The sequence below is a fragment of the Lacerta agilis genome, chromosome 3 (genome assembly GCF_009819535.1).
Source record: "Lacerta agilis isolate rLacAgi1 chromosome 3, rLacAgi1.pri, whole genome shotgun sequence".
NCBI lineage: Eukaryota > Metazoa > Chordata > Lepidosauria > Squamata > Lacertidae > Lacerta > Lacerta agilis.
Genome location: NC_046314.1, coordinates 26,140,186 through 26,284,364, shown reverse-complemented (window position 1 = coordinate 26,284,364; position 144,179 = coordinate 26,140,186). Strand labels below are relative to the sequence as shown.

The 144,179-nt window shown below is 43.0% G+C and overlaps 1 long non-coding RNA gene across 1 annotated transcript; it reads left to right on the top strand.

Annotated features, from left to right (window-relative positions):
- The first annotated feature begins 60,636 nt into the window (after nucleotides 1–60,636).
- On the top strand, nucleotides 60,637–104,054 carry LOC117043422. Its single transcript, XR_004426185.1, has 4 exons — nucleotides 60,637–60,766; nucleotides 93,405–93,593; nucleotides 97,837–97,949; nucleotides 103,430–104,054. It is a non-coding gene; the product is annotated as an uncharacterized LOC117043422 (long non-coding RNA).
- Nucleotides 104,055–144,179: the final 40,125 nt, after the last annotated feature.

The window sequence follows — 144,179 nt, the reverse complement described above, 5'->3', positions numbered from 1 at the left end:
AACAGGGTGATTAATGCATAACCAGCAGCAGCCTAGGAGCATAAGTGCCTTGCTTTGTATCCTGTATTTTTAAAATGGCAAGTCTTCTGTCGCAGGTGTGTGTGTGTGTGTGTGTGTGTGTGTGTGTGAGAGAGAGAGAGAGAGAGAGAGAGAGAGAGAGAGAGAGAGAGAGAGAGTGTCATGTTTCTGTCACTGAGGATTCCGACCGGCCTTTCCAAGCCACACTGATGGCTTGCTCTCACAACACATGACACTGAATTTGCTTCAGTCCTCTTCTGACAGGCAGCCTTTATCCTCCTCAACAGAAACATCCGCAGCTGTACCACAGCAAGCCCTGGGCTTCGGGGAGTTACTTCATCACAGCTTGACAGCTGTATCCCCTGACCATTATCTGGCGGCTGCATACTTCAATAGCAGGGTGAATGTACTGCATGCACTCCACTACGGAGCAACCTGACAGTGCTGCTTCCTCTCCCAGAGTATATCTTCTGCTGCTACTCAGCGTCCTTACAGTTTATCTGTGGTCAGCTTTCTTACCCATTTCCTGCCAGCTGCTACTGGTCTTTCCACTCGCATTGCACAGGCGTGTAGGGCCCTAACGCTCTGCCGGCGCCATGTATTCACTGAGGTGCCATCCAGGCACAGGATTTCCTACCGTTGAGCAACATTATCACTGGCCATTGCTGGGTCCCCCACCCCCGCATAATAAACAAGGCTAAAGGAAGAGGGTTTCTCTCTCCCCTGCCCCACAGCCACCTTCCTCTTCCTTGCACTTTTGCTAAACAAGCCACAAGATCAGTTTTATTCAAGAGCTTAGCAGTGCTGAATCTTTTTTTTTTTAAAAAATAAGTGTTAACTTCCCACCCCACCCCAGGCACACTTCAGTGACCTCATAGGATGACCTGTATAGTGGCAGGCATTCAGACATGAATCCCTCAGGGCATTCCAGTGGGGTTCATAGAATCGTAGAGTTGGACAGGGACCCCAACTCAACAATTCAGTTTTGTTTTTGTTTTTTTTAAAGCAATGTGGAATGTCTGCAGGTGAGGCACTGGTTAAAGGCACAACAGTCCACCTCCGAGGGTCTTCTGGCAGTTCCCTCATTGCGATAAGTGAGGAGGTTACAGGGAACCAGGCAGAGGGCCTTCTTGGTGGTGGCACCCACCCTGTGGAATGCCCTCCCATCAGATGTCAAGGAAATAAACAACTATCTGATTTTTAGAAGACATTTGAAGGCAGCCCTGTTTAGGGAAGTTTTTAATGTTTGGTGCTTTATTGTGCTTTTAATATTCTGTTTGGAGCTGCCCAGAGTGGCTGGGGTATAAATTATTATTATTATTATTATTATTATTATTATTATTATTATTATTATTATTAAAAAAATGACAACATTACTATTTAGCTATAAAGCTCACTGGATGGCGATGGGCAAATCATGATCACTCAGGCTACAATATTGCATACTCATCAACTGTCCCAGAAAAACAGTTCCTGCAAGAGCATGGCGGCCATTTGGGCTGAGATCTCATCCTGAAAAAAAGCATTATGGGGGGGGGGTTTGCAATCTCACGCAATGCCCCCAACTGCATGTTTTGGGCACCGTGCCTGGGAAAAAACACTTTTCCCAGGGCCACAATATTCTATGGGTCACGTGACTCACATGGGAGTGTGGACCCGGAAATGACATCCTGTTGGATGGTATGATATTGTCCTAGCATGGAAATGGGGCCAGCTTCACTTCTTGAACTTACGCCTGGCAGGCAGCTCTTAAATACCCTGGAGCCCTGGCAGGGAAAACATGGCAACCCTTCAAGGGCTTGTGATTGCATGCCAAGTCTAGGCAGCCATTAATTGCCCTACGTAATAAACCGGGCAAACTTATTTATAGAGTTGTGGCTACATCTGGGAGCACACCATAAGCCTTGCATGCTGCTATTCCCTCTTTTCTTAGTAATATACTTTGATTTGCTGTAGTTCATTCCCCTCCGCAGTCTGCTTTTTGTAGATAACATAAAGCACTTGCCAGAGTGGTTGATAACTGAATGTACGAAGCATGACATTTTCCTAGATATATAGTGCACTACATGAATACTCTCCTTTCCTATCAGAACCTAGAAACTAGAGTTGAGTAAGGGCAAATAACTTGCATGGGTCCTTAAGAAAGAAGGCCGGCGAAGCTGTCTGCTCCATTTCCGAGGCATTTGCCATACAGGCTAAAGCAATGCAAGTTTTATGCTGATGCCGCGGCAAGACAGAAGCTGCCTAATGAAAGGGCAAGCAGTAAAAGCTTGTTGTTCAGTAGAGGAACAGAGGCTGCATCCAGACAGGACTTTATCCCATTCCTCCCCCAATGTTTCCTTACCTGATAATTTCCGTGTTTTGTGTGATCTTTCATACAACCCTCTTTTGGAAATATAGTCGAATCCGGTGGAAGTTCAGCACTCATTTCCAGGTTAATTCTTTCCAGAATAAATAAATAAATCTGTTTGCTGATTCATAAAACCACGGGAGTTTTGTGTTGTAATTTCATTTTATGAAATTTGGGGTGGTATTCTGTCATTACTGTTCTTTCCTACCATTTAAAATGAATGTAATGTGACAGTATATTGATTTATTTTTTTAAAAAAGCTGCAATTCCATAACACGACAGACAATGCAGTGTAAAAGCAATGTCAGAGAAGTGCTAGCATCAGGAAAATTTACACAGTAATCTGCATGTCTGAATGCACCCAGAGTGTCTTGAAATAACATGTGAGATGAACCTCTTTCCTGAGGTGTCCAGGAGAGTCACCAGCTTTTCCCTTGACAGTTCCCAGTGTTTGGTGATTAGCTCCAAACTCCTTGTGCTGCTGGCTTTACAATTTCATATTTTATTAAAGGGAGTGGACAAAGAGATTTTGACAGGTGCATGTGCGTGTGACAATTTGTAGCAAAATCTGTTGGGGGGGGGTGGTTCTCCCTAGTGGAGGAGCAAAAGCAGAAATTGTCCAATGTGTGACTTAAGGGGTTAATTCTGCTGTTGGTCTGAATGACAGCAGATTCTGATTGGCAGGAGGTTCTAGTCAGTTAGAGATCTGATACCTGGATTTCTGAAGAAGTCCCCCCCCCTTAATAGGTCTGAACCCTGAAAATAAGGCAAAACCCTCTGTTTTATTTCCTCTCTAGTTATAGCCTGTCCTTGTTCAGTTTACCTCAGGGAATTATTATCCCATTTCTTTTCACTTTGGACTCTGTCTGCATTATTCCAGTCACTCACCCCCACCCTCTGGAGCAAATGTGGGGAGCATGCAGGGAGCGACAGTCCCATTACACACTTTACTTTTAAGAGCCCCATGCTTACATTCTGCAGCCTACTTTAAGTAGAGATCAACATGCACCTCAGGAATAACCGTGTGCATCCTGGCACTCAGGTGACAATACACAAATCTATTGCAATGCCTCTAAGTAAAAAAAAATATGGGTAGACTGCAGGCTTTAACTAATCTTTCTATGTAATGCCTTTGTTTTGTGCACTAAACATGTACTTGTTTTGTTTAGGAAATGTGGTTTAACTCTGGTATTTAGTTTGCATGCGTAGAAGGTGAAAAATGACTGAATATCTCTCTTTTTTGCATACATGGAGCTAATATTGCTCTGAGAACTTTGGTTGAAACTAAACTAAATCTTCCCCCAGAGGATTCTGAAGTCGAAATGCAAAAGCCACAGCGAGGAAGTAGTGGGAAGTCCAAATGGCATTATGGGACAGATATAGACAAATGAATGCATTTACGGTCACAGAGGATGATTTTGACGATGCGCAGTTCTGAACGTTCAAGGCTGGTTGCCTGCTTGGTGACTCTGTGAGATGCAAAGATTCATTCCGTACATGCGTTGCACAATTATTAATCTTTCAGTGTTAACTGGAATTAGATTCTTAATGAAACGGGAAGGAAATTGTGTGGCCTACTTGCCATTAGTATGAGCAGCTGCTTCTGAAAGCTGAAAACTTCGTGGTGTTTAGTTGGAATCTTCAGTGGCTGTTGCCCAGCAGAGTTTGTTCAAAGTTCCCGTCTCTGTAAGTGAATGTTGCAATGGGTTACATCTGATAAAGTGTGACCCACATAAGGCAAGCAAATTAAATTCATGCAAATGTCTGTACTTTGTATAAGTAGAACAAAAAGTACTGGTGACTGTGGATTGCCAGTTGTAACCATGGGCAATTTCAAGGTACAGTATCTGATCTCTTACTGCTCCCATCTGCACTGCTATCAATCCATAACTATACTACCGTGTTTCTCCTAAAATAAGACATAGCCATAAAATAAGCCATAGCAGGATTTCTATGCATTTGTGAAATATAAGCTGTTCCCCGAAAATAAGCCATACCCCGAAAATAAGCCATACCCCGAAAATAAGCCATAGTGATGCGGCACCTCCCGTTAAAACAGCCTATGCAGCATACCGATGCGACACGGTTAAGATAAGACATCCCCTGAAAATAAACCATACTGTGTTTTGTTGAGGAAAAAAAAATATAAGACAGTGTCTAATTTTAGGAGAAACACGGGTACAGCTTCAAGAGTGAGACAGGGCTAATAATAATAATAATAATAATAATAATAATAATAATAATAAGTTTTTGATTTATATCCTTCCCATCTGGCTGAGTTGCCCCAGCAACTTCCAACACATATAAAAACATCATAAACCTTCAAACGTTAAAAGCTTCCCAATACAGGGCTTCCTTCAGATGTCTTCTAAAAGTTGTGTAGTTCTTTATATGCTTAACATCTGATGTGAGGGCGTTCCACAGGGAGGGTGCCATTTCCGAGAAGGCCCTCTGCCTGGTTCCCTGCAACTTCACTTCTCGCAATGAGAGAACCACCGGAAGGCCCTCAGAGCTTGACCTCAGTGCCTGGGCTGAATGATGGGCATGGAGACTCATCCACACTTCCTGTTGTCCCACCCTTTAGCACTCAGTCGAAGCAAGCAGCAATTTGGGTTTTCTCTGGATTGACCCTGGCTCTGTTAGGGTTGCCATATGTCCTCTTTTCCCAGGATGCACCCTCTTTTTCATGGGTAGAGTCATCATAGCGATCCATAGTTAAAAGCAGAAGTCGGCAAATATGTCCTCTTTTTTGCTCTTCAAAATATGACAACCCTAGTACTAAAGAGTGAGTTTGCCGCCACAGACACATAATATCTGTAGCTGATGCAGGGAGGCCTAAAACAACTGACAGGAGACTGGGATTAGGTTGAATCAGGCCACAACTCCATTGATTACAAGTAAGATTGCAGGTTTGGCTAAGGATCCAGCCCAATGCCTTATCCACCAAAGTTGCGACAGTTGCCCATGAGGTAGGCGAAAACTTGCAAGGAGAAAATTACTCCCTGGCCCCAAATATGGCGACTGAGTAAATGATTGCATGGTGCATATGCTAACAGACTCACGCCCCCAGTGGGTGGGCTGCTAACAGACTGGGTGGGTGGGTGGCCTTGGTTTGGATTCCATTGTCATTGGATTAGCTGGGACACAGGAGAGAGCTTCCTCTGTTATTATGCCTCGGTTGTGAAATTCCCTCTCCTTGGAAGCTTCATCAGCCCCTCCATTGCTGGTATTTAGATAAACTTCAATATGATTTTGTTTGCTGTCCTCTCCCCACCCCCCACCCCCAGCGGACTCTGCTCCGTTTTGTGAAGTTCTGGGTCTGCCATCATCTTTTTTATATATATTATTATTGGGTGCATTTTGTAGATAGTTCTAACCTACCTTGTGAGCTGCCTTGAGGGCAGAATAGAAATATTTTAATTAAGTAAGTAATCTACAAGGGCCTTAAGCAGGTTTTTGCATATTTCACAGAAAACATTCAAGGGAGATGGAAACATGGGAAGCGAAACTGAAGAGCGTGTTTATAAGCACAAATATAGATTGATGCTGCAAAAGAAAAAAAAGGGGGGGAAAGAGCCCCCCCCCGGTGCGGATGCTGACAGAATTATTTCGGTAGCTCGTTCTGAAAAATTCAGTTCTGTAGTGTTAATAGCGAGGAAAAGTCAACCCTGAGATTGGTGACAATGACTTTGAATTACATGGTGAATTCCAGGAGTTTGATAAGACTACAGGGCTGTGAATGCCAGGCAAGCTTATATAGGAGATAGGGATGGCCGAAGCATAAAGGTAAAGATGTTGTTATATTGACTTCAGTAGTCAGGCTTGATTAGAGTCGGGCAACAATGATGAGCTGAAAGGATTCAGAATAAACCAATTTAAAGTGTAATTATGTAGGGTTTGAGATATAGCATGTGTAATTATTTTCTCTTGCTCATGTGTACTATACTGCAAGTGATTTGTTCTCCGGGATATGGGGGGGGGGAGGGAGGGAGGGAGGAAAACTGGGAAATGAATGGAAATCAATAGATTGCTTTAAGAGTGTTTTCTGAAAGATGGAATCCTTTTGTGCGTGGCTAGACCCACCCTCAAGTGCAGAGTTGCTGAAAGAATGTAGAGTAACATTTCTCCCGCTCCTTGAACAGAATATATTTACATTAATAGCAGGAGACTGAGGTAGGGTGGAGGGAATACAGCAGAATACATGGGGTGGTGTGTGGAATGTGGAAATTCACTGTGTGACAGGAATGGCAGAACCTTGTACTGTATTTCAATCCTGCAGAAGTCTTAACCAGATTAGAGAAGACAAATATACACCTGTGATGGAGTAGGTATCTTCTGACAGGTGAGAAATCCCAGTGTAAGGGTTAAGGATCTTGGAGTTAAAGGGAGGCATTTGGAGGAATGAGAAAGGAGCATCATGTACCTTGACTGGGGGACAGGAAACAAAACGGGGCTGGTTTAGGAGATAATACCTCAGTCAAATAAGCCAAAATAATAACTATCCAATGCCAAGTATCCTTTGGATACTTTTCTCAGTCGCAAAGCATCTAGTTGCTCTTTACCAAATTTTAATTCCACAAATAATCCATTCTATTTCCCTTTGACATTTGTTCTATTTCCCCCCCCCCTAGTTTCTCCTATATAGTCGTACCTCGGAAGTTGGACGCCTTGCGAGTTCAATGTTTTGGCTCCCGGATGCCGCAAACCCAGAAGTGAGTGTTCCGGTTTGCGGACGTTCTTTGGAACCCAAACGTCCGTCGCGGCTTCTGATTGGCTGCAGGAGCTTCCTGCAGCCAAACGGAAGCCGTGCCTTGGCTCCTGAACGTTTTGGAAGTCGAACGGACTTCCGGAATGGATTCTGTTCGGCTTCCGAGGTACGACTGTACTTCCTTTTAAAACATGATTTTTAAATACAGTTGTTGTACCTCTGGTTATGATTGCTTCAGGTTGTGCTTGTCACGGGATAAGAGCGCGCCAAACCCGGAAGTACCGGAATGGGTTACTTGCGGGTTCGGCGATTCGCGCATGTGCAGAAGCGCCGAATCACGTCGCGCATATGCGCAGATGTGGCGCTTCATGTTACGTGTTGCTCATGTTGCGAACGGGGCTCCGGAACGGATCCTGTTTACAACCAGAGGTACCACCGTACTTTTAAAGGCTGCTGCTGTAATAAAGATACCTTGGACCAGGTAACCACAGCTTCCAAGTCTGGATGAAACAAGAGGCTATAGTTAATTGGAGATGTCCATGCAAGAGGTCCCAGGCTCAGTTCCCAACATCATCGGCTAGGTCAGGGAATGTCCCTGTCTGAAACCCGGAAGAGCTGCTGCCAGTCGGTGTAAACAATACTGAGCTAGAGGGAACCGGTGGCCTGACTCGATATATGGTAGCTTCGTACGTTCCTTTGAAATGTTGTATCCCTTAGGCACTTGCAATCTTTCAAATGAATATTAAACATTGAGTAACGCAGAACTGGAACTTCACAAATGCCACCAGGCTCTCTTTTCCACACCTCCTTATAGACGACTGCAATTCTTGTAAGATTACCAGGGGAGTTGCAGGCAGGAATGCTACTTTCTCCTGGTACAAGGTGGGAGCACTGAGTGCTGATAAGGTTTCCCCCCACTGACCCATATTCCTGGCTCTCCTCCAGGCGCAAGGCTGGTGCTGCTGGAAATGGAGGTGATTAATCAGTTCGCTGCGAGCAGATAGCGCCACACAGAAGCACAGTTAATGCACCTGTTATTTCAATAACCTGAGCTTTAGCTGTTCCACTTTAAAAACTAATGAAGCAAACAACGATACGACACAGTTGTAGGCAGCAAAAATATGACAGGGAAAGGCAATTAACCTCTGTACTAATGAAGTCTTTGCAACATTAATACAGCATTTTTCTATACTGTAGTGCCTCCATCTTACAAATGCCTTGGGAACAAAGGTTGTTTCTAACTCCAGACCAATTATTCTCCTTTCTATGGTCCCAACCTCCTCCAGCAGCCCCACTTCTTCCCTTCCAAACCACTCTGAGAAAATTGCCTCTGCCACACGTCCACTCACCTTCCGTGGTGGGCGGTGTTGCGGCCAGGCATCTGGGCCCTTGCAGCAGTCTCGGTTGGGAGCGGAGGGTTGATGCCCCCCTCGCACCAACCCTTGGCTGTGTCACACCGGCCAACCAACGCCGGCGCAGGGCATGGCTGTGGGTGATTTAGACTGTGGCGCAGCCAGGGGACTTCCCCCTTTTGCCTCCTCACCGGATCTGTTTGGATCTGAGCATCGTGGTACTAGCTATGAGATGAAAAATTCATTCTCATTCAATGATCGAGTGAAGGCACCTCAGGTGGCACTCTGTGGATTAGAGGGGTCGTTTTTATTATACGTTTCCCTGGTCATAACCCATATACCTTCAAATTCACTGCTACATTAGGAGATGAGGCAGCCACAGCTTTATCTGCCTTTTCTAGATTCCTTTTGGGTACACTTTGGCTGTATACACACTGCTCCATCTGTAGCACAACAATGTAGTCTTCTTTCTCAATCTAGAGTCATTCGTGCTCATCTTCAGCATGCTTCTTTCCATCTAGACCAGGCATAGGCAACCTTCGGCTCTCCAGATGTTTTGGCCTACAACTCCCATGATCCCTAGCTAACAGGACCAGTGGTCAGGGATGATGGGAATTGTAGTCCAAAACATCTGGAGAGCCGAAGGTTGCCTATACCTGATCTAGACCCTGCCATCCCTTCCAACTCTACAATTCCATGGCTCTCCAAGTCTTGAGATTCCTGCATTTCAGGGGGCTGGAATAGATGACCCTTGGAATCCCAACTATACAATTCTATGATTCTACAAGGGTGCGTGCTCTTCTTTGAAACATGTTGGTTAGGTCACCCATGCCTTTTCCTCCCCGCACATGCCAACGGGCGAATGGAGAAGGAAGTGGTGATTGCAATCTTCATATAAGCACACCAACAATGCCATGCAGCACCGACAATAACAAGGACAAAAAAGCACTCGGTGCATGCCCCCTGCGACTCCCAAGCCGAGCCCCACCACCCGGCAAAAAAAAGCGGTGCGGCGGTGGCTGGCTTGCTTGCTTGGCCGGCGCTCGTTTTGCTTTGCTTCTTCCTTCCTGCTGGGCGGAGCCACAGGGGCAAGGGGCGGGCCAGGGAGGGGTGTTGCTTCTCCCAAAGAATCCTGGGAACTCTAGTTTGCTAAGGGTGTGCTTGGGATTGCAGATTGTAAGCTATAGTTCCCAGGATTCTTTTTTTGGGGTGTGTGTGTGTGTGCTTTAAATGTATGGCCACTCAGTAGCGCATACTGACTTTCAGAGCTGTTCCCTCCCTTAGAAGCATAGCAGCGTAGAGTTGGAAGGGACCCGGTGCGATCATATAGTCCAACCCCACTGCGTTGCTGGAATAGCAGCAAGCTCTCATTTGTAGTGTTTTTGTTTTTCTCTTCTCTGGCTTGTTTTGGTAGGAATCTGGTCTTATTTTTCCTTCTTTAAATAATTTCAATGTGGGGGGGGGTGACAAAAATTTTTTCGCACCCGGGTACCAATTTACCTTGCTATGCCACTGCTTGGAGAAGCAATGGCTCTTGCCTGCTGCTTCAGGGGCAAATTGAAAAGGACAATGGGTATCTAACTTGTGACCTTTGTTTCTTCTTGGAACATGGGAGGAGCCCTACTGGAAAGAAACATGATACGCCCAAAGCAATCATGTGCTTTTCGTATCATCAAATTTGACCCAAACATCGTGGCAGTGATTACCTTTAATATTGCACCTTGTGTGGCTGTTTTAACCTGTGAAGTATGAGATAAAGTGAAATTCTGAGAAAATAGCAAACCCAAGTATCTAGGTTCAGAACCATGCATGCTGTTTACATCTTGCATGACTAAAACACTTCATACTCCTTTCCTCATTTGCCCTCATAACCATCACACAGGGGAGGTAATTTTTATTCCATTTTAGAGATGGAGATCTCAGGTTGACAGAAAGCAATTTGCCCAAGGCCAGTTTGAAAGCTTAGTGACAGATGATGATATAAACTCAGATTTCTCCAGGGAGCAAGCCCACCATCTTATATAAAAGGTTTAGGCTTCCTGGAATTCTACTGTGGTGTTCTTGGAGAGTTGATCACGGCCTCAGAATTTCCTTCTACGAAAACTCTGCAAAGCTGAATCACCTTCATCATTATTTTTTGAGAAGCATTGTAAGACATTTTATATGGCTTTACTTTTGATAGCTGGGACAAATCTGGAAAATAGGGTTTGGATAATTTTATATTTCACTCTTGGGTTTTGTTTTGGTATTTATTCCTTCATTTCAAACATTTATATATACTCTGCCTTTATTTTGGGATACTCAGTGCAGTGTTTTACAAAGAACCACAAATAGACATTACTAAAAGGTAATCTAAAGTAGTTCTGAATCTGAGATTTAGAAGAAGAAGAAGAAGAGTTTGGATTTGATATCCCGCTTTTCACTACCCGAAGGAGTCTCAAAGCGGCTAACATTCTCCTTTCCCTTCCTCCCCCACAACAAACACTCTGTGAGGTGAGTGGGGCTGAGAGACTTCAGAGAAGTGTGACTAGCCCAAGGTCACCCAGCAGCTGCATGTGGAGGAGTGGAGACGCGAACCCGGTTCCCCAGATAACGAGTCTACCGCTCTTAACCACTACACCACACTGGCTCTCTTACTTTGCTGCGTTTTAAAATCACAAAACACGCAGCAAAGTAAACAATGGAAATACAGGCTGTTAGACCTTTAAAATATCCCCTTCTAAGTTTCTTCCAAAGCTACCCACTTCCCTTAGCATAGAAAGAGACCACATGTTTGGTAAGGTAAAAATGGCTTACTTATAAACTCTTCAAAGGTCAGATTCCTGTGCTTTCCTGTGAAGCAGCAAGAAAAGACAGGCAGTACAACTTAGTTGCAAAATTCGTAAATGCTTCTAAATTATTTGTATAGAAACACAAAGATGGCTTGCTAAAGTCATGTGGTCTGGCCTTAGAGCAACCAGCCCAGACATCATTACTAGTCAGTTCACATAGTGGAAAAGGAGACAAAATGAAGAGTTTGGTAACTCCTCCTCCCAAGGTGACAGGGTTTAACATAGCTAAGCCTGACAGGACAGCTTACTCTGTGGTCTTAACCCTTCATGCATTAATTAGAGTAAAACAGGTTGGCTATATGAGGCTGGATATATCTCACATATATGACATCAGGTGTAGGGCAGGGAGATGTGGTTTTGCCCAAATGGCTTTATACACCTACACCAAAACCAGCACCTTGAAATTATCCTGGGAACTATTTGGCAAGCAGTACAATTCATTCACCAGTGGGGTAACATGTTGACATGACTTGAAGGAAGGAACTCTGAGCATACTAGCAACCAGGTGAAATACCAAGTAGACCAGTTTGCCTCAAGATACCTTAGCTGGATTCAGATTGTGACAACAGGAGAGAAGGGAAAATGGCATATATATTCAGATAATTTCATTTGGTAGAGCTAAGGTCTGGTTGCCCTAATCGACCAGTCTCCACTGTGTTTACGTCAGTCACATCTGCCATAGGGTAGTAAATCACTGATTTATTTGAACATGCTCTCAGTCATGTGTTAAGGTGACTGAATTAATTCAACAATTTGTTTCAGCTGACATTTGCCGGGCCTTCAACAACTGTCTCGTGTTTGAAATCCCATTCAGAGTGTTGAGCTGTTACTAAATCAAGAGTGGTATCCCGTAACCAATGAATCGGCTGCTGAATATAAAGTAACAGAAAGGGCGAAGGTAGATGTCCCTTGAAAATCCAAAACAAAGCCACATGTCAGTTCCCAAAGCTTTGTTCTTGTGGAACAGGGAATCACATTGATTGATTGGTCTTATTGTTTTTACCACATTTTCTTTTTTTTCCTTTTCAATATTCAGTTTGGTTTTTTTAATGTTAGGCAGGTTAGTGGTTTGGAAAATGTGTTTGGCAGTCTGTTAATTAAAGGGAGAAATTGAAATATAAAGTGATTATTTTTGCACTCCTCGTTTGTGGATTTCAAAGTTCTTTTGCAAACATTAATTAAGCCTCATAACATCCCGCAGAGGTAGGTAACTTAAGTGTTGTTATCTTCATCCTGCAGGTGTGAGGGCCTGGGAAGAAAAAAAAAATGTGTTCTGGGTCTGAGCCTGTAAATCCCAATAGGTAAGAGTTAAGAATATTCAGTAGTCACAGGAAATGATAGGAATAAGTCATGGTTGGCGCAGTTGGTTTTGGACAGAGGAGGCCCAAGATCAAAATGCTGCTAACAAGATGGCCTCTGGCGAACCATTATCTCTCACACAAATTTGCTTATTTTATCTGTGAAGATAAAATAATATAAGACTATATGTAGTTACAGGTAGGTAGCCGTGTTGGTCTGCCATAGTCAAAACAAAATAAAAAAATTCCTTCCAGTAGCACCTTAGAGACCAACTAAGTTTGTTCTTGGTATGAGCTTTCGTGTGCATGCACACTTCTTCAGATACGAAAGCTCATACCGAGAACAAACTATATGTAGTGTTATTTTTCTAGAAAAAGAGGTGCCAGCATTCTCCATGAACACCTCCCTTATTCTCTTAGAATGGCAATGGCACCCACCTGAGAGGTGCAGGAACTCACTTGAGAGATGCTGGAACTGAGTTCCAGTGAGTTCTGGCTGAAAAAAGGAGCCCTGGCTGATCCTGAGAGATCCTTGGAACGTGGTTTAGAAAGAGAAATTCTGTTAGGTTTAGCTTTTCTGATCACCGTAGCAGGACTTCGATGGGGAAAACTGCATACAGACGGCATCCTTTTTATACACCCCACCCCCAAACAAGATTGTTACCCACCCTGAGCTCTGGCGTTGACTGAGAAGGCAACCTAAATGCACAGACCTCGGAACTGACCCCTGAAAGCATGTTCAGTCGGCCATACAAAGGATTCCTTGCAGCTCCACTGTTAAGAATCTTATTAAGAACCTCTAAATAGTCTCCGTAAGAACTGGCTGAAGAAAGAGGCAAACTCAAATTCTTGCTGAAGAGATGTGGGGAAGAATAACGACATTTCTCTTAGCAACCTTCTATTGAATGAGATTTTCCAGTGCAGGGACAGGAACTCCAACTACAGTGGTACCTCGGGTTACATACGCTTCAGGTTTCATACTCCGCTAACCCAGAAATAACGCTTCAGGTTAAGAACTTTGCTTCAGGATGAGAACAGAAATCGTGCTCTGGTGGCACAGCGGCAGCGGGAGGCCCCATTAGCTAAAGTGGTGCTTCAGGTTAAGAACAGTTTCAGGTTAAGAACGGACCTCCGGAACGAATTAAGTACGTAACCAGAGGTACCACTGTATATACCAATGGGCTTTCCATAGCGCCTCTTGCCATTCGCCAGGAAACCTCTACACGCATGAGAGAACTGAGTGTGTAGCTTGCCATTTCTGCTAAGTCTGTTGCCATTGCTAAAGAGGCAAGCAACTATAATGTTTAGCAGCAAAGCCTGCCAACCAAGCTCCAAGGTGGTTGGATGTGGGATTATTGTCCCCCATGTGTGTGCATCTCATCCTTCTAAACTAGCTGCATAATCTGAGGCATGTTCATGCAGACGTAAGTTCCACCAAGTTCAGTGGGACTTATTCCTTGGCTTCGGGTGGCAGCAGATTAGGACAGTCTTCCAAATAAGACTACAAAGGTTGCTAGCGAAGTTTTTAACGGCTGACATTTTATTGTATTTTAAATATTTTGTTGGGAGCTGCCCAGAATGGCTGAAGCAACCCAGTCAGATGGGTGGCATCATCATCATCATCAAACACAGGTTGTTTCAAATCTACTAAATTCATAGTCTCAGACCCTTAAAGCCAGCCACAGGTGGGTTTTTTTTTGGTGTGTGTGTATACAGACACACACACACACACACGTGTGTGTGTGTGTGTGTGTGTATATGTATATATATATATATATATATATATATATATATATATATATATATACACACCTGTATATATATAACCTGAGAACATTATTAGCAACAGCAAAAAACCTTTGGCAGTTTTATAGGGGCAATTCTCCTGTCCCTTCCCAAAAGGAGAAGACATCTCGGTAAAAACCTGGCCACATTTACACAGGAGACTTACATTACAGTTATCCTTCACCTTATTCTGGTTAGACAACAACAACAAAAGAGCCCTTTGTGACCAACGGGCGCCTATCCTTTAGCAAAGAACTATTCACGGCATGAGTTTGCAACGTAAGGCGGATGTCCTAGTTTTTCTCCCCACCCCCGCCCAATAACTAGGGCTTAATTTGAAACAAGGATTGGGTTTGTATATATGTGTTTGAACCAGGAATGGAGAACCTGTGACCTTCCTAAAGTGCTTTCACAAGAACTCCCACCATCCCTGACAATTGGCCCATGCTGGCTGAGGACGATAAGAGTTGTATCCCAGTAGCATCTGTCTGGCTACAGGGTAGGGGGATATAATTGCAGATTGCTAGGGGAATATCAGACGCAGAAATGATTATATTTAAACGTGGCAATTTTTGTGTGTGCCCAAGGACTTGAGAACACAAGGAATCCTTGTGCCAGTGTTACATGTGTTGTCGATAAAGTGTGTGTGTATGTACGCGCGCGCACACACACACACACACACACACTGCTACATTCTCATTGCACATTCTGTAAAAGTGCAATTAAGAAGGATGTAAATAGAAAGGGTTAAAGGAAAAGATCTGAGGCACAAATGGAGTGTGTTTGCTGCTCATTGAAGACAGGGAGGGATATACGTTCATTGACAAAGCAAAAAAGAAGAAGCAATTTTTATTCTTCTCTTTTGCATATTGCAAGTGTGGCATTTCAATAATTCTTTGCATGATATACTGTAGTAATATGTTGGTGGAAGAGGCATGTGTAATTCCCATTTGCTTGAGGCAGCTATTGTTACAGAACACAATCCCCTTTACCTTTCGCTGTGTGGCCGTTTGTCTCTGTCTCCAGAGGTTAATGACATATATTTCTTAACACGTTTGTCTTCATGGGAGCTGCCTTGCATGGGAATTATTATTCGTGCATGGGAAATCCACTTCTCTGTTTCTTAGCTTGGTGGAGTTTTTTCTTTTTTTTGTTGCCACTGCTTGCGATTCTCTGTTAATCACGTTCAAATTCTTGTTAAAAACTCACCTCTCCACTTAGGCGTAGTCAAATTGATTCCCCTCCCCTAATTTCCCTCCTTTCCTTTCCCTTTCCTTCTCATGGGTGGCTTGTGGGCAAATCCTATGTGTTTTCATTTCATTTCATGGCTGTATGCTGACTCCAAGTTCTGAGAAAGAAGAATAACCAGCTGGGAACAACATTGGGGGAGCCTTGTCGGCTTCCCAAGATGCACCTGGCTGGTCACTGTAGGAAACTGGATGTGGAACCAGATCCTTGATCTGATGCATCAGGATTCTTATGCAGCAGCAGGGGTCATTCAGTTTATAACTTAAGGCTTATTTCTATCATCAGTTCAGTCACCTAACCCAGAGGGTGGGGGTGGTAGTAGAGGTGTTGCTTAGCAACCTGGCATGGTAACATTGTGTTTGCTGAGGGAGAACATGCCCTGATTTGTTGTGTAGTTCTGAGGGAGTTTTCCTCTGTATGTTTGGTTGACTGAATCCTTGCTCTGTACAAGGCTTGGCCTAAAGAAAGACAAAACCTCTCTCTCCCTTTCTCCTCAAATCATACACTGTTTCCTCACTGAAGTGTTAGCAGAATTTATTTTCTCTCTGGACCCCATCTATGTTATTTAACTCACATTGTGTTCTTACATTTTGCTTTATGCAGGCGCTTCAGGAATACACCATTCATCCTCATCCTGAGACATTAGCATCCCCCAAGCTTAGATTGCTTAGATTTTAGGTGCAATAACAGGACTGCACAGGATTTCATGGGTTACCTATTCTAGCTCTGTGCAACCAGGCAGCGTTCACTGAACACTTCCAGCCATGTTTATCTAGCCCATCTTATGAAACTGCAAATGAAGGAAGTTGCACAACTTGTGAGACAATGCGGTCTATTGCCCAGATGATTTTTTTGTTTGCAGTCGAGAAGCTATCTTGCAGGGGAAAAAACCATAGCCTGAACCTATAGAATGGCTAATTGGTGTGGCTTGTGATTCTCCAGGAGCTATAACACAGCGATGGCAAATGAGCGTAGACTCTCCCCTTCTTTCTGTGGCTCTGGCAGGCTTGCTATGCAAAAGGGCCATGAAGAAACCCACTTCCTCTTCTTCACTGCCATTCATCCCCATATGATGGGCTGAATACCCTTGCTGCTGGCAGCTGAACATATGAAGCCACTATATAATGAGTCAAACAATTTGTTCAACTTGCCCAGTACTGTGACAGCTCTTAGTGAGGCATGAGTTCTTTCCTCTCTCCCATCCCTTCCACCTGATGCCCTTTTAATTGGAGAAGCCGGAAGTAGAACCAGGGCTCAGATTTTTACTCATACGGAGCAGGTCTCTCCCCTGCCCTATATAGTCGAACCCTTTCTCCCAGTATGCAGTTGTTGGGGAAGGTCAGTGGCTCAGTGGTAGAGCATTTGCTTTCTATGTGCAAGTTATCAGGTTCAGTCCTTGGCATCTCCAGGAAGGGGCTGGGAATTTCCCCTGTCTGAAATGCTGGAGAGACGCTGCCAGAGTCTTCAGCGAGAGGCCCATCTTCTTCTTCTTTACCTGGGTTTCCAGGTGTCCACAGAAAGTGGGAAGAGAAGGAGGGAGAATAGCGAAGTTCCTTAGGCAGCTTCTGCGTGTGGGTACCTTCTGGAAACCTGACCCAAAGAATAACATGTGACGTGTGCATCTGTAAGAAGGTTCACCTACAACAAAACCATAGTGCTGGAAGATATTTGGAGCATTTTAGTCCAAGACACAGGGCCTTGTCTCTATCTACACACTTGCAAGAAACTAATCCTTAAAGCTCCTCCAGGTGACTTACTCAACTGAGCATCCGTCCTGATTTGTTTGTGCAAAATTTAAAATGGTTTACTATGATTTCGCCCTTGTTTCTGAGAAAACTGCTATACTTGAACAACGCATACTTTTTATTTGTTTATGTAGTTGAGCTCTTCTACTCCTCAATTGCTAGCTTACTCCTTTGTTTTGTTCCTGTCTTCTTTATTGTGTTTGTGAGTCAGGTGTGCTTCTGAAGGCTTCATACTGAAATTTTATGCTCAAATCAAAATAGCTAAAAAACAACAACACACCAAAGCAAACCAAACCTTATGCGGTGATTTGCGTGGCGGCGGTTTTATACAAAAGTGAGCATTCGTTCTTCATTCATCATGGTTGGCTTGCAGGGTGTTTACACATATTTGCATTAATCATTCATTCATCTCACACCTTTCAGTGCGTTTTCCTAGTGGCAAAATACTTTTTTTTTTTTTTAAAGTGGCATTGTTGTGGTAGGGCAGCAGAACACTTAAATCCACTTTAATTGCTCAAACCTAAAGTTTGGTGTGCTCTTGAATCCTTGCAACAAAATAGTGACAGTCAGAAACAAGTTCATGCAAAGTTGTTCCTGTTTAATAAACCCACTTCACATATCCTTAACCCTCTTTCTTTGTACAGTCCACAGGAGCATGGAGCAGGAATATAGACTTCCCTTTTAAGAGGAGTACCTTAAAAGTGTGAGCAAAGAGTTTTTAGCAAGGTTAAAGCTTCCCCTCCCTTTTCTTGTCCCTGCTGGTCTCTTTCCATTGCAGAGCATATTGCAACTAGCGCTCTAAAGTCACATGCACACCATACATTTAAATAAGGGTTTCTCAACCCAGCTGTTGTTGGACTGCAATTCCCATCATGCCTGGCAACTGGCCCAGCTAGCTAGGGATGATGGGAGTTGTAGTCCAACAACAGCTGGAGGTTGAGAAACACTGGTTTAAAGCTCACGACTTCCTCCAAAGAATCCTGGGGTGGGGACTGTAGTTTGCGAAGGGTGCTGGGAATTGTATCTCTCTGAGGGGTAGGCTACAGTTCCCAGGATTCTTAAGGGGAAGTCATGTGTTCTAGATGTATGGTGTAGATGTATTCTTGGTAATACAGCCAAGAAGAGTTCTGAAGTATCTCAATGTGAATACACTCAATGTGGGGCAGGTGGTGGAGGTCAGGGAGAGCAATGGGTATTTCTATCCCAGCCTTTGAGAACCTGGACTACAACTGTGTAGTCATAACTGTGTGATCAGTGCCTTAAAAATGCCACTTAAGGGCTACACTAGACTTGTATTACTCCTTAATTTGCATGTTTTTTAAAAATGCAAATTGCCTTGGGATTGCAGCAGCAGCAGCTGGGGGGAAAGGAATTTAACCCTTCCTTCCCCTGTTGCATTCCTGCGGAAAATCCCTTTTCTGAAGTTTCTGTTTATGTTGAAAGGAAATCCCCTTGTTGCCTTCTCAAGCATGTGTTAAGATTTCTAAGTGGACCTATTCAGATTCTTCCTCCTTGGCCTCAAAAGCAGCTCTGTTTAGATTTTCATCTTTGCGAATGTTGAACTGGAGAGGGACACCATCCCATTCAAGATCCCCCCCCCCATCTTCTTTCAGCCACTGAAACTGCAATCATGGCACTTCTAATTACCCTTTTGAGATTCTCCTCACAATCTGGCACCTATTTTGTAAGTCTGGGTTAAAGCCTTTTAAACGCTGCCCATGGAGAATGCTGAGATTTATTTCCCACTGTCAACGGAAGGGAAAAGGTGTGTGTGGGGGGGTGGGTGGAGGAACAGACTGTAACAGATCTTTGGTTCTTGCACATGAATAATAAGGAGGAACAATAGGTGCTGTATATGGAAATGATTTTTCTTTTCAAAGCACTTGCACCAAGAGGGCTATAAATACAGAAATCTACTACAGGTGCTTCAGAATGCAGGGGTGCCAAATGTGTGTGCAGAGGTAAAGAGTGTTTGCTTTTATTACAAAGAGAAACTGTATCTTTTCTCTTTGAGACAGCCAAAGACACCGATATTGGACTAATTATGTTGAATACATAAGAATAGTTGGCTTGAAACAGTCCTCTGGTTTGTGCAGGTGAATTGAAATTATCCCACTTAATACTTTAGTTTCTTGACCTTTTCGATGGAGCTGTTTTAATACTGTTCACTAGCAGTTTGGAACATTCCTAGTGATTGTGCTTTGCCTTCAGGGAGACTCAGGCCTTTTCAGGCAATTGAAAATTAATCTTATTTTTAAATGTTATATTGGCACTAACACTATAATGTACTTACTTATTAAAGTTTAGGGGAAACTGGTGGTTCTGTTTGCAATGAGTGCTTAATGTAGAACTGGTAAATGATATGCATTTATTTATAAGATTTCTTACCAGACTACTCCCAACCCCCAGGAAGCTTGGCTGTTGTTGTGAATTTGGGGGTATGTGTGAAAGTGCAAATGCTTCATGCATCTCCTGAATGTTTCTTGTGAAACAATGATTCAGCCGTCAACTATAAACAAACAAATAAATAAATTTATACTCCACTCATCTGGCTGGGTTTCCACCGGCCACTTTAGGTGACTTACAGAATATATAAAACATAATAAACCATCAAACATTTAAAAAACTTCCCAATACAGGGCTGCCTTTAGATGTCTTCAAAAAGTTGAATTATCTCCTTGACATCTGATACCAGGGTGGGTGCCACTACTGAGAAGGCCCTCTGCCTGGTTCCCTGTAACTTCACTTCTCACCATGAGAGAAACACCAGAAGGCCCTTGGTGCTGGATCTCAGTGTCCTGGCTGAACAGTGGGGATGGAGATGCTCCTTCAGCTATCTTGTCTCTTGTTCCCATAACTGTTCCTGTGCTTTTTTTTTTTTTTTGCTGCGGGAAGTACCGAAGATCATGACTATGCTATGCTAGTTTGAAATGTTGGAGGGTATGAAATTGTTAAGATTCTGTGGCTGAGATGGACATTACGTAGTTGAGAGGTACTGTTGATAACTTTCTACCCACCAGCTGCTATGCCAAAAAGTGGGAGGTGCTGAAAAAGCAATTTCATTACGGTGGTCTTCCCCCCACCCCTTTTTTTGCTTGCTTGCTTTTTTCCAGAACCATTTCTCCTCCTCCTCCTCCTCCTCCTCCTCCTCCTCCTCCTCCAGGCGAAGGGACACCTGAAGCCGACCTTTCCTGCTTTGTCTGTCTCACTCTGTAAGGTGGAACCTTTGTGGCAGCCACCCGCTAGGCAACCAATATGCTGCCATGGAAGCAGAGCATATACTGATGAGCGGGGAATCTGCTCTGCACCTGTTTAAGCACCAGAACAAACAAAAAAAAAGCGCAGGAGGTACTTAGCAAATGAGGGGCGCACACCTGTGTGTGTTTGTTTGCATTGTGTGTGTATGTGTGCGTATTAATAAAACCTCTTATATTTAATCATGTGCTATAAGTCATTTTAGAACTGTCAGGCTGTTTTTCAGCTTCTTGTCACCGTTGCCTGATGCATTTAATTAGCCCCGTCCTCCAGCTGACAAATATCAGCTGCTCCTAACTAAAAGGCACTTTCCCCCTTAAGTACCTCCCTCTGGCAAAGTGAAATACTAATTATGCCCCCCCCCTGCCCACTTCATTCCATGATTATTCATGGGTACAAATGTCACCACAGGATGGGACTCATATAAGTCGCTGTCATAAAATGCTCAAAGTGGGGATTTCGGAACACCAAACTGCTTCAGGAGGAGGAGAAGGAGTAAGACTGCTCTGCAGCTTACATGGCAGTCATTTAAAACTGTGTGATTACTGTCAGGGCTCCCCCCCCCCCCGCCAGAACTTGACAGAACTCAGTCCCAGAACCTCTCAGGTGGGCGCCATTGCCATTCTAAGAAAACAAGGGAGGAGTTCACGGTGAGTTTCGGCACCTCTTTTTCTAGAAAAATTAGCACTGGCATCGAAACGTGTGAAGGACAGATGGGCATCCCTGAAACTCACAATGGTCACTCACTTGAAAATGGTAGCTAACCTGGCTTTGCCTTGGCATGTGTCCTCATCAAATGGATATTCTCACACGACATGTGTGCTGGTGTGGTGCAGGAAATAGGACTGTGATTCATGTGTGAAGCAGCCAACAGTCAGAATGGAGTTCCCCTTTGTTTACTTCAGAGCATGCCTGTCATCTGCAGATCACTAGCCAGTGTGGTGTAGTAGTTAAGAGCGGTAGACTCGTAATCTGGTGAACCGGGTTTGCGTCTCTGCTCCTCCACATGCAGTTGCTGGGTGACCTTGGGCTAGTCACACTTCTTTGAAGTCTCTCAGCCCCACTCACCTCACAGAGTGTTTGTTGTGGGGGAGGAAGGGAAAGGAGAATGTTAGCAATGAGACTCCTTCGGGTAGTGATAAAGCGGGATATCAAATCCAAACTCCTCCTCCTCCTCCTCCTCCTCCTCCTCCTCCTCCTCCTCCTCCTCCTCTTCTTCTTCTTCTTCTTCTTCTTCTTCTCCCTCCTCCTCCTCCTCCTCCTCCTCGTCCTCCTCCTCCTCCTCCTCCTCCTCCTCCTCCTCCTCCTCCTCCTCCAGGGTTTTAGGATGACAACAACATGGCTACCTTAACTAAATAAGAGTGGGTAAAAATGCAGGGTTGGAACTACCAGTGGACTCATATACCCAAAGTTAATAGGTGAGGCGCTATGATGTCAAAAGTGTCTGTGTCTCACATAATTCCAAGGTGCGGGAATCTGCCATAGAGAAGGTTGTATCCTGTGTCACCACACCTGGTAGTAGGACAAAAAGAAGGGTCTTCTCCCTCAGATCTAAGGACTCTGGCAGGCTGGGGTGGGGAGGGTTCCCCCAGCTGCTCTGGGCAGCTTCTGACAAATTAAAGCATCACAAACAGTAAAATGTCCAACATTGAAGACTTCCCTATACAGGGCTGCCTTCAGATGTCTTCTAAAACTCAGATAGTTGTTTATTTCCTTGACATTGGATGGAAGGGCGTTCCACAGGGTGGCCATGACTACCAAGAAGGCCTTATGCCTGGTTCCCTGTAACCTCACTTCTTGCAATGAAGTGACCATTAGTCATTTAGGATTTTAGAGGTCAATACCAGCATTTTAAATTCAGCCCAGAAGACAATAGGCAACCAATGTAGATCATTTAGAATTGGTGTAATGAAGAGGCCGACAGTCCTTTGGGACCCGTGGGCACATTTGCAAAATGGAGGAAATATTGGGCAACCAAGAACACTGTACAGCCTAATCCATTGGCTACAATAGAAGGCTTATTTCAAGCCTAATTTCAGCAGGGGGGTAGGGACTCTAAGGGCGCTTGAACATCCATGGGCACCATGTTGGTGGTCCCTGGTATAACGACCCATGATGGCAATGTCTTGAGGTGAAATGTAACCAGGGCTATTTTTTAAAGATGCTCCTTACAGCAGCTCAGCTGTGGCACCTCTCAGATGGGTGCCATTGCCATTCGAAGGGAACAAGGGAGAAGTCCATGGTGAGTTCTGGAGCCTCTTTTTCTAGAAAAACAGCACAGAATGTAACTTTCTTTATAATTAAATAATCATAAATATTCTTTGAGAGGCACATGGACGCACTGCTATAAAACGTTACTAATGACATCTTAATTTACTATTATTGCAAATTTGTCAGATTGCATTTGAAATGCTGTATTATCACGTCCCCTGAAATGCTATGGTTCTGTAGTTATGTAGAGCAATATAGTAGGGGTAGCCAACGTGGCACTCTCTAGACATTGTTGGACTACAACTCCCATCATTACTGCCCATTGGTCATGTTGGCTAGGGCTGACTCCCCCTGTTATATAGGGTCATGTGACAAGAGGTGCAGACATTGCTGATAGAATAGAGGAATAGAGAGAGAGGGCCAAAGGCGGTGTGTGGGGTTAAGCACAGGAGTGGCCCTTGTGTGCTTGTTTTTTTGTTTGCTAAATAGCAGCCACAGAGTGGCGACGGATCCAGAATGGTGCCGGGAGGGGGGAATTTAACCATTTGACCCCACCCCAATCCTAAGCTGCTGTTGTTCGACTTAATACATTTAGAATGAGGTACGCAATTAATTGATACACGTGAAGCAAAACACAGATTCCCCCCCCCCCTTCGTAATCTGCGCATTTGCTCTCTGGAACTTTTTTTTTTGCTATGAAAATGTACTTTTGCACAGTCCCATGCCCATGTTGCCATAAAGAATTAGCATTTATATGATCTTCTAATTAAGCGTGCCTTTTGGATGTGTCCCTAGCTACTTAGACGAATTAAACTATAATACTAATGATTGCATCATTCGTTTTAATATTTCTCTGGGGACTCATCCATGTCCATTATTTTTGGGATGCTGTTCTAACATTGGTGTTGTGCCACTAGCTTCTGTTGAGGAGGGTTCACATGACTGAACAGCGTAATTGTAATTGTTTTCCATAGTATGGTACCGGGGGGGGGGGCAGCAGGACAGCCATGACCCAAAGGTGTGTTTGTGTGTCTGGCAGAAGATGGACACATGGATAAGAAAGGAAGAAATAACTCCCACCACCTTGTTCTCCCTTCCTCATCCCCTTATTGCTGATGACATAATGTTGTTGTTTTTAATGTACAGGTATCCTATTAAGTTAATCCGCAGCATGAACCCATCACAAAAATTCAGGGAAGGCAGTGATAAGTGCAAAAATCAAAATACCCGCTTTTAAATGTTTTTAATAACTATAATATTATTTAAATTATTATTATTATTATTATTATTATTATTAATTTATTTATTTACAAAATCCACTTTATAAAAAGCTATGAAAGCATCATAACTGTTTTAAAAGATTTCCTGTCCCAACTTCCTATTTCTGGTCAAATGTGTTGCAATAGTTCTGAAAGTTGCCGAGGCTTGACGGTGGTGGTGGTGGTTGTTGTGAAAGATGCCAAGGCTCGATGTGTTGTTGTTGTTTGTTGTTGTTGTTTATACTCCACATTTCCCCCAGATGAGGCTCAAGACGGCTTACAGATAAAAACAGAACATAGAAAAATCAATCACTGAAAAACAACTGATCGAATCAAAACGATATACATATATAAAATCTGTTTAAAACATATCAGTAATTACAATGAAAACAGCACGGCACCAGCCCTTTAATTAAAAGCAGTAACTCCCCCAAAGCCTGTAGGAACAAGAAAGTTCTCAGCTGCCGGTGGAAAGACAGCAAGGAAGGAAGGATCTTCTTTAGGGAGGGAGTTCCACAGTCTGGGAGCAGCCACCAAGGAGGTCCTGTCCTGCATCCCCACCTAGCATTCCTGTGAGGGTGGTGGGACCGAGAGATGGGCCACCCCTGAAGATCTCAAAACTCAGGCAGGTTGGTATGAGGGAATACAGTCTTTCAGATAGCTTGGACCTAAGCCATGGAGGGCTCTACAGGTCACTTTGTTTGAACTGTGTCCAGAAACGGACGGGCAGTGGAGCTGTTGTATCAAGGGAAGTTGTGTGCTCCCTAGAACCAGCCCCAGCCAATAATCTGACTGCAGCTCTCTGAGCCAGTTGAAGTTTCTGAGCACTTTTCAAAGGCAGCCCCACTTGGAGCATGTTACAGTAATCCAAATGGGATGTAACTATGGCGTGCATTATTGTGGCCAAATCAGACATCTCAAGGAATGGGTGCAGCTGGCTGGCCACTAGATTTAACTGTGCAAAATGCACTTTTGCTCACTGCAGAAAGCTGGACATCCATGCTCAGGGATGAGTCCAGAGGACCACCCAAAATGCAAACCAGTGTGTCTACAGGGGGAGTGTTACCCCCACCCAGAACTGGCTGAACTATTCCCTGTTCTGCCTTCCGACTGACCAAGAGCACCTCTATCTTGTCCGGATAAAGTTTCAATTTGTTTACCCGCATCCAATCCATTACTGATGACAGACACCGGTTTAGAACTGAGTGGGCTTCCTTAGATATAGGTGGAAAGTTAAAACGGATCTGGGAAAACACCTCTGCCCTGGCACGCTCATTGTGATGAGAATTACTACTACTACTACTACTACTACTACTACTACTACTACTAATATTGTTTTCTTATGAACACTGTGGTTGTCAAACGTGCATGACTCAAGACTGGATAAGTGCCACAGGATTACGTCGACACCGTATTACATAACCTTGCCTTGTGCTGTGTCCTGCGAGTGCAAAACTTAACGAGGACCAGAGTGACTGTCACTTGAAATGGGAGAAACGTCTCTTCCCCCTGCAAGGCAAGCAGATACCTGCTTACCATTCAAAGACAGAGGGAGCCTCTGATTGAAAGTTACTGAGGTGAACAGAATCACTGTGAGCACTAAAGCCTTCCAAACTGGCATACGCGGTGGGTATCCAATCATTCTAATTATTTCCAAGTAATTTAGCATATCTCTAATTATAATATGAGGTCATCTTAATTAGAATGACATAAAATAATGTTTAATTAGACACAATTCCCTCTTTCAGATACTCGTCATGGATTCTAGTGGAAAAACCTTTGGCTCCTCTTGTGGGGAGCTCTTTATTCTTAATTTACATTTTCCCTTTTTTTCTTCTTTTTTTTCTGGTAACTAATTTCTTTTTAACAAACAAGGCAAATCAAGCCATTTGAATCTAATTAGTGTTTCTTCCTTGGCTCGTCATTCTCTCCCTGCTCCTCCCTCCTTTTATCTCGAGGTTGTTCTAATTTATACATGTTTGTTTGCATAATGGCCTCTGGCTTGAGGCTGGCAGGAGACCACCACAAGTACAGCAGTGTGAGCTCTGGGGAAAGAAGTGGCTGGCTGAGTACTGTCCCCTACGTTTCTGTGACGTGGGCATTGAAATCTGCCTTTCTGTCTCTCTTGTGTGTGTTTGTGCACATGCCAAGTTCTTGAACTTTTGTTGGTGGAGGCATCATTGTAAAGAGAGGGCTATCTTTCCCCCTTTGCATGTTTGTTGTTGTTGTTGTTGTTCAGTCGTTCAGTCGTATCCGACTCTTCGTGACCCCATGGACCAGAGCACGCCAGCCACACCTATCTTTCACTGGCTCCCGCAGTTTGGACAAACTCATGCTAGTCGCTTCGCATGTTAATGGCACCTCACAGAATGCACGTATGATGCTTCTGCTGCATTCTTGGTACCAGCTGTAGAGCTGGTGTGTCCTTGGCCCTGCATGGTCTCCACGTTTTGGAGGTGATTTCTGTAGAGGATGCTGGTGTGCAAACCTAGAACCACCTTCCTCAATCTGGTGCCCTCCAAATGTATTTTTGTGTACAACTTTGACCAACCCCAACCATCTCTGTGGTAGTCTGGAGGGCATCGGGTTGGGGGGGGGGAAGATGCTTCCCTAGAAAGGTGAAAGGTACAGATTGCAGAAGCAGAGCTCATGTGCGTTGGCACGTGTATGCACAGAAAACCCCCCTGTGCAGGCATCACCACCAACATCTGGAGGAAGCGCAGTGATGAGCATGACTGGTTATGGTCCTGACCATGCTGTAAATCCAGCTGTTCATGGAATGGCCATTTGCACAGCTGGAGTGAAATTTAGTCTGGGCTTAGAATAGGAGACTAGCAAGTTGGCAAGGCACATCGAGAAAACCTTGCTTAGGAGTTGAGGCTTGGCCAACAGTTTTGGAACTTGCGTGCATTCAGCATTTTCTGGTATAGAGGAACCTCTTTGGGATTTAATGGGTTGCGTTCTTAGACCCTTCTTTGGGATTAATAACTTCAGAGATGGTTTAAGCTTCTCTGAGATTCACTAGAAGTGGCTCAATGAATAGGGAAAGGCTGCTGTCTGCTGCTGTCATTCCTTCCCTGCGCTATGGCCAGCAGCTCCTCAGCCTGCAGCCTGCCATTTACAAAATGGTTTTAGTATTCCAGAAATGAGTGGCACAAAGCATGCGAAGTGTAATGATATGTTTTCAGAGTGGTGGGGATTACATAATTGACTCTAATTACGATGGAATTAAATTTATTTTGTGCTTTGCACATTCAGTCAGCTTCTCAATTCAAGGTTCCTCCATTCAAGCTCTGTACGTACATGTCTACTCGGAATTATTCAGCGAAAATAGAAAAAAAAAACAACCACCCATAAATATCCAAAAATGGAATTTTACTAAGGCTGGAGTAAATTTTGCCAACGAGATCAGCCAATGCTGTGCATCACACACTCTACTTAAGCAGCTGGGTGTGTGTTAAGCACACACAGTATAAGTAGATTAATACAGGGTTGTATAAGATGATCAGTTAAGCCTTGTTGAGCACTAAGAATATGTGGAAGTGTGTGTGAGATCATAGTTGAGACTGGGGGAGGGGGCTGTGGTCCTCCAGATGTTGGCAGGCTTTGACTTTTATGAGCCCCAGCCAGCACAGAAAGGGATGATGGGAGTTGGAGTCCAGCAACATCTTGGGGGGCAGCAAGCCCCCACCCAATGCAGTAGACTGCTAGGTTGTTTGATTGTTTGTTTATTTAAAATAGTTGGACACCACCCGCAATCTCTGCTGAGCTATGGTAAGATTTCAGGGGGTCCCAGGTGCTCATCCAGGGTCCGTGTTCCTTTGGAAGTTGTCGTAGCTTTAAGAAATATGATTTATTCACATACTTACACCTGAGTTTGGATGGAGGGAGTCCAGATCTTATAGCATGGTCATATCAAAGGGGGCTTGTTCCCCACAGCACTGGAATCCAAGGCATCTCTCCCAGGCTGGATCTAGACATATCAAAGCAGTGTTTCAGCTTAAACACATTGTAAATCTAAACAGGGAAAACAGGTAGAGAAAAAAGGGACTCCACAGCACCGTCTGGTGGCACAACATTATATTGCATATACAACGCATATAAATTGCTTTTTCTTTAGCAATCGAGCTGAGTCCCCAGACTGCCTTCAAATTCACTAACAGGCTCTTAGTACCCCAAATCTTTAACCGTATTTGCATTCTGCCCTTTCACAGAGGGTGACTGATTATTTCTTAGTGCATGTTGTATATCTGGACAGCATTCTCAGAACAAGGGTCTGGGAATGAGTTAACGGTTTGTGCTTCACCTGATGCCTGCAAGAGCTAATTGAGAAATTTAAAAAAATGAACAAGGCTCAGAGATCAGGTGGCATGTATTTGCGACTTCATATGGAACTCATATGTGAAATTTGCGGGTTTTGTAACTTAAATAGGCAACTTATTACTAAAATCAGCCACCTGATTTAGCATCGCTAAATGACTTCTCACTGAAAGCAATGATTAGGTCTATTGCGTGCACTGTTGACTTTAACTGGACTGCACCAAAGCATTAAGTGTAAACAGAGTACTTTGTACATGAACTGTTAGAGCAGCTCATCTCCCCACCATGGTGTCCTCTGGATATTGCTGGACTGCAACTCCTATTGTCGTTTGCCCTTGGCAATGCTTGCTGGGGCTGATGACAACTGGCTGGAGAGCCACAGGTTGGAGAAGGATGCTGTAGAACTTTCAGAAAAATCTGCCTATAATCTGCCCCTCCCTCCATCCTTGCCTCCAACAAAACAAAACAACAAAACAAAACAAAATCCCATGGACACTAGATCAGGACTTGCCAAGAGAAGCAAACACCTGTCACATCATCAGCATGCTTGCTAGCTGAGACATTACTAAGTGGCAGCATTTGTCCTTTCCGGAGATGATTCAGGCTGTGAAGACTTCTGGTAGGGATGGTACAAACGCAAGCTACTCGCTGGAAGCAGAACTAATGAGCAGTGTCACTCATGTAAGCATCTGGTTTGACAACAGATGCACCTGTTGGTGACTTAAGTATTTGCCTACGTTATTTTATGCAGGAGCATCTCAGCTGCTCACCTGCTAAAATCCTCAGGGATATTTACGACGTTTCGTAAAGTTCCAACCTTTCCTCAATGAAACTGGAAAACAGCACCCAGTCAATGGGCACCAGCAAGAGTTGAACCAGTGGGTGCAAAGCAGAATATATGGAGAGAACAGGAACCCTAACACAATTTTCACTAGGGAGAATATGATTTTTCACTAGGAATAATGTGGTTTTTTAAGAGGTTGAGAAATGCATATGTTTCTCCAGAATTTGGGATTTTGGAACACAGGAAGTTGTCTTATATTATTGGTGCATCTAACTCAGTATTATCAACACTCACCAGCAGGAATTTTCCAGGGTCTGAGGCATGGAGTCCTTTCCAGCCCATCCTGGAGATACAAGGACTCGAACCTGGAACCTTCCGCATGCAAAGCATATTCTATAACAAAGACCTTTACTCAGTCATATTTTTATATATTTCCTGTGGAGATGTGTGCTTGAAACATGCTTGGATTTCTGTTCTCTGAGCCAGCCTTATGTGTTGACACCTTTCAAGTTTATTCTTTCTGTGCACAAATTAAGTAAGTAATTTGCTTACTTCAATATTCTAGGAGTCCCTAGAATCATTCCACCACCCTTTGGGGGGTGAGAGGGATAATGGCATCGGACAGGGCTTCTTCTGTGGTAGCCCCAAAACTGTGAAATTCCCTCCCAACAGAAGAAGGGTCTAGAGTCAGCTTGAGTATTATTTCAATTTCATGTTTCCACTTCCCCAATCTTAAATTTAATTCTCCAAACATCAGTTTATAAATAGGTTTTTTAAAAAAAATCATTGTGAAAATTCATTAGAATTTCAGTGCGAATTTCCTATACTAAGCAGCTTGGCCTGATATACACATTCTTGCAACAATTTCCTCTACAGTAATATAAAGCATTTTTTTGTGTAACTCTGACTAATATGTGCATTTTTATGCACACTTTGCCCGGTGCATGCATTTTCCTACACATTAATTAGTTGCGGAACTGCACTGAAAAATTGAAACAGGTGCTTTACAATAAAATAAAATAAAATAAAATAAAATAAAATAAAATAAAATAAAATAAAATAAAATAAAATAATAAAATAAAATAAAATAAAATAAAATAAAATAAAATAAACCAGGAGGAAATGATGAAGGATGGTTGCATTTCGGTTTATGCATTGTTGCAGCAAGTACGGTTGAGGTAGATTTGTATTTAAATGTGAACTGAACCAAGCTTCTCATCCATCCCTGCAACTCTTTAAATTGGTAAACAGTGTTTTAAATGGATGCTGTGAATGTGGCCACTCACACAAGGTGCTTCAGGGGATGGGCTCCCAAGAGCTTCCTGGCTGGGGCCTTCCATTCATTCCCCTCTTTTTTTCCCAGCCAATGATCAATGGCAAGGGAAGTGAGTGGATGTTGCAATGTGCTGTGTGGTCATGTCTGTTCACCGGCGACAGCTGCTGATTGGCTGCTTTTCCTTCAAAACAAAATGGGCAGTTTTAAAAGTGTAGTTCAGGGGTCAGCAAACATTTTCAGCAGGGGGCCGGTCCACTGTCCCTCAGACCTTGTGGAGGGCCGGACTATATTTTGGGAAAAAATAATGAACGAATTCGTATGCCCCACAAATAACCCAGAGATGCATTTCAAATAAAAGCACACATTATACTCATGTAAAAACACGCTGATTCCCAGACCATCCGCTGGCCAGATTTAGAAGGCGATTGGGCCGGATCTGGCCCCTGGGCCTTAGTTTGCCTACCCATGGTGTAGTTAACCTAATGTGTCGTTTGACCTAAGGAAGACAAGAGCGTGCTGCTGAGCCAAATTGTTTGAGCTTGTAAAGGTTTCTACACTTGTCTATTTTAACTTCTCTGGTGTACTTTCTTGCAGAATTCGAAGCAGTGTTGTGATTGCCTTTGGAACAAAAGACCAGAGAGCCCAGTGGCAAGGGCATTTACCGGTATAAAGTCTCAAACATTGCTTAAGAAAGAAAGAGAGAGAGAGAGAGTTAGTTCTGCCCCCTCCCTTTCTTTGGCATTCAAAAAACAAAATTGGGACAGATGGCAGAAACAGACTCAAATTTCCCATGGGATGAAGCACAATTGCTACAGAAGATCGGGATCAAACCAAACAGGTGATTCTGAAATCAAACTATCTGAAAACTTAATTTGCAGTGGACTGATAGAAATGCAAGACAGCCTAAGAAGCATTCCACAATCTTGAGCGATGCCGTACACGGGATAAAATGGAAGGAAGTGAACCACATGACCGAAGAAAATCAGGCACCATCTAGATAAGAATCAAACAGAGATGTGGCTCGTACAAGAAAACCGTTTATTTTGACTAGGGATGAAGAAGTGGATTTATAAACTGAATTTGGCGGTTCCGACTTGATCGATCTTCAAGCAGCTCTTGCATCAGACACCTGCCTATTATTTGCCAACTGTAGATTATTATTTTTTTAAGGCCCAACTAATCATATGCAAAGTTATCCACATTATTTTTGTATATTATATGTATAATGCATATGAAGAGTCAAGCTTCATGTGGTTCTGTATTTCTGCTGCATAATTTTAAAAATATTAATATATAAATATCTTTGCATAGCTGAATGTATCTGTTTATATTCTGGTTACTTTAGGAAACGTGGTGGGTATATGCATATAGTTCTTGCTAGTATCTGTCTGTCTCAGGAGATAATGGAGGAGTGCATTTTGGGGGGTTAAGTCAAACTGCTGAAAGGTTACGGCACCTGCTGTGACTGTAGAGAGCAATACAGGAGAGACATGTTTTATTGCAGCTGGGGTAGATGAAGTTGCCCAGTTGAGCTGCTGCAGACGCACCATGGTGTTTCTTCTCTCTGCGCTCCTCCGAGCGGTCATTCCTCCTCTGGCCACTGCTGTAGATATGCAACCTGATGGTCTATCTCCCGGCACTGTGGTCACCTGCAAGGGGGTTCCTGCACAGCAGGGTTGATGTTGCCAGACTTCATGTCACATTTGCATACATCTTTGTAATGCAGAGTTGGATACGGTATGCATGTAACGATGCATACAGTATGCATGCAGTAATTCATAGAATAATTGTTCATATTTTTTGGTGGAACTGGAGAAGAACAACAACTTGCTTCTCATCAAGATCAAGCAGCAAGATTGGGGTGGGTGGGGGGGTGGAAATCCATGTGTAAAAGCTTGACGTTGAGATTTTCAGAAAATCCCATCCCTAATTTTGAGAGACACATACATTTACACATACATTCTGCAAATAACATCATTGACATGAAGAAAGAGGAACTGGATGCTTTTGAAGTGCTCTGTGGTGGCAACCAGAATGATCAAGGGGATGAAGCAACTCCCTTATGAGGAAACATCTGGGGCTTTCTAGTTTGGAGAAAAGGCAATGCAAGAGGGGACATGACAGAGGTGTATATAATTATGGAAGGTATAGACAGAGAAACATTTCTTGCAATCTCTCTTAACACCAGAACTCAAGGACATCCATTGAATGATGATTTAAGACAGTCAGTAGAAGTAAAAGAATGTGTCTTCTTCTTCTTCTTCTTCTTCTTCTTCTTCTTCTTCTTCTTCTTCTTCTTCTTCTTCTTCTTCTCCTCCTCCTCCTCCTCCTCCTCCTCCTCCTCCTCCTCCTCCTCCTCCTCCCTGGACTTGTTAGTCACTTGTTACACAGAAGTCTTCAAGCAACTCACAACATATTTAAAAACATAAAATGCAATTTCGCAAGCTTCAGCAACGGGTTTTCAAGAGCAACCCACCTGCTAGTTCAAATTTTAGTAGCTTCCGGTTAGTGCATGAATTAAATATACTAACAGCAGCCTCAATTTAATGGTGAGGCGAGCGAGACTTTGTCACCCACCTGCCTTGCTTCACCTTCCAGTCCTGAGAATCTTTGTAAAGGATTTGCTTTTAGAAGATCTCTGACAGGACTTTCTGGCTTTTGAGGTTGAGACAAAAGGGGTTAGGTGTACTAGGTGTTCATATCTTCAGCTTTGGGGCTACTTTTGAACGGGAAGTTAGTGAATATTTTCATATCTGTTAGTGATTTTGATATCTGTTAATCGTTTTGTGTGTTACATGTACTGATAGTGCAAGTTTTATTATTTATCTTTGTTGTATTTAGGCTGTATTTATGTGAATTGCTTTGAATACAGGTGAATTTGTGGAAAAATACAGTCCATAAATAAATTGAGTGCTGGACCATAAAGAAGGCTGGTCGCCGAATAATTGATGCTTTTGAATTACGGTGCTGGAGGAGACTATTGAGAATTCCATGGACTGCAAGAAGATCAAACCTATCCATTCTGAAGGAAATCAGCCCTGAGTGCTCACTGGAAGGACAGATCCTGAAGCTGAGGCTCCAATACTTTGGCCACCTCATGAGAAGAGAAGACTCCCTGAAAAAGACCCTGATGCTGGGAAAGATGGAGGGCACAAGGAGAAGGGGACGACAGAGGATGAGATGGTTGGACAGTGTTCTCGAAGCTACCAACATGAGTCTGACCAAATTGCGGGAGGCAGTGGAAGACAGGCGTGCCTGGCGTGCTCTTGTCCATGGGGTCACCAAGAGTCGGACACAACTAAACGATTAAACAAAAACAATTCTTCAACTATGGGTTCTTATGCAGACAAAACAGCACTATTCGGATGCAAGAAGGAGGTATCGGCAAACTTTGGGAGGATCAACCCCAAGGTTTGCAGAAGTACAAAAAATATTTGGGAAAAACTCAAGGGGGAGACACCCTAAAGTAGCTCAGTGAGAACTGAGCATACTGAGTAGACACAGAATTCTGGCTGATTTTTTGTGGAGTCATGGCAGTGGAATGGAGCATCCTTGAGCCTCCGTTTTTCCAACTGTCCTTCCTTACTGGGAAAGAGGAAGGATCCCATCAAGGCAATCTGATGGAAGATGGAGTTCCTCACTTGCAAAACCCTGGAAACCTTTTCCTCCTCCCATGTGTCTCCCCTGCTCCCCAACCCAGTCTCCATACAAGTGCTTGAAAGATTTGCATCTCCTTATAGTACCAGGTCTGTAGGCCTTACATAGGTGCAGGTTTTGCTTACAACAGTATGGGAAATCCCAAATGACAGAGTCTAGAGAAGAACAGGAACAACAGCTAAAGCTGCTTGTTGATTTCCCCAAATGTAATGTGGGGCCAAGCAGAAATATAAGAGCACTTCTGGGTGTGTGGATGTGTGGTGAGTTCACAGGGGGAAAGGGGAATTCATGGTGGCTGGAAGAGAATTCCCCCTGCACTTTATATGTTAAAGAAATACTATTTTACATCTGGATATCTCAACCTCTAGAGTTGCCTGTTTTGTGTTGCACAATTGGATATGCAATGCTTTGAATTGAGCCTAAGGGCTTAATTGTATTTTCGACACATGCATGCAAATGGTGGTAAGCACATTGCATCCGACTGCAATCTGCATGGGACAAAACATGCATTTTACCACTGTAAATGTCATGCACACTATGGAGGCGGTTAGTAGCATTTCCCCGTGATGATAAATGCCTATCTGCCATGTCTTTTGCAAAGCAGCTCCTGTTAAATGTTTACACCTTTATTAATTGAAAAGGAAACATTGTTGCTTTGTCAACTGAAAAATTATATTAAAAAATATTAATGAGCAACTCCCTACCCTCAATAAATGCAGGTATCACCCTGCACTAGGGATGGATGAATATGTCTGTTTCTGGGCACAAGATGTGGGACATAATATCCAGATGGAGGAATGGAAGAATGAGAGAAAATTTACACCATGTGTGGAGATTAAAGAAATTATATGAAATTGATGTATAGATAGTATCTAACTCCAGTCAAATTAGCAAAAATGTACAAAACTAAGGAAAGCAAGTGTTGGAAATGTAAAACAACAGAAGGGATATTTTTTCACATGTGGTGGGATTGTCAAATTATAAATAAATATTGGGAAATGATATATAATGAAATGAAGATGTTTTAAATAACCTCTGTTTAAAAACCAGAAGCTTTCCTTTTTTTTTTTTTATAAGAATTTATTGACATTTTTACTTATAACAACATACAACCTTAACCACACCTACATTTATACACATACAAAACAAATACAATTACACATCTTATACAAAAATTGCCATGATTTTTCTTCTTAATTGGACATCTACAAAAAAAAATTTCTTTTTCCAATCTTGACAGTTGACTTCCCCTGCCTTTTCACCTTCGAGTTTATATCCATAATCTACTTTTTAACCTCTTCATTTAAAAAAAAAAATTAAACTTAATTATATATATAAAGTAAAACATTCATCTTAATCTTCATCTTAGTCTTAATCATCTTAATCTATAAACTTAAACCACTTAAAATGACTTCATTTATACTACATCCTTATAAGTCCTCACAAATCATCCTCATCAAATCTATCTCTTCTATCCTTTGAACTGCTGCTGATAACATAAAAACTTGAAATATCTCTTTTCATATTCAAACAAATAATAAAACAAACTATTGTTGACAGTGTTCACCCTCCGATTTCAAAATACCATAACAGATTGCTTTAGATTTTACTTAATACTTCACCCCACACCCCCTCTGTCCATTCTTCTTCTCCTGATGGCATCAGCACTGAACTTCCATGCAACTTCCCTCTCCCAACGTCCACAGATCCAGGCACAGTCCAAAGCTCTCCTTGCCACGAGCTCCGAGGTATCCAACTCTCCCTCTCTCAGCTTCTCCGGTTCTTTGTAGCATTCCTTTTCTTCTTGTAAATACCTTAATTCTCTGTCCCTGGCCCCCGAGCTCACACCTCGGGGACTGGATATAGCAAATCTTAACATCGCCTTGGGGCTGCCACCCCCAACAAGCGAATTTCTTCTCCGAAGTAGCTCATTCATTTCTTCCCATCTTTCCATCCATCCTCTCAGCTCTTTGACAAGATTTCCTTCCAAAGTGTCAAAAGTTTTGTTAGCCTCCTCTGTGGGCAGTTGGTTCCATTTCAGACCCCCACACAAGACTTTGACTTTTCTGTAAATTAGTTCCACCTTCAAGGCAGTGAGCCTTTGTTCATCTGTTAGTCCAGAGTTCAATACCAGTTCAAGGACGAAACCCAGCATACTGGCAGAGGAGGAGGAAGTGGGTATCATATTTCTTCTCCTGTCTCTTTGTTCGTCGCCATTTTCCTAAGCTGGAGCGCAAACACCGCAACTTTAAATAGAGATATTTTCCGCTAGTTAGCTTCCCAAGAAAAAAGTTTGCCAGTCTCATGTATCGATTTTAGATACTTTATAACCAGTTCTGTGGCAGCAATCCCTCAAATTGGTTAATTTCTTAGGCTCGAAGGGAGGGAGGCAGGCTGCCTTTCTCCTTCCCCCCGGATCGTTCCAAAAACACGATTTCTGCCAAGATTATTTACTCACGACCACCGGGTTCCTTTAGCTCCATTCTTCACAGGTAGAACTTGGACGCTCACCGCGGGCTTTGCCGCCGCATTTGCATCCCGGTTGGGGCATATCCCCGTAAGCCCGGCTCCGTTGTCCCTTCACCCCCACTCCCCCTTTACAGGGGGGTAGGGGAAGGGTTCGGAGCCTCCGCGGGCACAGCCGGGGAGCCCAGGGTGCGGGACGCTCTTCCCGCACCCCAACCGGAGCCGCGCGCTGCGGTAGCGCGGCTCCTAACCCCCGGGATGGATCGGGCGCCTCGCAGCCGAAGCAGCCCCGACCACCCGCTATGGCGTCGCCAGCCGGAAGTCCCAGAAGCTTTCCTACTACGTATTACAGGAGTGGACTTACCAAAATCACAAAAGAATTTATTTATGTATGCAACTATGGTCGCACGGACACTATTAGCACAACATTGGAAAGAAGAAGGTGTCTCACCTAAAGAAGATTGGCAAGTTAAATTAACAGAATATGTTGAAATGGCAAAATTGACAATGAAACTAAGAGGAAGAGACAACAACGAATTCAAGGAAGAATGGAAGATGTTTATTGAATATATACAGAAGCAATGTACACAGGTTAATACATTAGCAGGGTTTTTAAACTACTTGTAATTTTGTTATGAATGGATAATAGATAATTTAAATGGGTTTCAAATTTAACAATGGACATGCAGTATGTTGATAAACAATAGAACCAAGGAAGGGACTAGTGGGAAGTCATTTTGTTTTGTTTTTGTATTGTTTGTATTGTTGTTATTTTTGTAAAATTAATAAAATGTTACCAATAATAAAAAAGAATCTGTCCATTTCAGGGTCTTCCACATTCTCATTTATTTCATCTTAAGTTTAGTTCTCCACATTTCTGCATCAGTTTGCAATTTTTATTACGGTATATGCATTTTAATGCAATTGCCTGATATACACATTTTTGAAAGCAATTTCCCCTAATTAATGGGTTTTTAATGTTATTTTTAGGTACACTTTCTCCTTCCTTGGAAGTTTTTAAGCAGAGGCTGGATGGCAGTCTTTAGCTGAGATTCCTGCATTGGAGGGGGTTGGACTCCATGACCCTTGGGTCTCTTCCAACTCTACGTTTCTATGATTCTGTGATTCATATACACATTTCTGTAGAGATTACATGGTTGGAGAACTGTGTCACAAAACGAAGCATGGGTTTTGAAGGATAGCTGTGTTTCAGTTGGTTATATTGCTTTGGAAAGTAAGAATGAGGTAGGTTCACGCTGTATTGAATTTTCTCCTCCATTCCTGTTCTGTGCTTCTTGTTTATTTACTACCTCCAAGGCGTTCAGCTCAGTGCTGTAATCTGTCGAATTGAAGTAGCTGGTGTGGCGGTTGGTTCAGCACTGCTCTCTATGCAAGCTTTAATGTATCTGATGTCTGCATGACAGATGTCAGTCAGTGTGCACTGGGGGGCGGGGGCATAAGGCAAAGACAGGCTTGGCTCTAGAGCCTAGCAGTTCATTCGAGTCCTTGCCAATGAGATCCCCTCGGAACAACCTGCAGTCAAAGTCCAGTGAAGTCAATGAGATTATTAGCATTAGCTAAGATTAGTTGCCTGAGCAGACATTTGTGGGATCAGATCCTAAATTTACCTCTAATCTGCCTTTGCAGAAAGATGTACTTCATTGATCTAGCCAATAGCCTCCTTAACTCCCAAGATCTTATATCCCTGTGCTGCTGTTGTGCTTGCTAGACACTAAATAGGTATGAAATGTTGCAACCTCAACTTTGAACAAAGTGCCTGTTACTTAGAGGTAATAAATAGGAACTAAATTTACATTTCTCTCCCCCCTGTCTTTTTGGTTGTTGTTGGAAGCAATTTGCATGTTATGCTGCTGGATCCTAAAGTAAAAGGAAATGTGCTTGACGCTAAAATTGGCTTCGTGGCTCCAGTTTCCTCAGCTCGGCACCACCTGCCTCTAATCAAACTGTCCAATTACTGGAAACAATTGTTTTCTTGCCTTCTGGGAAGTAAAAGACTTTCCACCAGGAAAAAAAGCCTGCTTTGCGAAATGTTCCTTTTTAACCAAGTTGCTTTCATAACTTAAAATCAAATCAAATAGCACAATACTTGAATATGGGATGCAATTTAGGGTTTGGATGGGAGGACCCTGCAGGACCGACAGCTTGGCTGCGCGAGATGGCACTGGGAATATGCAAGCGTTGCTAATAACAGCTGCAAAAATAGTCAGGGTATCCTGTCTAAAACCGGAGCAAAGCATCAAAGAGTTATCTAGGGTGTAAAAGCAAGATCAGAATGGTGCTCCAATTAGTCCATATGCTAATAGGGCTGATTAATATAGGAAGGCAAAGTTTTCTGTGTGCCTCTGTGTGAAAGGATAATCAAGGGCTCCCTTTGTATTGCAGATAACTCGGTGGAAATTCTGCCTGGCTCGGATTGTGTGCCACGAAGGTAGAATCATGACATCTAGCACGAAATCCCAAGAACACAAGCAACTTAAAGCCATGCTCCTGGGCCACATGATGGTAGAGTCAAATTTGAAAATGTGTCAGCAGTTTTAGTTTAAAATATAGGGGAAAGTGTGTGTGTGTGTGTGTGTGTGTGTCCAAATGTGGTAAGCACAAGATGACAAAAGCACAGAGCCAGTTCATTTGGCAAGTAAGAATAAGAATAATATTTATTTTATACCCCGCCCACATAGTTGGGTTTCCCCAGCCACTCTGGGCAGCTTCCAGGACATATAAAAAACATAATAAAACATCAAACATTAAAAACTTCCTGATACAGGGCTGCCTTCAGATGTCTTCTAAAAGTCATGTACAGTAGTTCTTCATCACCTTGACATCTGATGGGAGGATATTCCACAGTGAGGGCACCACTACCTAGAAGGCCCTCTATCTGGTTCCCTGTAACTTCACTTCTTGCAGTGAGGGAACCACCTAAAGGCCCTCAGAGGTGGACCTCAGTGTCCAGGCTGAACACTGGGGGTGGAGACGCTCTGTCAGGTATGCTGGTGTAAACAACCAAGCCACAAGTTTCTGTCTACTGAGTGTTTGGTTTCGTCCTAGTGATGACTACTATGCTGGAAGTACCTCTGTTTAGCAGTTGTTCCCTGAGTGACACACACATAATAACATAGTTGGAAGTAAGCATTTCACTTACCTCAACAATTCCAAATAGTGGTGCTAAGAACCCCCCCCCCCCAAAAAAAATACTGCAGCAAAATTAATATAAATCCTAAAACATACCATTCCATACATTAAAACACGTCCAGATATCAGGAGCATGGAAATGGAAAGGTCTTTATTTGGCTACAAAAAGACACAAAAGTGGTCACTAACCAAACCTCTTGGGTGTGTGTGTGTGTCTTCTGCATCAGTGAGGGGGCAGCACTACTGAGAATGCCTTTTTGTTCCACCCACCCACCATGGCTCAACTTGTAAGGGGAAAGGTGGAGATGGTCCTCTGTTGACAATCTCAGGACTTGGGTAGGTTTATATGGGAAGCAGCAAGTCTTCAGTTATTGGGGACCCAAGCACGGTTGGTGAGGAGGTGTGGCCTGGGAGCCAGGGAAAGAGCCACATCCGGCCTCCAGGCCTCAGGTTCCCCACCCCTGAGCAGTGCATTGTGTTGTTGTTCAGTCGTTCAGTCGTGTCTGACTCTTCGTGACCCCATGGACCAGAGCACGCCAGGCATGCCTATCTTTCACTGCCTCCTGCAGTTTGGGGTGGGGAACCTGAGGCCTGGGGGCCAGATGTGGCTCTTTCCCTGGCTCCCAGGCCACACCTCCTCACCAACTGTGCTTGGGTCCCCAATAACTGAAGGCTTGCTGCAGTGCATTGTATGCATGCAGAAAAGGTTGCATCATGTCGCCATTATGTCCTAGCCATCACCTTCTGTTGACTGGGACCGTCCATGTGTGGCTAATATAGGGGTGTCCTTGGTGAGTATTATTTTGATTGGTGGGTTGTGCCATTGTTTCCAAGGAGATAGGCGTGGATAGCTATAGACGCCGTTTCTTCTGCAACTACTACGTTTTCAACTTTGCCACTGGGAGCACACAGGATCGCAAGGAAGTTGCAGCACTGGCGTTGCTTTCGTGGAATGGTTGCCTGCAACACACTAACTTTCCTTGCACCAGGTCCTTCCTTTACTAGAAACTTGCCTCTCTTTCCCTTTTTTAATCAAAACTGAAACCCGAAAACAAAACGATCAGAACTGCTTTTTTTCTTTTTCTTTAAAGAAGAAGAGTGTGGATGTGTACCGAGGACACAGACGGGCATTAGCTGTATTAGAAATATCAGCAGTCGGTGCTGAACTTGAATCACCAAGGAAGCGTTAGGCTCACACAGCAGCAATGGAAATTATATACATTATATTCCATAAGGGTTTATCTTTATCCTTATGACTATTCCACCCCCACAGATCCATCGTTTCTAAAGCCCAAAATTGTGCAGCAACAATACCAGGGATTTATATATGTGTCTGTTGACATGTACTATTTAGCAACTTTTGTTTATCTCTTAAGAGATGGGGGTGGAAAGAGAGAGGCATTCTTCCTCGCGTATCTGAGCTTGTTTTAGTTACACTTGAGTGGCTAGACTTACTACATGTGTGTGTGTGTGTGTGTGTGTGTGTGTATCTTTTGCAGGCAAGGACTGAACAATTCACATACAACAATAAGGATTTCTGAAAGTCAAAATAATAAAAGCATTGGCAGCAGCAAGGGTCAATGGGAGGGGTTTTAAATAATTGCTTTAATTAATAAAAGGTAAATCCATTCAAACTACTATACAAGTCGAAGGGTAGACTGAAGTTGATAGAATTATGAACTGCTCTACTTCCTTTGAAGTATAGGCAGTAGGGTTTGCTTTTTGCCCTTTTTAATCCCATGTGAGAAACTCCCTGCAAGTAGTAAGTGAGTCCATGAGAGAATATTTTTGCATAGCTTCTCTCTGTTATGCTGGTTTCCTATATGCACATTGAAAAATATGACCATTCCCCACCTACAGGCAGAAGTGGAACAGTTCAGAGTTCTGCTACTCCAGTCTATCACTTCATTCTGCGTAATTAAGAATTTAATGATATTTTAAAATGGCATTCAAAGACCTATTTATTTATTTTTTACTGTGGCTTTTCGTGACTGATTGTCTGACAGCTCTGACAGTTTTTAGTTTGACTGTGTTATGTTGAGTATTTTGTCTACCTAGTGCCACTTGTAATAATTTTGAACATGCCTCCGTAGTGATGTCAATGAACCTCAGAAGAAATAACACTACAGTGACAACCTGTGCTGTGCATCTGATAACTAGATATGCTCTAAAAGGCATTAATTTGAGACTAATGAATTTAACTCAGATATCTCAAGGAAGCTCAGTGTGGTTCCCTCATGTGATGTTAAGACAAGTGGATCTCACAGTGCAAAGAAAAGAATAGGAAAAAAGGACCCAAACAGAAGGCTAAAATATTGGGATTTTTGCCTGGGGAAACTAGAGATGGGATTGGTGTGTTCACCAAGTTTGGTCCTGATGAGTTTCTGGTTCTGTGAATTGTTCTTAGATTTGGGTGTCTTTGAAGAACCCTTTTGGACCTTTGGGGCAGGGGAAGTGGGAGAGAGATGGGGGAAATCTAGAAATATACCTGTGCACAGGTAGGTATCATAGGCTGGCCACATGGCCCTATGGATAGTTTCTGAGCCAATCATGACTGCCAACCATAACTGAATACTCAACAGCTGATCTTTAGGAAGGAATGTTATATGGAAAATGGGGTATAATAAATGCAACCAAAACATACAACAACATTTGTCCTGAACTGTGCTTAATACAATTCACAGCTTAGACCCGGAATGCTGCCTTTCCCAGAAAATGCCAGGTTTTATCCTGAGACATGTGATATGATAACAGAATACCTCTGAGTACCTTTTCCCAGCTGTCCAACTGGGAAGTGTTCGTGAAACAAAGGGCTTGGCTTTCAGCCCATTGGTATGACCACCCCACCGGTTCTGAACAGAATAGCTAGCTTACTCAACTTACGTGTGATATATGGAACAAAAAAAATCATGGAAGACGGCCATGAAGTAATCGTCACTTCAGTTCAGGCCTTGCGGAATGGTTACACACCAAACCAAGTGGAACCCACCAGCCTTGAATTGTAATCTATTGGAGCTAGCAGATGCATGTAAGTTTCTTCTTCATTCAATGTTTATATTTTATAGTAAGAGTAACTTATTTTAATAATTGTTAGAAGGGGTGGAAGCTGACCTATAGAATTTTGATGTCTAGATGCGCTGGGGTCGACACCTGCTTAAGTTGTTCGACTAGCTTTTTTTACACAGACAAGTAGGGCGGGGAGAGAGAAATGCAAAACTGCAATGGCACGAACTTTATTAAGTAGGTTCTTTGTGGTAACATGCAGGAAGTGAAATTGTTTTCAGGTTGAAAGTATTTCTCAATTATTTCATGCACCAGTAAGCTTTAAGGTTTAGGCTTCTTTCGTCCCCTTTTTAGTCATTTAAGTGAGATGAAGTTCCAGATGGCAAGGGGGAGATTGTGAAATTTCCCCTGGAACCCACAAGCTTCTACCTTCCCCTTCCTGTTGCTCAAGTTAGTAATGAAAGCTTTGGGCAAATGCCACGTCTCTAATTAGTTTGTTATTGGGTAGTTTTGTGGTGTTAGCTACTGTAGACCAGTCTGCGTGTCGTAAACCAAATGGGCTTTCCATCTCCCCACCGTCAAATAATGCTCAGCTGGCTTTCAGTTTTTGTCTGGCTCTCTCACAGTCAGTTCAAGGCAGGGATGTCTGAATAAATGATTGATGGGGGACTTGTGGCACTCTAGGTGTTTTTGGACTACAAGTCCCATCATTCATTATCTTTGGTCATGTGAGTTGATGGTGGGTGTCGGGCTCCAGCAACCCCTGATAGACCTAAGGTTGTGTATCCTGGAGTAAATGCTTGGTGGTGTGGCCCCAAGGATAGGAACACAGAGCACAGAAAGCCACCTGCAGTCATGAAGGGATGAATACTTGTTTATTATTAATTTGACAAATGTCATTCCTTGCCTTTCAGCTCCAAAGAGCTCCCAGGGAAGGAAGAAGGATAGAAAAAGTTGGAAGGTTAGTGCCACCCCCCGTGCCCCCTGCCGTAATATTCCAGCAGCATTAAAAACACAGAATAAAAGTTTAAAAGGCTTGGAGCAATAGAAAGAATGCAGCATACCCTCCAACATTTCTCCGATGAAAATAGGGACATCCTAAGGAAAAGTGGGATAAAATCAGAAACGGGGATGACGTCTGTACATCTATGACTGTCCCTGCAAAATAGGGACACTTGGTAGGTCTGAATACAGCCAGTTCAGCAGAGTTGGGGATCTAGATCTGGAAGACAACATAGGACAAATCCCTATCTGCCCACCTGTCACTCACATGACAGCATTATGACACCAGGTGACCCGGTTTTGCTTGTGCATACAGTCAGATGATCATAGGGCCTTGAATAGCGTTGCACACAAACAAGAGAGCAGGAATATTCCAGCAACATCAACACAGAATGAAAATTTAAAAGGCTTGGAGGAATGCAGATTTAATAGTAGTAGTAGTAGTAGTAGTAGTAGTAGTAGTAGTAGTAATGGTAATAATTTGTTCTGAAAAGACATACAGTGAGGGGGAAAAGTATTTGATCCCCTGCTAAATTTGCCCGTTTGCCCCCTGACGAAGAAATGACGAGTTTTTAATTTTAATGGTAGGTTAATTGTAGCTGTGAGAGACAAAATAACAACAGGAAAACCCCCAGCAACCCAGAAGACAGAAGTCAGAAATTGATGTGCATTATAATGAGTGAAATAAGTATTTGATCCCTTTGCAAAAGATGACTTAGTACTTAGCGGCAAAACACTTGTTGGCAATTACAGTGGTACCTCGGGTTAAGAACTTATTTCGTTCCGGAGGTCCGCTCTTAACCTGAAACTGTTCTTAACCCGAAGCACCACTTTAGCTAACGGGGCCTCCCTCTGCTGCTGCGCGGCCAGAGCACAATTTCTGTTCTTATCCTGAAGCAAAGTTCTTAACCTGAAGTGTTATTTCTGGGTTAGCGGAGTATGTAACCCGAAGCGTATGTAACCCGAAGCGTATGTAACCCGAGGTACCAGTGTACAGAGGTCAGACATTTCTTGTAGGTGGCCACCAGGTTTGCACACATCTCAGGAGGTATTTTGTCCCACTCCTCTTTGCAGATCCTCTCCAAGTCAGTAAGATTTCGAGGCTGATGTGTAGCTGCTCGCAAAGGGATCAAATCCTGTTGTTATTCAGCTACAATAAACCTACCATTAAAATTATGGACTGGTCATTTCTTCATCAGAGGGCAAATGGGCAAATTTAGCAGCTACTTTCCCCCCTCACTGCTACGTAAACTTCTGTGTGGAGAGCATACTAAAGCATGCTACAACAAACCTTATTTTTGCAATCCACCTTCTATGCATGTAATAGGGTCTTTCATAAAATAAAATAAAATAAAATAAAATAAAATAAAATAAAATAAAATAAGAAGTGACTGCAGAATTTCCTTCCATCCTAAGAGGAAACAGCAGCAGTGACTTATAGGAATGTGATCTGTTGGCACTGCAAACACAGAGGCTGAGCAAATATTTAGCATCAGGATCTTAAAGTGAGCTAAGCTGGCTCAATGTCTACGAGGTATTTACTTCCTTTTGTAGTTCCGTGTCATATCCTCGTCATATAAATCCATTCCCTTAAGTTGGTGCGAACGTTTTCTGCTCCTTTTTGTTTTGTTTGTTTATCGCCCGCTTGGAAATGTGGGTCATATACATCTCACCCAGATCCATTTGCTCTTTGCATCTATATCTACATGGAGGTGGAGGAGAGGAACAAGCTGCTTACATTTTCTCAAGCTACCTCTGGTTTCGGCGCATCACATTTCCAGACAAAAGCTGAATTTAGGCTTTCTTCCAAAAGCAAGTGGCTTAGCCCTGAGACCAGAAAGAGCAAGATTATGGAAGTCTCATACTGAAGTGTATTTTTGGGTAAACAGAAATGTAGAGTGTCAGTGCCCCAGGGTAGGCTTTGACTGGGGATTGGGCTGCATGGATACACTTCTGCTAGTTACAGTCCCTCCAAGTGCCCCTATTTTCCAGGGACAGTCCCAGATTTACAGAAGCCATCCCCGTTTCTGTTTTGACCCCAGAATGTCCTGCTTTTCCTTAGGATGTCCCTATGTTCATCAGAGAAATGTTGGAGGGTATGGAGTTCTGCATCCCCCAAGCCAAGGAGATATATAACCTTTAGAAGACACCTGAAAGTCACCCTGTATAGGGAAGTTTTTTTTAAAAAAAAATGTTTGTTTTTTTTATTTAAAAAATGTTATCATTATGGAATAGGACATCCCTATTTTCATCGGAGAAATGTTGGAGGGGATGCATCTCTGCAAGGTATTACATATGACATCAGGTGTACGGACAGGCAGGTGTGGTTTGGGGAGTACAGTCTCATGGACCAAATTTGAACCCCACCCTGTCTTAGTCTAACCCACTACCAAAAGGCAGGGCCTCACAGTCACAGCTCAGTGTGTGCCGGGAGCAGTTTCCCCATGTAACAGATACACACTCAATGCAAATCTCATGAAAAGATTTTGAACGATTCCTGTTGGCTTCCATAGATTAGATGGATCCACAAATGCTGACATTATGCAAGCCGTTCTCAGTTTTGTGTGCCAGGAGAGCAATGTTACGAATGTATAAACTTTTTTGCAACAATATTTCTTTTCTGCTCTGTAATTAACACTTGCAAACGGTTTGGTTAGGTGCATTATGAGCTGGTTGTAATATAAGAACACGAATGGAGTAATAAAGCAATGTGTATATATGATGCGGTGCTCAGTTTACTGCCGGTTGAATTTTTTTAATCAACTGTTTGACTAAAGAGGGCTCTAACACCCTAAAATGAAAAAAGATGTGTTTACTGTATTCCTCAGTGTTGGACTATGAAGGAGCAACGGCAACAACAACAAAATCGCCCCAAGTGTCTGCAAAAAATGATAAGTTGGCAAAATAAATATTTGGATGCTGACTGTAAAGAAGTCCAATGAATATTACCAGCGGTGCTTTGGGGATTTTGAAAAAAACCCAACAACAACAGCTAAGAAAACCCATTTCTCTAATGAGCACAGTTTGTGATTCAGAATCTGGTGGATTTTTTAGCCACGTCCTCTGCGCTTTCAATACATGCTGCAACATCAAGTGATGGCACACGTGATCTGATGCTTGTAGTCGTGACTTTTACGTCCCCCTCAACCCTGGGCTTTTTTAATGGAGCTCATTCACACATTCAGCTGTCAGTCATCAAGTGCAGAGAAATCAAGTGATTTATGTGAAACACGCCCTTCAGGAAAAAAAAAACTGCGCCGTGTGGTTGCTTTTATATATATTTATCTCATCTATTTCATTGTTTTCACTTATTTATACAAAGAGCAATAACCAACATTCAACAATCCCACCCCCCAGCAGAAGCACCAAGTGCCTAAATGTTGGCGTTAAGCTTTGAAGCAAGGAACCAGTGGTCTTTGGGATGTTGTTGAGCTCCAGTAAAGCTGCCCACTGCAAGGACATGGACTGAATAAGGAGATTGTTAATTTTTTTTTTTTTTAAAAAAGCTTCTGTAATCGATAGGGTGTATCTGTTGGAAAGGTCTGCATTGTAAGGGAGAAAGAAATACTGCGGCGAGATCTTCTCGCAGGTGGAAGCCAAGTGTTCAAAGAAAAGGGTCTTTCAGCACCTGCTTTCTTTATCTAACCTTTGCAAGTTGGCATTAACAAGTTCCTGTTATCCTTCTGCTGCAATCGCCGCTGCTTCTTGAAGGAGCCGAGCATGAGAGGGATCTTTTATATGCCAGGTTTCCATTAATGGGCAATTGGCCTTAGATTTTATGGCACTGAGTAGCACTTCCTTCTTTAGTCTCTCTTTCTCTCTCCCTCCCTCCCCCCCCCACGCATGTTTTGGGGATATATTTCCATAGGAAAGTTGATAAGTATACGTAGACTGGGCAAGTTGTTGCTAGAATTTTATTTTTTGCACTTTTCACAATACAATTATAAGAGAATGAAAACTTATCTATGAGAAATAAAGAAAAGAAAGAAACCAAAAGAAAGAAGAAACAGAAAAAGAAACTACAAATTCCTCTTTCACTGCTATATCTTAACTTTCATTCCCTGCAGAGGAAGGTTGTGTCCTGCAAGCTCCCACCTGAGCTCATCTCTCTCTCCTCACAACCTCTCAGTCTGCGACATCTCCCCTTCACCGTCTCTCACACGGGGTCCTCAAACTGTCCTTCCAACTTCATCTGTATACAGTTCTTACCAATACAGTTATTGGTAAGCAATTGTTGTTGTTGTTGTTGTTGTTTCTTCTTTTTTTTTTTTTTTTAAAAAAACAAGACCACACTGGAATCATGGAAGACCAGTATTAACTAAAGCCCAAGGTGCCGCACAATGCAAACAGGAACACCAGGGACTTTATTTCTCTCGCCTGAGCAGCTAGCTTAGCAATATCCTCGGGTGACATTTTTTGCAAGGGGTCATGGGACCTTGGAGCAATGCCAGCAGCAGCGTTGGAAACTTGGCTCGCTAATTACTCCCACTGCCTTTCTCTCCCATTCCCTTTCCCTCTCCTGCCCCACCCCCACTCCATCTCTCTCTCTCTCTCTCTCTCTCTCTCTCTCTCTCTCTCTCTCTCTCGTTGCCTCAGTTCAGGTAGTGAAACCAACATGTTTCAACATGTTCTGGCATGTGAGTTCCTTTTGAGGCCTGCTCTCTCCCCCCTCACGCACAACTCTCTCTCTCTCTCTCTCTCTCTCACACACACACACACACACACACAGAAAGAACCTATGCAGAATACTACAAATAACAAAAAGCTCTCTCTGTGCTCAGCACCACTGCAGGTGTAGAATGTGTCCCAGCAGTGTGGGTGTGTTGAGATAAGCAAACTTCCACTTTTTGGGGAGGTGTGTGTGTGTGTGTGTGTGTGTGGTTGCTCACACTGAGGCAATTCTTTCTGAGCTGTGCATGCATAGCAGTGACATCTGAAGGTTATGGGGGTGGGAATTTTGGAAATGAGTGAAATGGCAACTCAGGGCTGACTCAGGGGTGTTTTTCTTTGAAAAGTAGTTTGGAAGAGGGACCAAAAGTTTGTTTGCTTCTTTTATTTTCTTTTTTAAAAAAGAAAAATACTCATGAGGTAATCTAATCTTCTCCCTCACCTGCAGGTGCAACAGGGATGGCTCACAGTATACAGAAAGGAGGAAATTCCTTGTTGACACAGGTGATCGGTGCTAAGTGGCCAAAATTGATAAAATAATATCAGTGCTCTCCAGCTACCAAAAGCTGCCAAGTTCAACCTACCACAGTGAGGCTGCTTTCTCCAGCTCTGTGTTCCACAGGAAGGTGATTCTGCAGCTTCTTTTCTATGTGGAGATGATGATGATGATGATGATGATGATAACTAATTTCTTACTCCTCATGAATGCTCTGATCCCTAGGTGCAAGGTGCTGTACAGTGCAATGCAATGTGAGAGACAGTGGGCTTGCTAGGTTTGATGGACCACAGGGGGAGCATGGAGAGAGGAGAGGAAGGGGGATTCCCATTGCAAAGGCAGAAATCCTTGCACAAATGGGACAACAGTGTTGGATATAACACTGTGAAATGTGAATGATAGCAGTAAAGTCTGCTGCATTTCTATGTGAAGTTAAAATACATACAGATAAGAACAGCTTTACCTCACTATTTACAGGCACCCATGTAATGTACTATTGCACCCATGTAATGTACTAACCACAGAAAGGGGTGCAGGGGGCATCTAAACCACTGAGCCTCTTGGACTTGCTGATCGTAAGGTCAGCAGTTCAAATCTGCATGACAGGGGTTGCTCTGTCCCAGCTGCTGCCAGCCTAGAAGTTTGAAAGCATACCAGCGTGAGTAGATAAATAGGTATCACTGCAGAGGGAAGGTTGCACTCTGGCACTCATCACGGTGTTCCGTTGTGCCAGAAGCAGTTTAGTCATGCTGGCCACATGACCCAGAAAGCTGTCTGTGGACAAACACTGGCTCCCTCGGCCTGAAGCGAGATGAATGCCGCACCCCATAGTCACCTTTGACTGGACTCAACTGTTCAAGGGTCCTTTACCTTTACCTACCTTTTGCCTACCACAACTTCACACTCATGCTGAAGCTGGCTGTAGTAGTTCATGAAGAGAAGTGTTTAAGGAGGCCGCAAGGACTCTCAGTTGTGTGTAATGCTAATATATGTTGATCCATATTGTGAGCTGGTTGGTTTATGGTTTTACTATCCATATTGTGAGCTGGTTGGTTTATGGTTTTACTATTTAATGACACGGTCAGGCAGATAGATGCCCTCAGCAGGTCTATTGATGGAGATGGATGCTGGATTCACCTGTTAGAGAGTTGGGTTTCTCAGACTCTGGTAGTAAAGAAAACACTCATCACTTCCACAAGTATAATTAGATAAAACAAACAAACTTGTACAGTAGATTGGCCTCTCATCCGGGGCCTTGAGGCAGGTATATCAAGCCATGTGACATGCAGGTAGTGTTACAATCTATTGTTTGCTCTAAATCTCAGCCTCAGGGAACAGGCAATTAAAGATAAACATAGCCCAGGCATAAAATAAAAAGAGCATCCTGGTCAGGCCCGTCAAAAGATCAACCAGGTGCGGAGTGATAAAAAGTCTTTGAATTGTTGCACCCCAGTGAAACAGAACAGGTGACTGGCAATTGTGCTCGCCCCTCTCTCTTTTCTCCTCCTAGCATTAAGAAGCATTAATGTTTGAGGACATAGTTAGTCCCTCTTCAAACTGCTTGTGGGTACAGTGCGATAGCTCAGTGGTAAATCACATGCCCAGTATATACAGAAGGCCCCAACTTCGATCTCTGGCACCTTGAAAAAGGACTGGGAAGGACTCCTGTCTAAAGTCATGGAAAGCCACTACCAGTCAGCATGGGCATTCTATGCCACCTCAGTCTCCAAGCCCTCACCTAGGGTTTGGTTTCCTTGGAATGAAGGCCAGCAAAGACTGTGGTGTCCTTAGGATATGTGGTTTTATTTACACATATATACAACATGAGCATGGGGTAAAAAGGGGCTCACAGCATTAATACACCAATCGAACTTGCTTCCCCAGTCAGATTCTATGAGAGGCCCTGATTCCAGCTTAGGGCTCAGCAGAAGGATAAAACATGTCCTCTATCTGCAGCTTCTAACCTGCTTCCAGATTCAAACCTACCCACCTTGTCTATCATTCTCCTTGTAGCAGCTAGGTGAGCAGTGTTGGGGGAAAGGCCCACCCATTTGTTGTATGGCACAGAGCAACTTCTTTTTGCTAAATTGTGGTCCTTAACTAGCCAGCCAAAGCTAGTTGGCAAAGGGATTTGGTTTGGTTTGGTGAGCTTGCTCTTATATATGTTACCCCCGCAGATACAGGATCCCAAGAATTGGAAGGGACGTAAGATACCAGCCAGACCGAAACCCCCCCCCCCCAATTCATAACAGTACTGAGCTAGATGATCCAATAATCTGACTGGGCACAAAGCACTGCTCAGCTTGACCCATACATGCATAAGCATACATAAAATTCAAGGTGGCAGGAGATGCAGCAGGAGTTTAGAAGATGCTGTGGTGTCTTCCAGGAAGTCCATGTGTGCTGCTGCAAGAAACAACAGGTTGTGTTCAGCTTAATTGCTTGAAGAATGGAGGGAGGTTGTATTCAGCATAAAGAACGGCTGGACTAGAGCAACTGCCTGGATTTAATTTTTTGAAGGCAGGTTGGGGCAAACATGAGAAAACAATGTACTTATTCATAGTTTCTGTTTCTGATATATACTGGTCTACATACCCTTTAGTATCCAATTAGCATCATGGCTGCATGGACCATACCACATCAATAATAAAGGGCTTATCAAAATGTCTCATAATTCAGTCTTCCTTGGGAAAGATGGTTATCGCAAGTTCCCCTTCTCTCCCTCATACTGTCCCTTGAGATTTGAATCATCAGTTCTCTTTTGTGGTTGATATAAAGGTCCTCTGGGGTTGGTGAGTTATTGTTTACATGGGATTTTTTTCCATGATAAATATCACAGAACTTTTTAACGGTGAGGCTGTTTTGACAGAACAGTTTATAGTGCAATGCTATTTCTCATTGCAGACTGGTCTCCTTCGAGGGGGTGAGGGGCATGCTGGGACATTTATAGGTCCATAAATGCAGGCAATAAATGAGGACCAAATAAAACCCAACTTTAAGCAGCTACTACAGCAGTTTCTAGGTGCCCTCGCCATGTCCCACAGCCCTCCTGTGAACATTAGGCCTCAGCATCATAAGAGTTTCCTCAGTACTTGTTAGCAACTGTTCACACCAATCAGGCAAGAGAGTCCGTTTTCACAAGCAGAGCTGAAACAGTGTACACCATACATTGCAATGTTCAAGTAGTTCACTGCAATAGTCAATAGTCATTGCACATTACACAAGCTGGCAAGTTGTGCCTACATTATGAGCAAGGCCATGCATTAGTCATGTATGTATGTATAGCTCTGTCAGTACAGCATGAGAGTCTTAATCTCAGGGTTGTGGGTTCAAGCCCCACGTTGGGCAAAAGATTCCTGCATATCTCTCTCCCTCTCCATCATAGTCATTAAGAAGGGTAAATCCAATTTAAAAATCACTATTCTGCAATATTGTCAAAGCCGTTTTCTGGATTAGCTACTACTTATTTTAATTGAAGTAACCTAAAAGTTACCTCACAGTGCATCTGTATCAGAACCACCTAACACTTGCTGGTGTGAACTTATATGTATGGATTAAAATCACAGCTATTAAATCATTTTTTTCAATGGGTGAATGAACGGCCCCCGCCCCCCCACATTTACTTTGACTGCATGAGCAGGGGAGGAGTGTAAACACATATGGACCTCAGCAGCCCACTTATGCAGTATTGCAAACATGCAGTTAAATCTGTTATTCTATATTTTTATTACTTTGCCAGGCTCAGCCTTCATTTGAAACAAACAAGGGATCCAATCCTGTATACATGTAGACATAGAAGCCTTGTAAGAAAGGAATAAGACGACTAATTCAATCCTGCCACCCCCCATGCATTTGGACCTCCTAGATTTGAAAATGGTTGTTCTTAAAATGTTCAGTCCAGTTGTCTAGGGTATGATTCTGATTTAGAATTCCAAGCTTGTCCTCCAAAATGCTTGCAATTCCACACAAGTTTTTGTTGGTTACTAGTAGAATAATATTCTGTAGCCATCCAGCAAAATCATGATTAACTGCGACAGCGCTTTGCAGAGTTCCACTTGATATCCCTGTCCAACCTAATAATCACTCTTTTGAGTAGGGTTCATCCACTAATTTGTTGGCTATATTTTAGTGCTTTGATATTGATATCTTGGCATGTTTCAATTTTCATATATATATATATATATATATATATATATATATATATATAGAGAGAGAGAGAGAGAGAGAGAGAGAGAGAGAGAAAGTCATAGGTCTGGTTCACATACACATATACCGTATTTTTCGGACCATGTTGTTGTTGTTGTTCAGTCGTTCAGTCGTGTCCGACTCTTCGTGACCCCATGGACCAGAGCACGCCAGGCACGCCTATCCTTCACTGCCTCCCGCAGTTTGGCCAAACTCATGTTAGTAGCTTCGAGAACACTGTCCAACCATCTCATCCTCTGTCGTCCCCTTCTCCTTGTGCCCTCCATCTTTCCCAACATCAGGGTCTTTTCCAGGGAGTCTTCTCTTCTCATGAGGTGGCCAAAGTACTGGAGCCTCAACTTCAGGATCTGTCCTTCCAGTGAGCACTCAGGGCTGATTTCTTTAAGAATGGATAGGTTTGATCTCCTTGCAGTCCATGGGACTCTCAAGAGTCTCCTCCAGCACCATAATTCAAAAGCATCAATTCTTCGGCGGTCAGCCTTCTTGATGGTCCAGCTCTCACCATCAAGAAGGCGGACCATAAGATGCACTTACTTTTTGGAGGGGCAAAACAAGAAAAAAATATATTATGGCATATGCGCCCTCCCCTTGTCCCCTGTTGTCTTTAAAGCAAGTGAGGGGAGAGCAGCCTTGATGCTGTGCTCTCCCCCTGCTTTTTTAAAAGCCAGCTGGGGAGAAGGCTCCCCCCTCCGATGCTTGCAAGAGATTGGAGCCTGCGTTTGGGAGAGGTACAGCACAGCACCTCTCCCAACCACGGCCCCAATCTCTTGCGAGCATTGGAGGGGGGCGGGGGGGCGGGGGGGTGTCGAGCAGCCGGTGGCGGCGGGGTGGTGGTGGAGGAACAAGCAGCATCTCCACTGCCCGCCCCTCGCAAAAGCATGTTTTTGTGAGCAGCGGGCAGCGGAGGAGATGCTGCTCGTTCCCCCTCGCCACCGCCACCCACCGCCCACAAAAGCAGGCTTGACAGGGAGCCTTCACTCCATAAGACGACCATACATTTCCCCTTACTTTTTAGGAGGGGGAAAGTGCATCTTATGGAGCGAAAAGTACGGTACTTTGCTTGATCTCATCACCTGAATGATCACTACTTGTTGTGTGAAATATTCACACTGGGAAATTTAAACTGTTGCCGTTTGCAGTATACAAAAATAAGGTCCCTCTGAATTCAGTGGGAAGCACACACTTGTTATAGTGCTTAGGATCTACATGCAAACCCTCACTGGATGTGTGTTTCAACTGGAAATGAACATTATTGTGAGGACCAGCTGGGAGAGTGGAATATCTGCTACAAACGCAGGCATTTGAAAGCTTAGTCCTGAACACAAAAAAGCCATTTCAAGTAAGCAAACCAAAGTCTTTCCTGTGCTTAAAGTTTAGGAAGGTCCTGGGATTCCGTGGCTAGAACATTGTGGGAAGTTAAAGAACTTCATACTCATCTGAAGTCTGAATTTGCCCAGAGTGGCTGGGGAAACCCAGCCAGATGTGCAGGGTATAAATAAAATCATCCTCATCCATCACCATCACCATCATCATCTTTACTTGACTTGTTCCATCCCCACTCACTCAATAATCTTTTACCTGGTCTCCTCTGGTGAATAATATTTGGCCACCAGGTGACTAGGCAGGCAAGCTTCACAATTCTCTCTCCCTACTCCCTGCTTTCTTAAGCACATAAATGACTCATCATATTTGTTCTTCCGTGCCTTTGCTCTTAATAGACAAAACATAACGTATACTGTCGGGGAGACTTTGGCAAGAAAGCATCACTTTCCTTGGCCCTGAATGTCAAGCTCAAACCAAGCATTAAATCTTATAAACAGTGATATGACAAAGACATTCCTCCCTCTTGCTGTTTTTATTACAGTATTGTCAGGCTACAATTTATTGCCTGCATTGTTATACAAAGCAAGTATCTCAAAGCAGTTTAATGACATAAATTAATTTAGGCCTGTATTTCAAAAATTTATGTGAGTTAAATTTCAGTGTTAGTTGTTGAGGCATCCACTGCCCCTCTACTTGCCCTGGAATAAGTTTTATTGCATTGCATTGTATCGTATTGAGGGGGGGGGGGTCCCTGAAGATTATTCCTTGCTTAATTGTCAGTTGTTTGGAACTGGGGTTCACGTTTTGTGAGAGCCAAATTCATGGACAGTATATAGGCCCAGCACATGAGATTCTTATAACTTGAAATACATTGGGCCACAATATATTTGTGGCCTCTGACATGCATCTCTCCTTTGTTGCTATGTTGATGTATCTCCCCCCACCCCCAGTAATTATTTAGAACTTCCCACTACAGAATATCATATTTCATCTCTCTTCAACCAACAATCAAGGAAGGCAATAACGGTGACCAAGGAGACAATAGAAATGCTGCTCCTCCGCAGGCAAGTAGAAGTTGAACAACTGCTGAAGTTTTTTCTCCATTGCCGCAGTTTTCTCCATGCCAGAAAAAGTCATGCTGCTTGCTCATGCAAATTAGAAGTGAAAGCATGAAAGGCACGGAGGTCTGCATTAGATGGCGCTGGAGCCAATGACAAGGGGAGCTAACTAATTCTAGTTTTGTGTTGATCTTCCTCTCTGTTGAGTTCTATACAGGCAACAGTGAGAATAAGGACGATGAAGCTCGTAGGCAGTGACAGGCCCCTAGGTGGTTTGTAAGTAAGAAGGAAGGCAGGTTAGGTTGCTAGCTGAGGACAAATCGAGGTGATAGGACACCAACCCATCTGCCTTCATTGACCAACCTCAACTACTCCCTTGAAATTCTTTCAGGTAATGATTTAAGCATGCAGGAGCCATGTCAGGAAAAGGTAAGGAGCTGAATATTATGAGCAGTAGCATTCATCATTGCAACATGTGCCAGATGAAAATTTGCCGTCTCAGCAGTGTGTTTTTCCTTGTCAGAAACAACAGTAACAAAGAACAAATTGCGGGGGATCACAGCCACATGGACAGAGTTCCTCCAGGATTTTCAGAGGACTAATTTCTAACTGGTCAGAACCTTAAAACAGCAAACTGTCCAGAATAACAAGGGGCACCTGGCCAACCTATTTCTAGATCTACCTGGAGATGCCAAACATTGGGCCTGCAACTTTCTGTATGCAAAGCATGTGCTCTATCGCTGAGTGATAGAACTGCCCCGAACTTCTTACCAAGTGTGAAGAAATGGAGTTGGTTGGATACGCCCAGCCCTGCAGAAATCTACAACAAGGGCATTGGGTCAACCTGGTAACTGGCCCATCTATCTGCTGTTACCTTCCCAGACTAAATCATGGAGTCTCCACTTTTGGAAACTGGCTCCAGGAGTCTAGCAGTGCCCCACTGCTGTGTTTTCTTCCCTGCATGCAGAACAACAGTTTGCCAGCAATTTGCAAAATTAAAGTTAGAACAAACAGTTTGTTCAGGTGGAGCCATTAAATCTGCTGCTGTTGCAGGTCTTGAAACTACTGGAAGTAGTGAAAGCTGGAAGGAGATTTGGAATAGATCGCCCAATAAACTGGTGTATTTATTTACATTGGCATGGTTTTCTGCAGTAGGGAACCCTGTTCCAAGAGGTGTTAGTCTGGGCACGGTCAGCACTGGCATAGAGTTTACATAAAATGAAGATTCGGGAGATTACTGGGCACAAGAACAGGCTTCAGGAACATTATAAATGTTAAAGCACTTAAGAATGTTAAGCCAGCAAGATTGCCGTTTGCTCTGGGCATTCTAAACACCTCTTTGGAAAAGAGAATTTGGCATTTGTTCTGGAACGGCCAAGACAGTGTCTCATTGTCCTTAGGGACTGGGCTGTGAGATGGCCGGCAGCCACTGATGATACGTTTGGCAGAGACCTCTATAGTTTTCAGAGACCAATTGTTTGCTAGGACCCAACATTGCCACTGTTCAAGCTGTGAACCAAACTACGTGAAGACAGAAACCCCACGTTAACCCCAGAAGCTCAGCCATCGTTGTTGAGCTAAACTGTTCCACTTGCCCCCTTTTGTCTGTCTTCTGCTGGCATTAAATGCGGTGCACACTTAGCAGAGCCTCTTTCCAACATGATTCATTGGAGGGGGTCTCTTGCTCACCCCAGTTCCTTGCACAACTGCTTCACATACAGTGGTACCTCTGGTTAACCTGAAACTGTTCTTAACCTGAGGTACCACTTTAGTTAATGGGGCCTCCTGCTGCCGCCGTGCCGCCGCCACACAATTTCTGTTCTCAACCTGAAGCAAAGTTCTTAACCCAAGTTACTATTTCTGGGTTAGCGGAGTCTGTAACCTGAAGCGTCTGTAACCTGAAGCGTCTGTAACCCAAGGTACCATTGTACTGCTGGAATTATTATACTGGTTCAATATGTTCAAGAATACACAACAGCGTATCTCCTCTCAGAGACTGTTCTTTAATAAAAATAATGTTCCTCATGCCCTGTGCTTGCATGTAAACTGACTATGAAGGTTTGAGAGCTGAAGCTGGTTTGTGCCTAGTGTATTTTGCAAGATCAGTTCCAATACTAATAAGAATAAGTTACTCAGAGACTTTAAAAAAACCCTATCTGCTGATAAATGATGATACCCAACCTGCAATATATTCCAGGAACCTAGCTATTAATGATAAATTAATGTGTGCTATCAAGGTAAGACAGGGAATATGGAGTGGAAATGATTTTGAGGAGATATGGAAGGTTTGCAGAATCCTACTGTTAAAACGGAAAGGGGTCAAACCATCGCAAGAGGTGTTGACATTTTGGGAAGTTGAATAGTTACAATGGAGTGATCTTGGGGATGGGGGTGCGTATTTTTATTTATTATTATTACTTTGTTTAAAATTAAAAATAAAATAAAATATTTCGGGAAATCTTAGCAAGAGGTCATTGAGTCCACATTGCCACAGTGAAGGGGAACAAACGTAGAAAAAGGTAACTGCTACATAAAGGTTCCCAGTTTTGAACATTTCTCTCCCATTTGTCAACTGAGCAAAATAAAATAAAATAAAATAAAATAAAATAAAATAAAATAAAATAAAATAAAATAGTGGGGGTACTTAAGGTACAGTACGGTAATTAAAAACCAATACATATAATAAAATTATTCATCATCATGGAACAATTAGTTCAAAAGCAGGAGAACAGAGATAAAAACTAGAACTAGGTTAGGATTAACATGCCAACATCCCTAAGAGGGAAATTTCCAAAGTGCTGGATGTTTAGGGGGCAAGCGGGGGAAAGGCAATAGAGGGAGATAAGATGGTGATTATGTATATGGCATGGAGAAAGTGGAAAGAGACATGTTTTCCTCCCCCTCATAATACCAGAACTCAGGGTCATCCAATGAAATTGGAGGAGATTCAGACAAAAGGAGATTCTGGACAGATTTCTTGAGACAGACAGCACATAGCTAATTTATGGAATCCACTTCCACAAGATGAGGCGATGGCCAGCAGTTTAGATGGCTTTAAAATGAGATTAGGCATATTTACGGAGGGGGGGGGGGGCGGGAATCTGCCAAATTTGTCTACTACTAATGCTTATTTGCTATATCATATGCTTTCTTCAGGGTTAAAGGCAGTGTGAGAGGGCTGCTGCTTTCACGTCCTACTTGTGGACATGTGGGAAGCAGAATGCTGGGTTAGATGAATCTTTGGTCTGATCCAACAAGTAAAACAGGAGATCTAAAAGCCTATCAAGGGGTGTGGAACCTGTGGCCCTCCAGACATTGTTGAACTCCAACTCCCATCTGCCCTGACCACTGGCCTTGCTGGCTGGGGTTGATGGGAATGCGAAAGAGCATCATCTTTAGGACCAGTTTTTTTCAACACTGGCGAAAAGTTGCCAAGAAGGACATCAATGGCACTGCCAGGTTAGCTTCACTGGATAGTGCATCCCACAGATGGGATGCCACCACTGAAAAGGCCCCGTCTTGGGTCACTACTTGCGTCATCTTTGACGCCAGAGGTATCTGAGGAAGATTCCCTAACATCTGGGCCGGGGGGCAAATTAGAAGTCAGCAGTCCTTAAGGTATGTACCAGAAGAACGTGTGTGAACATTACATTGCAAGATAAGATCCCAATGCAATCTCTGCCTTGTACATGTTGCAATATTACCTCGGGTTACCTAGCCTAGCTAATAAATACTATGCGTGTTGTAACCTAGGTGAGGAGCCTTTGCCATAAACAATCTAGCCCATCTAGTCACAGAGACCGACCAGGTGCCTATGGGAATCCTGCAAGTCAGGCATTAGCAGAACAGCACTCTGCACATCTGCAGTTCCCAGCAGCTGGCATTCAGAGGCACGATGCCTCCTGTCCTGTAGGTGGATCATGCCCATCATGGCTAGTAGCCCTTGATAGCCTTGTCCTCAAAGAATTTGTCTACTCCTCTTTTAAGGCCATCCAATTTGCTGCCCAACACTGCATCAGCTGGGACCAAGTTCCATAGCTTAACTATGGGCTCTGATGTCGCCAGCCCACGCCTTGTGCTTGTTTGTAGGCCAATGGTCAGGTAAGTCTTCTAATAAGAAAAATAAAATCTGCTCGGGGGGGGGGGGAACACACAGAGAGAAATCAGAATGCTAGTGGATCAACATGTTTAGAAACTCAGGCTGGGACCGAAAATCTCTTTCTACCCCCAGTTTCTTGAATATAGTTTCCCCTCTGAAAATGGAGGCTGCTTTTCTGCTGGGGAAGGAGTATTTCAGGTGGGGGGCTTGCTGCTTCCCTTTTGGGATCTTCTCAGGATGTGTAGCCAGCAGTAGAAAGAGTTGCTGGCTACTAGCTGTAGAAAGAGCCACACACCATTACAAGCAGTGTGCAGCTTTTTTTAACATTAGAAAATTTGCGGGGCAAAGGAAATAGAAAACCTATGGCCACTTTATTAGGTTAAGCATGGTAAGTAATAACGCTCTTCCGTGATTTTTTTTGGCAGGGTTTCACTTATACTGTACCCACCCACCCACTGAATGGTTGTTTGTTTTTAAAGATATTTTCCAAAATTGCAGTGACACCAGACTAAACACTTATCATTGTGGCTGAAGGCATTGCTTGAGACTGGGAAGGAGAAAATGACTGTCAACTGACCGGGGGGGGGGGGGGGAGATGACCTGGTCTGCTCCTGTGCCTTTACAAGCATCTTGGCATGATGTAGCGGATGTGTTTTCCATGGCATGGAATAAGTTTTTATCGCCTGCTAATTCCTGTAGATGAAGCTGCTGTTGAAAGAACAGCAGGGTCTGGCAAAAGAGTTGGCAACCCTAAAGAAAACCCTTTGTTTTTACTCCGCATATGGAGCAGGTCACTAATATCAAAAGAGCTTTTAACTTGAAAGGCACTTAGTTTGGCCGCCCTTGTTTTTGAGTATAGGCGAGCCGAGCCTGAGAGTGACTTGAAGGTTTCCCACAGTAAATACATTATAGGCGGGTTTCATAGGCTACTGAGACCTTTATACTTCCACCTGCACATTATGGCTCTAATAAACACATTATCAGGTCATGAAAATGATGGCAAACATGTGACTGGAGGATCTGATAACTCAGAAGCAAAGATTAGCAGGTCCTCATCTCTCCCCCCCCCTTTCTCACAGAAAAAAAAGCTGCAAGAGATTCCCTTATTTAAAACAATTGCAGCATGTGGATTTACTGCACTTAAATCATTACTGGCAATTAGCACGTGTCAGAAGGTTGCAGCTGGCTCCAATTACAGGTAAGATTTTAGAGATTTGAACTTAATTGTATGCATGATAGTGGGAGGCTGGGGGGCACATGCCAGAATAAATGGGATCACACCTCTTTGAAATGGGAATGTTATCACCTTTATCATTTTCACTTGACTTTTATCCTTCAGGAGGGGGAGGAAATGGAGAACTAAATTTGGAGCCTACCTACTTCCTGTTACCCCTTTTGCCTGAGGGCTTCTGATAAGTGCAAAACGACATGATGGCAAAACTCTGGCCAACTTCACAACTGGCACTGAAGTGTTGTTTAGGAATTAGAACTAAGGCCTCTCCTCACATGGATGCTTCCCTGCCCCACTCTACCCAGTTTCAAGTTTCACCATTTTTGGTTGCCAAGTTGAGTGCAAAAAGAATTAAAATGGGCATGATCCAAAATGGAAGCCAATTAGTGCTTAACGTTCTATGGATTGGGGTGTGTGTGTTCTTGTTTGATAAAAAAAAATAATGTCACTTTCTCTCTCCCTTGCTTCAGTTTGGTTCTCATGAGAATAATAATAATAATAATATTTTTATTATTTGTACCCCGCCCATCTGGCCGGGTCCCCCTAGCCACTCTGGGCGGCCTCCAACAAATATAAAAATACATTAAAATATCACAGATTAAAAACTTCCCTAAACAGGGCTGCCTTCAGGTATTTTCCGAATGTCAAGTAGTTGCTTATCTCTTTGACTTCTGATGGGAGGGCGTTCCACAGGGCGGACACCACTACCGAGAAGGCCCTCTGCCTGGTTCCCTGTAGTTTTGCTTCTCGCAGTGAGGGAACCGCCAGAAGGCCCTCGGCGCTGGATCTCAGTGTCCGGGCTGAATGATGGGGGTGGAGAACACGAGAAGAGCCCTGTTGGAGCAGTCTAACAAGTCCATCAAGACCAACCTCCTTTCTCCCATGGCGGCCAGTCAACCGCTTCTCCAGGAAACCCACAGGAAGGATATAAAGACAACAGCCCTCTGTGGCAACTGGTATTCAGAGAAGCATGCTGCTCCTTCTGATCCTGCACGTAGCATATAGCTCTTATGATGAGTTCACCCAATTGCCTTTTATAGCGTCCTAATTTGGGGGCCATCAACACACCTTGTGGCAGTGGATTCCGAAGTTTAAATATAGAGGGAGGAATTCAACATCACATGCTTGTTCCATAATGGCAAGCATTTTGGCTTGACAGATAGATCGATCCCCACTCTCTCCTCCCCTATGCACTTTCCTGAGGGTTCTCCTGAACCCCTCTCTGAACCAACTGGGGTGGCATGGAGAGAGAGGAGAAGGGCGAAAGCCCACCACACAATCAGAACCCCACCTTTTGCCTGCCCTTAATCCACCAATGTGCACCTACATGGAATGGTCCCCAATCCAGCAGGATGCTAGGGTTGATAGTATTGGAAATCAATGAGAGGTCCAGAAAATCAACAGCTACACTCTTACTTGAGCAATAACTGTCCAACAGGGCAACCAGAGTTGCTTCAGTCCCCAACCCGCATCCGATTCAAGATTGGTAGTGGCCTGGGTCAGTAATGAGGTACCTGTGGCCTGGGAATCATTGGTCTTGCTGGAAGGGGCAGTTGAATATTGGAGTCTAACAACATCTGGAGGGACACATGTTCCCTGTCACTGGTCTAGGCAATCTGTTTCATCCTGGAATTGAGCAGACAGGCATCTTCTGCTCAAGAACCATGCTCCGCAAAAGGATATTTGTCACCGACTGTTAAGGTCCAGAAAGAGTTTCTTCTTCATCATGAACACTTCCCTCAATGTGACTGGGACCATGTTCTTCTTCAAGAAGGCATTAATTACCTCCTACCCTCCCAAGAAGACATAATAAGGCAGAATGGGCAGGCGTGGAGCAAATAATGTTAGCCCAAACACCATTGCACACATGAACAAGATGGTTGGTTGGTTGGCTTGGGGGTATTATGATCCTTTTAGTAGTTAGAATTTAGCTACTATTATTTTACAGTTCAGTCAGGTATTCAACAAAGTGGCTGTCAAAGACAGTGTTGATATCCTCCATAGACATCCAGGATTTAGCAAATTATGTGAGCCAGTGAGGGCTTGCAACCAATTCACACATTTATTTTTGAGGTAGTTATGTTCTCACATGTGGGGACTTTTTATTGCCTCATTTTTACATGTTGAGCGGCTTGTGTGCAGGAGCCCTATCCTAATTTCGGGGCAGGGAAGAGAGGAAAAGTACAAAGCCAGGGAGAATGTTTGAAAAATGAGACCTTTGTTTTTTCAGCCACCTCATGCTAACGGTTCTTCATGTGAAAATTAGGTGTCAGACTTGTACCACAAGAACTTTCCCCCCTCAGATATTAGCGTGCAATTTAGCAATATAGCAGAGAATTATAATGGGGGCGGAAACTATTGGTGTTAAAAAATTGTTGTAAGTATTACTGTAATAAGTGCAAAATGCTTAGAGCTTCTCAGTCGAAACAGAATTAAGTGCAAAGCTTGATGATTCCTCCTTATTTAAAAGTGTTATGAATGCTTCTTACGGTCTTCCTTTCTCTTCCCAAGTAAGGCACGGTATAATGAATATATTTCCTCACTGTGTATACAAAACGGCCCTTCTCATTAGAGACGGGGAGGCTTTTGATTTGGTTTGCATTTTAATTTGCTCTTCAACACAACAACGCACAATGCACAAAGTGAATCTTCCGAAATTCACACTTTTCCAAATTTTGTGATGCAGTTTGCCGACCGCAATGTGTGTACAAAAATGCATCTGTTAGGACAAAATGTGCACAAAAATTAGGAAAATAACATTACAAAAATATTGGGGGAAATTTATTGCAAAATATGTATATTAAGAGAAATGTGTACTGATATGCTGATGAATTTTTTGTGAGGATTTTTTTTAAAATCAAAAACTGATATGCAAACTGGATTTAAGATCGAAACTCCCCGCCTGAAACTAACAGATTCATTCATCCCTATAGTTAAATGATTATAGATCTCACACTGCCATATGGAGCCACAGAAATCCTGTTCAGACAATCAACAGGCAGTGTTGAATTCGTGGAAGGAGGAACAGGATCACAGCTGTAGTCCCCCCCCCCCCAATCTCTGGGCATTGAGCCAGACTTCCATTCAGAGCCTAAACACAGAGTGTTACGTGCACATGGGCCCTGTGCAGAATTTACGCAAAGTTTGGGATGGGCCTGCCATTGTGGCCCCACCTTTCTTCCCATCCATCCAGTGTACCCTGTTCGTTTTTGATGTGGGCAAATTGCCCAACAGGGCAGCCAGGGTTGCTTCAGTCCCAAACCTGCAATCATACAAATCATATTGGACATGGAGACTACACCCACAAAGGCAGAAAAGTAGCACAAAATTGTTTCTGACCAAGTGCTGTGGGCCTATAATCTCTGAGGCACTTGAAGGTGCCTGTCTTTACATTTTTATTTTTTAACTGTTCTCAGAAAAGACAGCTCCACGGGATTGTGGAGCCAAAAAGTGGTTGGTCACTGTTACCACCTGAACTGGGCCTAATTAAACATTTCCGACATTTTTAAGTAAAATCCCTTTCCCCTTTAACTGTGAGTCCTTGTAAACACGAAGGTTCTCAGATTTGTGATAGGCATCATTTTGATTTCATAGGAGTCCTCCTTTATTTACCTAGCCTGCTCTCAGCATTTCCTCTCCCTCTGCTTGGGAAAGCTTTAACAGAGCTCTCTGCTCCCACACTGCCACAGAGATTTGTTTCAGAAACCTTTGAAAGAGATTTTTAAAGACCCTTGTCATGGGAACAGCTGTCAGCCCACACAGCTCACTTTCAATATTTGAAGCTTTTTTTAATGTTTCATTTGCTTCTACAGGTTTGGAACCGATTTTATTGTTGTTGAGTTAAAAAAAAATCTGTTGTTTTAATTAACCCCTGCCACCCAAGAAACTGAAAAGCACACCAGCATCTCGTGATGTTTCTTGTGGGGATAACCAACATCTGGGACGGCCAGTAATTCCCGGAGATCCTGCTCCCACTGGCCGTGAAAGGTTATGAACCTGAAGGTCGTGAGATTGTTGTTGGGAGTTCTGAAGGTTTCTGAAGGTTCCGGAGGTTCCGGATAGGAAAGATAGGCAGAGCAAAAGATACGGCCAAAACTAAGGAGGCCAAATAAACTTTTAGAAATGAAATAAAATAAAGACTAAGAGACTGCAGTCAATGGTGAAGTTGCGCTCTACTGCTCTGTGCGGCTTGGTTTCTCTTTCGCTTTCTCTCTTGGCTTGTCTCGCACGGCTGTTCTCTCTTGGCTTGTCTCGCGCACTCTCCACACCGCTACAGAGAGCAGGGGCCTTTTATTAGAAAACTGAACATCGTCACAACATTATCATTAACCAATCACAACGCTGTATCTAGGTGAGTTTCTGGGCGGGAAACTCCTTACTGACCGTTGCTGAGGCTGATATTGGTGCGCTTTGCTACCAGCGCGGAGGGGTCCAGGCAGCAAACCTCTGCCGGATCTCCTCGCCTTCCGTGCGATGCGCGGAAGGTTACCTTACTGCGGACAGGTGCAGGAGCACCTGAAAACATATTCCCACAGTTTCTCAAGCCTGAGCTTCAGAAATGAGTATATTTGTATGGCCTGAGCCCAGGGTAGTTTGTTTGAAACATAAACTTTGTCACACAAGCATTTATTTATGCATTTGATCGCACCTCACAAAATACCTCGCAGCGATTTCGCAGTGAAAATATCAACAAAAAGAACAATTTTTTTAAAAAAACAACCCCATATGTAAAAACAATTTCAACAATTCCATGTGGGTGAAAAATTAAAAGCCATTTCATATGCAAAACCTATTCCAAATCCAATAGAGACACAGGTGGCGGATAAAGATTTCCACTTAAAAGGCTTGTTGAAAAAGGAGAAATCTTTCAATGGGTGCTGAACAGGTGATAGAGATGGAGCCTGTCTGACATGGGATGGGATGGGATGGGGAGGAGTTCTGAAGGGTAGATGCTATTTCAAGTGGTCAAAACAAAATCGAAAATTCTTTCTAGTAGCACCTTAGAGACCAACTGAGTTTGTTCCTGGTATGAGCTTTCGTGTGCATGCACACTTCTTCAGATACACTGAAACAGAAGTCACCAGGATCTGGTGACTTCTGTTTCAGTGTATCTGAAGAAGTGTGCATGCACACGAAAGCTCATACCAGGAACAAACTCAGTTGGTCTCTAAGGTGCTACTAGAAAGAATTTTCGATTTTGTTTTGACTATGGCAGACCAACACGGCTACCCACCTGTAACTATTTCAAGTGGTGTTTGTTATAAAGCAGGAGTAATAGAAGATGAAGAACTTTATTTAAACAAACTTGCATTTATCTCTTTCCCTGCTGTTCTGTTGTTGCACTGTTTGTGTGGAGTCATTTCTGGGTAGCTGTTCCCTTAATCTGTGCCTTCCGTCGGTGGTCACTAAATTTCTATCTCTGACTGTTGTCCTCATCCTTCTACATAGTTCCACATAAATACAGGAGCCAGTTTCTGCATTTCTTAATCTTCCATTAAGAAGGAATGGGAACGATATCTCTGTGTTATCCCAGCAAGTGGCCACTATCCAAAGGAAACAATGCTCAGCTCCATGTAAAGCATTTTAATAGGTCAATAATGTTGGGTGAGTGAATCATTTAATGACTTCCAAAGGTCTGATAGTTAATGGTATTGGGGTGGGGGGTGGGGAGGACAATCCACTAGTTCTGCTCCAATCTTGTTACCGAGTAGGGAGGCTTCAGGAATTTGATCTTTGTGAATTTCAGTCTGAACTTAAAAATAATAATGAGCACGGATTAATGTAGAAATGGGATGGGTTTAGGACGCAGCACATGTGAAAATAGTGTGGACTAGAAATAGATTGATTTGCTCCTATCACAGGCACCAAACTGCTGATGAGAACTACTTTCACTTCCGTAGGTCCACACAAGCATAAGCATAGAGAACTAAAAGACAACAACAGCTGTCACTTGAAATATGATGTTCCCTGAAATAATGCAAAGTAGAATAGAGCCTAATTCACATGTGGAGCATTTTGGGCTGTCGTTACTCTCCAACCAGAACTGCTGCAATTTCATTACTTTGGCTTCGCCGGCCCAGGCGGAAGGACAAGGAGCTGGATTCATTGAGCATGGGTCATTGGTCTTTCCCTTGGTGTTTCTCTCCTTACAGTGTGCCAGGACTATGTATCTACTGGATTTTTGAAGACCTGGGTGCAGATCAATATCCATTGGCTTTCCCCACTTTTGCCTATCCTTGTGAGCCTGTGGGGCAGATTAGGCTGAGAGATAATGCTTGACCTAGGTCTTCCAGTGACTGTCATGGCTGAACAGGATCTTGATTTCAAGTCTTCTACTGGGTTACTCTCTGCCCAGTAACCCCACACTAGGACCCCATCTGCACTATACATTTAAAGCATTATCGCACCAATTTAACCACCATTACTTCACCCAAAGAGTCCTGTGAACCACTGCTGTTAAGTATGCTGGGAGTTGTTAAGAGACCCTCTATTTTCATCACAGAGCTACAAGTCCAGGATGGTTTAATGATCACCCCTCTTTTCAGGAAGCTCTTGACCATTGTACCTCTCTGAGGACAACAGGAGTGTTTTTTTAACAACTCTCAGCACCGTTAACAAGCCACAGTTCCCAGAATTGTTCGGGGGGAAGCCATGGCTGTATAAAGCAGCATGATACTGCATTATAGTGCAGATGGGGCCTAGGTATTGTTGTCTTGTAACACACACAAGATACCGCGCAAAGACATCTTATTTCTTTACAAAGGAATGAAAGGGAACTCCTTATGCTAGAAACAGCATGTTTCAATACACTTGAGCATGCCAGTAAGAATGGCATCCTTCTCTTCTCTTTCATAATATCTAGTTATTAATGTCTCCTTCATCATGACGAGGCCTTTCTCTGATCCTGCCAGCAGCATGCAGAACAGAGGTGGGAGAAGTGAAACATTGCTGTGTTAGGACATGGGTACATTTTACTACACCCTATGAAGGGGTGAGGGAACCTGTCAAACAGCTGCTAATTTTCACTTGCGGTGCTGTGTATATTGCAAAGTGTGTGTGTGTATTTCAGCAGAGCAATTTGGAATGCCAGAACCCCAAACTGAGCGGGGTTCTAAATTTTCCTAGATGGGTCTATATCTGACTGCCGCGCAGCTGTTAACTCTGCACAGAGCATCTTGTGCCAGATCTTGCAGAAGGCATCTCGGCAATCAGAGGAATTATTTAACTCAATTATTTTTATTAATTTATTGTATGAAATCCTTCAGAGCGAATCCTCTTTGATGTGCGATATCCTAATCACACCCGCAGGGCATTGCGAAGCGCAAAGCTTGCATGAGTGTCTTTAATTCCTCCGTGGTATGATAATATCTTTTTTACTAGTGTAAATAAATCAATTATTTAAGTCAAATACTTTGATCACTGGGAACTGCCAGTGAATGTCTGTGCTGTGCAGTTTACGGTGGGCAATTCTTGTCTGTAACAACTACCGTCGCAGTGCTTGTAGCTCTTCATTTCAATCTACTCTTAAAAATGAGATTAGAAGCCATTCCCCAATATACATACTTATCTTGGGCCTGGTGTGGCACAGAGTACCTTAGCCAAGTGGAATAACAGGGTGCTTTCATCTGTCACAGGGTTAAAGATGTGCCACTCTTCCCTCTCATTAACTAATTGCTATTGTACAGAGAACGTATACAATGATTTCTCCCAACGCACTGTGAACCTAGTTCAAACACTGCATCATGATAACAATTATTTGCCCATATGGGTAAAAGGGTATTTTGGGTCTCTTGGGATGCAAGGTAAATTAGCATTTTATATCATATTAATGAAGTGTTAATTGTTTCTCACAACGTCCGTGTGTATGCGTGTGAGAAAATTGAATGCGTTCCTATTGACATTGTCGCGGAGCAGCCATATTACCTTGCAGCACTTTCTGATGAGTTCATCGAGAAAGTGAAATATTACTAATTGTGAAGTGTAATTAGCCGTTCATCTAGCAGAGACCTTATTTTAAAGTGAAGCTGCAATTTTTAGTCAGAAAAAAATATGCTTCAAAAAGCCTTTTTCTTAAAAGTGTAGTCCAGTAAATACACAGTCAGCATGTGAACGCTAGCACACAAAGGGCTTTGAAGATGATTTGGTAACTTCAACCATTTAGAATTCACATACCCCCCCCCCCATTTTAAATCCGCTGCACTTGTTGCCAGTTTATTCCTGGGGCTGATTCAAGGAGCTCATACTGGTGTTTTAAGCCATAAATATCTTAAGGCACCAAATATATGAAAGACCATCTTCATCCCCACCAACCCTCTGTAGGATACCTTGCTGGATTAAAACATACAATATTTTATCCCCACACTGTCAAAAGTTCAAAATAAAATATTTGGCTAAAGCCTCCTCTATTAGTCACAGATAGGATTGCATGACCTGTGCATGGTACAGTGAGTTCTGGAGAGGAGTTGAAGAGAAAGAGGAAGCCTTCTGATAAAAACAAAAGGGGAAGGTTTCTCCTTTCCTCACAAGCCGTGCACTTCCTCTGTTACGGGATCCTCTCTACATTCCAGTCACTACTTGTGGGCGTTTATGTAAGACGTGGTGGTGAATAAATGTAAGAAAGCAAATTTCATTTTCGCAGTCAAAAGTAGACCAGCCGATACCATAAGCTGTTCTAACATACACGTGTTCTTATTTGTAGGTTCTGTTCAATTCCATGTATGGGAATGTTGCTGTGCAGACCACAGGTAAAATCTTCTACAAATCTCTGGAAGATTAGGATCAACGGCCTCTCCTATCTCTCCTATCTCTCCTGTACACAACAGCATCCCACACGTAAGGTGAGGAGACACAGCCAGCTGGAAGGGACCTCTCCCGATAAATGTCCTGTGAGAGCCACTTATTCCTTCATAAAATCATTGTCCTTTGGACTCTTCCCCTCTCCATTCTGTGTCAACTTTCCAATAGGCGCAACAGAAAGTGCTCTTTGTTTTTAAATCTCCTACAGTTGTAGGAATGAAGTTCACAAATTTCATCTGTTAGTCCTTTAAGAAATAAATGAGGATGGGGACCTTCAGCCACTGTGCCTCTCATGCTTGGGAGAAGGCCGAGTTGTCAAATGTTGCAGGCCTACTGGAATTGGAAGCTGTGCTCTTGCTTCCTCTAACAATTAATGCTACACAGATTAAGGGAGTGCTCCTCTCCTTTTTACAACAAAGCCTGCAAACATGGCATTCTGAGCCAGAAGGCTTATTACTGGACAACAGTTTCTATAAAAGCAGCAAACTACCATAACTCAATGCCCCCTCCTTTTAAGAATCCTTATAATCTTCTGAAAATATATTGGAAAAAACACTTGGACCAAGGTTTCTGTATGAAGTATGGTGAAGCAAAACCTTACTGTACATTCAGCTATGTGCTAGTCTTCCTTAAAGCATGACCTCCACTTTTGGTACCTCTGTTTCACAGCATGGTGGTGGACCATAGGGGATATGCCCTTCGACAGAAAGGAACTCTTTAATGAAGGTATGATGATCTTGAGAAGTTGAGGGAGGACAAATCCAAATTTTGCTCCTTTGGTCTCTCTGGTTGTTCTTACTGTTATTGATGGCACTCCTTGGATTTTCCTTCTGAAGTACTGTTGATCCAACCATGTCCAAGCTGTCTCTTTGTCTCATCAAAAGCATCACCTCTCAGCCTCCAAGATGCCTTTTTTTCCAACAAAACAATAACAGAGAAGCATCGCTGCTGCATTCATTTTCCATTCTCAATACAGGTTGCTTCCCTCCTTCTTTCTTGAAATATCCTCCCCCAGCACATTTTTGCCATGTAAAAAGTTACTTGCATTGGAAGCCTCCTAGACAATCAAGAAAAGAGATGGGGGATTCTTTTTTATTGGAATATCTCTGTCCTGCCTTATGTCCACGAGGGGCAATGAAGGTAACTCATGATAAACAGAAAACTAGGAAAATAGAATACAAATATTCTTAAAACAACCCACTTGCCAGTAACAACAATAAACAATAAACAAAACAGCAGAGGCAGTAAAACAAATAAAAAAGAGCAAGAATTTTCAACCACTGCTCAGATCAGGTGATTGCTTAAATAGTAGCATCCTGGACTGGCACCTAAACCAAAGCAAGTATGGAACAAAGTTTTACTCTAAAGGCCACAAACTCCACACCCTGGGTGTCCTGTCACCTGTTTTATATATACAGCACAATCTGTTTCAGACAATGCTGGGTCAAGATATCATATGTGTTAGGTTAATATGAGAGGAGCTGGTCCTTCTGATATTCTCCTGCCCTCATGTGTGTTTAGAGCTTCAAAGGTAAGAACGAGAACTTCCATTTGCCTGGGAAAACAGGAGCAAGTAAAGTGGTACATATTGGTGTTTTGTGACCTTAAAAGGGGGGCTTCTGTTACAACTCTCGCTTCCACATTCTGAACCAATTGAATTTTCTAAATGTTTTTCAAAGGCTACTCTGTATTGAGTGCATTGCAGTAATCTAATCTGGGTGTAATCAAGTCATGTATGACATTGGCCAGACTGGTTTTCTCCAAGAAAAGGGTAAGGTTGGTGTAGAAGCTGAAGCTGAACAAAAGTGCTGCTGGCCACAACTGCAACCTTGAACTCAAGATTCCTAAGTTGCAAACCAGATCCTTCAGGGTTGGGGGGCGGTGTCCAGGTTTTTTTTTTTAAGGGGGGGATCTCCTAACCAGGGATCTCCCCCATGTTGTTCAGGCTGTGTATGTCATGGATGGGAACAATGTAATTCGGAAGATGGTACTGGGGAGTACAGAATATGACTGCATCTTCTTGATTTTTTTGGGGGGGGGCAACTTAGGTTTTACTCATCTCTAATTGGTGTATGTGTGTATTGTATAGCCATGACCTTAGAATATTTTGTCTCCAGATAACCGATGTATCTGATATATAGCCTTTCTGCTGAAGCCAAGATGGTTATTGCCTAGGAGCAAGAAAGCAAAAGAACCTCAATAGTACAGGAGAGGTTAAAACAGAACAGACAAATCAACCAGTTTTTTTTAGAAAACTAAGAAGAAAGGGAGTGGACGATCGATGTAACTGGGAACCATTTAAAGGAATATGCAATCCTTAAATGTGCTTTTCGCTACTTTGATGTCATGTCATTGGTTTACATGTCTCAGTAAAAAAAAGTCGACGAAGAAAAAGCAAGTTTGTTCCAACTAAGGTGTTTCCAGAGAAAGGTTGACACCCTTGTATACTCAAAGGGGTTTATGAAAGGAGAAGAAGTACATGAGAGAAAACTCATAGGCTGCTGGCCTTGTCAATGGCTTTTATTAGTTGGGAGAGAGAATGGTTGTTGTGTTAGAATTCAGGAGAACACCCAAGATAGTGCACCTGAGCAAACACTGTTATCCCTGAGTGAAGTCCATACCAACAGAGAAGGCCAGCGCAAGGTCCAGACACGGCTTACATCCCACTTAATCCTGAATACGAGGGGTGGGGTAAACAGGTGTGTAAATCTCATTTTGGCTCTCTCCACCAACATGAAGGTGACTTTATGACTGTTATGGCACACTTTATGAGTTTATTATAGGGCGTACCTTAACAAGCTTGCTGGATAATTTCTTGGATTCCCCACCCCAGGGTTTAGTTATGTGGCAGAGCTAAGGGTCTTGTGGTAGCTAATGCTCATGACGGACCTTGGAGAAACTGGTTACATCAGGAGAAGATGGTGGGTTTTTTTTCTCCCACATTGAAACTCCTTCCACTTGAAGGCTTGCAAAACTCTGAGCAGTTTCAGACACAGCTTTGCAAAACATCGTGGTTTCAGATGGCTTTGGGAGGTTGACACTCTCATCCCGGGAGCTTCCCCCCCCCTCTCCACCCAAGGCAGCAACAAAAACCACCAGTAAAGAGTCTTGTGCTACCCTAAAGTTTAATTATAGTATAAACATCCATGGACTGCAGCCCCGCTTTGTCATGTTCATGAAGTTCTCTGTTCAGCTGGGGATCTGCAGCTGGGAACCTAGAGAGCAATGGCTGGGGTTGATGGGAGTTGTAGTCCAAAGCAGGTAAAGGGCACCAGGTTGAAGAAGGAGGACAGGAAAAAACAGTCAATAGTGGGGCCAAAAGGCCACCGAATGTAATAAGTACAGGAGGTCCGTGCCATTTCTGTGCAAAGTCCAGATGTATGTAAGATAAGACCTGAGCCAGCAGTTCACCAGAGGGGCTTAGCGTTGGCACAAAGAGACAACGTGCCCTTTAGTCCACTTGCTGGTTCTGCCCCCAGTCCTGGCATAGAAGCAGCTGGTGCTGGAGTCATGGTTTGGGTGTGCCACCCCTAGGTCATGCTATTCAGGTGGACATTGGGAGAGGTAGTGGGAAAGGGCAGGTATGAAGGCAAAGTCATTGCCCACAATGCTGAGCCATACAAGTAGTGTGATTATTTAAATATGGGGTGTGTATGGAATACGGCGTGGGAAGGCACTGGGTGGTTCTGTCTTCTCCTGCCCCCTTGACTTGCACATAACACGTACGTGCACGTACATGTAATGTACGTGTATATGCATACATGTACCACAGTCTTGGTATACGTCCACCCACAATGTCATTGGGCAAGTGTGGATTCACCCTGCACACAATTGCCTGGACCACATACATATGTTTTGAAATGGCCACGCTGCAGGGTAATAACAGAATCCATCTGCAATGAGCTTTTATTTCTAAGCAAAACCAGACTCTCAAGAAGAACTTTTCAGGGCCAAAACAAGAGGTTTAGAATGCGTGTGGACTATGTACTTAGTCCACATTAGTCCATGTCTTCATTGATTTTACTACTACTACTACTGCTACTACAATTTATTACATGCCCTTTACCCTAAATTCCCAGGGCAGGCTATAACAATTAAAACACAACATTAATATTAAAATACAGTACAATAGTACACAATATTAAAAATACAGTTTAAAGCAAGTTAAAGCTACATAAATAAAGTATACATCTCAAGTGTCAAAAGCCAGGGTGAAGAGGAGGATCTTTAGCATTCGCCGAAAGCTATATAACGAAGGTGCCAGAATAAAATGTTGTTTGTGCACAGCATTATAGAATTCCAACTGCATTCAGTGGGGCATATTTCTAGGTAAATGTTTGTAGAATTGCAGCCAAAGCAATAGAGACCTTTCCTCCAATTCACTTATATAACACAGAGACATTTCTTTGCACCTAAATGACATTGTATGAATTGTTCTAGATAAGCTGTAGTTTTTGAGCTCAAATTAGCCATCACTGGTTCCTGGGAGTAACCTGTTCTGTCCTTTGCCATGGAATGAGTGAATAATACAGAAACTGATGTAAGCTGGCAACAATATAGCTGAAAATGCTTCATTTCTTGTTTGTTTCGACTGATTGCTGCTTATGGTCATATAAAGGTATATATGGGGAGAGCCTTCCGATCAATAAAAGAAATAGGAATAGACAACATGCAACTCTAGAGAGGAGGAAGGTAATGCGTGTTCTTAAGCTACAGAAACAGATTTCAACACATGGCTCAAGTATTTCTGCTGCAAGGAATTGCACATTCCTAAACCTGTTTTTAACTGATGACATCCACCTTTGACTCCGAGTATTGCATTTACAGCCAGTTTGCACACCTCTTGCTAAATACCTTCCTGTTTTGGGGGAAGAATGGTGAAAGGGTTTCTCAAGAGCTAATGCTATTTGCTTGACAGGTCTTCTCTTATTAAATTGTCTGGCTTGACTGATAAGACGTGCCTCAGTATAACATATAGCTAACTATAATGCCTGGATAACCACCAGAGAGGAAAGACGGGAAATTTGGTAGAATATCAGTATGCACATGAAGTCTTTGTGTGCACATGAGCGCAAATGAATTTGCTTTATGCTGTTTGGGGTCACACCATATTTAACCACATCTTATCCTTTGGCTCCACACACTCTTTAAGGTGTATTGGGACATTTAAAGTAACGTTCTCCAACGGCTTTTTAAGAACTGACTTTATGTCAGTTGCTTTTTTTGTGTGTGTGTGCAAATCAATATACATGAAGGGATTCCTGTAAGTAGAAATGATGGCTCCATTTCTCAGTGTGACGGCAGAAGGTGGTTGTTGTTGTTTTTTTTGGTCTTTTTTTAAAACAACGACATCTCAACCAAAATGTGCGAGAGAAGCGTTTCTGAAAGTAGCCACTGGAACACAGATGGAGTACCTTGGGTTCTCGAGAGCTTGTTGGACTACAACTCCCATCATCTCTTATTACTGAAAATGCTGGTCTGAGGCTGATGAGAGATAGAATCCAACAACATATGGAGGGCAACAGATCCCACCATCTCTGCTTTAGGAGGAGGCTTCTTTGTCAAAGGCAGGGTTCATCTGGTATAAAGACAGGTTGGTCCAATAAAAGGCCTGACCCTCCAAGTATCCCTATTTCCAGGGACGTCCCTGATTTAGAGAAGCCGTCCCGGTTTCTGATTTGATCTCGGAATGTCCCGCTTTTCCTTAGGATGCCCCTAGTTTCATCGGAGAAATGTTGGAGGGTAATGAGTTATGTGACTCCCGAGCCAAGGAGATAAGTAACTATGCAAACTTTAGATGACATCCGAAGGCAGCCAGACAGGGAAGTTTTTTTTTAAAAAATGTTTAATGCTTTATTATGTGTTTATATATGTTGGAAGTCACCCAGAGGGGCTGGGGCAACCCAGTCAGTTGGGTGGGGGTATAAATAATAAAATTATTATTATTATTATTATTATTATTATTATTATTATTATTATAGCTGTTGTTGTTGACTAGGATATTCCTATTTACATCGGAGAAATGTTGGAGGGCATGAAAGGCATCTCATTTTGCAATCATAACTAAGATTCGGGGTCAGGCCTTCATGAAATATTCTTTTATTGTGGCATAGTTTCTAAAGTATTTGCCTGGCTCTGGGGAATGCAGATTCTAGTCCTCTTTCAGTTGTGAATCACACAGTGGCCTTGGCAAAGCACTGCCTTCCAGGGGCTAACTGCACAATACACACAGATACCGGTACATGAAACAAAGCCATGCTGCTGTTTATGAAAAAGGAAAGCATTTCTTTGGGAAATGGGGAGGCAAGATATTGAGGGAGACATCCCTCAGTTTTAACCCTTCCCTGCCCTCTGCAGCTACCATTGGTAAATGGTATCATTGACAGTCCTACTTCCTGACATTTTATAGAGCTTCCAGAGTAATTGAGGATACCAAAGGAGCACTTCTGATTAAATGCTCCCAGAAGCAACTTGGAACACGAGATGTTACCATCAGTCATATTATCACAACAGCATACCCCTGATCATTTACTGAGTTGAAATGGTTTTTGTGTGTGTGTGTGCGTGCGTGCGTGCGCAGGAGGCAAGGGTGGCATATGCATGCAAATTCAAAATCAACTTTATTTCTACAAATTCCTTTTAAAAAACATTTTCCTAATTTAAAAATATTCAACATTCTGAATGACAAAGGAGGAGGCTGTGTTTGTTTTAATATGTCGATCTATTGAATGCGGAAGCTGATTCTTAACCATATCAACTTTAAAATTCATCAGGCTTTAAGAACTGATATTTTAAGCACCCCTTAATGTTGAATTCTGAAATCCAAAGTATTCAGCATTCTGAATTTGGCAAATTTAAGAAAATGGCACGAAAGTTTGAATGGGTTCTTACTACTTACTATTCAACTTAGCTTTTCTAGTTGCAGCTTTTCAGTTCTATTACAATGATCTTCTCTCCCTCTCCCTCTCCTTCAGGAATGCTTTGTTGACACAGATTTTGCTCAGTAATACCAGGGGGAGTTGTATTATGTTAACTTGTCTTGCTCTCCCCCCCCCTTCCTCAGTGTGTAATCTTATTTCCCCAGCTGTATGACTGTAAATGATGAACTTTTTACATTTATGTTCCATATCTATTTTGAGCTGAAGTATAATAATTAACATTGTTAAATGGCAGCCCTCAAGGAAGGCAACTTGAAAAGGTATTTTGATAGGTCTTCATAAATCTGCTTCAGCAAAATGCAAACTGTTTGCATATCTAATAATCTGGACAGGAATATATCCCCTGCTCACCAAAAGTAAATCTTTAATTTCATAGGGTTTGAGTACCAAGTAACATACATCATCAGTGATAGTGTCCAGAGCCTTGACCAAAGTATTATAATTTCGGTTACATTTTATTAACTCATAATATTATTCTCCTTTTGCAGAATTAGATTCTTCTTACAAAGGCACCATCTAATTATTATTAGATCAATTAATTTCCTCATAATTTAAAATAGTTAAATTTGCCAGATCAATTTTTTAGATTAGGTGATTGTGGGGTCTGCTGACTGAGGGTCCCAGATACTCATTTTCATCCCCATTGCAGCCCTGGATGACTGCTTTAGTGGTAGGCAGGCAGTGACGCTGCCTCATAATTTGGTAAACTGGAGTGTTGCAATTTGGGCAAATAAAGGTGGAAGGCAGAGACGCGGGTGGTGCTGTGGTCTAAACCACAGAGCCTAGGGCTTGCCGATCAGAAGGTCAGCAGTTCAAATCCCCGCGATGGGGTGAGCTCCCGTTGTTCGGTCTCTGCTCCTGCCCACCTAGCAGTTCAAAAGCACGTCAAAGTGCAAGTAGATAAATAGGTACTGCTATGGCGGGAAGGTAAACGGCGTTTCCGTGCGCTGCTCTGGTTCCCCAGAAGCGGCTTAGTCATGCTGGCCACATGACCCGGAAGCTGTCTGCGGACAAATGCCGGCTCCATCAGCCAATAAAGCGAGATGAGCGCAGCAACCCCAGAGTCGTTCGCGACTGGACCTAATGGTCAGGGGTCCTTTTACCTTTACCTTTTTAAGGTGGAAGACAGCCATCCAGGATGGAAACTAAGTTGGCTCCCATTCAAGAGTGACACTGTTGCCCACCTCCTACTCAAATACCTGGGTCCCCAGAGAGGGGCAAAAAAATATTGTGCAGCTGCATTGGGGTGGTGGTGGTGGTAGGGTGTGTGTGTGTGTGTTAGATTGTGTGGGGGCCTATTGTCAGCACTGTGCTGAGGGCCCCTTAAATCTGGTGCTGATCACGGCCTTAAAGCTGAGGTTGCCCACCCCTGCTTAAACTGGAAATGCTACGGATTGAACCTAGAGAGCTTTCTCCACACAAAACATGTGTTTCCTCATAGGGCTATGGCTCACACCCAGTTATCGCCCACCCCCTCCTAAAGTGTAAGTACATGAAGTAACTCCTAGCAGAAAAGAATGGACATTTAATCAGCTGTTTAAAATTTCCGCTCTATTTCCCTATTGAAAATATAGGACACAAAGAGCTACTGTAGGACGGGCCGTGGTCAGTGGCAATACATAGATGAAGTCTCAACTTGACAGTGGAAGAGGGGCTGCGGGTCACACTCTGGGTTTCAGTGTGCAATGCTGCGCTTTTTCTGAAGACAGAAGGGGCCTAACACCGGCAAGCTTGGAAGAAAGGTGGGATATAAACAATAATGAATAGATCAGCCCACAGTCTGGCTTGAAGAAGATAACTTTAGCGGTGTGAACGTATCACAGAAATCGGTCTGTGTGTGATGAGAGAAAGAGAGAGAATGGGGTGGGGAGGAGATCTGTAATATTTAAGCTCAGTGTAAACATCAGAAGCAAGATAACTTGTGGAATTGGCAATGGAAATGCAGTTATTTCTACTGGACCAAGTGCAAGAATGTTTTATCTCATGGAATTTCCAGTCAAGAATGGAATTATATTTTTCACCCTGCTGAGGCTGCCTCAGCACCAAATATGGATTCAGCAAGGAAGGAGGACCAAAAATACCATTCGGCATTCAAAACACAGCTGTCGTGGCCACATTTTCCTTCTTCCTCTCGAAACGGGGGGCAGTATAAAATAATAATAATGTACTCCTCTACTGTTATGGTACTACTGGTGGCATTGCAGAGATTTTCTTTGCTGCCTTCCTTTCTTTTTCTATCTTCTTTTATAAACCATCAAGCTGATTTTCCAGCAGTTCTCTCTAGCTACATGGTGTGCTCTTCCAGGCTTTAACATTGACAATAGGGTGGGAAGAGCACCAATTCTTTGATCTTTGGTACTAATGGAGAGCTCTGGTATTATGTGGCTTTCTGACAAAAACAGGCTATTTTCATGGCTGAGGCCAAACCAAGAACTGAGCTGGGGAGAAAAGCCAAAAATCAGAGAGCAGACAGTAAGTTTCACATGCTTAAAGTTAGCCCTACTCGTCCACTGGAGCGGCTCTCGTACTTTATAATTTATTTACCCGTTTTGCCAATTGTGTCAGTCAAAACGGCCAGCCACCCCAGCAGCTGGGAATCCAGCCCCTTTGCAAGAACAATTGCCCGCACCTTGCTGTTTCTGGCATGTATTCTTTATAGAGCTAGTGGAGATCCATTGCATGAATGATGCCATTCCAGCATCATTCCTTGGGGTGGGAAGCAGCTGCACAGTAAGGAACAAGAACAAGTGGTAAAGCTGGTGGCAGTCACACTTAATTGTTCCACCATTTGCCCTCTTATGCTAGTGACGTCATCCCAGTATGAGAGTGCAAGAGTTAGATATTTGTTAAAAAGGAGCCTTACATCAATAGTTCCATTCGGACTTTATTCATATGAAATGGAAGAATGCAGAAAGGGGCTGTGAGGCCATGCCTCTGCTGCTGTTGACATGCAGTTCCTCCTGCCCTGTTCCCATTTGGGGGGAAATCGGAGGCAGTGTCACTTAGTTCCACATAAATATGGTTAGGACTGAGATATAGAGCTGAAGGCTAATTTAATAAGGCAAATAAAACTACCATATTTTTCTGTGTATAACATGTGTATAAGATGCCCCTTATTTTTGGGGACTCACATTTAGGAAAATGGGGGAGATTGTGCAGAGTTGTTAAACTTTTTTGGGGGTGGTGGGGGTGGTTGCCAGCGATCGTCTGCCCCCGTGATGCCAGCAGCTGCATATCACCTGCACAATTACCGCTGCGACAGCCAATCAACACCAGCCCTTGCAGCAGCCACCAATCACCTGCCAAACCAACGCTGACAATGTTCAGCTTGCAGCAGCAACCAATCCACTGTCACCCCTATGCACTATCTGTGTATAAGACGACCTCCCCATTTTTATGATTATTTTTTCATTAAAAATCCTTGTCTTATACATGGAAAACTATGGTAGTTCAAATCCAACAGAGGGGCCCTGTGCAGACATCCCGCTTAATTATATTTACTGCTACTTTATTAAATGGAAACAGGGTGGGAAATTATTGGGCCCCTCCTACAGATAAACTGGCACAAGGCTGCTTAAAAATCACATTTTAAGTCAGGGTTACTGATTTAGGGTCCCCCCCCCGTCCTGTCTTTTCCCTCTTTCCTCCCTTATCCATGTACAATGAAGGTTTACTGCCCCCCATTGTTTTGGTAATGTCTTTTTGTGTAAGTGTATACAGTATTTTTTTAAAAAAACAACAACAACTGTATTTGGTGCTAACCATGGTTTATTGTTTCAGCCCTGCTTAAGACCCTGAACCATGGTTTTTGCTTGAGGACCTAACCCCACCTGCCCCAACTGAGAAGTTGTATATAGGAAGACACCAGCAAGACCTGCTTGTCACCTTGTAGAGGTGAGGAACCTGTCTTTGCTTATGGTATAAAGGCATAGCTTCCTGTCATAGCTTCCTATTCTGGCTTATAGCCAATGCTTAACTAGGTATTCCAATGTAATGCTTAATCGTCGTGAAGGGAAACAAACGGTTAAGCATTTTATTTGCCTAAGTCTGCAGTGTACACCATAAAATTGGCACCAAATCAGTTCAAGGCAGGGATTGTTTGAACCACTGTGCATTGTTCCTTGGGAAAAAGGTGGGAAAGTAAAGATGATTACTCTAAAAATGAGTAATAAATCATAGCTAATCATGCACTTTTGTCATATTTGTTGACGAGCAGCTGCTTTCATATATTATTCAGTCATCCTGCAGTGCCCTTATCTTGGGCTGGCTTTCTGATGATGTTACACAGCTTATGGGAGAATGTGCTAAATGTCGGATATTCCCCACAGTGATAGAAGCCTAGTTCTCGCAAACAGGAGAGCCACCTTCACTGAATGCTAGCCCTGCCCCCAACCTCACATGAGAAGGAATTCAGTGTTGCATTAAAGGGATCGGTCCATCAAAGCAAACATTGCAGATTGCCATATGGAACAACCACCCTGTTGCGTAAGTGGAAGTCCTTGCACAGGACTTCTGATGGGACTCTTTAGTTGGAATTCCACCCCATGGTTTCCTTGGTTCCCACACCCACACCCTAAGTGGGAAGCCTATGATCTGGACTGGGGAAGCCAATGCCCTCCAGCTATTGTTGGATGCCAAAATGGTCAGGGGTGATGGGAGCCAGCAAAATCTGGAGGCACCCTCACTAGATTTCCGTGGGGGGTGAATCAGAGCAGGGCCCAGAGCCAAAAGTTGTGAAACAAGCCAGAAGTCTGGGCCAAAAAAAGCCAATCAAAGAAAAACTGGGAGACAGGATCAGAGAATGAGCCAGGACCAAAGAATAACCAAGGATACAGGAATGCAACAGAGCCCAGGAAGAGACCATGTTGCTTAAACTAGGAACAGGAAACCCTTCAACCAATGACCAGCCAGTATCAGTGGAGTCACTTCAGGTGTTTAGATGGCAGCACCACCGTACCACAGCTGCTGCTGCTACTATGGCTGGATCCAGACACATCAAAGAAACGTTTCAGTTAAACGTATTGTAAACTTTGTATGAGAAATTGGGTTTGGCAAAAATGGAGCTCCACAGCACCATCTGGTGTCACGGTGTTATAATGCATATACAACACTTATCAAGCGCTTTTTCTTTGCCAGTGTAGCTGAGTCCTAAGTTGGTTGTATGGAGGAACATTCCATTATTTGAGCTCCAGCCTCTGAAATGGTAAAATCGGGACATAGATTTACCACCATATCAGCTGAGAATAGCCGGTGGCAGGAAAACAAGTAGAAGGCACAAGACCGCAACATCCTGCTTTAATGAGGTTGCCAGTGCATTTGGAAGATGCCCTCTGCTTTCTACAAATACTTCATATATATGAGGGTTGCTTGTTTCTTATGGTGGGTTTAAAAGTTGCAGGTGGACTCTCGGGAGCTGCACTTGTAGCTAAGGATCTGGGAAGACTATGGTATGATACACCCCCCTATTTTGGAAAGAAGACGGGCTGTTATCTGAAAAATCTGCTTTCAGAATTTTGCTATGCATGTGTCTTCTCTCTTCATATGTGTTTGAACTTCCTATAAAATAAATGCTCTAATGCGTGTATGCCCCATCTCCCTACATGGGAGGACATTACATGTACTGAGATGGAAATTACTCATATCGGCTGGATGTTTATAAGGTCTAGTTAACTTTACCTGCTGGCATCATATTTCTAAGGCCCCAAATCCCATTCTCCAGCCCTTGTTTGCTTGCATGTGTGGGTTTCATTTCCTTTGTGGATCAATGTCTGTCAATCAAGTGCAGAAGCCTAGAAATCCCCTCAGCCTTTATCCTGTTGGATCAGTGATGGCTAATTCACTCTTGAATGCTATGTAAGCAAGGAATGTAGGGAAATTTCTACTTCATATTAGGGCTGTCTGCCCCCCCCATACGCCTGAGAAAGTATTAGCACATTAAATTAGGGCAAGAAAATGGGGTGTGTGTGAAGGGTTAAATGCAGGGCTTTCTTTTAGCTGGATCTCGCCGGAACTCAGTTCCGGAACTTCTCAGTTGGGCACCATTGCCATTATAAGAGAACAAGGGAGGTGTTCTTTTTCTAGTAAAATAGTACTGGTTAAATGATCTCTCTAGTATGGTACTGAGAGAGTTGCCTAAAATGTTCTGCTGTGGGTGCTGTGCAAACAGACAATGACCGCTCCCCGCATCAAACTGGGTGTGCATTTTGCGTGGCTGTGAGTAGCCTCCTGTGATCACGGTGCAGCTCCTGGCAGTTGGGTCTGGCACCATCTTCCCAGGTTGGATACCTGTGGTCTCCACCCACTCAAGTAGCTGCCCAATCCCGGCTGGGGAGGTGTTGCCGGGGGGATTGGCCAGGTAGAAGGAGGGATTAGTCAGTACACACAATAGGAATTGAGTCATACTTGGGAAGCGGCCAGAGCTTCCCCACCCACCACTCCCTCATTTAACGTTTACTCTGCAGGTTAACCATTTTATTTCCACAGCCACACAGCCACGCAGGCGCTGCTATGACAAGGTCGCTGTTGAAGGGCCGGAAAGGACTTTCCCTGCATTGGCAGGTTTCGCCTTTCCCATAGCAATTCGTCACAACTTTGGCGGTTGCAGGCCTTGGGCGGAATCCTTTAGTCATCTACAAAATGGGGGTGGGGTGGTGACCCCCGCCCCTATTGCGGTGGCAATAACAGGGTTCCCGTTAAAGGGGTCTCAGGGTGAGGCATTGGCCCATACGCCCAGAGGTCGTCATTGCCTTCCCCCTCCAGCGGCAGCGAACAGGGGGGTGGGCTATCCGCTTGAACATATGTTCTCCAGAGTTAGCCCACTCCCCACTCATGCTGGATAACCCTGATATTACCCAGAACCCCGGCTGGGGGGCTGGGAAGGATAAACGCCCAATGCCTGAGCCAAGGTCTCCCTACATCTGAATATTAATAAAGTTGTGGCCAATTTAATCCCATACAACGTTGTCACGTGTCGTTATTTCCCTCAGGGGCTGCCCAGGGTTCGGGGGACTCCGCCTGGCCACGCAAATATTGCCTGGTGCATCTTTTATGCTATAAATTTTATAGCATTAATATCACTAGCTCCAACTAGTGATATTTACTGTGAATACACATTAGGACCCACACTGCCTATGGGGTTGATATGCATAATATTCTCTTAAGCACTTACTGTATATGTCGGAAAGAACCATGTCATTGGTTCTGCCTGTACTGTTCCTTCAACCAGAAATATCCTTGAGCAAAAAGGAGGAAGGCAGGGCAGGTGTACACAAATTGGCATCTAGTGTTAAGTGTTGCTGTGTTTAATCTGGTTGCCGGATACAAGCAGACCCAGGAGTTACCGGTAATCCCTTTGAATTTAAAGGAACTTAATAAGAATGACTTCTGAGTAGATATGCACAGGATTGCACTGTGAACAACTCATACTTTATTGTTGGGAGCCATCATGTTGACTTCAGTGATACTACTGTGCAGTAGATTAGTTTAGGCTGCGGATAATGGTACGTTCATGCTCTATAACATTCTCCCATCACTTAACAGTCGCACGCGAAATTTCTGCTACAAGTTCCACAGAGGCTGTTTGTTGCAGGAAACAGTTGCTGGTGGTTTCACAGCTCATACGCAAATAACACAATTATTCTCTCTCTTTCTTATTTGATATGGAGTTTTCTTTTTTCTAATAAAGAACACCAAATGAAGGAAAGCACACAGCCCCATCAAACAATCGTTATTACATCCCAGAATGGAGAAGACACTCTCGTTAACATTCACATCCATTTGGCAGCCAGCCTCTCCCAAAGGAATTGCTGTGTTGCTTTTCATTATTCGCAAAGTCCTATTGCTGTAAGGTTCTGGAATCTGATATCATCAGCAGCACCTAGGCGGGTCCCAAACCCCATGCCGTATCTGCTTCCTTTAACCCTGACACATGGCACTCTGCCAGGTACCTTGAGATCCCCTTGTCTCTGTTAGGGAAGCCTTGTTCGCACATCTTGATTCCATCTGTAAGTCTCGAAGAGGTGGAAAGTGTATGTCAAACACATGTGCGTTCCCCACAGCTCTCCTTTATGGGTCATGCACTGAAACATCACCAATTCGATTTCAAGGATTGGTAATTACAAAATGTCTTTTGTGTTTCTAGACCTTAAGAGAAGGGCCACTGTTGGAAATGCTTAGAAAGTGCACCCGGTGGAGTAGCAATGGACCCCCTCATTCAAGCAGATCTGAGGAACCAGTCATGTCTTGGAGTTTTGCAGCTTGACAGTGGGGAGGAGATCCTAAGCTGAGGGGGAAATGAACGAATTGTGCAGAAAGTTAATGACCCTCGGCATCGGAGTGACATGCCTGCAGCTGTAGAACATCTTCTGCACAGTCTAAACATTCTTATTTGACTAGACAGAGTTCTGAAGTTGCAGCTTCTAAGATCTATGAGAGCTTGAAATGAGCTTTGAAGTAACTTACGGCATAGCTAGCATGGTCTGTCCTCGCATTTTTGTTGGTTAGGCCTGTCCTCCCATTATTTTAAAATTTGTTTAGCAACAATTGGGGACTTGTGATAGTTTGCCTAATCATGGCATTGGTCGTTTCAGGAACAGATCGAGCATGCTTCTTCCTTCTCTTTCAGTGATGTGGTGGACATGATGCAAGGTTGGTGGATGTTTCTGAGGTGTCTGCCTTGGGCAATGAGGAGACGGTTTGGCAAGGTTGTGACACTTGGTTTTCTTTTTAATTGCACTAGTACCTGCTCTGCCCACTCCACGGACTGTTGAGCAGCTGAAAATATAGCTCTTTAAAGTTGGGTTTTTGAAGCGACCAGAACTTTTGTTCAGGGGGGAAATATGACCTGAGGATTGGGTCACTCTGGAAATCCATAACTCTTTGGATCCAGCAGAACCAAAGCCATTAACACTTTGTTCCAAAACACCCTGTTCAATGGCTTTTTTTGCTACGCTGGGCACAGAAGGTGTCTTCATGGCAGTGGAGCTCGCCACACCATTGAAATGGAATCTACACATGTATTTAAAAAAACAACACTGTGAAAATGCTTAAAAAAAACAAAAACGTTTTGAAAAATACATTGCCATAGCTCACTGTCACCATCTAGTGAACAGATACCAAGAAATAAAAAGGGCATCCACACACGGGTGTCAAGTGAGACTATGGATGATATATTCAAGGTTAGTCATACTCAAGAGTAGACTCAGTAAAACTAAGAGGCAAGTTATTGATTTCAGTGGGGCTACTCTGAATATGGCGTACAGTGACTATTACATCTAGATTTAGCTTTTTTATTTAAATGGTCCTGCGGATAGTTATTAAACATAGTTATAAACACAGAATAAATACATTCATTGGAAACTTCGCACCTACAATATCATCTCACTTTGCCCTCATGCTGTATTCTGTTCATTTCCTCACATCCTGCCTTGTGAGGACAGCTGTCCTGAAAAGCAGTGTTTAAATGTTTTATTTAAAAAAGGAACATCCCCCTGAAGACTCAGCGCTCCTATTCCACCATTGCCAGCTCATAACCAAACCGTTACATGATTTACCCATGTTAAGATTTAGACAGGAGATTTAGGGTTTGTGCCATTTCCTCAACCATATAATTCCATAGACAGATGATTCTAATTAGCAAGTCAGGGTTAATTGCTTAAGTGCAAAGAAATAAAATAAAAATAATGCAAAGAAACCAGTAATTAACACCTTTCCCAGCATGGATCGGAAGCTAATTAATAAGGGGCAATTCAGGCTGCAATTCTAAACACGTTTTCTGGGGAGTCTCATAGACGTGAATAGGGCTTACTTCTAAGTAAACATGTATAGCAAAGGTCATCCACCTTTTTGGACCAGTGGGTACATTTTGAATTTTGGAAAAGTGTTGCGGGTGCTAGTCACAAAATGGCTGCCATGGAGATGTGGAATAACACAACATGGCTGCCATTGGGCGGCATAACACAAAATTAGAGAGAGTATAGTCAGTGCTGTTTCTCTCCATGATGCCCAGGCATGCCAAATAAGGCTTTCATGGGTGTCATGGCATCTGTGGGCACCAGGTTGGCAATCCCTAATGTACAGGATTGCACCCTTTGGGTAATTCGTCACTTATCACACAACCACACAGAACAGGAAGCAATAAAATGGGCAAAATCAACAAAACGGAAGCTTTTAATTATAATTGGAAAAGGATTTTTGGCATGTGGGAATCACCTGTGGGTAAACATTGTAGAAGGATCTTGGGCATGGGGGGAGGAAACAATAGGGCATTATATTAAATACTACTTGACACCCCTATTCTTCTTTCACTTCCAGCTTATTGAGAAAAATAAAAGCTTCCAGAGTGCTAAAGTGTTCCCATGTGGAAGCAACTTTAGTCTAATCAAATGACGACTATTGGCTCAGTTGATTGTTGGGCTTAGATCTATATCCTCATGCATTTGTTCTTTCTTTTTTAAAAACTAAATCAAAAATCATATTTGCACATTTCCCAGTGCCCAAGGCAATCTCCAATGCGCTGCATGCAATGATAATAAAAGCCCGTGTGGTGTTGTGTTTAGAGCGTTACAACTTGGGGTTGCTTCCAGATGACCCGCTTATTGAACAGTCATCCTGATTTGTTTGCGCAAAGCCAGTTACTGTTTCTCAGCCTAATCTACCCCACAGGCTGCTGTGAGGAGTAATGGCGGGGTGGGAGCTGCGTACAATTCCCAGAGCTCCTCTTGAGGAAAAGGTTACAGATAAAAATGCGATAATAAACCTATAACACAAATCGAAGCAACCGCAACCATAAATTCAGAATTAAAACCCGCAATCGAAGCCGCATGCACACCATGCCTTCAAAGCCGTTATCATTGCCCAAGAATCCTGACTTACACTCCACAGAGCTTCAGCTCTCAGCACCCTTGGCAAACGGCAGTTCCCAGGATTCTTTAAGTGCATGGTGTGAAAACAGCCCGAGACTCTTAATTCCATCCTTGTCCTCTCTGTGATATATTCCTTCCCAGTCCCCCCTGCAATTCTTCTCACCCTTTTCTAGTTCAGTTTCACAAGGAAAGGTTACTAACCCTTAATGCCTTTGTTCTAGCTGAAATCTGCAGACTTCTGCTACCAAGCAGTAGGTAATGGTCTTCACTGTCTTGGCATGCTGCTGGAATTCTATTATCAGGCTAAGTAACATTAACAAAAAAAGAAGAAGAAGAATTCAGGAGTGCTCTCTCTAAGTCAGTGCTGCTCCGTGCCAGAACGAAGGTCATTTCAATTTCATGTTATGTCGCACAGTTTTGAAGTGACATGTTCTTAATGATTCCCCCCCCCTCCCTAAATGAACTGTAACAAGTATTGCACTAATGGGCTCTAATGAGATGCCAACAAAGAGCAGGGAGGGGAGAGGAGGGTGAGAAGGAGATGAATCTCTCAAATAATATTAAACTAATATTTTAGCAAAGGAGCTGGTAGAAGAGAGATGAATGTCTCCATTCTCAAGTTTCAGTCACTGGAAAAGACACACACACACCAGTTTCCTTTCCTTCATATTTCCTAGTGATCCATGACTTCATTGCTGCCAGTGTGGTGTAGTGGTTCAAAAGCGGTAGACTCATAATCTGGTGAACCGGGTTCGCGTCTCCACTCCTCCACATGCAGCTGCTGGGTGACCTTGGGCTAGTCACACTTCTCTGAAGTCTCTCAGCCCCACTCACCTCACAGAGTGTTTGTTGTGGGGGAGGAAGGGAAAGGAGAATGTTAGCCGCTTTTAGACTCCTTCGGGTAGTGATAAAGCGGGATATCAAATCCAAACTCCTCCTCCTCCTCTTCTTCTTTCAGCATTTATAAACTCTGAAATATTTAAGGCATTGGAATCCATTTACAACCTGGCAGCCATTTCTGTACCCCTGTTTGCCATGCCTTCCCCAAGACTTGAACTTTGGACTCAGTTGCAAATAAAACATTTTAAGTGTGTTTTAAGTGCAACATACAATGTGACACTAGATGGCGATGGTGAGCCTTATGGAAAATTCAATGTATTTTTAAAAACCACTTTAAAAAAAAGCATTTTCAGAACGGTTTTTAAATGTGTGTAGATTCCACCTGTGTCACTAAGGGTGCCCCTACGCTACCCACATTTAAATTGATTTGAACATTGATTTCTCTCTTTCTCTCAGAACTCTGGGAACAGTAGTTCTGTGAGGGACATTATGGATCTTTACCAGGTAGTTCTCTGCACCCTCACAAAACTACAGATCCCAGGATTCTTTGTGGATAGCTGTGACAGTTCAGTAGGCAACAACAACAACAACTTCTCTCATTCTAGAAATGTGTAAAAGTTCTATACTTTTCTACAGGCCCGTAAAAGCAGTCTAGGGGTATGACTTCTGTGGGAGGAGAATTAATCACTTTATTCTGCTGCAAAAATCCTCAATTCTTTTCTCCCCCCACCCTTTTTTCTTTTTAGAAAAAAACCCAGTTCTGATTGAAATCTGCTTACTTCTTTGACAGAAAACTAATTATAGCTTAAGGCAATAATAGGCCTGTTCCTTCTATTGTTATTCAAGCGCCACTTCCACTATAATACAGTAGACAGTCAGCAGCTCTCCTTTTGAAGAGATGGGTAAAAACTCCACACATATCTGATCTTTTATCTGTCATACTGGAAATTCATGATTTCAAAAGATTAAAAGGATTGGAACTGAACTCGGGGCTAAAAATAAGTTGGGAGATGCAAGTGGGTCATTTTTTGCTCATGCCTTGCCGGTTTGCTGAACAGCGAGTATAGCAAAGCGTTGTAAGGGAGGCAGAACATTGCCATTTCTGTGACTCTAGTGGACATTAAGCACTCATCTTCCTGTTAATTGCTCCCATTAAAAAAAAAATTGCTTGCATCTCCGTTAACATGGAAAATCGCAAGATGAAGATTGGGATGGTATCCCAGCATGCAGTTCTTTCCTGCCATTTTCACATGTGGTGCGTGGGGGGCGGGCAGAAGCACCCGTGTACATAAAGGGCGGTGATGGTGACATGCCTTGTGTCATACCACATCCGCTGGTGTGAGTGAAATTAAGTGTGACATGGGAGCATATTGATCGAAAAGCTACAGTCGCGTAATGCCACCAGTAATGCATTGTAAAAGGACGTTGGGGGAAAAATGACAGAAGCAGTAGTACTATAACCAAGAAAACTAACACAATAATCCCCTTATGTGGGGGCACCCTTTGAGACCAGCTTTTCAGGGTGTCCAGTGGCTGCTCTTTTATATGATGCAAAACCAAATTTATTCAATTAAGTAATTAAGTTACACAGCTGCTGCTAATTTCATGTCCAGTGTGACTGGGGCAACCCAGTCAGATGGACAGGGTACAAGTAATTAACAACAACAACAACAACAACAACAACAATAACTGCTGCTTACTCCATTATTTAGATGATTAAAGGTAAAGGTAAAGGTAAAGGGACCCCTGACTGATAGGTCCAGTCGCGAATTGACTCTAGGGTTGCGCCGCTCATCTCGCTTCATTGGCCGAGGGAGCCGGCGTACAGCTTCCGGGTCATGTGGCCAGCATGACTAAGCCGCTTCTGGCAAACCAGAGCAGTGCACGGAATCGCCGTTTACCTTCCCGCCGGAGAGGTACCTATTTATCTACTTGCACTTTGACATGCTTTCATGCTGGGTGGGCAGGAGCAGGGACCGAGCAACGGGAGCTCACCCTATCATGGGGATTCAAACCGCCGACCTTCTGATCAGCAAGCCCTAGGCTCTGTGGTTTAGACCAGTGCTCCCCAACCTTTTCATCGCCACGGACCAGTCAACGTTTGATAATTTTACCGCTGCCCACTGAGGGGGTTGATTGTTTATATTTTAGATTGTTTTGATTTAATAATTTTAATTTAATTGTATTTAAATGTGCCTTCAAAATAAAATACAGTTACACCCGGTTAACCTCTCGCCCATGGAATGTCGCACAAACCCGAGAGAAATACACCACAGTGAATAAAATGGAAATAATTTAATGTTCCTTGGGTGGCCTGGTACCATTTGATCCACGGACCGGTACTGGTCCACGGACCGGTACATGGCCCGGGGGTTGAGGACCACTGGTTTAGACCACAGCGCCACCTGTGTCCCATGATTGGCAACCCCAAAATGCAATTAATTGCTTAACATTATTTAATCAAGGACACTAAAAAGGTAACACTATAAGTAAAGAAAGCAATAGTATTATGAAAAACAATTTAATGCAATTTAATGCAATTACCTTTCATTCCTATTGCAAATCCCTCTTGAAACCTGTTGTTTTAAAAGATTTTATTAGCACTGCATCATGGAAGCAGGTCAAATATTTATGTTTTTTCCAAAATATAAGTACGTGGCATAAACATGTGCAAATGCTTATATATTTGTAATCAGTTTATAAAAAAGAATCCCAGCAAGTCTCTCTGCACCTCATTTATAGCCCTGTCAGAATCGATGCAGAGAAGGAAATGCATTTATACAAAAATATTTTTATGGTGCCTGACTTGTAGATGAAGAAGAAGAAGAAGAAGAGTTTGGATTTGATTTCCCGCTTTTCACTACCCGAAGGAGTCTCAAAGCGGCTCACATTCTCCTTTCCCTTCCTCCCCCACAACAAACACTCTGTGAGGTGAGTGGGGCTGAGAGACTTCAGAGAAGTGTGACTAGCCCAAGGTCACCCGGCAGCTGCATGTGGAGGAGCGGAGACGCGAACCCGGTTCCCCAGATTACGAGTCAACCACTCTTTAACCATTACACCACACTGGCTCTCATTATCAATATATGATTTGTCTTGCAATAGACTAGTGGTTTCCAACCTTTTTTGGCCATGCCCCACCTAAGCATCACTAAAATCCTGATGCCCCCCTGTGACATATAATTCTTATTTTTCAAAAAGTGAGCTCCTATTCATGTGGAGGAAGCCTAGGAGGCCATTAGCTTGGCCTAACTCATTCTCAAATTGCCCCCCTTAAAAATCAAATTGCCCCCCTGTGGGGCGTGTGCCCCACGTTGGGAACCACAGCAATAGACATATTTCATTCACAGATCCAGTTGAGTAGTTCTGTGCTATAAAGCAGGGATAACCAACATGGGGACCTCAAAACGTTGTTGGACCCAACTCACTTCAGCGCTAGCCAAAATGTTCAGTGGTCAACTATGATAGGAGTCGTAGTTTAAGGAGAGCCAGGTTGGCAATTATTGCCATAAAGGCAATGAAACAGTATGCAAGAATTAACAGTGTGTTGATGAGAGGACAATGGAAAAGAAGTTGTTATACATAGTTGGCAGAATAATGCAGTTCTGTATTTCCTTAGGATCTGTTGGTTTATTATTCATTACATTTATAATGCAGGGACGCGGGTGGCGCTGTGGTCTAAATCACTGAGCCTCTTGGGCTTGCAGATCAGAAGGTTGGCGGTTTGAATCCCCACAACGGGGTGAGCTCCTGTTGCTCTGTCCCAGCTCCTGCCAGCCTAGCAGTTTGAAAGCATGCCAGTGCAAGTAGATAAATAGGTACTGCTGTGGCAGGAAGGTAAAAGGCGTTTCTGTATGCTCTGGTTTCTGTCACGGTGTTCTGTTGCGCCAGAAGCGGTTTAGCCATGCTGGCCACGTGATCCGGAAAGCTGTCTGTGGACAAATGCCGGCTCCCTCCGCCTGAAAGCGAGATGTGCGCCACACCCCATAGTCACCTTTGACTGGACTTAACCATCCAGGGTTCCTTTACCTTTTAGCTCCCCCTCCTTTTTACATTTATAATCTAATACAGTGACTGGCCCATGACTGAGTGTGGACTTGAACCCAGTTTGTGTTTTACCACGTTCATTTTTATCATTTCTTACTCAAAGGATAAGTAGACTCACAGAATCATAGAATTGCAGAGTTGAAAGTGACCCCAGGGATCATCTGGTCCAAACCCTGCCCACAGTCATCCATGGATGGGCTCGAACCACCAACCTTCTGGTTAACAGCCAGACACACTAACCTATTGCTGCCACAGTAGATATGCTTAGCTCTATTTAAAATGTGTAGACTGGTTCCATGGAAAAGTACCGCCCAGATAACAGAAAAGACAAGACCTGCAACAAAATATTCCAGTGTGCAGTGATCTTGTTCAGGGTTGCAGCAAACTAGCCAATCCCCTCTTCCAGGATATTCAATTCTATCTCCCACCTCCATTGTTCCCGTTGCTCCCACAATCGAGCCCTGTGTGCACTATACATTTTAAGCAGCATAATACCACGGTTTCCCCCAGTGAATTCTGGGAGCTGTAGTTTGTAAGGGTGCTGAGAGTTGTTAGGAGACCCTTATTCTCCCCAAAGAGCTACAAATTCCAGAGTTCCTGGAAGAGGAATAGACTTCTACTCTCATGCTGCATGTCCATAAACTTGCCGGTAACACAAAAATGTAGTCTTCCCACAGTCTGGAATTATTCATGTTCATCCTCAACATTCTGCTTTCAGTCTGGATTAAGTCTGGATCCTGCCATCTGGGGTAACTGTGGTTGTTTAAAACACTTTCGAACTTCCATTTGAACTTCATAAACAATTTATTGTGCCTTTAATACATGTTTTTGCAGTTCGTAGATGTATTCCTTCCTCCTGTCAAGCAGGTTCATTTAATGTAAAATAACATTTTATATGCTTGAACTTTATTTTTCACACACACACACACACACACACACACACACACACACACACACACACCTCCCCCCCAGTATTACATCAGCTTGCTGAAGACCTAATTTACTTTATAATTTCTGAGTTGATAACCAAAGCATAGATGAGATGGCTTTGCATCCCTAATAAGAGTTATCATAATGTATTAAGGATGAATCATTGCTCTTCTATTGTTGTTCATTTCTAATTAGATGCTGTATATCGCCCTTGGTTTAAATGCACAGTTCCCTGCGGAATCTCATGCCCTAGATTGAGAGCATATTTGGTCTAATCCAGGCTCCCTTTGAAATCTATGAGTGGAAAAACCACACGATCAACTTGCAAAGCCGGCATGCCATAGAAAGAGAGGCAGATGCTACAGGAATAAAAGGGCATTAGTGGTGAGTGTGTTGTTTGTTCCGTTTGCTTTATGGAGAAAGAGTTTCTGCTTAGTATTCCAAGAGGTTTGAACGGGTTAGAAGTCATGCTCTGGGTGGGTGCTTGTCACCACTGAAAATAGCTGTGGCATCTCTAGGGAGTCCACACTGCTATACCACTTCTGTGCTAAAAGGAAACAAACACAATTTGTTCTGAAGAAGTTCACAGTGCCACTTCAGTCTGAATTTCTGTTTTATTAATCCTTAAAGGTGCAACAGCTTTTTCAATCCTAAATCAAGCCTTGAAATTAATGGTGGTGATATTATGACAATATCTACCAAACTCCCCAAGGATATAACACAATGCATCAAGTCCCAATTTGCCAAAGTGATCACTTGTTTAAATAAAATACAAGGCCCACAGAGCAGTTGTATAAAGATTAAATGCCTTTTAAAAAGTGATTTTGGCTGCATATAATAACACCTGCACAGGTAAGTGTTTGCCCGTGACCAGTGCATCACTTACACCAGGCTCCTTCTGATTTCACATTTCTCTGAATTTTGCACTGCAGTTCCCCGGACAAGCAATGTGTGCAAGAATGCACACACTAGGGGAGAGATGCACAGAAAAGCATCTGTTAGTGAAAATGATATACACAATGTACTATATAAGGGAAAACTGCTTTGCAAAAATATGCATGTCATGGTAAATTTGCACTAAAACGCTGATGAATTTTCATGAAATGAAAAAAAAAGTGACTGATGTGAAAATGTGGACAACTGAATTTAAGACTGGAAAAATGAGAAACTGAGAGAAACAAAAAATTACAAATTCACCCATCCCTAGTGGGGACTGATTCTAGGAAGGATATAATTTCCCGAGACCTATGGTAGAGCATCTGCTTTGAATGCAGAATGTCCCAGTTTCATTCCCTAGCATCTCTACATAGGAGGAGAGATCCCTGCCTGAAACTCTGTAGAGCCTCTGTCAGTCAGTATTCAGGATTTCATTCACTCCAATCAAACCCCAGCCTTTTCCTAGACTTCCCACTCAGAGTCACTCAGCATCCGGCCATCACTGCACATACTGTATGGTCCTTCTTAGGGATATCTCTACATCTACATCTCCTGTGATGTTAATAATGGGCCCCGCCTGCTCTCTAAAATATCACTGGTTTGCTCATTTCTATATATAGGGTGCCTACATTCTGCATGGACTGGTTGCATGGCAACATATGCAAATAGCTTTAGATACCTATTAGGTCCATAAATTACCATATAGCATTTATTCAACACAAAAAACAGTGACAATTTGTTGTTGACAAAGGACAACTGGACATATAAAGGGCCCCATTACCTTCAGTAGCTTAGGGCCTCATCAAACCTAAATCCGGCCCTGCGTGTGTTATATACATCAGCGGTGTTACAAAGCCCAAATGCAGAATTTGGAATGAGCAATTTCTGACTTAGAAGGTCTAGATAAGCAAAACAAACAAACAAACAAAACCCCAGTGTATTCCCATCACCATAGCTGAGAGAATAAATTTCCTGAATAAAGATTTTGCAAGTGAAATGGAATGCTGAGTATGGAATCCTGCTTCGCTATTGGATGCGTCTTCTGGAGCACGTAAGATCGGCCCTGAGATCAGGATAAGGGTCAGATCCAGGCCATTGCTCAATTAAAGCCTTTCAGCCTGTTTGTCAGGGCGCCTGGATTTTCTTCTAAAACAATTTCAGACTGTAAGGATTACCATTTTTAGAGATTAGCTGGACTATCTTTTTCATGTGTCAATTAAATGGGGGAAGGAGTAAGGGAAATCCTTCGTTCAGCTCTCTGCCCCTGGCCCCACTTATTCATGTTGAAGAATGCACAGGAATGCTGCTATTTTAATGTGTGAATGGTCCGGGGGGGGGGGAGGCTAAAGACCTCTATTGAGTAAAGAATTTGCTTCTTGATATATTTGGGTACTGTATCCAGCTCCTTATCTTTTCAGTTCTAGTCTTTTGAAACCGACATGAGAGGAGATTCCATCACAGTACAAGCCATGTACATAGGTTTCCTGAGGTGCTTCCAAACTGTTGCTATTTGAGAGCTCGGAGATTCAATCAAAAATTGTTGTTGTTTAGTCGTTTAGTCGTGTCCGACTCTTCTTGACCCCATGGACCAGAGCACGCCAGGCACTCCTGTCTTCCACTGCCTCCCGCAGTTTGGTCAGACTCATGTTGGTAGCTTCGAAAACACTGTCCAACCATCTCGTCCTCTGCCGTCCCCTTCTCCTTGTGCCCTCAACCTTTCCTAACATCAGGGTCTTTTCCAGGGAGTCTTCTCTTCTCATGAGGTGGCGAAAGTATTGGAGCATTCCAATGAGCACTCAGGGCTGATTTCCTTAAGAATGGATAGGTTTGATCTTCTTGCAGTCCATGGGACTCTCAAGAGTCTCCTCCAGCACCATAATTGAAAAGCATCAATTCTTCGGCAATCAGCCTTCTTTATGGTCCAGCTCTCACTTCCATACATCACTACTGGGAAAACTATAGCTTTAACTATACAGACCTTTGTCGGCAGGGTGATGTCTCTGCTTTTTAAGATGCTCTCTAGGTTTGTCATTGCTTTCCTGCCAAGAAGCAGGCGGCTATTAATTTCGTGACTGCTGTCACCATCTGCAGTGATCATGGAGCCCAAGAAAGTGAAATCTCTCACTGCCTCCATTTCTTCCCCTTCTATTTGCCAGGAGGTGATGGGACCAGTGGCCATGATCTTAGTTTTTTTTTATGTTGAGCTTCAGACCATATTTTGTGCTCTCCTCTTTCACCCTCATTAAAGGTTCTTTAATTCCTCCTCACTTTCTGCCATCAAGGTTGTGTCATCAGCATATCTGAGGTTGTTGATATTTCTTCCAGCAATCTTAATTCTGGCTTGGGATTCATCCAGTCCAGCCTTTCGCATGATGAATTCTGCATATAAGTTAAATAAGCAGGGAGACAATATACAACCTTGTCGTACTTCTTTTCCAATTTTGAACCGATCAGTTATTCCATATCCAGTTCTAAGTGTAGCTTCTTGTCCCACATAGAGATCTCTCCATCAAAATTAGGTTGTGCAATTAAAGTTGATTTGGTGCTTTGGAGCAACAAAGCCACTCCCCCGCAACTTACCTTTTGTGATTAGGAAGGCAAAGGGCCTTCTTGGTGGTGGCGCCCATCCTGTGGAAGCCCTCCCATCATATATCAGGGAAATAAACAACTATCTGACTTTTAGAAGACATCTAAAGGCAGCCCTGTTTAGGGAAGTTTTTAATGTTTGATGTTTTATCATGTTTTTAATATTCCGTTGGGAGCCACCCAGAGTGGCTGGGGGAACCCAGCCACATGGGCAGGGTAATAATAATAATAATAATGATAATAATAATAATAATATGCACTTGGAAGTGTAGGGTAATGCTTGATGCAACATTGTATAATTCCCCCAGTGCAAACAATTAAAAATGAATGCTCACTCAATAGCCAACACTGTCTAACCTGTGAGCAAACTTTGTGCAAACAAATCAGTATGAATGCTCAACAAACTTGATGGTTTGCTGTTGAAGGCATACACACAATGCACACACCTAATGCCACCATGAAAGGCCTAAGCATTCCTTTCCTGCTGGAAGAGCAGGGAAATGGGGACTTAGAGCTGTATCCAGTAGTGCTTTTCCACTTGGGGTGCAGACTTCAGTGGAATGATGAGTGGGCTGTGAAATCTAATACCAGTAGCAATAATAAACACATGTTCCTGCCCATTGATTTGTGTGTGAGGAATGCTCATAAACTATCAGCAGTAGGAAATGTTGGGTGGGCAAATGCTTGGTGCCAAAGCAGGTCGAAATTTCTCAGGAGCCTAGCAACTATCTATTGCGTTACATAATACAGAAAAGGGTTGGATAGGGCCAGTTGATTAGTACCCCCCACTTCTCTTACACACCTTGCAGGTAAAACCTGTTTAATAGGACCAAGGAAATGAAAAGATATAGGGTCAAATACCAGTCGTTTAAAGGCATCAAGGCCAAAGCAGGTATCTCAGCTAGTTGCAGATCACAAACTCTCTGCATGTGATATCTTATCAGTAAAATAATATGTTTGTTTCTCTCTCTCTCTCTCTTGTTAGGTAACTCAAAGGGGTGGGGTGGAGGCCCAACCCCGCGTGTGAGAGTAGGCAGAGCTACAAAATACAAGTGTACATATTTAATTCAACATTCCTTTTTCTTTTCCTGTTTTTCTTTTTAAGAAAAGAAACCTGACATGGATGCAAAAACGAGGTCTGAATTCCCCAGTGGGAATAATGAGAGGGAATGCTGGGAGAGAAGAATGCAATTGTATTAGGCTCCGTCACAATGGGAGGTAAGCCCCGACCATTTATAAAAGGTAAATGCTGGCAGAACACAGGGGTCCTGGAGCACCACACTGCAGGTGTGATTTATGAGTCTAGGGACCAGCTATAAATCAACCCCTTTTGTTTTAAATGGTCCTGTTTTGACGCAGTAGATCAATTTACATGCAGGGGGAAAGATGGAAAGGGGGGGGCAAGAGTACAGTACAATTCAACCCAGAGAACGTTAGCGAATCATATTTACAATCAGCGGCAAATTTTCACAGCATGCATTCTGTTGAAGCACAGTGTAATGAGTGCATCGACAATTTCGTGATTGACCTCTACCAGTCTAATGCCATGCATGCTTACTCAAAAGTAAATCCTACTGAGTTCCATGTGGCTTACTCCAAAGGAAATGCATATCAAACTGCAGCTGTAATGAAATTCTGCACATTTCAAAATGTCCTCCCTTCTGGAATCTGCAGGGCATTTTACGTTTTTGGTAGAATCACGAGATAAATATTTTTCCTGCGTCATTTTGGATTGTAGGTCGGGGATTGCATGTTTGAACTAAAACAAAAAACTATTTGTAGAGCTAAAACCATCATGTGTGAGAGAAGGCTGTAGACCAGTCTTAAACCCAAAATGATTTTTTAAATGTACACGTCAGGGTTATTTTCCCCATTCAAAGCCAGATTCAGAGATGCAAAGTCTCACGCTCACCATCGCATTGTACCAAATATATTCATTTGTGATGAAAAGGTCTATAGATCCATGATGTGAAGGCAGAGCTGTGGTTGTTGTGTGGCCTCCTCTGTGCCCACTAGCCTGCTGTCCTGTTACCAGTGTTGAAGTAAGATTCAACTGCTAGTCTTGTTGCCCCATAGCATGTCGGGAGAATTTATCAATTTCAGTTTCTCTCAGTTTCTAGTTTTTCTAATTGTATGCTCAGTTCTCCACATTTCCACATGTGAGTTTTTTTTTTAATAAAAATGTGCTCATGTACACTCACCAGTATTTTAGAGCAAATTTATCCCAATATATACATTTTTTTATGCAATTTGGACTAAAATATACCTTTTTTGCAAAGCAATTTCCCCTGATACAATGCATTTCTGTATGTCATTTTCATTAATAAATGCATTTTATGCACACTTTCCCCCTCTAGCATATTCATTTTTGTTCACATAGCTACATTGGAGAACCGCATTGCAAAACTTGGAAAAGTGCAAATTTTGAAGGACGGCTCTTTCGGTTCACATATTGTTTCAGAAAATGTGAATTAGGTAGGTCTGTATTTAAATGCAAATGGAACCCCATTTCTCACTGACCCCTCTTTTCCCTCCTCAAATCAATGATGCACTTGGTCTCTTTTTGTCTCAGAGCACAGAACCAAAGGTTTTGTCTCTGTTATCTTGATTTGCCCACCTAGCTGAGCCATGTAGGCTTTGCGATTTATTTGCCTCAAATAAGGGGGGGCGGGACTCACAAAGTTTTGCCCCGACATACATCACAGGGCCACTGCATGTTGCACTAGGACTACAGGAGAGCTCTAGATAATCCCCGTGCCATATTGTCATTTTCTATAAAAGATGCACTGAATTCTCAGCAGAGGTGGTCTTCCTGTGTGGTTGGTTGGCTCAGTTAAAGGGTGTGCTGGTAGGAGTCTGCTTAGCCAAAAGTTGCAAGCTGTGAATTTCCTTAAAAAAACCCAAACAAAACAACCAAACTCAAACCCCCACATACTGCTGGTTGATGTTGTGATTTCTTTTAGGGTGTCTCTGCACAATTATTAGCATTCTTTTTTATTCGAGTCATGAAAAATGCCATCGATGTGAATGCACAAACCAGGCTATCAAAGCTCCATCAGGTTTGGAGGAAAATACAGAGGCAGATGGAGCTAGGTCACAGCAGAGTTCCATTGCCACTTAAAGGATCTTAGCTGACAGACTAAGAAAGGCTCTCCGGCTCAGACCTTGAAGAGCCACTGTTGGCTAGAGCACACCAGACTTCCCCTGCCTTGTACATTGCTAGTGGTTGGGGACGAAGAGAGTTGGTGATAGGCAGAGGTGCCAGTTTTCCCAGACGATTGAGGGGGCTCGACACGACGTCCTGGCGTTATGTGTGCAACATCACACAATGCCCTGAGGTCACACAATGTCCTGACATTGGACACACAAAGTCGTGAGGACCCAAGGGGTGGAGCTGAACGCCATCTGAACATTAAGGGGGTTTGCCCCTCCCCCCAAAAATATTGGGGCCCCCAAAGTGCCTTGGCCCCCAGGAGCCAGCACCTATGGTGACAGGCCATTTGGAGTGGTGTTGGGCAGAAGCAACGGGGGCTGCCCCAGGCTTCACACACGTACAGGGCTATCTTCCAAGGCAATGGGTGGTCAGTGAAGATATAGCTCCAGGAGCAGGATTTAATTTCAGTACTCTGGGTTAATCCCAGACTTCATTGATTGGACTGCTGTCTTGAGCAGTCAGCTCTTACTGATCTGTTGCTTGATGTATGGATTTGTTGAGAAACAAAATGTACAAAGTTACGACCTACCAACCCCACCCTGTAAATTTTGCTCAAAATATTTGTGTACAATATATACCAATCAAAAACAAAACAGTAAGGTAAAACAGCTTTTGAACCGAATGAGGAAATACAATTTTTTTAGCATAACAAGAACCTGTGGCCAACCAGTTCTAGTGTTAGGAGAGGGGCAGATCCCCCCCCACACACTTTCTTCGAAACCAGAGGCATATCTGTTGGGCATTACTGATTCAGATATTCCTTAAAAAATTAAAGATTTTTTTTTGTATGCAACAGTGGCAGTGAGAGTTCTTATAGCTACAAGGTGGAAGAGCTATGTAATTCCTTCTAGACAAGAGTGGATACAAAAATTGACTGAATATGCTGAATTAGATAGTCTATATGAAAAAACAAAAAATAAACCGAGAATTGAATTTGTATCAAAATGGGAGGCCTTCAGAACATATCTTAAACAAAATTATACTGTAGCAGCTTTTGAGTGATCCCACCAGTTTTTATTAATTGCTTATATAAATAGAAACATTTATAAATTGTGAAAATATTAATATAAAAATAGTATTTTGATATGGCAGTAAATTTATGTAAAAAGAATTAAGGAATAAATGGGAAGTTGGGTATAAAAGATAATGAGATTTTTATTTTTATTGTAACATGAGATTGCAATCACAATTTTTGTGATAATTTTTATCTTATTAACAGATTGTGTAAATTTTATTTTCTTTCCTTTTCCCTCCGCTCTTAAGTTGTACCCCTTTTCGGGGGGTTTTTTTTTTTTGTATGTATGTAATAAGCATGGAAATAAGCATGAAAACAAAACAAAACTATTACCCACTTTCTTCAAGCCATTCATAATTTTATAAGTTTCTATCATGTCACCTCTTATTTGCCTCTTCTCTAAACTAAAAAATCCCAAACGCTGCAACCATTCTTCATCGGCAAGTCGCTCCATCCCTTTTGGTTGCCCTTTTCTGAAGCTTCTCCCACTCTACAATATCTGTTTTGAGGTAAGGCGTCCAGAACAGTACACAACATTCCGTAGACTTGTATAACGGCATTATGATATTGGCAGTTTTATTTTTCAATTCCCGAACGAATAATGTCTAGCATGTGATTTGTCTTTTTCACAGCTTCCGCCCACTGGGTCAACATCTCCATTAAGCTGTTTGCTATGACCCCAAGGTCTTGTTCCTTATCAGTCAACGCCAGTTCATCCCTCTTGAGTGTATATGTGAAATTAAGATTTTTTTGTTGTCCCCCCAACATGCATTACTTTACACTTGTTTACATTGAATTGCATTTGTCACTGTTCTGCTCGTTCACTCTGTGTGAAGGGGTCCTTTAAGAGCTCTTCACAATCCCTTTTTGTTCTAACCACCCTGAACAAGCAAACCTGGCAACCTCGCTGTCTACCCCAACTCCAGATCATTTATGAACAAGCTCAAAAGCACAGACCCCAATACCGATCCTTAGGGGTCTTTTTTAATGACAGAAGAGAGTGCCACTTAACATCCTAATGCAAGTAACACTTTCAGTTGCCAAATACATTTTTACCATACGGTCTTCATCGGTGGCACATATTGATAGGTAAATTACATCCGTATGGTCGAAATGTATTTGGCAATCGGAAGTGTTGTTTATATGCATTAGGCTGTTAAGATACACAATTATATGTAGCTGAGAGTAAAACTTGCCGTTTCTGAAGATCCTGGCTTTTTATTTATTTTATTGTGTTTTATTGATTTATGAAATTTGTGTACCGCCCTTCGCCCATAAACCTCAGGGCAGCTCACAACATAAAAATACGACCTTGGGAACAAAAAAAAAAGCATAATAAAAAATAAGAGCAAAGCAAACCAATAATCCCACAACATTTTTAAAAGGGTATTGGATGTTAATCAGCCAAAGGCCTGGTTGAAGAGGAATGGTTTTGCCTGGCACCTAAAGGCACCCGATGAGCTTCCCTGAGGAGAGCATTCCACAAACAGGGAACCACCACAGAAAAGGCCCGTTCTTGTGTTGCCACCTTCTGAAGAAGAGTTTGGATTTGGTATCCCGCTTTATCACTACCCGAAGGAGTCTCAAAGCGGCTAACATTCTTCTTTCCCTTCCTCCCCCACAACAAACACTCTGTGAGGTGAGTGGGGCTGAGAGACTTCAGAGAAGTGTGACTAGCCCAAGGTGCATGTGGAGCTGCATGTGGAGGAGCAGAGACATGAACCCGGTTCCCCAGATTACGAGTCTGCCACTCTTAACCACTACACCACACTGGCTCTCAGTGTGGACCCCTCGTGGATGAGGCACACGGAGAAGGGCCTCGGATGATGATCTCATAGGTCCCCCGCCTCTGCTGAGGGGAAAAGGTGCTGAAAGCCTGAAGCTTAGCAGAAAGTGATCTGACCATGACAAGGGGCTGATCTCACACTTTCAGATCACGCTGTTCCCGCCCAGCTGAGAAAACAAAGTCCAGCGTGTGACCTGCCACATATTGTTTTGGAAAATTCAAATTCTGTATGCCTGCCTTTAAATGCAAATTGAATAGATGGTAGCCCACATTCCTACTTCCCTGTGCATTTGCCCGGCCCTTTCCTGATCTTTTGATCTGATAAGTAGGATTTTTCTTTTTTCTTTTTGCACAGGACTGCCAAATCCACTATAATTGTGCAACCTGAATTTGTCACCGTGTGATTGAATCCCAGGCAAAAATAGTAGTGGCCTAGAAGCATCCTTAGTTTTTGACCGTCTTAAAAGGTCCCACTGGGTTCAATGATGCTTAGTTGTAGATACAGGACTGCAGCCTTAGACGGTAATCCAAAAAAGTCTCTCTCTGTGTGTTTGTTTGTGTGTTTGTTCATGCTTAAAGAAATCCAGACTTTTCTTAGCAACTTAGTAATGTAATTGCACATATACTTTAGTTCACTGACAAGAAGGGGTAAATGTCCTCTGACTTGGTGTAGGCACATTTAGGATACTGGACTTGGAACATACTAAACACTCCAATTCAAAAAGTTGATTGCCAAGAATTGAGAAGCACCAGAAAACGCTGCAGTTGAAGCATACGCTGGAACACAGTCCAATATATTGAAATAGTCGATCTCTCCACGATGCTACTTGCTCACAAATAGTCCAGTTGGTGGTAAGATGTGTACTTGCTTCACACAGCCAAAAGTAAGGGGAAATCCATCTGCTTGTATTTGAAATCAGCTCTCTAACCTGCTGTTGGTCAAACCCCACCCAGATGGTGCTACTCAGACGTATGCGCTCAAAAGATAATCTACGTTAAAGTTGTGGGTGTCTATTTTTATTTTTCATCTTGGTTAAATACCATGCAGCCAACGTACCCAACCTGCTCTACTCAGAAATCGTGACCAAAAAAAGAAAGGAAGGAAGGAAGATTAACTGGGAGTGGTAGAAACCATGCCTTTCTGCAGCTAAACGTATACTATATGGTGAGAGCGGGGGGTGGGGTGGGACCTGTAGTCCTCCAGGCTCCCATCGGTTTTGCAGATGGGTTGTAGCTCAGTGGTAACACATTTGCCTTGTATTCAGAAGGTCTCAGGTTCAATTCCTGGTATTTCCATGTAGGGCTGGGAGAGACTCCTGCCTGGAACCCGGGAGAGTGTAGACAATACTGGATTAAATGGACCAGCAGCCTCACTTGGTAAAAGGCAACTTCCTGGCCCCAGCCAGCCTAGATGCCAATGGTAAGGGACATAGGAGCCAACTCCTAGGGGCCAAGGTCCCTTCGGTTCCCTGAATAAAATATTTGAGGGGGCTAGGCCCCCAAAGTTGATGGGCATTGCCATTCAAATGGTATGCATGCACTGCATCATGTGATCAGTTATGCAGGGCAGGGCTTACATAGCCCCTCCCCCCAATATTTTATTCAAGTTGGCACCCCTGGGAAGGGTTAATGAAAGTTGTAGTCTAGGTAGGGCCGTCATATTCCCAAGAGTGAAAATCCAGACAAAGTTGTTGAGCTGGCATCCACAGGTTTCCTCATCCCTGAAGTAGATGATTTGAGCATCTCCCTGCCCCGAAAACAATGAGGAAAAATGCTCGTGACGAAAAACGATAAAAATATTTATCAACGTTTGATGAATAAAATGCTAAGTAAAATAAATTGATTAAAGCAATGATTACAATTTTTTCGAAATTCATTCTGTGCTCACTTAACAGGGAATAACAGTACAACCATCTAAAGATAAGTGCTAGTTTATACATGTTTACCCAGAAGTAAGTTCTGTTTCAGTCAATCTATCTCACTCCCAGGTAAGTGTGCATTGCAACCTGTCACATTGGCAAGTAAAAGATTCATCACACTGGCCTGCAGATGGACAAATATTACACCCAGAGCGAAGTAAATAAACTTCATTGCACAAAAAATAAACTTCATTTGCAAAAAAGAAAAAAGGGAAAAAAAAATGTTCATACATACATAGTGGGGGAGGTGATTTTTTCATGCAATCCAGGGCAGACTGACGCAGATATGTGCCATCTAAATTATGAATTAAGAAATGGGCCTTGATACTACCCACAAATTACTGGCATGATAACACTGAAAGCCTTTGCAAGAACACACTGATATTTAAAAAGCAAAAGTCAAATCTCTCCCCCCTACCCTTCCTCCTGTAGTTTATGGTGCCAAAATGCTGCCACTAACTTGTACCGTTTACCTTTAAGAGAAGAGGGTTCTGCAGCGGGCATTTAGCTAGATCTGTACACCTACACGCTGCAGATGGTTTAGTTTTATAAGAGATGAAACTGCATTTGGTGGAACTGATTAAATATAAAAACACCACCATCTGCCATTTATTCTAATATAAAATGGTTTGGGCAGATGCTGACATCTTTCTAGATGATTGATTCATCTCTGACAAGTGAAGATTCTCAGAGGACTCCAGCTGCCCACTGCTCACACAATACCCGTTTTACAAGACAGAACGCCAATCAGAGCTGTTTGATTTGGATGGAGCAGGTGAATGAAGGGCACTTTAATAAACCAGCAGTGTCTGGGCTGCTCTCTCTCTCTCTCTCTTTCTCTGCGTTTCCCCCCCTCCTTCCCTCCTGGCCCACATTTCACTGGGACGCTGTTTTACACAAATAGTACTAAAGCAGAGCTATCCCAGCACAGCGATTATAGCAAAAAGAGCTAAGTTTTGGCACAGGCTGCTCCACTTTCCTCCTGTGCGTGGAAAATCATCAGAGCCCCTCTACATAGGCAGCTCGCTTTTAACGTTACGATTTATTTATTTTTTTGGTGTGTGTTAAGTTTACATCAGGTTTCTGTTTAAAAATCCTGCCTCGTTATTTATTAAGTATGACACTGGTGGCTTTGTAATAACTTGAGTAACAGATGTAAGCATTCTTCGTTTTAATAAGATCTGGATGCTCTTGACTGCTGCTTGATGCATGGGCCTCAGTACTGCACACTTGTATTCTCCACCCCCATCATTCAGCCTGACACGGAGATCCAGCACCGAGTGCCTTTTGGCGGTTCCCTCACTGTGAGAAGTGAAGCTACAGGGAACCAGGCAGAGGGCCTTCTCGGTGGTGGCACCCACCCTGTGGAATGCCCTCCCATCAGATGTCAAGGTGATGAGCAACTCTGTAACCTTTAGAAGACATTTGAAGGCAGTTCTGTATAGGGAAGCCTTTTAAGGTTTCATGTTTTTTTTTTATATATATATGGTGGTGGAAGCTACCCAGAGTGACAGGGGCAACCTAGTCAGATGGACAGGCTTCTTCTTCTTCTTCTTCTTCTTCTTCTTCTTCTTCTTCTTCTTCTTCTTCTTCTTCATCGTGTTTCTTGAGTTATTAACAGAGCCCTAGAAAAACTCACCCCAATTCTTGCACTATTTATTTATTTTATTCAGCTATATCCAGCCTTTGCTTTGAGGATCTCAAGGTACATGCCCCCATTTTAATTTTCACCACAACCCTGACAAGGTGGGTAAAGGAAAGAGATAGCGACTGGGCCCATATCACCAGAGAGCAGGGATGGGGAAGAAAATGGATTCAGTTTGCATTCCAAGGCAAACTTGCCTCTTTTTTTTTTTTTAAACAAGCCAAAAGCCAAAATAGACAGCCTTCAGAATTTGCACTTCTCCAAATTCTGCAGTGCAGATCTCCAGACAAGTAATATGTAAAAAATAAATAAATGCATATACGCTAGGGTGAAATGTGTGTAAAAAAATTGTAAACATTTGGAGAAAAATTGCAAAAACATGGGTACATATTAGGCATAATTGAATTTGCGCATATTAGGAGAAAGTCACGCAAACATGCTGATGGGTTCTTTTTATTTTTTATTTTTTAAAGGCTACAAATTGATGTGGAAGTGTAGAAAACTGAACTTAAGATTTGAAAGAAAAACCAAAGTGACAAGATTTGCACATCTCTACCAGAGAGCTTTATGGCTAAGTGGGAACTGGAAGCTAGTTCTTGCCAGTCCTAACCCAACACTCTGACATCTAATGTGGTGTACAGTGGCGCCTCGCAAGACGAAATTAATTCGTTCTGCGAGTGCTGTCGCCTAGCGAAAATTTCGTCTTGCGAAGCACGGACGGGGGAAGCGCGGTTTCACAGTAAAAAAAGCGAAAATTTTTCGTCTTGCGAGTCGCGCCCATAGGGAAATTAGTCTTGCGAGTCACCCTTTCGTTAGCGAATGCCTTTCGTCTAGCGAGTTTTTCGTCTAGCAAGGCATTCGTCTTGCGAGGTACCACTGTAATGGGTTATTCTCATTTAATCCAGAAGTTTGTGTTGATGGTGAATATACAAACAAAACATTTAAAGGATGATATTACTGTCAGTACTTTGCATTGAAGGCAAGTTCGTGCAATCAGCTTTTACAGACAAAATCTTACCATGGGGTGATCATGAAATTAATATTTTCATACTCTTTATTTTCACAGAATCATAGAGTTGTAGAATTGTAGAGTTGGAAGGATTTGTTCTTGTAGATGTAGTGGAGCAAAAAACAACAACAACTTCTGAAAACACACCTGACACTTTTTAAAGGAGTCCTTTCACACTTCACAACATGGGAATGTGGCTAATGGGAATGTGGTGCAAATTATTTTATATTTTCCTTATTAAATGTCTATACCGCCCTTCATCCAAGGATCACAGGGTGGTTCATAATATAAAATGAATCAGCTGAACCAATCTGGTTCCTGCCTGTGTGTTTGCACCGCGCCATTCCCCTAGCTGCCTCACGCCTTGTCCTCATGGTAAGCAGCAGTAATTCACCTGCCAGGAGGTCAGGTAAGCGCCTCCCCCCACCATCCTGTCTGCTACTAGCTGTGGTGTTGCCCCAGAAATTCTATTGCTTGCTACACTGTAGTATTTTTGACACGGCTGGTGGTACCTAAAATGTTTTGCTGTAGATGAGTTCCCCAAATCAGCCATGAATGCAAAAAGAACAACAGTGCCGTAAAACAAACGGCAAGAGCTAAGAAATTGCATTTTCCTGCAGCAGTGCCACTGTAAATTCTTTTATCAGTTCCCCTGTTAATTAGAATTGCTGTGTGTTGTCTAACAATAGATGATTTCATTATGCCTTCTTCAGTAATTATATATTTTAACTATAAAGTATAGCCTATAAATATCAGACAGAAACAAGCACCACCACCTTCTTTGGGTACAGTTAAGGTTGTAAATAGACATCCCTTTAGAGCAACACTGCACGGTGTGAAAAACTGAAGCCAGCTACCAGCTTTGGATACTGAGGTGAGGTTTAAAAGTTATCCTTACTACATTGTTATGTGCTGGTATAGGAAATGAGCTGTAATGTTGGTTGGCACATGTTTTGTTTCCCCTAGGTGAGTTTTCTGCAATGTGCTTTCCTTCCCTGTTGTTAGTGACTTTCTTTAGAAACCCCCCTGGGATAGATATCACATCAACAATAGTTAGCAATAAAATGGAAGTCAATACTTCTGTTTCTGTAGAGCAGAGGTATGGTCCAGATATTGTTGGACTCCAACTCCCATCAGCCTCAGTCTGCATGGCCATTGGTCATGGACAGAGACAATGGTAATTGTTGTCCAATGACATCCAGAAGGTCCCATATTGGTTACCCCGGCTGTAGTGCCTGCCCTTTACAAATATGGCCACTCTGTTCTGGAAGAGTCCCTCATGAAATGGTCCATAGTATGTCTGAATATTAGATTTCCACTTTTGGGAACTTCCTCTTCTCCCCCTATAGAATGGTATATTAATGGTACATTTTGTGCATGCATCTCAGAAAGTATCTGTTAAGCTGTTTGAGATACAAAATAGAATACATGTTTGAGATACAAAATACAAATACACACAGTGTTTGGTTGAGATACAGACTTATTTCAATACTTTCTTTTAAAAGAAATGATTACCTATAGCTTACCTTTTGGATCCCAAGGTATTACTACTTGGATTAATTAAAGATATTGCAAAACAGCAGGACTGGTAAGAAATTCATTAATCATGCTGAAGGCAATATTGACTAAAACTGGCAAAATAAAAAGGCACCTGATCTTTGTAATGGGTTCAGCAAAGCATATAATGGATACACTGTCAAGTTTTGTTTGATTATATTAAGGGAAACAAAAGGCCAGGACTTTTGGAGATAACAGGGAACCCCTTATTGAATATTGGAATAAGATATATACGAAACCTAATGTGCAAAAACATATTCTGTCAGTTATTTAATTAAACATTTGATTTGATCAGATATATATGGGATGAATTCATTATATTAAATATTTAGGTTTTGTTTTTTTTTAAACCAACCCTGTCTTGAAACCAGTGAGCCTGGTCCCAGATTTTCAAAGAAGACTGTTTTTAGATTATTTTTTTAACCTCTTGTACCACATTAGCTAGGCGGAAGTAAGCCCCTCTGAGTTTTATGACACCAAAAAGTGTCTATAGGATTATAGGACTGCAGGCATTAAAGCTTCAGCCCTCTCCAAATTTACCTGGGAGGGATTTCGATTGAACTCAGTGAGTTTTACTTCTGAGTAGACATGCATAGGACTTCACTATCAATAGTTCTTATGGCTTCCTTCTTAATTTTTGTTTGTTTGTTGTTGTTATGCAGAGGAGTGGTGTGAGGCGCTGGGGAACCCACAAGGGAAGAAGGCTCAGAGCCGGGGGATTGGTGGTGGGATGACAGTAAGTGGTCAGAGGGAGAAGAGGGAACAGACTGGGAGGAGAAGGTGTCAGAAGCTGAAGAGGTAACAGGGTTTAGTGAGAAGGAAGAGTCTGTGGCAGACAGCAGTCCAGAATCAGAGGCAGAAGCTGAGGCTGGAGAGGAGGGTTGCCAAGAGGGAGAGATGAGGCAGGCTGATGGAAATTGGACTCTAATAATATCTGGAGGGCCACAGATTCCCCACGCATGTTCTAAATATTTCTTGTACACCCTGACTTCAAGTAGTCTAGTATTTCAGTAGTGTACTTAAATGTGAATTTGAATCTGCGTGTCCAAGCAGTGGTGGAGCTTCATGCTCCGGCATGGGGGGGGGGTGAAGAGCAGGTGGGGCGGGGCTGGCACGCCACCCGCAAGGGCGTGGCATGCATCCTTGGGGTGTGGCACACCGCCTGCGTGGGCATGATACCCACTACGGGCCGTGGGCAGCTGTGATGGCACCCCACCAGGATCGCGCTGCCAGGGCCGGTGCGCTCCCCCTGGACTCCTCTTCCTCTGCCAGTGTGTCCAAGTATTTATGGGCTGGATTCAACTAAAGAGTTAAGGACAGGGGAGCCAGTTCAATTCAAAGCCACACTGCACATATAATTAAGCATATAAGATACATAGTCCAGGGACAGAGCATGGCATCTCCAGGTAATGTTGGGAGAGACCCTTACCTGAAACCCTGGAGAGCTGCTGCCAGTCAGTGTTGACAATACTGATTGAGATGGACTATTTGTTTGACTTGCTATAAGCCAGCTTCCTAGCTATCTGCCCAAGGAGTGCACCAGTTTCAGTTTGTGTGTGTATGTAGTGGAGATACGGCCCACAGACAGGAAACAGGTCAGCCTTGTTATATAGCCTCTCTACCACAAAATACTCCTCTCCTCTGGTGCACAATCTGTTTAGAGCCACTGCCTTCGCAGTCTTCCGAGGCCGCTTTTAGATCTAAACAGAGTTGACTTTGCTTTTCGTTTTATATAATATTACCATCTTCATGCGGGGGTGGAGGGGGGGAGGAAGCATCCCTTTTGCTCAGAACTGCTACAGCTTTTCCATTTCCCCATCTCTTCTGACGCTTCCATATCGTGCAACAGCTGGGCGAGGGCAGTGCTAGCTCTCTAGTTCTATGCTGAGCTGCTGGGTCGTCCCCCCCCCCCCGCACCTCCCTTCTTTCTTTCCTTTTTTGGCCTTTGTTAATCCCCCCCCCAATAAATAACAGACTCTCCCCAGCTGTTCAAATGAAGTTGGAGGAGTTCTTTTGTGCTTGGTTTCTGCTCAAGTTGACACCTCGGCGTACGTTCTTACATTAAAGTAGCTTTTCGCTTCAGTAGGTAAATAAACTACAGTGGGGCCTGTTGTTCGTTAAAATTGAGCATGTGGGCACCATGGAAAGACAATGTGAAATGTGAATTGCCCACAGCCTACGAACAAGAATTGCTGGCCTCTCACTGTGACGAAGGGCACTGCAACATCTTGGCATAAGCCCCTGTGTGTAATTACTTTAAATTGTGACTTTTACCTCTCTTTTGTTTCGTTCCTATTTGTGCTATTTCTTCACATGCCTTCAGTGTCAGCTAATTGGTGCATAGGCATTCCCCCCCCAACTGAAGTCCATTTACTTCATTAGAACATTAGCGTGTGTTCTGATGTTAATTGGGCTTCACATTTCTTTGCAATAGCGTGAGCTCTATTGTCGCCACTGAGCTCACTGCTCTGAATGATGAAAGGCTGACATGAGGCCGATTTGTGTATGCTTTTTTGACTATGCTAGCATTAGTTGCTATAAGAGTGAATTTTAATTTCTGCGGTCTGCTTTGGAGAAATGGTACAAAATAATAATAATAATAATGGTAAGGATTTTTTTTAAAATAAAAGAAAAAAGAAATCATGCTTCATGAATGGGGAAAAAAACAGGCTTCTCTCCCCCCCCCCAGCTGACCACCCCTTTCTCTATTTCTGCTGTAGTTATTGTAGTCTGCATCTTTTGATCTTGGATAGACGTAAATCCCTCTGACATGTGACGGCGAAGTTAAAGAGCAAGAGAACTTGGCTGTGGTGCGAGATTGGGAAAGGAAGCCAAATGTTTTGAAGAAGAAGAAGAAGAAGAAGAAGAAGAAGAAGAAAGAGAGTTTGGATTTGATATCCCGCTTTTCACTACCCGAAGGAGTCTCAAAGCGGCTAACATTCTCCTTTTCCTTCCTCCCCCACAACAAACACTCTGTGAGGTGAGTGGGGCTGAGAGACTTCAGAGAAGTGTGACTAGCCCAAGGTCACCCAGCAGCTGCATGTGGAGGAGTGGAGACACGAACCCGGTTCCCCAGATTACAAGTCTACCGCTCTTAACCACTACACCACACTGGCTACACCACACTGGAAAATAGGAACAATGACTCTACACAAGTAGAAAACATGGGGATCCAGACAAGTTTTCCTACAGTGAAGTGAAATTCTAGGCTCTGCGAAGAATCAAGCAGCAAGAAGAGTTTCAACAGGCAATTAGATCTATGTCTAGCAGGATGAGACATCTCTTTTCCCTAACCCAGGTGTGGGGAACCTTTGGCCCTTCAGATGGAGCTGAAGTACAGCTCCCATTGTCGCTGGCCATTGGCCATGCTTGGATATCACTCAGTCCTATGAATTTTCACTAAAAAACATGAGTACTACCATCTTCAGCAGAATTTACTCGCAAGACAACCTTAGGTTGCAATCCCATGCATGCTTACCTAAAAGTAAGACCCACTGAAAACAGTAGGACCTGATTCTGAGCAAATGTGAAGAGGTTTGTGCTGCTAGTTATTTTTATTTTAAAATCAGTAACTTTTAAAATGTGCTAGGTTGTTCTTGTTCTTATTTTTATTATGTATTTTGTGTTTTTGTATTGTGTTTTTTATGTTGTAAACCTCCCTGAGGCCTGTGAGTATACAAATTAACAACAACAACAACAACAATTAATATAATTAATAATATATTTAGGTCTATGAACTGGCTTATTAGTGTAGAGCAGGGTGGACAGGAATAGATTTTTGTAAATGGAAGGAAATCTATGAAATTACTGGGGTCATGATGGACAAAAGTTCCATCAAATTTTGGGACATACCCTTTCATGTTAAAATAATGTCAAGTTTCCAGGTTGTTCCAAATAATAATAATAATTAATGGTACATTGTGATCATATTACTGTTGACTAGTTGAAAAATGGTGCGTGTGAGAGAGAAAGGGTTTAGATGCAATAATTACATTTCGAAAAGAAATCACAACTAGAAATCTGATTTTCTTCAAAGCAGTTGTTCAAAAAATAATCACAGAAAACCATTATTAAAAAACCCCGTTTCTTGTGAAGCGAGCCTGATTGTTCCTATTACTTTTGGTAACTGGATCAATTTAATTTTAGTGAATTTCCGGAGGGGTGTTTCTGGCTTCAGATGCTTGTAAGAATGTAAAAGCTGTTCCTATAACATTTGTGAGGGGTGCCATTAGTTATTCCTAGGCAGAAGTGAACTGAATTTCTAGATAGAACTGCCACACTCAACACTCTCTGCAGGGACTAATCTAGGTCCTTACTGCAGAGAACTGTGTGCATAAACTAGTCAAGGTCCAGTTTGTTGATGGAAATTCATTGCATCTCCTCGAAACTTATGTGCAAGGGCTTTTGGCTGCAGAGTTGAAAGTGTGTGTGCGCACGCCTATTAGTCAGAGCAGGATAAGTTTCTTGACATGGATCTCTTGAGGGTACCAGAATGATGATGGATAGATGATTATATATTTTATTACTTCAGTGTACATTGTGCTTTATGGCGTGTCACAAAAAAGGCGGGAATATGACATGAAGGAAAAGAACAAATGCTAGGTTGGCACTCTACTTGTATCAGCATGAATTCTTAAAGTGTCTTTTTTGGACATTTGGTATGGGGAACCTGTGGCCCTCTGGATTTTTGTTGGGCTCCACTTCCCATCAGCCCCAGCCAACATGGCCTGTGGTTAGGGATGATGGGAGTTGTAGTCCCAACAAGAGCTGGAGGTCCACAGCTGGCCCACACCAAGAAATTTTTAGTTTTCATTAGGCAAGTAGTCTTAGCTCTGCAATCCACTTCAAATCCAGTGGTGATAATTGTTGCGGAGGGTGGGTGCGGGAACCCAATTTGAACTCTTATTGTGGAGTGTAAGCTGGTTGAATTCCAACTAATTTGCACTGCCAACACATCTCCCCCCCCAAATGGCAAGGGAATGCATTGTTTATGCAAATATCCAAAGGCCCCATTCTGAAGTTTTTTAAAACTGTGCTGACATCTGAGAATGGAAGTGTCAATAAAAAGGCAGATGAACGCTTCAGCTTGGCATGGCGCATCAGCACATTGGACAGGTACATTTGCACCTATAGGAAAACCCCAAATTGTCCACAAACCAAGATGAGGGACCTCCTCAGCATAACAGCCAGTGTTTAGGACAATGGGATTTGCTGTAGTTATGTTTTGCTCTTTAGAGTTATGGAGAGTTGAACATAACACTAAGCATACCCAATACAGTGGTACCTCAGGTTACATACACTTCAAGTTACATACGCTTCAGGTTACATACTCCGCTAACCCAGAAATAACGCTTCAGGTTAAGAACTTTGCTTCAGGATAAGGAAAGATATTGTGCTCTGGCGGTGCAGCGGCAGTGGGAGGTCCCATTAGCTAAAGTGGTGCTTCAGGTTAAGAACAGTTTCAGGTTAAGAACGGACCTCCAGAACGAATTAAGTTTTTAACCCGAGGTACCACTATATTTACTCCAAGCAGATGTTTCTCAGGCAGCCTTTCCCCCATCTCTTGTTTGTTATGTGGTCAGCTGCAACTTTGCAAACCTGGCCAACACCATACTGGGAAGGCACAAGCAGGCCTTGTTGGGTTAGCACACCTGTGTCTTTGCTCACAGCTGTTTGGATCACAACAGAGCTGCTGTTAGCAGTTTTGAAATGCTTGCACACACCACACACCCACTGCCTGCTGCTTTATAGCATCCATTGGCACATTTCTGCCAAGACTGAATTGCCCATTGGAATATGGGATGCCAAAGGTTCTTTCTGTATGGGAACAAGCCAAGTAGCCTCAGCACTGTGCTTGACAATATTCTACTCCTCAGTGTGAAAAAGTGGGGTTGTGTGTATTGGAGGAATGTTTGAGACATAAATATGTCAAGATCTGTGTGCACGAACATGTATATAATTGTACTAATTTATTTCTCTGTTCATCATAACGGAGAAGCTCAAAACGGTGCAGAAATTTTTCTTCTTAGTTGCTGTCATTCTCCCCTTCCCGCTTTCATCATGTTGAAACAATGGATGTTGAAGACTGAAAATCATATCTTCCTAGAAGTAATTGAATGTCTGCCTAATTCAACTGATCCTATAGAAAGAGCTCACAAAAATAAGTGTGGATTTGTGGGACAAAGGGAGCATTTTGAAAGGTTTCCTATCAAGCCTGTAAGCAACTTTGGTGCCTGTTTTAAAGTAAAATAAAATGAAATAAAGCCATATTAAATTAGTGTGAAATTACATTAACTCAAGATAGGAAAAGGAAATGGCTTATATACACCACACCTCTTTGGGAAAATGCTGTATTGGGTCCTAGAATGTGGCAGCGGTTGAATTCTTCTAGTTTCATTCCTTGCCATTCAGCCTAATTCAATGTATGTTTACTCAGACGTAAATCCCACCAAGTTCAATAGGGCTTACCTCCAAGTAAGTTGGCATAACTGTAGGTTTGCACAGCCTTAGACTGAAATCCTATATACACTCACTCAGGAGTGAGGCCCACCAAACCCAACAGGACTTACTTCTGAGTAGATACATATAGGATTACAATGTTAACATCTCTTCATGTTATAGAATATGTCTCTCTCCCCCCCCCCCCCCCGGAAAGCAGAACAATGTGTTTTGAAAACCCTTGGCAGGGAGAGGCACAGGGAGGAGAAAACACCATTGCATGCTTTAGTTCAAGAGAAAAAGGGTGCAGGTTATTTAGGCTCAATCAGTCTGGCTAGTGAACATAGGGAGGGAGGGAGACAGAGCTAACAGTACTGAGACTCTAGATCCAGCCTTAGCAGTACTTTTGGCCTCTGATTCTGTTTCAGCTCTGTTGTGTCATGAACTGGCAGGACAACAGGAAGGAGGGGTGTGATTCCTCAGCTGGTGTAGGCTCAGGACAGGTGAGGGTCACCTGCCTCATCAAGCCCAGATGCTGCAATCAGAATGCAAGGTATAAAAGGGAAGCGGAGCAACTGCCCATGTTGGTGGACCTCAGCTTGGATGCTTCAGGATCTCTGTGGGACTGTAATTCAGTTTGGACTTTGGGCATGTGGCTTGAGCCAGGACTGAGGATTTGACCTACTGACTTGCTGCCAGGTAGGCTGGGGGTTCAGGGGATGTGGGTGGCACTGTCGTTTAAACCACAGAGCCTAGGGCTTGCCGATCAGAAGGTTGGCGGTTCGTATCCCTGCGATGGGATGAGCTCCCGTTGCTTGGTCCCAGCTCCTGCCCACCTAGCAGTTTGAAAGCATGTCAAAGTACAAGTAGATAAATAGGTGGGTGGGAAGGTAAACGGCGTTTCTGTGCGCTGCTCTGGTTCGCCAGAAGTGGCTTAGTCATGCTGGTCACATGACCCGGAAGCTGTCTGCGGACAAATGCCGGCTCCCTCACCCTATAATTTATTTATGAATAATAAATTATTATTATTGTCATTTAGAAAATACCTGAAGGCAGCCCTGTTTAGGGAAGTTTTTAATTTGTGACTTTGTATTGTATTTTAATATTTGTTGGAGGCCGCCCAGAGTGGCCGGGGAGACCCGGCCAGATGGGCGGGGTATAAATAAATTATTATTATTATTATTATTATTATTATTATTATTATTATTATTATTTTATTATTATATTACTATAGAGCGAGATGAGCGCCGCAACCCCAGAGTCGTCTGTGACTGGACTCATTTGGGTGCTGGACGTTGCATTGTGGAGATAAAACATGGCTTTTGCTTGGCACCAATTGGAGGAGTTACCTGCCCAGATTAATAAGCAGAGGCGGGGAGCGGGGCAGACAGAACTAATTGTCATGCCACCAGGGGGCCCAAGCAGTATCAGGAGATAGTGGCAATACCAAGAGGGATGGTAATGGATCCCTGGTAGTTCCAGGGAGGTTGATAGGCATAGGGGGCATTTGCAGCAGTATGCCGAGTGTCTACTCAAGCCTGGGGTGGCCAACCAAACATGGGTGCTTTATAACCAGATGGGATACTATTTTATTACTTTTCCTAGATCAACTAAGTATTTAAGGCTGATAATCCCTTTCATGTGGCTTAGAAAAGTAGCCTACTTTTGATAGTGGAAATATCCCTTCTTCCAGATTAAGTGATCGTGTTTAGTGGAAAGAACCCATGCAGGTTGTGTATCCAAAAAAGGATGAATAGATTCAAAACAGCCTCCTACTTTTTTTTTATCTGGGATTGATTTTGGGGCATAATATAGTCTATGCAGATTCAACTGTTTAGCATCTGCTTACCCCAATGGGATATTTGCAAAGTATGTTTCCTAGCAGCAGTAAGGAAGAGAGGATGTGGAATTTGCCCCCATAAAGTTGCACTGAATATTGGAATGATGTGTATTGCTGTCATTAATGTATTGTGAATTTTGGAAAGTTAATGAAATTGACAAATATGTGTACTGTATGCATATTGTCAATATAGCTTAATGGCAAATCTTTTCATTTTTCATTTGTGAAATGATGTCAAACTAATTATTGTGACTTCATATTTGTTAGAAGTTCTAGAATATATCGGCGTGCAGTTATTGAAACATGACCATATGCTTGTGTTTAATTGCTGCATAGACGTCTCCTTAAAAATCTTTTGCACATTCTGTGCTTGTGTGTTTAGTTTTTCATATAATACTTTATGATTAGTACAAAATTAATCTTACTGGGTTCTGTTTTCGTTCCAGCTGATAAATCACTTGTTCCTCTCAAGTAGGCAAAGGTTATTGCACTTTATCCATTCTGGAGGGGTTGATTTTAAAAGTGAATGCCATTCACCTGGCGGTTGTGTATGTGCTGTTGATGTAGATCTTTTATTCTCAAGGTGCATTTTCATGGGTAAAGCCCGTAAAGGGCACTTGGGAATGACTAATGAACAATCCACAGAGGAGACCTATGAATTTCTTGCATAGGTTCATTGCCCTCTCACTGCTTTAATTGGATGGTTTTTGATTAGGGAGGTCATGGTGTGCAAATGAAGCCTGGCATTCTAGAAGTGACTGATTAAATAATGCCTTTATGACAAGTCTTTTGTTCCACTCCTGCCGCCGCCGCCGCCACCACCACCCCTGGTGTCCTGTCATGTGCTGTGACGGTTTCACCCTTCAAAGACCTTCTTCCTTGTCCACATACCTTTTCCAATTTTTTTTGTGTACATTTAAAATGGTCTACAAGCTAAAACAGAGACTGAGAAGGCAAAAAGCACCACACCCAGTTTTCCAAGTGCCCCGAAAGACTTCTACCGGGTTAGTTCAAAATCTCACTGAGCTCATTTTGCTCTTCCAACGCCAAGGCCATTGTCTCAGCAGCAGGAAAAGAACCAACATATGCCTTATAGTAGCTTAATCGATAAATCAGATGGTCTCCCCACTATTCCTCTCATTAGGGAAAAAAAGAAGAAGCAAGTCAGAGATCTCATGCTTCAAAAGGAGACGTATTACCATGGAAATTTCTAGCTGATGGAAGAGGAATCTAATTATTAAAAGGAAAATACATATTTCTAACTAGTTACTTGCTCAATTATGTTAACAATTCAAATCAAATTTGAAGAACATGAGCTAAATGGCTCCATTTCAAAGAATTGTTTAAACATCCTTTCTCTCCATAGGGAAGAAAAGATAATGTTCCTCCATACATTTTTTCCCCTTTAGGTATGAAAGCAACTTGATTATTTATCAACAGTAGAAGGGAGGCTGAGAAGCCTCTCTTCCTTCTTACTCCCAGTCATAGCCTTTTCTCTCTTTTAAAATATTTACATCCCACTCCTAACCTAAATATCTCAGGATGGCGAGCAATATCTTCAATAAAAGTACAACAATAACATCACAGAATGAAAATAAGACGAGGAAATAAAAACACAATCTATACATGCACAAAAACACAAGCAAACCAATTGAAGGAAAGGATCCCAGAAGTCCACTCCACCTCCTATTCAGTCCCACTTGTTGACACCTCAGTCTCCAAGAGACTAGGGGGGAAATACGTTTCAATATAACCATCGTCGTAAGTTTACTTTTGGTCACTGGAGTACTTATGTGAGCAACTGTGACTTTCGGGACCAAATTGAATGGAGCACCTCAAACAAACTGCATCTGTTGCTAGCCTCTTACTCTTAGAGGTTGAAACCCTTCCATGGAATCAGCAAAGATCAAATATCTGAAGCAATCTGGTAACAACAAAATTCTCTTTTCTAGGGCACTATCGCATGACGTAGCCACTAGAATTACTTCATCTTGAACTGATCCTTCTTTTTTAAAAAAAGAACCTCCAAAGACAAAGAAGGAATGGTTTGCTCTAGGGGTATGGTGTTTTTTTTTTGCAAGAATTCCTGGGTTCAAATCCTAGACAAGACCTGCTGAGGTGGATCAGGTAGTTCTGTGTCAGAACACTTGCTTTCCATGCTGAAGGTTGTGGGTTAAACCCTTGGTATTTCTGCTTTTTTAAAAAAGGTTGAGCAGGTAGCAGGTGATGTGAAAGATCTCATCCAGAGATCCTGGTATATGACTGCCAGACAGGACTGGGTGAACAAATATTCTGACCCAGTATGAAGCAGCTTTCTATGTGCACATCCTTGGCTCCATACTCTCCCATATTTCTCCGATGATAATAGGCACATCCTGGGGAAAAGTGGGACATTTTGGGATCAAATCAGGAACCGGGATGGCTTCTATAAATGTGGGACTGTCTCTGGAAAAAGGGACAAGAGGTGAGGCAGATTAGTGTCTTTAACTTCCTGGATAACAATGTGATAGCTTGAGAAGCTGGAAATATTACAGGATGCTGTGTGTGTGTCTGTAGAGGCCAATTTTTTGGGGGGGGGCATTGTGTAGAAAGATAGGCTGAACCCAAAGGTTCTGCATCAGTGCCTAACCTGTGTTTTGAATTGTAAGCTAGGGTCAGCTCATCATCTTCATTCCTGCTCTTTTCATGTAATGATAATAATTTATATGTTGCCCATCTGACTGAGTTGCCCCAGCCTCTCTGGGCAGCTTCCAACAAATTAAAACAAATTTTAAGGACCAAGACTGTAACGAAGACTTTTCTGTCTTCCATCAGCAGACAAACCATGTGTGCGTACTCCAGGGAACCCATGTTTTCTCCCAAATGATTGTATTTCCTGTCCTGAGTAACTGCTCCTAGATCCCAAGGCAGAGGTCTCTGATCTTTTGGTCCTTTCAATCACATTTCTAATATTGTTAAGGAAATACCAGACTATGCAGAGTTCAGGGGGCTCTGGAGAAAGTTAATTCTGGTGCCCCCTCTTTTCTGATGAGTCCTGGAAGGCTTACATGGCAACAGGGACCATTGGTAGCAACAATATGGCTACGGAAGAACCATTTTAATTTCCCACAATGCACCAGAGTGACACAATGTCAGGAGCATTGTGGGAAATTTACATAATTCATAGGCAAGTGCCTGGTATGAAAAGTGAATGAAGACCAGGTGCATGTGTTAGTTGCGAGCCCTGCAGACAATGAGGGCCTGGCACGTACCGAAGAATGCCAGGCTCTGGTGCCAGCCCTGTCTACACTTCCTATGTAATGTACGAGCACATTATTCCACCCAAGTCAAAATGCATGACCTGTGGATGGGGAAACACCTCACACTGGAGGAAGGAACCTTCTTGGAATACTCTTCAAATTCTGCAATTGAAGTAAGGAAAGGCTGCCAGCCCTTTAGCTAAGCTTTATTTCTTGAGTCTGTTTCGAAATCTTGTCAGACATCCAAGTGTTTGTTTTCATGCTACAGATTCTCAGGTAAGGCTGTTTTTGTTTGTTCTGATTCACAGCAGCAGCAAACATTAAGCTTTTGTTTACACTCACATTATCTTGTGCGTCTTTAAATAATCTGGAAATATTTTGATTTCCCTCCTATGGCCTGATTTCACTTCTCTGAAAGAAGGAAAGCTCACATTAAAAAGTGTATCTTAGGTGGTGTCTTCTGCTGGCACAGTCAGTATTATGAATATAGCTATCATAAATCAGGATTTCAGATGTCAGGGACCACCAATTTTACCAAAACAGACACCAGCTAAGCAGCCTGTGATTTCTAGATCACCCCTGGATTCCACATTAGGGTGTGTGTGTATGTTTAGAATAGCAATTTCACATTTGAGTTCCTTTTGGGTGGATGCCACCCAGATTTGGTGATTTGGTCAGTTTTTGTCAATAAGGACTAGAACTTAATGTCTTGTCACAACTATTTGCCTCAGTTTCTCAAACTCTCTTCTTGAAAAAGTTAGTTCAAGTGCAGGGATCTGCCCTACATATTTTGCTGTGGAGACAGGCACAAATAATTCAGTTACTCTACAATCACCACTTTCTCCTTTGGACATGGCTGGATTGGTAAATAAAAAGCATTTTGTATGCACTGTATACACGATATAACACCGTGACACCAGATGACACTGTGGAGTCCTGTCTTTCCCTACCAGATTTCCTTGTATGAGTTTACAACGCATTTAAATGAATCACTTCTTTGACATGTCTACATCCAGCCTTTGACTCCTTGGTCATCTAAAGGTCTAACTTCCTAGCTGGTTTCCTGTTTCTTATGTTTTTAATCGGGATGTCCTATTCAATAATAATGATAGTAGTAGTAATAATAAATGTATTATTTATATCCCACCCATCTGACTGAGTTGCCTCAGACACTCTGGGCAGTTTCCAACAGATATAAAAACATAATAAAACATTAAACTTTTTTTTTTAAACTTCCCTATACAGGGCTGCCTTCAGATGTAACTTCTAAAGGTTGTATAGTCACTTATCCTTGCCTGGGCGGTGGGTGGGTCACATAACTCCATACCCTCCCAATATTCCCCTCATGAAAATAGGGCTGTTCTAAGCAAAAGCGGAACATTCCAGGAGAAGGCGTCTGTAAACCCGGGACTGTCCCTGGGAAATAGGGACACTTGAAGGGTCTGCATTTCTTTCCTGTTAGTGTTGTTGCATGTAAGGTAAAAGGTAAAGGACCCCTGGACGATTAAGTCCAGTCAAAGGCGACTATGGGGTATGACACTCAGCTCACTTTTCAGGCTGAGGGAGCTGGTGTGTGTCCACACACAGCTTTCCAGGTCATGGGGCCAGCATGACTAAACCACTTCTGGCACAACGGGACACCATGACAGAAGCCAGAGTGCACAGAAACGCCATTTACCTTCCCGCCTCAGAGGTACCTATTTATCTACTAGCACTGGTGTGCTTTTGAACTGCTAGTTGGGCAGGAGCTGGGACAGAGCAATGGGAGCTCATCTCATCGTGTGGATTCGAACTGCCGACCTTCCGACCAGCAAGCTCAAATCTGCATCAATGTGTAGGTTCTAATTTCTGCGAAGCCAGTTTGACAAGAAAGAAAGAAAGAAAAGCTTCAACCATTTCCCACGCCAAAAGAAACAGGGTGCGCATGCATTCTGAGAACATCATGTGAACACAAAAATACTGCACTCAACATGTGGTGAGTTCACGTGAAGCGTAAGTGAACATACCCTAAGTAACCTTTCATGGATGGAGGCAGCCAGACCATTCCTTGCCCTGCCGGCATATCTGCTGTCTAGTTTCCACCTGGGTGTTTTCGAACCCTTGGACATGACTGCCTGACAGACATAATGCTTACATTAAAGCACTTGTGCTATCTCAAGAGTATCTTAAAATAAATTTGTTCTTTCTGTGTGAAAATATTTACCTCAGGGAATATTAACACAAGCCTTGCACAGGACGGTGGCCAGAATAGACTGCCTCTCCACATAGCCCATTCTGAAATCTTCCTATGGCCGGCAGTGAAAAAAATGACGGAAGAGACAAGTATTTGGTAAATAGGAGGAGACATTCCAAGAGATTTGTTTAAAACTCGATGAAAACATAATTTCTTGAAAAGCAGCAGGAATGCCTTTTTTCTGGCAGTGTCCTGTGCCCTTTAACTGCTGCATGATACTAAAAAACAAATAAAAATAATGTAAAGCTTTCTTAAGTACGGTACTTTTGTGAACTTGGAGATGCAGGGATTTAATATGCCTCACTTGTTGAATTTCTGAACATTTACAAGAGGTTCGCTAGAGGAAGAAGAAAATAATAATAATAATCTGGCAACACCAAATAGCAGTGTAATATATTTACAGGATTGGAATGAAGAGGTCTGTGTTATACCAGTATCTTGGGCTCAAAGTGCATATTACACTGAATTCTGTCCATTTTTTCCCCTACTCCACATTTTAAAAAGCTGACATTAGCTTGGGCAGACCGCCAGAGAGAAATTGTGTAACCAGTTCAAAATTGCCCTTCCCAAGCTGACTTTTTTTTTTTTTTTTTTTTAACAGGCGCGGGGTAAGAGATGCATGCAAGATTTGGGAACATAGATTTTTTTCAATTTGTAGACTGAAAAATAAACACCTCTTGTCATCCCTAACTGTTGGCTGTGTTGGCTGTGTTTGATGGCCCTTGATTTGAGAGAAGAGTCACAGACCCTCCAAATGTCCCAATTTTCCAGGGACAGTTGCGAATTTACAGAAGCTATCATGGTTTCTGATTTGACCCCGGAATGTCCTGCTTTTTTTCCCTTAGGGCACCCCTGTTTTCATCAGAGAAATGTTGGAGGGTATGGTAGTCACACTAAAGTGTAAAATCCAGCCAATTTATCCCACTGTCCTCCTCCAGACAGAGGTCAGATCTGTTCTTTTGGGGACAGGGAAGAGAATGCAGGGAGGAAGCTGCCAGGCTCATGGAAGGGGAACAGCTTGGGGCTTATTATTTCTTCTGAGGAGGTTTCAAGATCTCTAAGGGAGTTTTCCCATTCTTCCTCTGTTTAATCCCCCTTCCATGTTGCTCTAAAGCCAGTTTTGGAACTTCTCCTTCCCTTGTCAATGTAGCTGCTCCACCAAGGTCTCTCTCCTAGCTGCAAGAATCCCAAAGGCAGTTTAGGGAGGCCCAACGTGTGGGTGGGTGGGTGTTCCATAAATCAAGTAACTCTCACCCTAAATTTGGCAGGTTGAATTTAGAGTTCAAGTCCTGGGTTCAAGTCCAAGCTCATACACACCTTGCAATTAAAGCAGCACACAAAGAATCCTGGAAACAGAAGGCTATAATTCCCATCAGCATTAGGAACCTGCAATTTCTAGGATTCTTTGCATTTCCTACCATTTCAAAATTACAAACCAGAATTTATGAATCAGAATTTCTAACATTTGTTTACAAAATGTGACTCTCAGAGATACGTAACTTAGACATTAAATTTAAATTCCTGTTAAAGACATAAAATAAAAAAAAAATTAATTCCATGCTTTTAAACCTTCGCCACCCTCTTAAATCCCCAGATCCACAGCACTCTGAATGGGAAATGCTAAAAATGAAATGAATACTTAACTTGAAATTCCAGCTAAGGAGATTTTGCTTGGTTTGTTTCCCTTGCCAAAATTTGTTTCTGCTCTACAGTCTGTGCGCTTCGTCAAAGCAGATTGCTATTTTTCAATTTTCTTTCTTTCCCATATCCCCAAATGTAATTTAATTAATGCCCTGGCTGCTTGCTAGTGTTTGTGGTCCATATTTTGTGACTTCTGCATTCCCAGTGAAACAGAAAATCCCGGTGTTCTCCTCCCAGCTTGTTCCCACACCCAGAAACTTGTTATCAGTTGCTTTGTAGGAACTTAGAACATGTGTATTGAACAACACCTCCTAATGATTACTAAGCCCCACTATAAATTCCTCTTTTGTTAGTCTTCTACTCTCACTAAAACTGTTAAGAGCACGAGTACATTCTTAGGATCAGTAGAATGCTATTAGTTGAGTGAGATGCAAGTCTTACCACAGAATAAATCCCTTCCAGTAGCACCTTGGAGACCAACTAAGTTTGTTCTTGGTATGAGCTTTCGTGTGCATGCTTAACAAACTTAGTTGGTCTCCAGGGTGCTACTGGAAGGGATTTCTTTTTTTTAATTTTGTTTTGACTACAGCAGACAACACAGAATAAATGACAGGCCCCAATGTTTCCTCATGAATGCAGTTGGTTACAAGCCACACTGAGCCAATGGGGCAGTACATTTGATTAGCCAAAATCTGTAGGGCTGTCTGTTGAATAAGTAAGACTGGCCTTTGATAATATTCACATCTGGCAGTCATCTTACTTCTGTTAGGGTCCTTCTCTTAGATGGCTTCATATGGCATCTTCTATTGTTGATCAAAGCTTTGTTATGCATTTGTCTCACAATGACACCACACACTCACCCAAGCAATACGAGGCCTTTTAGTTTTTGGTTACCTATCTTCAGTTATATGTTGCAGTTATATTCCAGCAGTATTATTCTGGTAGAGCCTAGTGCATCCACAAACTGTTTGGACCTCTTGAACATCGCCTGCAAACATCAGGATCCCATAACGAAAGCTCCTACCCATGACAACTGCTGACAAGGGGTGGAAATTTCAGGTGCCCAGTGGTATAATTTTGATTCACTTATTTATGAAATGTCTTCATCGTGCAAGAGATTGCAGGGCTGTGTACAACATATTTCAGGTGCCCAGTGCAGATCCCCCCTCCCCCCCAGTTGGTGTTATATGACTACAGGCAGAGATGCGCCTTGAGGTAGTTTACAGTAGTCTGGACAGTGGCAAGGCTGTCTCATTCCAGGAAAAGTTAGAGCTGTCACAGAACAGTCAGAACCAGTAATAGGCAGTCTTCACAGCATCCAGCTGGATTAATGCTGTCAAGTAATTCAAGTCAAGTGGAGGTCTAGACTACAGTCCTTCTCCTTCAGATGTACTGTGACTCCTTCAAGGACGGGGCATACACCCAATTTCCCAGGCATGCAAATTCCCTACCACCAGTCTAATATGGCAGGTTGTTTGTAATGTGAACATGGTGAGTACTCACTTGGTTATTTTCATCCCATTTCTACACTGAAATAACGTGAAGACTTCCTTCATGTGCAAAAAGTGGACTGCAGTAGTAAACTGAGAGCTAAGGCTTTCCCCCCTTCCGAATTAATACAGTTCTAATAACTTCGCTCTTATATACCTTATTGGAACAGCTCTGCAGTTTCTTGCAGCCAATGTCCTTCATTGTCAAAATATTAATGATTACAAATTGATTTATAAAGTGGATGGGCATTAATCTTCAATTTTAATTAGTTTAAGTACAGTCAAGATCACGTTTTTTCATTATGGGCCAATGCTCCAGCATGCTGCTGGACATTTTGTAATTAGAGGGTTGGTATATAAATCCTATACATGTTTATTCTGAAGTAAGTCCAGTTGAATTATTATTTAAACAATTTTTTAAAGACAGCCTATCTGAGCTATTCAAAGAGGCTTACAATCAAAAGCAGCAACAGAGAAAAAGAATATTGTATTCAATGAAACTTACTCCAACAGAACAGTGCGTTGCATTGGAGTCTGAGGATCAAGCCGCACATAGGTTAAACAGTTGCTTAATAGGGAGTCCATTTTTCATTGCTGTAAATAGCAGCTGCTGGCCTCCCTGGTTAGGATCAGGACCACAACATGAAGGGAGGAGATTAACCCTTTCTGTTGGTGCCAATGGAAACGACATAATTATATTTTAAGCACATTCTGTCCATTTTTCCAAAAATAAAATAAAATAAAAAATAAAAATTATCAAGGCAGCTAATCAATACATTGCAACAATATAAAAACACACCACCTGGCTAGAGTCCCGAGTGCTGCTTAGTCTTACACATAAGGTTTGCCGAAGACCAGTGAAATGTTTGCCTTTTTTCCTTTTAACAGCTATTTCTGAGCATTACTCTGGTATCCATCCCAACTTGTTTCTGAAGCCTCCATTTCAAAAGTTGCTTGGCACATACCTGGCAAGCTGCTGTTTAGGAAACAAAAGGTTTTGGGCTCGCATGAATAGTTTACCTCGACATGAAGCACAACATATTGCTGGATTTATATTAGGCAATGAATGGGTATCTCTTTTCTAGGAGGGTGGTGGTGGTCATTATAGATATCGCTGACAAATGACTCATTTGCACAGAACACCTTGGCTGAAAAAATCTGTAGGCATTCAACCTTTCCCTGATTGTTTTTTTTCCACTGGGACTTATTTCATTATTATCTTTTCTTTAAATGGCTAAACTACAGCCTACACACACACACACGCCCCAACCCTCCCCATCGTTTAATATAACTGAAACAGCATACTCGGGGATATAAAGTAGCCGTTTTTAGTCATTCATTTCTCTTCCAACTTTCCTCTTTTTCTCACTCTTTAGAAGGGTGTGTGCACGCAGCAGATATTGCAAAGAGAGCAAAACTCTCGACTTGAAAGGGCTTGAAATGTTTAAAGCTAGCATTTGCAGCCTATCAGCAAACAGCAGCCCTTTTTCTACATAGGAAAATTTTCAGCTATAAATTCTTCTTTGGCAAGATTATAGGCAGTACAAGTTTTGACTTTCAATTTATACCTTTTGATATGAGTCGTTGAAGGCTCTGATTCTGAGTTTATTTGTCCTGTCTTCAGCAAAATGGATTGAATATGGGGGGTTAGCCAACCATGGTGCATTGTCTCTGTGCCTCAGATGTTACATTGATGAAATCTTAGTGTCTGGCACTATCTTAGAGGAATATAAAATTTTGATTTGGTCTGCAGCCAGTTTTCCTTCCCACTCTGGCCCATTGAAGGAACATCTGGGAGAACATTGTATTCATTAATCCAAATTCTGAACACTTTGGAGGGTTAGCGGGTGAATACCTGATTCTGTCTGGATCTGTATATTATGTCAATTTACTTGTTCTCTCTCCCCCCCCCCCTGCCACGACTAGACAACAATAGCACATGCAGTCAAAGGTCTGTAACACTTTTAATTTCTATGCCATACCATTCCCCCCTCCCCAAGAAAATATATGACAAGAACAGAAATGTTATTATTATATTTTAAACACTGGGCACATGTGCACGCATGCTGCCATTCTGATGGTAGCCTTTCAGAGGTTTTCCTTTGTCATGCATATTTGCTTTATTGGTTCTGGAAACCTCAGGGCTTCCTCTTCCCCTTCCATATGTCAAGAGTCCACTGAACCTTCCTGTGGCTTCAACTTGGAATATGAGGACGGTTTGATTTGTGCAGTATTCATAACATCTCGTTTTCATAAGTGCTGCCGCCTTGAAGCAGCTGCTGCACATGACAGTCTTGTGCATTGTGGAGAGAGAGGCTCTTTGTGGGCTTCATTGCCATTTCCTTGGCTCCTGTTGTGTGATGAGCAAAATTAATGCACTATGAACCATCCAGAGAGGTCTGTGATTCCCCTCCCTCCCTGCCCTGTTGGTAGTTTTTGATAGTTTGGAAAACAGCGTTTTCCAAATGTAAACGTTGGCTTTGATCTTTAACCTGCATATGTCGTCTTATAATTCCATGCTAGGATCACAGGCGTATTATTCCCAATGGCTCAGTTCATGCATAGCGCTAAACCAAAGTATGGTTTACTGGAGTACCAAGGGGTTTGCACGTGCAATCTCAACCCCTGTCTATAATTTTCGAGAATTCTTGGGAGAGCAGGCGAGGTCCCTGCAGATTGGAAGAAGGCAAATGTTGTCCCCATCTTTAAAAGAGGGCGGAAGGAAAGAAGACCCAGGTGAGCTTGACGTCAATACCACAAAAGGTCCAAGAACAAATAATTAAATGGTCAGTCTGTGAGCATTTAGCCCTGATTTGACTTAGTATGACCAAAGTTAGAGGGCTAGGATTTAGGGATTTAATTAACCCAGTTATCTGTTTAGCAGCCTTAGCTTTTTGTAGCTGGAGTCAGTCAGGGACCTGCCCTCCTAGGCCAGGTACAGAAAGACCTGCAAGGCCGGGAGCAGCTCTTATAGGATTCATAGCTTTTATCATTTAGATAGACCCACCACTTTTACATCTAAACGGAGAAGGTCCACATTGGGGGGAGACACAGGCCTGCTATCCTCCTGTGTTGTTGGACCTTTATTAAATGCTTTCTTGCACATTTCTTTTCACATTTAAACCCAACAAGATCTGTCAGTGATAAAATGGGGAGGAAGAATTTCCCTCCATACTTATAATAGCCTACAGAAAGAAAAGGCGACGCTCAGAACCGGTTTTCCAGTGTGAGAGTTTTCATTTAGAGGGGCACAGTGTGATCTGAAAGGGGAAAAAAAAAACACAGGCTACCTTGTTTTCCTAATGCACAAGCAGATTTGGTTGCTCCAGGGGACCTGCATCGGTGTTGCTCACTGATGGGAGGGGGGGGGGAGTCAAGGTCTGATGATAGTTCCTAGATTATTATTTATAGTATAGCCATTATACGCCATGTCCTTGACTGAGGCATTGCATTTTGCACCAGCGATGTCTGCTCCCTAAATTTATTGATCTCATTAGAAGATAAAAGTGACAAAGACAGCTCATAATACTTCTGAGAAATGTAAAACCATTAGCAGGTCACTGTCGAAGTTATAACATGTCCTTTTAAGCTGCTTAGGAAACTGGTGGCAGCCTATGATACAGGGATTAACCTGTGTTAGGACTGAATGAGTCAGATGAAGCAGGATGCTTAATATTCAGCCTGCCTCCCGAACCATATAGATGCCAAGCGGGAAGATACAACGAAGCGATAAACTCGAATACATTGGGGACACACACACACACACAACAAACAAAGGCAAAGTATTTCCATTATTTTGCTCTCATTCGAGGTAGGAGGCATAATAGGCATTCTGAGCATCAGTCTGGAATTAGGGGGAATCTCACCAAGTTGCATCCAGATTGCAGTTCTTTCCCCCCTCTGCTCTTGAACAGGTATGACCTTGGACAAGTCGCTCGAGACAAAGGCCCGGATTCAGTACTCCGTCTGGCCACCAGCGCAAGGGCTGATGCACTAGCGTGAGGGCAGGAATAATGGATGGACAACATGGAATTCAACACAACAGTTGCACTAGCGGAAGCTTGTCATGCAGCCAGTTGTGCAATGGGAAGCATCAAGGCTACAGTAACATGTCGCAGAACCAGCCTTGAGAACCATGCTGGATTCCTGCCCTATCCTTTTGCAAACCATTCTGCTAGCGCAAACAGTACACCACTAAGGGACTTTAACTTAGTGCCGTGTTGAATTCCTCCCCATGGGTGGTAGTCAACTAGGTTTTACTCAGAGTAGACCCATTGAAATTGACAAACAGCAGGTCGATTCTGACTAAAACTCAGTTGAATAGTACCCCAAATCGGGTGACTCCTGTCTGTTTGTCTCATTTGTACTTTGCAGGTGCATTTCAGCCTATGGATTTGCTTGGGCTGAGAAAATGTGACTTTCCCCAAGCCACCCTAGTGACCTTCATGGTTGAGCAGTGTGATTTGAACAATTAGATTGCTTGTTTCCGAACTGCCAGCCCCTCTTCACACCCACAGAACTGTGTGTGCATCTTGGATCCACAACACGTGCAGAACAGGAGCTGTCGAATTGAGGCAGAGATCTTGTTTCACAGTGCTGCTAGTAATAGCTGATGCTCCCCGAATCCTGACTGGAAATGATCAAACCACTGGTTCAAATTGGTTCTTTGGAAACAAGACAGGCTCTTTTTTATTATTTCATTAAGGAACTGCAACCAGAACACTCCGAAACCTTCTTCTGCAGATGGTTTTTTTTTTGCTTTGGTCCAGATTCAAGCTTTTGAAGGTGCTTAAAAACAAACAAACAAACAAACAAACATACATGGAAGTGTTGGGAGATATGAGACGGAACTGAAGATAAGGCCCAAGGCCAGATGATGGCAGCGCTTTTATGATTTCAACATGTTTATTACTTTTTAACAGTGAAAGAGCCCTCCCTTTTTGAGATCATGAAACAAGGAATTAGATTCATACCTCAGACATGCAGAAGAGTTCTATGCATATTTACTTAGAATCAGTGCTATTTTTCTAGAAAGAAGAGGTGCTGGAACTCACCACGAATGCCCCCCTCATTTTATTAGAATGGCAATAGTGCCCACTTGTGAGGTGCCGGAAATGAGTTCCGGTGAGTTCCCGCTGCAAAAAAAGCCCTACTTTAGAATTAAGGTCGCTATTGTTCAACAGGGCTTTCTTAGTGCTTGAAGTGGGTAAGAGCGGGTTGAGATACCATCTTAGTTCTTTTCAGCTGGTCTTGAAACCATACTTCTTTTCAATGGATGTAAGAACCATTCTGTAATGATACAAAGAACAGGGTTCTACTAACATGATGAAAAGTCACTTGTCCTGGGCCACTGCTGCTTGTGGAACTGGGAGCAACAGCCAGCCAAACAGGCTCTTGCAAAGACAGCTTCCACTTCCTCTACCCACAGGGTTGGAGTCTTGAAAGTCTGCAGTACCTACCTGGTTCCCCTCCTACTTTATGATCTGTCCTGGGTAAGGTTAGAAGAGGGAAATGTTGAGAGAAAGAACGAACCCTAAATTTGATGCTGGTTAATACTGTGATAATAACAATGGTAGAATGTGAATGGGCACACTTGTGGAGAAAGGGGAGTGTGGGGTGTGTGGTCCGCCCCGGGGTCCTCCCTGGGTGTGTGACATCACTGCAGGTGGTGCCCCCCTGGGACGCTAGCCGTGGGCGCCGCCACCATGCTTGCCATGTCCCCGGGGGCACAGCATGTGCGTTGCTCCGGGTGCCGGAGCAGCTAGCTTCGCCTCTGTGTGGGTACTCAGTATTATGCATATTGTCTCTCCAGTAAGAAAATCTGTATGATTAGAGACGATATCTACACAGCTGGCCCTAGACATTTGGTGCTTGGGGCAGAACAGGACAGGTTCATTGTAACAAAACCTGGCCAGATTATTTCAGCAAAAACTACCCTGAGTGCCTCTTTCTGTCTAATTTTAGTATTCTTAATAACACAAGAATAATTAAATAACGAACAATGTGCTGCCCTTTCATGATGCTCCAAATTGGCTGCCTTTGGCAGCCACCTCACTCTGCCTAATGGTAGGGCAGGCTCCGAGAATCTGGGTTGATGTTCACCAGCTTGGCTGCACCTCCAATAAAAGCCTTTATGCTAGGTGATTTATGTAAAGCAATAATAAGTACAGTGGTACCTTGGGTTAAGAACTTAATTCGTTCTGGAGGTCCGTTCTTAACCTGAAACTGTTCTTAACCTGAGGTACCACTTTAGCTAATGGGGCCTCCCACTGCCGCCACCACACGGTTTCTGCTCTCATCCTGAAGCAAAGTTCTTAACCCGAGGTACTATTTCTGGGTTAGTGGAGTCTGTAACCTGAAGCGTCTGTAACCCGAGGTACCACTGTAATGGGGCATTGTTGTGCCAAGCCCAGTGGCGGAGCTAGGCTCCGCGGCACCCGGGGCAGCAAAGGAAACGCCCCGGGGGGGGCGTCGTGACATCACAATGTGGCGTCACGACGCCCCGCCCCCGGGGCGTTTCCGGGAGTGCCGCTGCTGCTTCTGCAGCCCCCTTTTAAGCCGAATAGCCCGCTTTTAAGCTCTGCGGCTCAAAAGGAGGCTGTGGAAGCGGCGGTCCGACGCTGCTGCTCCCGGGGCGACTGAGCCAGCGGCAGCGCGTGAGGGTGACAAGCGCCGGCCCCTCCTGCCACTCCCCACGCTGCCGGTCACCCCGGGAGCAGCAGCGCTGCACGGACGGGGTGCTCCCTCGGCCGTGCGCTGTTGCTCCTGGGGTGACGGAGGGAGCGGCAGCGCTTGGGAATGGCGGGAGGGGCTGCCGCTTGTCAACCCCATGTGCCACCGCTTGCTCCGTCGCCCCGGGAGCAACAGCGCACGGCCGAGGGAGCACCCCGTCTGTGCAGCGCTGCTGCTCCCGGGGTGACTGGCAGCGTGGGGAGTGGCAGGAGGGGCCGCCGCTTGTCACCCCCACCCGCCGCTTGTCACCCCCCCGCCACTTGTCGCACCTGCCACTCGGGGCGTACCGCCCCCACCGCACCCCCCTAGCGACGCCCCTGGCCAAGCCCATTTCTTGCCCTGCCCCTGCAGTGAGGAGGTGCACACAGCTGCACAATGAGACTATCTGGAGGCTTCTCTGAAGGTATGCCGTGCATAATATGAGTCCACTTTCATGATTGGTCTTGATTTCATTGATAGCAAATCTATTCTTTCCATGATAATGATTAATAACTGACTAATTATTTCAAAGTGTGAATGTGCTAATTCAAACTTGTTAGCAAAAGTGAGCTCAATGGGACTTGTTTTCAAGTAAACATGCATAGGACCAAGCTCTTTATGTACTATGTGAGCAGAGGGAATTACTATTTCCATTGCTATCTATACCTAGAATATCACCCTGCATTGAGATGCTGTTATTAATTTTAATGAGTTAATTAGTCGATCCCTTGAAAGAGATGCTACAAATATTATGAAAACAATACATTGGTTTACAGTACCATGCACAATAAACAAATGCATATGCACCAGAATTCACAAGTTGAGGCAAGACATAAAATGTAAATGTGATAAGAATACTGAAAAAGAGGGCAAGGATAATGATACTGAAGTGCTTTCAAGCAATTGTATAGTTTGCGACTCTCCCACCCGCCATCATCCTGCAAAACTAGCAAAGATACCAGCTTGAGAAAGGCAGGTGTAATTAGCATGGAGTTTTAAACAACCGTATTTTCTCCCTGTGAACTGAAATGATGCATAAGAGTGAGTGAGTCTTTGTATCCTGAGTGGCGTTGGCATTTTTTGGCACAAACCCAATATCCCCCTGTTTTCCTAAGTCCTTTCCTGTGTCAAAGTAGCATGAACTGAACAGGTGAACTGGTGGCCCCCAGTCTACCTGCTGCAGGTTTAGCCACATGTAGAGGAGAAATTTGTTTGGTTCACTTTTTAATGTGAACCTCTGTAATTCACACATCCCAAACCAACAAGAAAACTGAAACACAGCTATCCTTCAAAATTTGCACTTCTCCAAATTAGGTGACTTATTTTTCCAACCGAACATGTTCCTACAAACCACATATTAGGGGGAAATCCCCCCCCCCATAATTACCGGGTATATTATGAAAACCCCCCTACTTTTTATTTTTTTAAGTCAGCATAACATTCATAATGTGGAAAATGGGGAGAACTGAATGCAAGACTTAAGAAAATGAGAAACTGAGAGAAACCAACATTCACAGATTTATCAATTCCTAGTGTTGCTAAGGCAGTTAATTTTTGATCATCATTCCTGCATTTGTCACAAGGAGTGGCAAGGCTATGCTGCTGGCCCTGCCCCCAGTGTTGCACAGCTTCTCCAACCCATATGTTGAATATTGGGGAACTCTCTGCTGCTAACCATCGTTTACCAAATTTGTGTTGTCATCATGGAGGGAGGAACGCAACATGCATCTGAGCAGAAGGGAGGTGTGTCAAATCATGGCTTGGTATTGTTGCCATTTCAGTTGAATTAAGCCACTGATAATTTTCTTTTTCAGTGCGCCATATAGGAAGCTACAGTCTCTTATCTGGAAAGTATTTTTTCGACTTTGCTTTGCTCATTCTACAACAATCACATTTTGAATGCTCCAATGTGATGAAAGGTCTAGAGGGGACATTTATTCTGTGGTTGGCACTTAGATTAAGTTCATCAAATGATTGGTTTCACACACACACACACACACACACACACACACACACACACCGTCTTCAAGACTGCCATTTCATTTTAAGGAGCAAGGGAAGAAAGGTGGCTTGACAACTGCCAAAGTCAATTAACTAAGCCGTAAGATTGAAATGTGTAACAAAATAATAATAATAATTCACTTGTACTGTATGACCTTGTTGAGTTTGGGAGCTGGGCAAGATGTTAGAATGATTCTTCATGCAAAGCATAGTTGTGCACTTACCTGCAGCTGAGCAGATTCCGTTCCCGTGAGGAAAACTCTTGCCGAATTTTGAGTGACTTGTAAAGGTCCATTGGAGAGTTGTAGCTCAGTGGGAGAGCATCTTCTCAGACCTAGATGGAGGGGTGGGTGGGGAGAGCTACATTAACTTATTCAGCCCTATGTGGCTTTACTAGCTCCTGTGTACAGCAAACATTAGTAGGGATAGGTCGCCAATATGCTCTTTCTGTCGGAACACTGTGATGTTTGTTAACCATTTTTAGGCCTTTTTTGTTTTGGTTTGCATATCCTCAGGGTACTTTTTCGGGTTTTTTTTTTGGGGGGGGTGTGTCACACACCAATATAGTAAAGGTCCTGAATCAAAATGGATGCTGAAGACAAAAGTGGGGGCACCCCTTTACTGTCTCTCTTTCTACTATCCCATCTGTCTTATAGCTGCCTCCTTCCCTGCCTCCATTTCCCCTTTCCTTGCATCTTACATAAAATAAGGTACTGTACTAAGCTAGGACTACAGGTTCTCTAACCTTTAAGACACTTTCAAGGGTGTGTTTGTGTACACATATGCATGTGTGTGTGTGTAGATATTGACATAGATGTAAATTGTTATCAATATAGAAATCGATATCAATATAGATCTAGACAGTACTATTTTTCTAGAAAATGAGGTTCTGGAGCTCACAATGAATTTACTCCATGTTTTCTTAGAACGGAAATGGTGCCCACCTGAGAGGTGCTGAAGCTGAACTCCGGCTGGAAAAAAAGTCCTGGATATGGATAGTAATTTTTAAGCCTTTGTCAATCCAGAAGTATATAACTTTTCAGTTTTACTATTGGGCTTTTTGAAATGCGTTATGTACTTAATCTCTGGATTTCATCACCAAGATGATTTCCCTGAATAAGGGCTGAAAGGCCTCAAATGTGTTGAGTTACTGAAGATTTTTTTGTTTCAGGAAATCTGTTTTTCCATATGAAGGAACATGAAGGTGAAATCATAAACATCGTTCTGAACAAGGACCATGCAGCAGCTCAGAGTGCTGGACAGGTGAAGCTGCTGCTTTTAAAGTGTTTTTTTCTTGTGTTCTCTTAACATTTGGTATTTTGAGTCATGTGGTATCTCCTGAAGGCTAAAATGCTAGATCAACCTTCTTTTGTTACGGAGGCTGATGATTTGTGCTCTGCCACAATGGTGTTAGAAGTGTTCCTTGAGCCAAGATACATACCCAGTATTTAGCCAAGAGAGTACTTAACCTACTTATCTGTCCTCATTTGCCAACCCGTGTACTGTAGGTCATTTTGCATTATGAACTAATGTGTGCAGTGGTTTCTGCTATTACGTTTGGCTATTTCATACTGGCAAGTTTGTGCCTGTGTGTATTTCAGTGGGAAACTGAGGGGGTGCCCACTGCCTAATGAGAGACTGTTTACAAATTTGGTGGACAATTTGGCAGCATGCTGGGAGAAATATGATGTACTGCAGGAAAAAAGCAGTTGAGTCAGCCATCTGTAGTGCAGATCGAAATGGTGTGAACAGGCTGCCAGACCTGCCAAGCTAAATGGGGTACAGTTTCCCTGTGTTTGGAATTATATCTACCAGGCCCAAAATCATTTAACCTTCACTGAACACCTCTCTCTTAGCTTCCTACTGTGCAAATAGGTTGCACAGCTTTTCACGTTCTGTTTCGAGATTTAAGCAATGTTGTGATATTAGGGATACCACCAAGTCATCATCTCTTCATAGTTTGTGTTTCAACAACCGTGTCCATAACCAATATGGAAGGACTTCGACATCTTACTTTGCCAGGAAGGTTTTAGTTTTTCCTCATAAGAAATTATAACCCCATGCATAAATAACAAATTACAGACAGCCTACTCAATGTTTTAATATATTCTCTGTCAATATCCTTCACTGCCACCAACCTTGTGCTACTGTGACGCAATGTTGCCAGAAAGTGAAACATATCTCTGCATTTACAGTGGTACCTCAGGTTACAGACGTTTCAGGTTACATACTCCGCTAACCCAGAAATAACGCTTCAGGTTAAGAACTTTGCTTCAGGATAAGAACAGAAATTGTGCTCTGGCGGCACAGCGGCAGCGGGAGGCCCCATTAGCTAAAGTGGTGCTTCAGGTTAAGAACAGATTCAGGTTAAGAACGGACCTCCAGAACGAATTAAGTTCTTAACCCGAGGTACCACTGTAATTGCTAAAAGAATTAGGACCATGCAAATCAAATGCCATCGTCATTCTATGGTTGCAATAAGAAACTCAGTGTACCGTTCATAGTGAATGGTTGAACCACCACTCATTTTTCTGGTCCCATGGTTGCATTACTATGTGTGGGGTACAAAAAATAGATTTAGAATCATAGATTACGAGTCTATGGCAGCTTGTCCTTACTGCAGGTAAGATGATGGGGTTACTGCATTTGTTGCACAGAGGTGATAGCCACATCCTCTGATATGCAGTCCTGGCCCTGCCCATGCTGCTTCTGTGTGATGTGTTTTCAATGGTAATATTCTTTTAGGACATGGGTGGCTTGTGTGGGTGGGGCTAGGCCCCTCTGACATCAGCACCACTGCTTCTTACTTGGACAGGGGTAGGGGGGCGGTGAGATATGGGAGGGGGTGAGGTGTTCTCACTGGTGGGACCATGATTGCTAACCTGACCTGACCATGCAGCCCCAACCTCACCGCCTCCCAATCCCAGCCCTACCGTAAACAGCGGTAATGCTGGTGTTTCGGAGTACAGTGGTGCCCCGCTAGACGAATGCCTCGCTAGACGAAAAACTCGCTAGACGAACAGCATTCGTCTAGCGGAAGCTGCCCTGCAAGACGAAAAAGTCAATGGGGCTGCTTCGCAAGACGTAAAATTTTCGTCTTTTTTTCCATCTAGCGAAAGCGCGGCTGTCATTGCCGCTTCGCTAGACAAAAAAACCGCTAGACGAAAAAATTCGTAGAATGAATTATTTTCGTCTAGCGGGGCACCACTGTACATCCTTGCCCCACCACACACACACAACTACTGCTTTATGGCAGTTTGTGGCAGTGTGGTGTATGTAAGAAGCCAACGTCAGCGTGTGGTATCAGTTGTTGGCAGCATTGCATGCGCTGATCTGCCAACCTAGCAGTTCGAAAGCACACCAGTGCAAGTAGATAAATAGGTACCGCTGTGGCGGGAAGGTAAATTGCGTTTCCATGCGCTCTGGCATTCGCCATGGTGTCCCGTTGCGTCAGAAGTGGTTTAGTCATGCTGGCCACATGACCTGGAAAGCTGTCTGTGGACAAACGCTGGCTACCTCGGCCTGAGAGTGAGATGAGCGCCGCAACCCGATAGTTGCCTTTGACTGGACTTCACCATCCAGGGGTCCTTTTCCTTTTGCCTGCACTTCCCCCCTTTTTTTCTTTTACCTTGATTTTGCATCACGTCCCAGCGCTATCAAGCTAACAGTGGGATCATTGCTAACACTAATATTCCTGGTTCTCATACATAATCAGCCGCTGGGATAGCAAATACAAAATAATCAAGCGAGCCGCTGCTAACATCTATTGCAGAGATAACTGGAAGCTGAATGTCAAATTTCAGAGAGAATTTAAAACCTAGAATGCATCATTTCTGAGTGGGCTCTATATTTGGTAAAGCGAGATCGTTCGTTGCCATTTCATTATATCCATCTGTATGTGTGTGTGAAGGATGCTGTTTTATTTATAGCCGATACAGTCTTATCATTCAGCTACAGATAGGTTGCTACCAGCTTAGGACGGCGGAGTTTCAGAATGTACTCAGACAATGTTGACACATTTGATGAAACAAATTTCTGCCCACAGACCAAAGCTGAACAACAAAAAAACAGCTCTTTTCTAAACCCCATCACAAAGTGTGTGTGAATATGTGTGGGATCTGTTACAGGCCTATTGTGGCATGCGTGTGCGCGCGCAGGAGGGGCGGGGGAGAAACTAAAATGAGGAAATTATTGTTAGCTGCCTTCTGTTTACAGTATGTTGTTGCAACTCACAAAGGAGGTTGGGAAAGCACGTAGAATATTAGGCACATCTTGGAAGGGGTATGTGGTGCACTTTGTAGGAAAAAGTCCTGGGCTGAAGTATCCAGCCCAACTGTTGTTGTTGTTGTTGTTGACTTATTCATTGGGGGGGGGGGGGTGTGGAATTCTCCACACAGGGGCAGGCATCTCACCACCCCCAAGAATGCTCCAAGAATGCTCCAGGCTGCTGAGCTGTTTGGAATGGCAGGTGATGTTTGTTTAGAGTAAAAAGAAGAAAACCCCACTTGGCTACCTCACGGAACAATAAGGACCTCCCCCCTCAATTGAACAAAGCTGGGATTTTCATGGGCCTGCAAAAGGAAGTCCTATGTAGTGCCCCTCCCAATGAATTATTCCTATTAAACAAACAAACAAATAAACAAACACCAACACTTTCTTTTTATATTTAACTTGAGTTAAATAACTTTACAAACCTATGTACAGCCATACCTCATGTTACGTTTGCTTCATGTTACTTTTTTTTCAGGTTGCATCCCGCAGCAACCTGGAAGTACCGGAAAGGGTTACTTCTGGGTTTTACCGCTTGTGCATGCGCAGTAGTGCTAAATTGCGCTTCACGTATGCGCACAATTGACAAATCGCACCGCGCACCTGCGCAGATACACCGCTTCAGATGCGGGCTTTTCATGTTGCGAACGGGCCTCCAGAACGGATCCTTTTCGCAACCAGAGGTACCACTGTATTGTCTACTTAGAAGTAAGTCCCATTGAGTTCAAGGAATGTGGGCATAGGATTGTAGCCTAAATTTTACTTCCTGAGAAATTTCTCTAGTCTTATCAGTGCATATTTGTCATATGCAATGCATATTTCAATTACGTATATTTTCACTGAACTAACAATCTGTTTTGTTCACTACTACCATAGAAAAGGAATTGACATAGCCAGGTGATGGTGTCTCAAGCTAAATTGTCTCTGGTGACAAACATATATTCTCTTAAGAATTGTGTGGTGATGTGCAGATTTCTGATCCCTCACTATTTGGCAGTGCTCCTGCAGTCTTCTTGAGTTATAAATTCATTAATTTATATACTACTTAATGCTCAAATAGGGTTAGAGCTGGGGGAGGGGAGGCAGAGGGTTCATGGACTGAGTCAGTTTCATGTGGGGTTTCTAAGGTCTTGTCACAGGACCTGTTACTTGGGTACATAAGCAAAGTACTACAAGACTACACTACAAGGAAGAGCCCAGACATAAATCTGTTTCTAGATGTGTGTGAACTGAGGATGCAGTAGATTTTACACTTGGTCTGTATTTTTAAGTGTGCTGACCTAATTCACACCTGCTAAACTAATATGAATGGGAACATAAGTATAATTAACATAATTAATATAACTATCCTTGAATTTTGCACTTCTTTAAATTTTGCACCACAGTTCTTAGGTCAAGAAATTTTCCAAAATGCTTATTTTAGGAAATCATACACTGAGATAAAATATGTATTTTAATGCTATTTTGTTATAAAATATGTATATAAACAAGCATTTAACTATGGGCGATATCCCATATTAGTTAGAAGTGACCCACTGACTAAGAGGAGAGCCAATAAAATTAACAGACTTAAGCTACTTAAACCCATTGGTTTCGATGGGTCTGCCTTGTGTATGGTCCATTATAGATACACCCTATAAATTTAAACAACAATTTCCATGCAGTTTTTTGAAATATAAGTAATGGGTCAATGGGGCATAACGGGTTTATGAATGAGCACACACAAAAGTGTCACAGACCAGAAAGAGCTTGATCTGTTCTCCGCGAGCCTGAACTTGAGCAATCCCGACACTTGACTTTCGTCTGGGTCATGTGTCTCGAGTTTTACACAATGCTAAAACATCATAGAATATACATGCAAATTACTGAGCATTTCAATACAATTTCAGTCTGCAATGAATTCCATTTTGTTGTCGCCGATGGAATAATAATGCGTTTGGACGTCAAACAATTGCACTGGGGGAAATATTCATGGGGTGGATTTTCACTTGTAAAAGGGTTAGATAAGATCTGAATTTCTCATGTGAACCCAAGTGAAAGGTGCAAATTCAATTTAGTTACCACAAATGGAGGGGTGTGTGTGTGTGTGTGTGTGTGTGTGTGTGTGTGTGTGTGTTTCAAAGGTGTATTGGGGGAAATAATAAAAGCAGGAATGTGTGTGTGGGTAGGCCTAGTTGCTATTTTCAAAAAAAAAGTGTATTAGAGTTTGGAGATCCAGAATAATCTATATTGCTTTCTAAGCCACGCTAGCAAAGCAGAGCTTTCCCTACATGTAGCATTGATTGCTGTGCAGATAGATGGCTGTTGCCTAGGCCCCTCTATTCTAGTTTAGCGGCACATCACCTGGAAATTAATACAACCATTAAAGACCCAAGCTATATCACTCACCATTTCATTATGGCACAAATTGAAATCCATATCCCTTCCCACCCCCACCCCATTTTCCCCTGGGTTAGGATCAGATACAGCTGGCTTTATCACTGTGCAGAATAATCCCCCATGATATCCTCTTGTTCATGTTGAGACGAAGAGCTAATCATATTGCACTAATTTTCATATTAAGATGGGTACTGTGGAAAGAGAGATTTGGCTTTCCATTTGCTTTTAGGTTCTACCTGGCCTGTATTTCTCTCTCTCCCTCCCTCTCTCTCTCTCTCTCTCCCCCCACAATTGAAAATGCTTTTTCATACTAGATTAAGAGGACAATTTTTATGTTCTCCTTAATACATAAAACCTGGTCAAATGAACAGCCCTTCCTTACCTTAAAATAAAAATCAAATTGGCAATTGTAGCATTAATCTAGCTTTTAAATACATACCCTCCAATATTTCTGTGATGAAAAGAGGGGTGTCCTATTTCATACCCTCCAGCATTTCTCTAATCAAAATAGGGACATCCCACCAAACCCTCCAACATTTCTCCGATAAATGAGTATGTCCTAAGGAAAAGCGGGATGTTCTGGGATCAAATCAGAAACTGGGACACCTTCTGTAAATCCAGGGCTGTCCTTGCAAAATTTGGAGGGTCTGGAAATATATTGGCTAAATATACTCTATACTTTCCTGATCCTCCTTTCTCCGAAGTATGGAAAGCTGACATCACTGGAAGGAAGATCTTTCCACATGATACTAATAACTTGTTGCTCACATAGGACATGGCACATCTTATAGCTCTGCCTTCCCCAACCTTGGTGGGGAGGGGGAGGTTCTTCCAAATGTTTTGGACTATAACTCCCACCATTGCTGATCATTGGCCCTGCTGGCTGGGGCTGATGGGAGATGTAGTCCAAAAGTCTGGAGGCACTGTTGAGTGGTAATGTCAGTTTGAGTCAGAATAAGCAGCCCTTTCCATCTGAAAACATTTTGTTTAATGCACATAGCTAGGTCTTTAGCTACTTTCCAAAGGCGATGTTCTGTTTCTATTGAAGTTTGTGGGAGACGTGCCATTTGCCATGGACTTTCAGTTATATATATATATATAATCACAGACATGATTGAGGCAGCATTTCAGTAGATTTTTTTTTTTTTGTTCTTAATTTTTGGCTGCATTGTGTCTACCTTTTGGCAAGCACACTATTAACACTCTCTTTCCGAAAAGCAATAATTAAAAATGCAGTCAGATTTGAGGGTTTGAGAGTCTTGGCCAAGAGACCGAGAATGGGCTTTCTTCACCAGAACCATGTCTGCTGGGTGGGGAGTGGCAGTAGCTAGCCATCCCACTTGCTTGGTGCCTTGTTCACTGTGCAGGGGTAGCCAAGGTATCATAGCAACAAGAAGGAGCTAACAATCGGGAGGGGATGTTATATTAACTATGGGAGACTAGTTCCTCATTGCTCATGTGACTGGGGGCTACAGCCAATGTTGTGGCCTCCAGATGTTGTTGGACTCCAGCTCCCATCAGCCCCAGCCAATATGGCAAGTGGTCAGGAATGATGGGAGTTATAGTCCAAACAATGAATGGAGGCCATTCAAATGGCTACCTCTAGAGCAGTGTTTCCCAAACTTGGGTCTTCAGCTGTTTTTGGAGTACAACTCCCATCATCCCAGCTAGCAGGATCAGTGGTCAGGGATGATGGGGATTGTAGTTCATAAGCAGCTGGAGAGCCAAGTTTGGGGAACACTGCTCTATAGGAAGAAGCTGAGTGGGCTTGGGGTACGATTCCGTGTTGAGGTTGCTGCGTTGCAGGGGGTGGACTAGATGACTCTTGGGGTCCCTTCCAACTCTATGATTCTGTGGTGAGGATAAGGAAGATCAACAACTGTTGCCACCATCCATCCTCCCTGGTGTAATTTCAGGGACTCCAGTCAGTGATAACAAACACCTAAACATTGGCAAGTGCCTGATTACCCTGATTCTCAGTGCTAGATACATAGAATTCTCTGAGTTTATAGCAATATAATAGCTTGGATGCACATGGGGGAAAGAGTGGGTCATTGTTATATATGGCAAGCTGGAGCACTTGCGCAGATGGAAAGGTTGGAAGAATGTGACTCTATATCATTTTGAGTCCCTTTGATCAGGGGCCCTGCCTTTTCCTGCTTACCTTGTAAAAAGCCTGAGTTACATATTAATGGCTCTGTATAATAATGACTTGATATTGCTGCTGATTCCATCTATCTGCCTTAGGAGGTTCATCCTGCCACCTCCTCGTGAACTTGCATAGTTAAAAGTCTGCTGGATAAATAGTTTTTCCTGGCTTGTTTTCTATTTCTTATTGGGATTTTATTTTTATTTGGGATTTCAAAGAAGGCTTGGGACACACACACACACACACACGATCTAACCCAGGCTTCCTCAAACATGGCCCTCCAGATGTTTTTGGCCTACAACTTCCATGATCCCTAACTAGCAGGACAAGTGGTCAGGGATGATGGGAATTGTAGTCTCAAAACATCTGGAGGGCCAAGTTTGAGGAAGCCTGGCTAACCGATCTTTTGAACACTCTCTTGATCAGGTTTTCTGTGGGGCTACTTAATTTCCCTCAAGTAATGCTCAAGGGAAGATGTTGACAATAGCACCATTTATAAAAGGATTCGCCCTATTGTCACTTCCAGCTGGTGTGATACATGCTGTTTGCTCCTGTTTATATAATATGGACAATGTAGGCTTAATTTGGAAGAGGATGCTGAGTTTGGGTAAATAGTTGAGCTTGAGGAATTCCAGTTATTTCCAGTCAATTCTTTTTTTTTCTTTTTTTTGGAGGGGGAGACAAATAAATGCACATAAATAAATAAAGTTTATATTTAATTCTGTAAAAACATTGATGAGAAAATGCAGGTGTCTGGATTTATCAATCTCTGCCACTTTGACATAAAAGGTGAAAGGGTGGCAAATTATCCCACTTTGTCACCTGGTCCATGCAGTATGATTACAGGCTAGAATCGTACAGATCACTTCCTATGATAAATCACCTCTAGTTGTCCCAAGGCGCTTTCTAAATG